Source organism: Natator depressus, chromosome 1 (genome assembly GCF_965152275.1).
Source record: "Natator depressus isolate rNatDep1 chromosome 1, rNatDep2.hap1, whole genome shotgun sequence".
Classification (NCBI taxonomy): domain Eukaryota; kingdom Metazoa; phylum Chordata; order Testudines; family Cheloniidae; genus Natator; species Natator depressus.
In genome coordinates this window covers 212,455,927-212,562,461 of record NC_134234.1, presented here as the reverse complement: position 1 = coordinate 212,562,461, position 106,535 = coordinate 212,455,927, and the positions used below count along the sequence as shown (strand labels likewise).

General features: G+C 48.4%; 1 protein-coding gene across 1 annotated transcript; it reads left to right on the top strand.

The window, feature by feature from the left end:
- Positions 1 to 26,024: 26,024 nt before the first annotated feature.
- LOC141975040 (antigen WC1.1-like) lies at positions 26,025 to 93,190 on the top strand. Its single transcript, XM_074935197.1, has 18 exons — positions 26,025 to 26,030; positions 26,205 to 26,340; positions 30,000 to 30,314; positions 43,559 to 43,873; positions 62,554 to 62,868; positions 63,315 to 63,626; positions 67,448 to 67,763; positions 72,621 to 72,751; positions 73,734 to 74,048; positions 76,227 to 76,289; positions 76,376 to 76,690; positions 77,083 to 77,118; positions 78,756 to 78,893; positions 88,108 to 88,203; positions 89,183 to 89,266; positions 90,343 to 90,432; positions 91,666 to 91,818; positions 92,771 to 93,190. Exons 1-18 carry the CDS (start codon positions 26,028 to 26,030, stop codon positions 92,893 to 92,895), a joined length of 3,258 nt encoding a protein of 1,085 aa, XP_074791298.1. The 5' UTR covers positions 26,025 to 26,027; the 3' UTR covers positions 92,896 to 93,190.
- The last annotated feature ends 13,345 nt before the right edge of the window (positions 93,191 to 106,535 follow it).

Genomic DNA, 106,535 nt, shown 5'->3' with positions numbered 1-106,535 from the left:
CCCTGAGCGGCTCAAGGCAGGGGGCTTGTCAGAAATATAAAGGGAAGGGTAAACACCTTTAAAATCCCCCCTGGCCAGAGGAAAAATCCTCTCACCTGTAAAGGGTTAAGAAGCTAGGATAATCTCACTGGCACCTGACCAAAATAGGAGGAGGGAGAAAAACAAAGGGTCTGTGTCTGTCTGTGTGATGCTTTTGCCAGGGACAGAACAGGAATGGAGTCTTAGAACTTAGTAAATAATCTAGCTAGATATGTATTAGATTATGATTTCTTTAAATGGCTAAGAAAATAAGCTGTGCTGAATAGAATGAATATTCCTGTCTGTGTGTCTTTTTGTAACTTAAGGTTTTGCCTCGAGGGATTCTCTATGTTTTGAATCTAATTACCCTGTAAGGTAATTAGATTTTACAGAGGTGATTCTTTTTACTGTTTCTTCGATTAAAATGTTTCTTTTCAAGAACTGAATGCTTTTTTCATTGTTCTAAGGTCCAAGGGTTTGGGTCTGTGGTCACCTATGCAAATTGGTGAGGATTTTTACCAAACCTTCCCCAGGAAGTGGGGTGCAAGGGTTGGGAGGATTTGGGGGGGAAAGACGTTTCCAAACAACGTTTTCCCAATAAACCCAGATAAACGTTTGATGGTGGCAGTGGAAGTCCAAGGGCAAAGGGTAAAATAGTTTGTACCTTGGGGAAGTTTTAACCTAAGCTGGTAAAAGTAAGCTTGGGGGGTTTTCATGCAGGTCCCCACATCTGTACCCTAGAGTTCAGAGTGGGGAAGGAACCTTGACAGGGCTGGAGGGGGTATGTCCCAATTCCACCCCCTTCTCCAAGGCCCCGCCCCTGCCTCTTCTCCGCTTCGCCCGCTCCCTGCCTTTGGCAAACAGCTGATCGGCGGTAGGGAGAGGGACAGAAGTAGCAAGCTGGGGGAAGAGGCGGAGGAGTGGGGAGCTTGGTTGCTGGCAGAGCCTGCCATGCAGCAGCAGGACAGAACCCCGGGAGCCGGCAACACCAAGCTTCCACCCCTTCAGGAGAGAGCGGGGGCGGAGAAGCGCAGCTGGCTGGGGCCCCTTCGGAGCATGGGCCCAGCGCCCTGGCACCCATGGCGCCGTGGTAAATCTGCTACTGTCTAGGAAGCAAGCCGGCTAGACAGTGAAACATCAGACGCTGCTCCCAATGCTGCACTCAGTTTTTCAGAAATTAGTCGACTTTATGGCCAGAAGAGACCATTAGAGCATCTAATCTGACCCCCTGCATATCACAGGACTCCTGGATGACACAATAGCTACTTTTTAGGCAAACACATTCCAGAAAGGCATCTAGTCTTCATTAAATGACATCAAGAGATGGAGAATCCACCACTTTCCTTGGTAGCTTGTTCCTGTGGTGAATCGGCCCCGCTGTTGAATATTTGTGCCTTATTTGTAATATGAATTTCTCTCTCTTCACTTTCCAGCCATTGGGCCTTGTTGCGCCTTTCTCTGCTAGATTAATGAGCCCTTTAATACCCAATAGTTTCTCTCCATGAAGGCACTTCAACACTTCAATGAAGTCACCTTTCAATCCTCTTTTGATCAGCTGAACAGGCTGAGCTCTTTCAGTAGCTGACTCGGAGGCATTTTTCTCCAGCCCTCAGAACATTTGGTGGCTCTTTGCTGCACCAGCTCCAATTTCACAACATCTTTTTCAAATGAGGACACCAAAATCAGATGCAGTTTTCCAATATCAGTCCCACTGATGCAGTGTCACCTCCTGTGATGTTACTGACAGAATCTGTAACTGTGTAGATCACTGTTGCGACCACTGTTATATATTTGCAGCCAATATTGTATAAAGGTTGTCGTGTAAGCGGTCTATGGAGAGGTTATGATTGGCTGATGAAAATTATGCTCTCTGTGTCTGTGTATCATTTTTGTAGTTGAAGTTATGAATATTGGTTCTATACTGTCTGTATTTCAAACTTGTGCTATGCTTCCGGGGAACACCCCAGACGAGTTGGTGTCAGCTCTGCCAAGCCTGCTTGATGGCCCATTAAGGACCATCGGCTATACAATCGATCCATTGAGAGAAGGCAGATACACCTTCTGACTCAGCAAGGTATGCAGGGACCTGCCTACGGACAGAACTCTAAGGTTTTTCTGTGCCACATGCTAGATAGAGTGTCCTTGGGACAAAGAAAGCAAAGACCACATGGCAAGAGACTAAAAGGCTGATGCCTCCCCTCCATCTTGTCTTCAATCCTGCTTCATACCTCTGGAAGGACTTTGCTACAAACTGAAGCTCTGACTGAATGACCCATCCCAGCTGTGGATGTACTCCACAGACTTGATTTGAACCTGCAGTTTATTCTATCACTGCTACAAGCCTGAACCAAGAACTTTGCCATTACTGTATGCAATTGATTCCATTTAACCAATTCTAGCTCTCATCTATATCTTTTTCCCTTCATGAATAAACCGTTAGATTTTGGATTCTAAAGTATGGCAACAGCGTGATTTGTGGGTAAGATCTGATTTGTCTATTGACCTGTGTCTGGGGCTTGGTCCTTTGAGAGAACCTTTTTTTCTTTTACTGGGTAATTGCTTTTCATAACCATTCATCCACATAAGGAGTGGCGCTGGCGGTGATACTGGGAAACTGCAGTGTCCGAGGGAATTGCTTGTGTGACTTGTGGTTAGGCAGTGGGGTAAAACTGAAGTATTCTCTGTTTGGCCGGTTTGGTTTGCCTCAGAGGTGGAAAAAACCCAGCTTTGGGCTCTAACTGGCTTGCTTGAAGCAATTTGTCCTGAATTGGAACTCTCAGTTGGGTCCCAGCAGAACCAGCATCGTTACACCTCCCTAGCCTACTCACGGCTCTGCCCCTACGTCAAATGATGGCTTTAGCCCTGTTCACCACAGCATCACACTGGGAGCTCATTTTGAGTGGCTTCTTCACTCTGGCCCCTAAATCCTTTTCAGAGTCACTGCTTTCCTGGATACACGTCCCCATTCTGTCGGTGCGGCCGGCATGCCTTGTTACTAGCTATAGGACCTTGCATTTGGCTCTGGCACTAACATGGGCATGGAAGTTTGAGGAACAGGGCAGAGGCCTGTGTGGGGCAAGGAGGGCAGGGATTGGGGAAAAAAGAGCAGAGGATCAAACACATTCTTAAGGTGGTCAGGATGATCCCCATTTCAAAGATAGAGAAAGTGAGGCACCAGGTGGGAGAGTGACCTGGCCAGGATCCTGGTACCACTCAGTGGCAGGGCTGCACTACAACCTGTTCCCTGCTCTCATCACTGGACCCTGCTGCCCCTTCTGTATGACTACTCCAGCCATCCTCTCCCATAGGCCATCCCCACCACTCTCCAATACTAGGCTGCTTCCATAATGGAAGCAGGCTTGTAACAGAGTTCACTCACCGATAGGTGCCCCTTCCTGGCAAGGCCTGGTGTCACAGCTTTCTTGCTGGGCTAGCACCCCCGCCGATAGTCGCTAGGGCACTCTGGCAGTTTGTTGCCTGGGAACTCAGCCCTTCAGCCAGGTGACCGTCTTTTCGTCCACTCCTTCCTGGGTCGCGCTCATCCCAAACTAAAAGTCCAAAAATGTCTTTAACAGAAGGCGGGGGAGGGATAGCTCAGTGGTTTGAGCTTTGGCCTGCTAAACCCAGGGCTGTGAGTTCAATCCTTGAGGGGGCCATTTAGGGATATGGGGCAAAAATTGGGGATTGGTCCTGCTTTGAGCAGGGGGTTGGACTAGGTGACCTCCTGAGGTCCCTTCCAACCCTGATATTCTATGATTCTAAACAAGGTCCTCTGTCCCTTTGGGGGCTCTTCCTCAGCCTGACTTTGGCTCGGCCTGCCCTTGCTGGCCTTGGAAGCCCTTTCTCTGGCCTTTTACGTACCCTTCCTCAGAGACCATAGGAGAAGCAGTCCTACCCTGGATTCTAGGTTCTGCCCCGAGGCCCTGTACCAAACAGCTAGGCTTGCTCCTGTACCTTTGCTGCGGTTTTCCCTGGCTTTCCCCTCAGGTGGAGCTCACTCTGTAATCCATTTGGCCAAGCTCCAGGCTTTATAGCCCACAGGCCAAGCCCCCCCATCAGACACCCTCCTCCTTAGAAACTGGCCCACAGGAGGGACGAGTTCTGTTCTTGTCCAAGCTTCATCTCGTTGCTGTCACCGGCTGCGCGCGTGTACAGCCTGCGGGCACAGTATCTCCAGCTCCACTGCCAGCTGGCTCACCAGAATGAAGAGACAATTCTTCTCGTCTGCAGTATCCCAACGCTCTTCCTGCAGCCACTCATTCTCATTAACAGCTGTTTGCAGAGCCTGTTCTGAAGCCTTTAGCGTCTTCTGAAGCCTTTTTGCTCCTGCCGCTACATACGCCAAAACTTTTCCGTCAGGGTCTGAGAGCCCACTATGTACTGCTCCCCTCTTGGGTTTCTCCCTACTTCAGTCTGCTTCATCTCTGGGCCAACCATTTTGTCCTTCACTTCCCTGCAGCACCCCATGGGCTGTGTTGGTGGAGGGTCTGCAAGGTCCATGGCCATCCCTGCCACCTCCACGTTGCCTGCCTCATGTGGGTTTGTGTCAGAGGACACCTTCTCCTCTTTTTCTAACTTCTTGGGGCCCTAGTTCCTTGTTTTGCCACTCAGCAATTTCCTAAGCAGGCCATGTCTTTTGCTAGGGCCTGCTTCTCTGCTCCCAAAACAAAGGACTCTTGTCCACATCTTGGCATTTGGCCACGCTTGTCCACTTTCTCTTGCCCTGCTCTCCTGGGCTAACCTTCTCAGCACAGCCCAGGCACGCTCTCCGTGTCTGCTCTGTTAGTCCATGGGCATAGCAGTCCCTGGGTTGGATCTCACACAGGTATTGCTGCTGCTGCTGCTGCTCCATCTGTAGCTCCGCCTGCATTTCCTTCTGCTTCTGTTGGTTTTCTAGGAACTGCTGGAGAAACTTCTGGACCTGCTTTGGCTGCTTAACCAGTCCCTGGAACTGAAGTGGGAAATCCAGTGACTGGCTCAGTCCCTTGATACACCCGCTTGGGAGGACAGACCTTCCTTCAGCAACGAAGACTTCCATCATCCCTCAAGGATCACAGGGGGAATTCAATCCTCTTGACTCTGCCAATCATAAACCAATCTACTCATCGTTATGTCTCCCCCTCCCCCCCCGGCAGCCAAGTGTCGCACCACAGCCCTCTCGCTGGGCTGGCGTCCCCCATGCACGGTCGCTCCAGCACCATGGCAGTTTCTCTGCCTGGTAACTCAGCCCTCCGGCCAGGTCACCACCTTCAGTCCACCCTTCTGGGGCCCAGCTTGTCTCACACTAGAAGTCCAAAGAGGTCTTTCCGCAGAAAGAAGTCCTTCTGCCATCGCTGGGGCTCTTGCTCAGCCTGCAACCCCCTTGCTGAGCTTGGTAATCCTCTCCGGGTGTGTGTACACCCCCCTCTTTGGGGCCAGAAGGGGAACCTAGTCCCACCCTGACATTGGTAGCAGCCCAGGACCTTGTACCCAACAGCTAGGTCTGCTCCTTTCTCTTTTTCTGCAGGTTTCCCTGGGCACTTCCTACCTCTCTTTTCAAATTCCCCTCTAGACTTTCCTTGATGCTCTGAACTTCCTACCTCATTCTCATTCCTGTGGATACCCAAGCTGGGCTGTGTCACGACTGAAGTCTGGCTCTTTAGCAGGAGGTCCATGGTGCCTCTCAGTTGGGCTCATTCTGTAATCAGCTTGGCTCAGCCCCAGGCTGTGCAGCCCAGGGGAAAGCACCCTGTTACAGGCCTGCTCTGCCCACTCCTACTCTTACTGGCCTGGGGTCCTTGTTCCCCATTTCAGATCTGGTTTCCAGAGGGGCCGAGTACACACAGGCCCCACTGCCTGGAACTGGAGATTGCTTGTTCTGGTGACTCTGACATTCAGGCCCTTCATCATTCAGAGGGTGAGGGGAGGGGGGGTGGGCGCAAGGTGGAAGTTTCGCCTAGGGCTCGAAACATCCTTGCACTGGCCCTGCCTCCAGGAAGGAGCAGGGTCTTCCATCTAAGCCTCTTTGAGAGCCAGCGTTGATTGCTTTGATGGGACGAGGTGACCTGTCCCCACTGCTCCCTGACGTGGCTCAGCTCTAGGATGTGCCCATCTGGGAGGCTGTACCGGATCCCAGGGCCTGGAAGACAGTTGGGAAGGAGGCTCCGATTCATTTCACACCCAGAGACCCCACAGAAGGGCCAAGGGAAGAATAAAGGGCAGGAGGTGAAGCTAGCCCTGAGCCTCTGTCCCACTCCGACCTCCTCAAAAGTGGAGCTTTCCGAGCTTCAGTGGGGCTGGGCCTGTGGCCTTTCTGCACCATATGGGAGAGTTCTGCCTGGGAGCAGGGGGAATGGGATGGGGGTAGACCAAGGAAAGGGGGGAGGGGAATGGGTGTGAGGGAAAGAGCTCCTGTCCCAGATGAAGGAATTTGAGAGGGGAGAGAGTGCCAGGGGGCTCCTCCATTTCCCCTTCCACTAGCTCCCCACTTACAGTGAGCCAGAGCAGTACCTGCAGCAGGGAGCAGGAGTTGTTGGTGGCCTCAGAGGCACAGCCCCTGCAGTGCCTGAGGCACCTGGTGCAAGTGCCAGATGATGTGGAGCTGGCGCATAATATGGGTCGTGACATCCTCCTGCTGCAAGGGAACGAGAACCTGTCACAGACTTAGACGCCCCCGAGGAATTAGAGGGGATTAAGGGCATCTGGAACCAGCAGCATTTCCACCCAGCACCTGCCCACCTCTGAGGGATGGATTCACCCTCCTGACCCCCAGAATGGAGTCTTGTTGTCCTTTCCAGTGACCTCCAGTGGCAACCCCCTCCTTGTAGGGTGAGCTCCTGCCACCTCCCCCTCAGTGCCCCTGACAGCTGTTCCACCTCCAATCCACAGCCCAAGTTCTCAGAACCGTCTCCTCCACCCCCACCCAGGCAGGGCAGGGAGGGGGCTCTAGCAGGGGGGCAGAACGGAATCTGGCAGCAGTGAAGTGGGGTGTGGGGAGGTTGAGACCTTTCCCCAAGTCATCCCGGCCATTCATGCTAAAGCCACATCGTGGCAGTCCTGGTGAATGGGGCAGATCAGCAGCCCCTGCTGACTGAATCCTCCCGTTCTCTCTGGAGCGGGTCCAACCCTGCCAGCAGCAGGACAAGCTTCCCCCGTACATGTGCCTCAGAACTGCCTGGGCAGTCGCCATGACCCATCAGTCCTTGGCCTCCCAGGCTGCCAGTGATGGGAGCAACTCTGGGTGGTGGCTCGGGTGACAGGAGAGGTTGGGCGAGGGCACTTAGGGGACTTTGCTGTTCTTCCCAAAAGCAATAACACTGTGTCCTAAGAACATAAGTCTGTGATGAGGCAATGCTTGTCATTAATTAGCCTTGCTAAAGAGATGGCTTGCAGCTGCTCCAGGGACAAGCTGGCTCCCTCCTGCTCATGGAGGTGAATTCATCTCCCTTCCCAGTAGCACCTGCTCTCACCCTCATTCCCCATCAGGCTCCTTGCTGCCAGGCCAGCGAATAGCTGTAGGATGGGAATGAGGCCTGGGCCCTGCCCCAATCTCCTGAGTCTAATGCAGCTGCTTACCTTGTCCCCCATCAGCTGATGGCCTTTCCCTAAGAGGGAGTAGGTGAGGAGCAGCTCTGCCTGGCTGACATGCAGCAGGGGGTCGTGGATGGCCAGCACTGCCATCCGGAGGAAGAATCTTCTCTGCTCCTCCGAGAAGAACTTCCCAAAGACCTAAAACCAACCATATGTGAGGCTTCAGCAGATTGTCCAGAGCCAGGCTCCAAATCTTGGACTAGAACGGCGTCTCCACTTAGTGGCTCCAGGAGGCAGCCACCCCCACTCCCATGCCCTGGCAGAGTGTCCTTATCTCCCCCACCCTGGCTGTGTTCTTGTAGCCCAGGAGCATGCTGTCCTGGTGCCAGTCCCAGACCCACAGGTCTTCGGCCTCATGGATGGTCAGGCCTGGGAAAGAGAGAGAGACACACACATTTGTCATTCTGGTTGCAGTGCTTGTGTCCTTCCAATCCCATTGGTGGCTGCACAGTGGGCAGAGTCCTCGCTGTGTGCCTGGCCCAACACAATTGCAGGGGGTGGTGTAGAACACCGAAAGAGGTTGAGAGAGACTCATCCTCCAGCCGGGGTCAGTCTGAGAGAAATTGGCTGGGGTCCCAGTCTCACTCTTCTATCGGGTGCCATTTCCCAGCTGAGTTCCTTACCCCTCTGGTGTAGCAGCAGCTGGTAGAGCCGGTAAACCCATTCTCTGGACTGCTGGCTGATGTCCTTGGATGGGTCACCGATGAACAGAGCCCAGCTGAGCCCCATGGTGACCCATCCTGGGGAATTCGGCTGAGTTCTAATGGAAGGGAGAGGGAGAGGGGATTCCATCAGCATTTTCCTGTCAGCTCCGAGTCCCCCTGGGCCAGGACTCTCCTTCCCTTTAGCCCCTCTGCAGGAGATGCTAGAGCATAGGAGCTAGAGCTAGACCCTTATTTTTCTCTCCCCACAAGGGAGCCTGGAGCACAGGGATATGGGCAGGGCCCTCCGTGAGGATTTGCTTCCCCGGCTGCTCCAGGATGACAGGAAGGCATGAATCTGGAGCAGGGTCTCCTTAAAAGCCCAGAGTCATCACTTAACCAGGACAAGAACTTGACTCAAGCCAAGCTCATTTCCTGCTCCAGCCAACCTACACATGGACTCAGGAACCTGGGGTCAGAGGCCACTTACGTTGAACTCAGGGAGAGTGATGGTGGATCTGAGCAGGGCCGTGCTGCTCCTAATGGCCCTGGCTCTCTCTCGCGACACCCTGGACATGATCCAGTAGTTAATGTGCTGTGGGGAAAGGAGGCAGCTCAGGATCAATGGGCAGGTGCATGTGTTGTGCTAATGAGCCCCTCCCCATCCCCAGGGGCCGAAGACATTGTGTGTGGGGTGGAATATCTAATTCAGTGATCACAGAGCTTAAAAGGGGATTGTTGCCCCCAGGACGATGCTTCTATCCTGCAGGTCACAACTTGTCACTGTCTCTCTACATTGGGACAATGCTCGGTGTTGAGGCTGGTCCCATCCTCCCTGAACTCCTGATTCCTGAACAGCTCACCAGGAAAGAGACAGACCCCTCACCCCTCCCTGGCTCTCAAGTCCTTGGTTGGGTAAAGGGACTGAGTGTGAGCACAATCCCCCCAGGAATCTCGGGCCCATCGGACACAAGAGCTGATTCTCTGGGGTCCCCCAGTTTCTCTAGGAATGAGCCTGTGACTCTTCTCTGAGGACCGTCTTCTGGATCTCACAGGAAGGGTTCAGACTCTCACTCCCCAAGCCAGCCAGAGGCCCTGTGATTAGTGTTCAACAGAACCAGGCAAAGCTCTGGCTTGAAGTCCCAGCTTCTCCCTCTGTCCTTCCAGGAGAAAGGGCCTGACACTGCATTGCACTGACTGCCCTGACCAAGGACGTCCCACTGTGGGCCCAGCTAGGAGGACAGACTGGAAAATGGATCTCAGCGTTTAGGTAAAATTGCCCCCACCCCTCTCATTGGACTCACCTCCAAGATGTAGTGGCGCCTGTTGGTGCCTGGGGACTCTGCCAGCAGATTCCCCAGCATGGCATTCACGATGTCTAGAAGACCCTATGCAGATCCTGCAAAGCAAGGGAGAGTCAGGGGTCAGAGTTAGGGAAACTGGGGCTACACCTGCCACAGGATAGGAAGAGGGGTCTCTGGGAAGCAGTGGTGAGACCCCCAAACACATATCCTGGCCTCTTTCATTCACATCCCACTGTAAGCAATTAGCAAGGATTCGTGGCAGGATGACAACTAGATCTTCAATCCATGACTTTAGCATGATCTACCTGGACTTGGGTGGCGTCCTCCTCCATGCCCAGGGTGAACAGGGCATGAAGGGTATCTTGAAGGAGGTAGGTCTTCAGCTCCAGCTCCAGGGCAGGTGTCATGGTGCTGGCAAGAGAGAGAGGAGCCGGTATTAGACTGTGCAGTGCAGGGGTGGGACTGGCACGAACACGGACATGAAACTGCAGGGAAAAAGGCAGAGGCTGGTGAGAATGGAAACTGAGGCACCGAGGCAGGGAATGATAAGGCCAAGGTTTCCCAGACAGACAGTGGCAGGGCAGGAATAGCGCCTGGACCCTGGACCCTGCTGCCCCTCCTGTATCTGATCCTGGGAGTCAGCCTCTTCCCAAAGCCATTGCACTGTTAGTGGAGTGAAAGGAACAGCACAGCAAGGAGAGAGTGAACCTTCCCGCCACTTCTGCCAGAGGAGTCACCCTTGGGAGGTGACCTGGGAATGGGAGTGGCAGTGACTCCCAGCCCTGGGCTTGAGCAGCGCTGGGGTTAGGGGAACCGGGCAAGAGGGTCTCGGTACCTGAGGTTGCCCACAGCAATCAGGGAGTTGGCCAGGATGGCGCTGGGTGGAGAGTCATCAGGAAGCTACTTAGTGAGCTTCTGTGAAACCCAAAGGAGACAAAGGAGTGTGTGAGATTTGGGCCTCATTGACAATTCCCAATGAGGAGATTACACAGCCAGCACCCCACACAGCCAGCAGGATCCTCCCACCTGCCTCCTGCTCCTCCAATTCCTGCCCACTATTTCTCCCATCTCTTCTCCCCAATCTTCAGCCCCAGCAATCCCTGCCCTCAGCTGCCCCTCCAGCACCAGGCATCCCCCAACCATCAACCCAGAGAGACCCCTGCCGCTCCCATGTCTCTGTCCACCCTCCAGCTGCCGGGCACAGTGTCTCACTCACCACAATCCTCTCCACCACAGCTGCCTTGCAGCAGTGTGGCTCCAGTGTGTCCTGCCCTCTCTGCTGTGCAGCAAGACAAGCGGGGTGGAACGTGAGCTGCTGGGCCTCATCCTGCACCCACCAGGAGTGGGGTTAGGGGAGAGAGAGCTAGTTAGTCAGGGACCTCCCTGCCCCAGCCACAGCAGCTGCAGGACTTAGGCCTGCATGGGGGATAGTGGGGACCTGCCCATTGTCCAAATCGCCCATGAATCTTACATAAGCAGGGTCAGGAACTGGGACAGTGTCTGTGGTGGGAGGAGACCCCGGCTGTGTGTGACAAACACCCCCATCTTGGGGGTCCCAGATCATGGAGGAGAAAGGTCCCTACTGGGGTGGTGGCTCATGAGGGTCAAGACCCTCTGCAGGGGGTTGGGATGCTGGGAAGGAGCAGGACAATCTTGGTTCCAGCACAGCTGGGGAACATTTGTACCTTTTCTCGGCCCCGGAGCTGCTCTCGAATGCTTTTGAGAGCAGCCTCCTCTATGACCACATCCACCCATTCCTCCTCCTCCTCCTCGTCCTCTGAGTCCTCTGAGACCCTGGCGGTCCCTGCACCAGGGAGAGAAGGGGACAGGGTCACTCCTGCTGCCACTCAGGGGAAGGACAGGGGCATGCTGGGGCAATGTGCCCCCTTCCCACCTCAGGGACCTAAGGCAGATCGGGCCCCACACTCCCCCCTCTCAGCCCCCAACTCAGTCAGGAGTGCCTTCAGCCCCCAACTCAGTCAGGAGTCCGTAGCAAAAATACTCCCCCACACACTGTCCTGGACTCCCTGGGAGGTGCCTCCCACTACCCCCGTCCGCCCAATGGAGCACAAAGGACCAGAGTGGCAGCATCTTTGTGTCAGTGGGATTCATGTGGCTCAGGCCAGACACCTGGGCTGGGGACCTGCCCCCCATAGCACTGGTCGAGGGCCTGGGCCCAGAGTGTTCACAGCCCCCTCTTCACCCCTCCCTGAGCCCAGCCTGGCTCCTCACCTGGAACAAAGCAGAAGAGTCCATCGGCCTGGCTGCTGCTTGAGTCCCAGGTGCTGCTGCTGTCCTATGGGGAGTGGGCCGAGCTGCTGGTGCTGGGACAGGGATCTTCCACCTCCTGTCCTGGGAAGGCTGGAAGGTCCTCAGTGACCGGGCAGGGCAATGCCTCATGCTGGAACTCAGGGCTTGGCTCCTGGGGCCGCTGCTGCCCACACAACAAGCCCCAGAGCCACCCTGCCTGGTTCCACTCCTGGGCTGGGTCCTGCCTGCCCAGCCGCATCCTGGCCCAGCTCCATCTTGGCCTGGCCACAGCCTCTCCCACCTCAGTGCCTGCACCGGAAGCAGGTTTCCTCTGCCAGAAGCCCGGGCACTTCCACCTCCTGGCCCGGCCGGGAGCTCCTTCCCTGCCAGCGGGGACGGAGGGGCCGCTCTGCTCCTGGGGAAGATGGCAGCTGGTTCCCTCTGGCTCTGGGGACACCTGCAGAGCCTTCTTCCTGAACATCCTCAGGAGCTTGGCCATCCTGGAACTGAGCGGGAAGTAGGCTTGAGTCTGGGGTCAAGGCAGCCTCTCACTAACCAGCCTTTTTGGTCCTTCCCCATCCTTGCCCCAGCCAGAGCAGCTCCCCCCCCACCCCCACAGGAGAGCAGGGAGTACAAGCTACACACACTGGCAGGAGTTCATTGCATGATCTGCTCCCAACTCTCCCCCTTGTGATCCCTGGTGCTGCAATAACCAGGGAATCTCCTCCTCTCAAGCACTGGGATCAGTCACAAAGACCTTCGGTCACTTTGGACAAGCAGTTCCCTCCTGCCATCACAGGCCACACTCCCCTCTCCCCCCTCCCCCCCCCGCCAGCCCCCACCCAGGCTGGAGAAGGAACTGAACCCAGGAGTCCAGACTTCTCCTGGGAAACCATTCCCCACTTCAAAGTCCCTAGGTATAGCAAGGTCAGGGCCCCCTCATTTCCCATTGATTTCCATGCTCAGCAGCTCACAGGGTCTGGCCCAGCTCAGAGACTCTCAGCCTGGGGAACAGTCTCCCACAAGAGAAGGGCTGGGAGCCCCATTGCTGGGACCTTTCCAAACACACTGGAGACGGCTCTGGAGAAGCCCCTCCCTGGTCTGAGAGCCAGGGCTCCTGGGGGCTGTTTGCAAATCCAATTTCCTTTGGATGAGGTTCTCTCCCCCTCTTTCTGCCTCTCCCCAGACAGACAGAGAATGCCACAGAGGAACCCTAATGCCACTCATTTGCTCTAGATGATGAAGAGATGGATGGAGGATGTTCAGTGTTGTCCCTCGCCCTTCTCCTCACTCACCAAGCCCAAGGCAGGCTGGAGAGGGTGCTGGTGACCTGAGGAGTTACCCTGCCCAGGCAGCAGGCAGGGGGATGACACTGGGCTATCGACTGGCTGTAAAAACAAGTGTGTCTTATTGCCAAGGATCAGAAAAACTCGGTCTGCAGAAGGGGATGCAGAACACCGCGCTAGTGCGGGGCTGACAGAGCCTCCAGGATCCTGACATCCCAGCACTTTACACACCTTCCTGGAGCCTCCCAGCCCCCCTGGGCTGTAGGGACTGCGTCCCCAACCCGACTGTTGAGAAACAGGCCTGGGGAGGGGAAGCTACTGGCTCAGGGTCACCCCAAGTGTCAGAGCCATGGATGGGACCCAGCAGTCCTTATTTCCAGGCCCCTTCACTAACCACTTCTGCACACTGCCTCCCACAGCTGGCAATTACAACCAGACCCTCATGTCTGCTCCCCCTGCCTTTGAGGGAGTGTGCTCTGCTGTAGTGACTGGACCAGGGGATTGGGAGTTAGGACTCCTGAGTTCCATTGCTGGGTGTTTTCCTTTTCCTGTGGGACTTTGGGCAAGTTGCTCCCCCCTCTATGGCTCTGTCCCCAGCAGTCAAATGGGGATTTAATACTTTCCACTCTTGGAAAGTGCTGGGAGAATCCCCCAGCAAAAGCTGCTCTGACAGTGCTTAGCAGCATCTGACCATTAAAGGTCGGAGCACACTGCCCGGGGGAGGAGTGTTTGGCTCTGGGGTTTCACTTCAGCCCAGTCTATAGAGAGGGGCCCAGCCATGGAGTTTGGCCCAAGAAGACCAATTCTCCAATTTGCTAAGGGCTTTTTGAATTCCAGTCCTGTCTTCCAAATTGCTTGGTGTCATTTGCAAATTTTAGAAGCATACTCTCCACTCCATTTTCCAAATCATTAATGAAAATATTGAATAGTACCGGACCCTGGACTGATCCCTGCCAGACCCACTAGGTACACCCTCTCCGTTGGACAGCCAAACATGGAGAAGGGCTCTTGGAGTATATGCTTTCAACCAGCTCTGCACCCACATTACACTAATTGCATCTAGATCAGTGGTTCTCAAAGCCGGTTCGCCGCTTGTTCAGGGAAAGCCCCTGGTAGGCCGGACTGGTTGATTTACCTGCCATGTCCACAGGTTCGGCCGATTGCGGCTCCCACTAGCCGCAGTTTGCCGCTCCAGGCCAATGGGGGCTGAAGGAAGGGCAGCCAGCATGTCCCTTGGCCCGCGCCAATTCCCGCAGCCCCCATTGGCCTGGAGCGGTGAACCGCGGCCAGTGGGAGCCGCGATCGGCTGAACCTGTGGACACAAAAGGTAAACAAACAGGTCTGGCCTGCCGGGGGCTTTCCCTGAACAAGGGGCAGACCGGCTTTGAGAACCACTGTTCTAGACCACATTTCCCTAGTTTGCTTGTGAGAATTTTCTATGGGACTGTGTCAAAAGCCTTAGTAAAACCAAGATAGATCACATCTACTGTTTACCCACCTCCACTAGGCCCGTCACCCTGCTAAAGAAGGAAATAGGATTGGTCTGGAATGATTTGTTCTTGACAAATACATGCTCACTAGTCCTAAGAACCAAATTATCCAGTAGGTGCTGACAAACTGATTGTTTAATAATGTATTCAGGATCTTTCCAGCTATGGAAGTGAGGCTAGCTAGTCTGTAAGTCCCAGGGTTCTCTTTGTTCCCCGTTTAAAGATAGGTCCTGTCTTGTTCATGGATCGGAAGATGTTCTTTTTCAGGGATCTTAGATGAGAACTGGGGCACAGCACCTGGTTTGTTAAGGCCACAAAACTGGAGGCAGGAACCTCTTCTTTCCTGCTGGCAAAGAATCCCAGGTACCTAAAAGACAGGGACTCACATCCCTGAATGGGCTTTAAAAAAGGCAATGGTTAAAAAAATTGGCCCCAACCATTTCTTGTTTCCGCAGACTAGACATTTTAGCAAACTTTAGAATTCCTTGGTGCTAAACATCGTGAAAATCCCCTTTCTCCTTCACAGAGGGCTTTAACGCCCCTTATCTCCCTCTGGCTCACGACTGCCCAGAGTTCGAGAATTGTCCCTGTTATCATTGGACAGATGGGGAGGAGCTTGAGGTACAGGAAAGGGAATTGACCTACCCAAGAGCCTACACAGCAAGGTGGTTTCAGAGCCAGAAAGAGAAGCCACCAGTCCTGACTCCTGTTCTAATGGACAACAAACCCCCCAGAGTCAGGGATAGAGCCCAGGAATCGAGATGGTGGGGAAATTTCATTGAAACCATTTCTGTCAAAAAATCCCATTCAGACTAAACCAGTTTGTTTCTTCAAATCATAACAAGTGGGATGAGAGTTCTTCGCAAAAATATTTTGTTGAAAACAAAAGCATCTCCTCTTTGTCACCGTGTGTTAAATTGTCTCGTCACACACAAAGAGGAGAAACTTAGATCTCAAAAATTAGAGAAGAAAATACAAATAAAATAGACTATTTCAGCTATTCTATTAGGTCATAATCTGATCTGAGTAAACGTGATAAGACACCTCATATTCTGCACTACTCCTAGTGACACTCTCCAATGGAGGCCCATCCTCCACCCACCGTGAGGTAGGTAGGAGTGGACTGTTATTATCCCTACTTGAAAGAGGGAGAAGCTAAGACTGAGAAAGGAGAATTGACTTGTCTTAGGTCACACAGCCAGTTAGTGGCAGAGTTGGGAATAGGACCCAAGAGCCCTGATTTTCAAACTAACCATTGGATCTTGAATTTCATACATTGAATGACACAAATAAAGTGCTTTCAAATGAGCTCCAGACCAACAATAGTGCACAGTAATTATTCAGCAAGTATTTGAGGAGAACTGGAATGTTAGAGAGAATCATGAACTGCTCAGAGACAATGAATGCAGAGAAGCAGCAAAATTCATCAAACATATGACTGGTTATGACTGACTTACTTGGTCTTAAAAGAGAACAACAAGGACCTGAGTCTCCTCCCTGTCAATAACCCCCTGCTCAGCCAATCAGGGTAGAAGCTGAGGATGGGAGGCTGAGGGTTTTTACCAGAGAGCCCAAAGGAGGGCCCAGGTCACTGGTGGAGATCACTGCCAGAGCACTATTTCAGCCCCACATTTTTGGGTGGACCTCCCAGGATGGGAACTGCAGAGCACTCCCCCACCACACACACACAGACACACACACACACACGAAAAGACAAAAGAAGCAAGAGAAGAAGAGAAAGGAGGAAGGGATGGAGGAAAAGGTGAAAGAAAAAGGACAAACTCTAATGTCCCCAGTGATTCTAAGGGACAAAATTCTAGGTGCGGAATAAAATTCTGCCTCCTTAAGCTTGTGTTTTCCATGCTTAGAATTCAACTGTCACCAGATGGATCAGACTGAAGCGGTTTCAGCCCTGAGGAGGCTCTTACCTTCTAAATAGAGACGTCTGTTTTCTAGTAAAATCAATAAAAGGAAAGGAGAAAACTCAAAAGAGGTTCCTCCTTGCATTCACGTATGTGAACACTAATACTCTCTCAGTCCTCAAACAGAGACCTCGAGAAGGAGACTTGCTGAAGCAAAGCCACAGGGGTCTCCAAGGTTTCCCTGGCCCCTCGCCCCTGTCCTGCCTGGCTGATGTCAGCATCTCTCTGTGAGGTCATCACTGCCCCACCACATTTGACCAATAGGCTGGGGTCCTGCAAAAGGCCTGTGTGATCTCATTGTCACACCCCTCCCTTGCCGTGCTAATGTCCTGCCCCTGACCAGACGCTTTGGAAGTTTGAGCTACACCCTGTGGATCACCCCACTCGGTTGTTCATTCTAAGAACAGGGCCAGATTATCTTTTTGTGGGCCTGGCGCCAAACATATTTGTGGGCCCCCCTGGGGAATGAACAGGCCAGGGGCAAGAGCACAGTGGGCAGGGTGGATTTGATTTAAATCACGAGTCAGGAAGACTCAATTTAATCATGGTTTTCCACATAAAAGTGTATTCTTGTTGTTTGTTATAACCTTAATACATATTCTTCACAACTCAGAGATAGATGTAGGTTTCATTTTTTGAAGGTAAACTCTATACATTTTTAAACCGTGATTTATTTTGAAAACTTTTCAGATTAATTTTACACCTATATCAGAAAATGAATGAGTGTTTGGTTATTTCATTTCCCAAAGGTAACTGAAGCAGATATTTGTGAAGTTATTGGGAGGTGAACTATCTCCAATTCAACAGGTGAATCATTAATATTTGGAGGATTTTCTTGCTAGGCTGTATTAGGAGGAGAACATCACAAGACAAATATTTAAATTGTTTTATTTAACTAAAACAACAACATTAAGTAAGTATTCTGGATATTTTTCTTCAACAAGAAACAGAATAGTTTAACAAAAAAGCATATGTCCCTCACTTCTCACCTTTATTTCCAGACTTCTTTTCCTTGTCCAGGTGTATTCCATCCTCAACAATCTTCTATTCATTGAACTTTTGGAAACTTTGCACTTTTAGAGAGAGGTTAGGGATTGACTCTGTGTACACAAATTTGCAGAGGGACAATAGGGTTGAGGTCTGTTATTTCTCATCTCTATATATTATTTATTTATTTAAAACATTTTTGCTGTTAACAAGCATGTTACCTCTGGAGACACAAATCCACAGTTTGAGAAGTGCAAAACTCAGCGTCTCTGATGGTATCTTCTAGACTGAGCACTGAGTCCCATTGCATAGACAGAAAAATTAACCTAAATAATCTATGCAGAAACCTGTGGAACCCCATAAAATTGGGTCCCTAATCCATGAACTGTTAGAACTCATTTACAAAACTTTTCTTAAACATTACATGAATATATTGTCTCATACAATAGAATTAAAATTTATAATCCCAATTCCATGATGAGATATAATGTACCGTAATTAAAACTATCTTTAGATATCTTTTCCTCAAAAATCCAATTAAAATTAAAAAAATATGATTATTTGATTTTTTTTAAAAGAAGTCATTGATTTTTATCCACCCTGACAGTTGGGCAGTGTGGGGGGAGGATTGGTCTCCAGCTGGAGGGAGGCAGGGGCCGGGGCAAAATGAGCACAGCAGGGCATGGCGGGAGGATTAGTCCCTGTTGACTGGACCAAGGCAGGGTCTGAGGACAAAAGCACTGCGGGGCGGGAGCTAGGATTGGTCCTTGGAGCAAGAGAGGGGCTGGGGTAAACTGCAAGGGCATCAGGGCAAACAGGATCCCCCCAACCCCTGCCCACATAGAGTGGGTACCTACCTTTGGCCCTGGTTCTAGCCCATTCTCTTTGTCTCGCTCTGCACCAAGCTGAGGGTGGGGGTGCACTGAGCACAGGGCTGGGTGTGAAGGAGCAGGCTGGGGGTTGGGGTGCAGGGTCTGAACAGGAGCTAGAATGAGGGAGGGGGCTCAGGGTTGGGTCAGGAGGTTGGGGTGTGGAGCACTTACCTGGGGCAGCTCCCATTTGGTGGGAGGGGTGCAGATGGGTATGTGGGGGGAGGATGCAGGAGCTCCCGTTTCGTGCTCAGGGTGGGGGTGGAGATGTGTGGGGGGTGCAGAAGTCAGGACAGGGGACTGGGTGTGTGTGAGGGGAGTGCAGGAGTCAGGACATGGGGTGTGTGAGGCGGGTGCAGGAGTCAGGGCAGGGGGTTGGGTGTGTGTGAGGGGGTACAGGAGTCAGGGCAGGGAGCTGGGGGGGGTGGGCTGGGTCATGGGGGTGCTCCTAGCCCCCTGCCCTGAGCAGCTCATGGCTCCGATTCCACCCCCTTCCCCAAGGCCCCGCCTGTGCCTCTTCTCTGCTTCCTCCCTGGCTCTGGCAAAGAGCTGATCAGCGGCAGGGAGAGGGACGGAAGTAGCAAGCTGGGGGAAGAGGCTGGGGAGCGGGGAGCTTGGTTGCTGGCAGAGCCTGCCATGCAGGAGAGAGCAGGGGGCGGAGAAGAGTGGCTGGCCGGGGCCCCTTCGGAGCATGGGCCCGGCGCCCTGGCACCAGTGGTGCCATTGCTAAATTCGCTACTGAACTGAGCGATCTAGGTACTCGTATGGCCCCGTCATTGTAATATTTCAGCCTCTCCCAGACATTCATCAATTTACCTCACATCATCCCTGTGAGTTACATAAGTGTCATTGTCCCCAGTGTACAGGTGGCGAGCTGAGGCACAGAGAGGTTAATAATTTAGCCACAGATGATGCTTTGGGATAACCCAGGCCAGTAAGGGGTTCAGACAACATCTGCCTTGCAACGCTGGCTGCCTTAAATGCGATGTTGCTGTGGCTTACTACTGGCTGAGACCATTAATGCCTTGCTATGGAAGAGCACAGAGCTGTCCTCACTCAAATAATCCGTTGTTAGGCCCATGCCCAAGAAGCCATGACGTGAAGCTCTCATTGCCCTGCTTTCACTGTCCATGTTCTGGGTAATTTCATTGAGCAAATTGTGGAGAAGCTACTCTGATGTCACCTGAGGTCTCCTGCTGTACCTGAGTTATTTTAGTCAGGAGAAATCCTGGGCATGGGATGAAAACTGCTCTGATTTCATGAGTTGATGGTCTCCTAACCGCGCTGGCTCTCTTAGCTCTGCCATCAACTTCTGACAATCTTGACTCTGGTTTTGTGGCTTTGCCTGCATGTCATGGCTGGGGTGCAGGGTACTGCCCTAAAATGACTCCATTCCTTCCTTCCTCAGAGATCCCTGAGGGTCAAGGAAGACAGCGCGAGGAGAAACGTTAAAGTTTTCAATTTTGTTATTTTTGTCAAAAATTTGAATTTCAACATAACAAAAAGGGGGGGAAATGTCCAACAAAGGTTCATCACACTCTGCCCCTGTTCTTCTCCCGGCTCTGGTGCTGGGTAACTGCCCATCGACCCTGCAGGAGATCTTTTGTGCCCTTCTGCTAGGCTCTGTTCTGTAACTGCTCATGTCCAGAGTCTGTTCGGCCTCTGGGGAATAGCATGATGCAGGAGATGTCTTGGACCGTGGCACTATCAGGATGTTTCTTTTCCATCTCACATGAATGCCGCAGTCCCATACTCTAGCATTTGTTGTGGTCTTAGCTGAGAGCCAGCTGGCTGAAAATGGTGATACTGGTAGCTCAGGGAAATGCCTGAAAAATGTGAGGTGATGCTGTTATCTTCCATCATTGAAGTGGTTTCCCAATCTGTCAGTGAGGTTTTCAATGTGTGTGACTTCTAAGTCCCCAACTGCTCCTCAACCCCAGCTAGCGTCAGTGCCCAGTGCCCGATGCCCGGTTCCTTTTGTGTTTTGATACACGAGTTGAATGATTTGTCAGTGAAATGGACTCATTACAGGTATCCGTGGCTGTGTGATCTTCTCACTGCATGACTTTCATGTGCTTTACATTGGCATACTGCAGCCCTTCTTTTCACTCACTTAATTCTCTTGGTCAGAGGCAGTAGAGCCCACCAGGTCTCTGTTGTTTGTTTTGGCTTCTTCTTTACAGCAGTGTGCAATTCCAGGCCTTACCCTATGATCCCCTCTGTTGTCTGGGTCCTGGATAAATACAGGACTCTCCCTCTCTCCCTTTGTGACTGCTGAGATGCTCCTGCCACACATCTCCCAATAACCGGATCATAAATACTACAAGCTACACAAGATCCTGAGAGGAGGTACGCTAAGGGCTGCATTAGGGAGGCTGTGTTGGTGAGTATCTGAGTGTCTGTTGTGGGGACAGTTTGACAGTTTGACCGTGTGCTTGATTGGTGGTTTGAAAAGTGTGAATTGGGAGTGCTTTGTTCCAGGTGAGCTTTGAGTGGGCCTGACTGTTATAAAAAGCCAGTCAGCTGCGAACCAGCTGAGCAGCGAACAGCAGAGAGGCTAACAGAGGGAGTTTGCCAGGGATCTGCCTGAGAGGAGGGCCCACTGAGGCTTACATCTTGCCGGCTTCTCTGAATAGTCACTACAACTCCTGAGGAAGCTCGTAGAAGGAAGGTAATATGGATGGGGAGTGTTCAGCTGTTGTGACCTGCACTGGATCTGCCATGTTTGTCTTTCTTCCACAGGACAGAAGTGACTTTTGTCTGTACAAAGTGCAAGCTGGTCTCCATACTGGAAGAGAAGGTTCAAGGTCTGGAGAAACAAGTATCGACCCTGCGTTGCATAAGAGAAACTGAAGATTTCCTGGACAGATGTCAGGATATGCTTCTACGGACACAATGTTCTGAAGATTCAGAACAGGCTGCGCAGCGGGGACAGGAGGACGGTGAAGAAATTTGGCAGCAGGCGACTTCCAGAAGAAGAAAGGGGAGCTTCCATGTACCAGCAACGCAGATACAGGTAAGCAACCTTTTTCATGTTCTCTCCACACTTACTAATGCGGAGAATGGACTAGATGATACATCTGAGGGAAGGGAAGAGAAGGAGACTATGACGTTTGAAAGGAATGAGATGCACTGTGCTAGGGATGGGGGTTCCACGACCACTGCTCCCAAGAGAAGGAGGCGGGTGGTGGTGGTCGGGGACTCTCTCCTCAGGGAGACTGAGTCATCTATCTGCTGCCCTGACCGGGAAAACCGAGAAGTCTGCTGCTTGCCAGGAGCTAGGATTCAAGATGTGACTGAGGGATTGCCGAGACTCATCAAGCCCTCAGATCGCTACCCCTTCCTGCTTCTCCATGTGGGCATCAATGATACTGCCAAGAATGACCTTGACTGGAACACTGCAGACTACGTGGCTCTGGGAAGAAGGATAAAGGAGTTTGAGGCGCAAGTGGTGTTCTTGTCCATCCTCCCCGTGGAAGGAAAAGGCCTGGGTAGACACCGTCTAACTTACTAGATCCCAGGCCCTGGTTCTCATGGGAGACTTCAATCACCCTAATATCTGTTGGGAGAGCAATACAGCGGTGCACAGACAATCCAGGAAGTTTTTGGAAAGTGTAGGGGACAATTTCCTGGTGCAAGTGCTGGAGGAACCAACTAGGGGCAGAACTCTTCTTGAGCTGCTGTTCACAAACCGGGAAGAATTAGTAGGGGAAGCAAAAGTGGATGGGAACCTGGGAGGCAGTGACCATGAGACGGTCGAGTTCAGGATCCTGACACAGGGAAGAAAGGAGAGCAGCAGAATACGGACCCTGGACTTCAGAAAAGCAGACTTTGACTCCCTCCGGGAACTGATGGGCAGGATGCCCTGGGAGAATAACATGAGGGGGAAAGGAGTCCAGGAGAGCTGGCTGTATTTTAAAGAAACATTATTGAGATTACAGGGACAAACCATCCTGATGTGTAGAAAGAATAGTAAATATGGCAGGCAACCAGCTTGGCTTAAGAGTGAAATCCTTGCTGATCTTAAACACAAAAAAGAAGCTTACAAGAAGTGGAAGATTGGACAAATGACCAGGGAAAAGTATAAAAATATTGCTTGGGCATGCAGGAGTGAAATCAGGAAGACCAAATCACACTTGCAGTTGCAGCTAGCAAGGGATGTTAAGAGTAACAAGAAGGGTTTCTTCAGGTACGTTAGCAACAAGACGAAAGTCAAGGAAAGTGTGGGCCTCTTACTGACTGAGGGAGGCAACCTAGTGACAGAGGATGTGGAAGAAGCTAATGTACTCAATGCTTTTTTTGCCTCTGTCTTCACGAACAAGGTCAGCTCCCAGACTACTGCACTGGGCATCACAGCATGGGGAGGAGGAGACCAGCCCTCTGTGGAGAAAGAAGTGGTTCAGGACTATTTAGAAAAGCTGGATGAGCACAAGTCCATGGGGCCAGATGCGCTGCATCTGAGAGTGTGAAACGAGTTGGCAGATGTGATTGCAGACCTATTTGCCATTATCTTTGAAAACTCATGGCGATCGGGGGAGGTCCCGGATGACTGGAAGAAGACTAATGTAGTGCCCATCTTTAAAAAAGGGAAGAAGGAGGATCCTGAGAACTACAGGCCAGTCAGCCTCACCTCAGTCCCTGGAAAAATCATGGAGCAGGTCCTCAAAGAATCAATTCTGAAGCACTTAGAGGAGAGGAAAGTGATCAGGAACAGTCAGCATGGATTCACCAAGGGCAAGTCATGCCTAACTGATGTAATTGCCTTCTATAATGAGATAACTAGCTCTGTGGATGAGGGGAAAGCGGTGGACGTGTTGTTCCTTGACTTTAGCAAAGCTTTTGACACGGTCTCCCACAGTATTCTTGCCAGCAAATTAAAGAAGTATGGGCTGGATGAATGGACTATAAGGTGGATAGAAAGTTGGCTAGACTGTCGGGCTCAACAGGTAGTGAACAATGGCTCCATGTCTAGTTTGAAGCCGGTATCAAGTGGAGTGCCCCAAGGGTCGGTCCTTGGGCCGGTTTTGTTCAATATCTTCATTAATGATCTGGAGGATGGTGTGGATTGCACCCTCAGCAATGACAGATGACACTAAACTGGGAGGAGAGGTAGATACGCTGGAGGGTAGGGATAGGATACAGAGGGACCTAGACAAATTAGAGGATTGGGCCAAAAGAAATCTGATGAGGTTCAACAAGGACAAGGGCAGAGTCCTGCACTTAGGAAGGAAGAATCCCATGCACCGCTACAGACTAGGGACCAAATGGCTCGGCAGCAGTTCTGCAGAAAAGGACCTAGGGGTTACAGTGGACGAGAAGCTGGATATGAGTCAACAGTGTGCCCTTGTTGCCAAGAAGGCCAATGGCATTTTGGGATGGATAAATAGGGGCATTGTCAGCAGATCGAGGGACGTGATCATTCCCCTCTATTTGACATCTGTGAGGTCTCATCTGGAGAGGGGAGGGATAGCTTAGTGGTTTGAGCATTAGCCTGCTAAACCCAGGGTTGTGAGTTCAGTCCTTGAGAAGGCCATTCAGGGATCTGGGGCAAAAATTGGGGATTGGTGCTGCTTTGAGCAGCGGGTTGGACTAGATGACCGCCTGAGGTCCCTTCCAACCCTGATATTCTGTGAACTGTGTCCAGTTTTGGGCCCCACACTACAAGAAGGATGTGGAAAAATTGGAAAATGTCCAGCGGAGGGCAACAAAAATGATTAGGGGACTGGAACACATGACTTATGAGGAGAGGCTGAGGGAACTGGGGATGTTTAGTCTATGGAAGAGAAGAATGAGGGGGGATTTGATAGCTGCTTTCAACTACCAGAAAGGGGGTTCCAAAGAGGTTGGATCTCGACTGTTCTCAGTGGTAGCAGATGACAGAACAAGGAGTAATGGTCTCAAGTTGCAGTGGGGGAGGTTTAGGTTGGATATTAGGAAAAACTTTTTCACTAGGAGGGTGGTGAAACACTGGAATGCGTTACCTAGGGAGGTGGTGGCATCTCCTTCCATAGTTTTTAAGGTCAGGCTTGAGAAAGCCCTGGCTGGGATGATTTTAGTTGGGGATTGGTCCTGCTCTGAGCAGGGGATTGGACTAGATGACCTCCTGAGGTCCCTTCCAACCCTGATATTCTATGATTCTATGACACCTGTTCTGAAGGGGACGGCCTTGGAGCACCTGTCACAGCGCTGCCAGCCCTGGCAAACTGCCCCTGGTGATGGGATTTTGATGAGGTGGGGCCCAGTCTCCAGATAACATGAAAAGCTCCAAACACCTAGTGAATTTGAGCCTTTGATTGACAGTCTGCTCCACTTGTCCACCTCGTGGGGCAGAAAAAACAATCAGAGCTGTTGCAAGGAGAGCTCACCCCCTCTCCCAGTAACGTTGCCAGCACCTTCTTCCGTTATCAGTCAGTTCTTCAACTCTCTGACCCGTGTTCTGTTTTTTCAGGGTCAGTGGCTGCACTGTGCTGTACTGGCCCTTGCACGGTGAGCCGCTGACAAGGATTGAAGTTAAGGCAGAGCTGGTGTAGCTACCGCATGGTTCCTGGTCTTTGCCTCTCTCTGGACAGATGAGAGAGAACTTCCTGTGCTGAGTCAGAGTTCTCGCCGCTCACCAAGATGGCTTCTGGCTGGGGAAACACCTTGTTGTTCATTGCCAAGGAGCTCACACTGTGGCAGTTTGGTCTTCATGAGGTAGGGGCCGCAAAGTGCCAGAGATGTCTGCATTTGAGCTGTCTACAAGGCCACCTTTCTGTTTGGTACCACAATTGCTGCAATGGGCTGATTTCAAATTCTATTATAAATGGCTCTGTTAGGCCTGTTCTAACACACACCTGCACATGGCTCCTTCAGGCTGGATTTTACCTTTGATTGCTCCCCCGCCCCCAGCTGCTTTTCCACTCAATGTCGGCTATGTTGTTTTCCTGGTTAACTTGCTGCTGTCTCCTGGAAAGCTTGTGTTCTACGGCCAATGTGCTGCTCTTCGCTGTAGAGAAGAGACGGGTTTCAGCTGCATGGACTATAAAGGAGATTCTGTATTCAGACAGATGGAAATGGCCAGGACCCTGCGATTCTCTCTTGCTCCCAGACTGACTACCGCAGCCTGTGCTGCCTGGAGTTACCACACAGGGCAGTCCTAGCACTGGCCTGGGGAGAGAGTCCTGGAATGGGTTGCTATCTACACTACGGTATGCTAGATGGTCACTCAGAACCTAGTCAGTCAGTGTTAAGAACAAGCTCTAACACAGTGAACAGGAAGCCCTCTGAGACACTGCTGCCACTGATGGTCACCTCTGAAGAAGGAAGCTCCATGACACACTCCTCCCACTAATATACCACTGCCATTCAGGAAGCCCTGAGCAGTCTGGATTCCACAAAGGGAGCAGGGGTTGGTCCCTTCTCCTTTGGATACAGCTGACCCCAGTGGTAACATCCCAGCTCTGTGGTTTTAGTGGCCTGGCTACAATTGGACACACACAGATCTGTGGGGTTCAATTTTAGAGGTTTCTTTTTTTCCACATTTGTTTTCATAATTATTTTGTCAAATGAGCAGCATTCTAGGCTCTAGAGTTATTTAACTAATCAGACAGAATCATTTTTCACACAGTTCTGCCCTGCACCAAGGAGGGACGTTACATGATGATCCGAGACTGAAGGAAAGATGACATCAGAAGCGGACTCGTCACTCATATATGGTAACAGCTGGAGTTTTAGAATTGTATTGGATGTTTTAGCTGCATAAAAATTTAGATAAACTCTCTGATAATGTCTAAAAAGGTGAATATTGTTTCTATTGGTTCCTTCTGGCAGCTGATGCCAGCATCTGAATCTACATATTTCCCTGACACTGCTTTGTTGTCACTTGTCAGACACAGAGGAGCCCTGGCAGAGTGTTTCCGTGCTGGCTGTGCAGTGTCAGGAGGGGACGGCAGGTCCGTCTGGTAATGAAGGGACATCTCTCCACTCCGCTGCTTTGGCTTCTCCTCTTTCTTCAGGACACCACGGGTAAGTGCCTGCTTTATTTCACTGGATGAGCTGGGCAGATGAGAAGTAGGAAGAAAGTTGTAATCCACTAGAAACAGTGTTTTATTCCAGAAGTCAGTGAAGCAAATGGAAAGCAGGCAGTTGGGGTTAAAGTAAATTTGTGTTTCTGATTATCTCCCATTGGTTATTCTGAGAGAGGAGGTTTATATATTTGCAATAATCATAGATTTGACCCTGTCACAATCTGTGTGCTTTATAAAATACCCCAGTCTTGTATCACTGTGAGCCCAGAGTTGCTTTTAGTGAACTAATGACTTCAGTGCTTAGAAATTCCTGTCAATTAATCAGAAGAAAAGCAGAGTGGACTTCTATATTATGACCTCCAGCCTCATCGCCCGTCCAGCTCTGTGCCTGTGTATGGAACCTGTGAATAATTCCTGATATACACTCCATGCCATTTAAAATAACACTGCTGTCCTGTGTGCGTCAAACGTGCTGGGCCAACTTCAGCAGGTTTGAATGATGCACTTGTCAGGACACTGAACTGTTCAGTAGCAGCCTGTTTCTGTGAGTTGCTGCAGTCTGAGACGCTGCTGTTCTGTAGCTGCAGTGTGAACAGGTGAAGCTGAAGATGAAAGTCAGATTTTAGAAACCTCAAATATTTAGCTAGAGACAAACTGCGGTACCACAGCTGCTATGTAGAGATCACAGATAGCTCTGCAATGTCTCTGTGCCTTGGAGGGTAGGTGCTGAGGATTCCAGAGCAAGGACATTTTCTGAAGTGCGGGTTTGTAGCTGAACTTCCCAAGAAAGTTACACAGAAGTAGCTGGAGTTTGATCTCATGATAAAACTGATCTTTACCAGAGTGAAAACGCAGAGAATTCCATTGGGATTCAAAAAACAAAAAAAAACAAAAAAAATTGCAGCCGAAGAGAAATGGTTTTGTGAAATTGTTGCCCCATGACTAACAGCCTTTGCTGGTTTGGGGCCACAAAGAGCAAGAGGCAGGTGTAACATGATGGTTCCTGCTGAAACCAGAGAGCAAATGTGCTGCAGTGGATATGCCCTACTGGGAACGGCAATTAGAGGAAATCATAACAATAAACCCTCAGTCACGTCTGTGGCGAGGACACCATGGAATACATGAGTGCACAGCCTGTGCCCCCTGTGTAACTTACGGATGGTTCTATGGTGAAAACCCTGCACTGGGAATCCGGCGATTAGGGTCTGTTCTTGTCTCTGCCACAGATTGAGTGTGTGACCTTGGGGCATCTCATTTCATTTCTCACTGCCTCAGGTTCCCTTTCTGTAAAATGGGAACAATACCTACCTGTGTGATTGAGGGTGGAGAGAGAACGTGGAGATAAATTCACCAGACAGAAAAAACCTTTAAATAAATTAAAATGACCAAAGTCAACTCTTTTGTTCCAAGCCGAACACATGGGTTCCTACAGAGCGGGGAAGGGTCAGAAGAGACACCAAGTTTCTTAATCTGACTGAGTGTTGCAGAATGAATCCCTTCAACAAGGGGTCACCAGTACCCAAATTTGAGAACCACTGAACAAGAGGGATGTGGAGGTGGGTCCAGAGCTCCTGGACTTCCCATAATAGTCACTGTGCTCTGGGGAAGGGGTTTGTTTTCACCATGAGATTGTATGGAACAGTGCCCCCCTCCCCACAGCTCCCCATCAATATACAGCTGTAATTGCAGCTAGCAGGAGCTCTCTGCTCTGAGGGTTCTGATGTCCCCTGCCCCCCAGGATGGAGTTACAGCCCCTGTTACTGGAGAGGGAATGTGCTTTATAAAAACTGGGTATAAAATAGCCATCACAGATGAATCTGCACTTATACTTTGTAACCAGCAGGTAAATGCAGATGGGGAAAAACATTTTCTCTAATACCTTCTGAGAAAACATTTAAAAATTTGAAGCAGGTAGAATGGGAGGGGTCTGGGAGGAACAGTGACTCAGACAGAGGAGGAAGGCAAGTAGCATTGAGTGGCAGGTGGGCTGTATGTGTGTGTGTGGGGGGTGGCACTGAATGGGCAGAGCAGCAGCAAGTGTGAGGGGAGGGAGAGCAGGATAGTGGGATATGTCTGGCTCTCCATGTTATGTTCACAGCAGAAACACAGAGAAGTTAAATAAATATATGAAATACTCTTTCTGGAAGGTTGCAATGTAACACGACTTTATAACTTAGAATGTAGAACATGCGGATGACACTGAACTGAGAGGAGAGGTAGATACGCTGGAGGGTAGGGATAGGATACAGAGGGACCTAGACAAATTAGAGGATTGGGCCAAAAGAATTCTGATGAGGTTCAACAAGGACAAAGGCAGAGTCCTGCACTTAGGAAGGAAGAATCCCATGCACCGCTACAGACTAGGGACCGAATGGCTCGGCAGCAGTTCTGCAGAAAAGGACCTAGGGGTTACAGTGGACGAGAAGCTGGATATGAGTCAACAATGTGTCCTTGTTGCCAAGAAGGCCAATGGCATTTTGGGATGGATAAATAGGGGCATTGTCAGCAGATTGAGGGACGTGATCATTCCCCTCTATTCGACATCGGTGAGGTCTCATCTGGAGTACTGTGTCCAGTTTTGGGCCCCACACTACAAGAAGGATGTGGAAAAATTGGAAAGAGTCCAGTGGGGGGCAACCAAAATGATTAGGGGACTGGAACACATGATTTATGAGGAGAGGCTGAGGGAACTGGGATTGTTTAGTCTGCGGAAGTGAAGAATGAGGGGAGATTTGATAGCTGCTTTCAACTCCCTGAAAGGGGGTTCCAAAGAGGATGGCTCTAGACTGTTCCCAGTGGTAGCAGATGACAGAACAAGGAGTAATAGTCTCAAGTTGCAGTGGGGGAGGTTTAGGTTGGATATTAGGAAAAACTTTTTCACTAGGAGGGTGATGAAACACTGGAATGCGTTACCTAGGGAGGTGGTGGAATCTCCTTCCTTAGATATTTTTAAGGTCAGGCTTGAGAAAGCCCTGGCTGGGATGATTTAGTTGGGGATTGGTCCTGCTTTGAGCAGGGGATTGGACTAGATGACCTCCTGAGGTCCCTTCCAACCCTGATATTCTATGATTCTATGAACCCTCACACACAAGAACCCCAAAACAGAGAGAGACAAAGCAGGGTGCTCCACAAGGCAGAGAGGCACAATTTACCCCACCTAGGTTTAGGTGGGCTCTCTGGAGTCTGTTTGCTGAAGGCCCAGAGTGCCACTTCCTTACAAAGCGCTCCATCCCTAGCCTGCAAACATGACCAGGAAGTCCCTTCCTCTTAAAGTGGCAGCAGGTTGTCATTTTAACAGTTTTCAATACACCACACTCCTTTCCAGGCAGGAGAGGTTGTTGGAGATGGGTGGAGGAGCTGGTGCTAGGGAGAGGTTGGGTGGGGGGACATGTTTTCAAGTGAGTGGTGGGGGAGAAGGGTCGAAGGAATGAGGAGATTGGGTGGTGAGGGAGGGTGGTGAATCACACAGCAGTGACGGAGCTCAGCATTCACCAGTCCAGAGGGCTCAGAGGGGAGAAGATACCTCATGCTGCCTCCCCAGTGACAAGCCTGACTGGGATATCAGGGAGTAAAGCCCAGGACCCTTGTGTGATAATCTCCAAGCCAGAGGGGATGGGCTCTGCTCTGTCTGCAACTCTGCTCTGTGTCTCTTTGAAGGTGCTGATGAGCTGAGGCTGGTGAATGGAAGCAGCCCCTGTGCCGGGAGAGTGGAGGTTAAACACCAGGATCAGTGGGGGACGGTGTGTGATGTTCCCTGGGACATGAAAGATGCTGAGGTGGTTTGTAAGCAGTTGGGATGTGGACCTGCTCTCAGTGCCCTTGGTAATGCTCATTTTGGAGAAGGATCTGGACCAACTTGGCTGATTCTAGCTGATTGTGTTGGTGACGAGTCAGCTCTCTGGGACTGCAGACATATAGGATGGGGTGCACTCCAGTGCCCTCATTCTTTTGATACCGGAGTGATCTGCTCAGGTAAGAACTCTGCCCAACCTGCCCCTGTAGGAAACTCCCTATGAGGGAGAAGGGACTGAACCCAAAGTGTGTGACATTCCTGGAGACTCAGAGCTGGAGGGTGGCCCTGCACTGAGGTCTGTGTGGAGCTGACCAGTCTCTCCCTGAGCTCCCCTTGGTAGACTGGGGATGAGCAGGCTGTGCCATCCTCTGGGCAGGTCAGACAGCTGTCATGGAGTAAGGGTGGGGTGGGGCGAAGCCCCATTAGCAGGTCTGTGCCGGTAGGTGCCTGTGTATAGAAGCCCAGTGTCTCCCCAGGGGAGCAGCAGTTGTGACCCTGCCTGTGGCTGCGGGAGCTGGGACTGGAGCCAGGGGGTCGAGTGCTGTGGACCTTTCCCCAGAGTTCCCTGAGGCAGCAGGAGAGGAGCCCTGAGCCTGACCATGGCAAGTGGGAGGGGCCAAAACAGCTGGGGGTAGGTGCAGGGGGCAAAAACTGACTCCACTGCTCCACACAGCATCCTCCTTCCCCGAATCCCCCCAGGGTCAGGCAGGAAACTCCCACATGACGTGTAGCTCTTTGTTCTGCAGCCCACCTGGCTGCCTTCCCATGCAGGGTGAGCTAGAATTACCCCCAGGATAATGTCGTGGAGACGGCATCTGGATCCCTCTGCACTTGGGAAATAAATGTGTATGTATAACCTGGCTTCATCAAAGCTTGTGCTGTTAAAATGGCTGTGTTTGCACACAGGTCTAAAGAGAGTGACTGTTAAAAACAGCCCTGACACACGTAATACTAAGCCCTGGTCTACACTACAGAGTTAGGTTGATGTAAGACAGTTTACATTGACCTAATTCCATAAGCGTCTACACTAAAATGTAGCTCCTGCCAATGTAACTTGCCCACTACCCCGACATAACTCCAGCTCCATGAGAGGTGTAGCACTTAGGTCGATGTAGCTAGGTCTACGCACTGTCAGTGTGGACACTACATTGCTTATATTGACTGTTGCTGCCTTTCTGAATCCATCCCACAATGCTCCACACTGATAGTTAAACTGATGCAAGCATGGGCTGGGGGTATGACAGGCCAGGGGAGGCTGAACCTCCCCAAACAGCCAAGCATGGCCCCACCCACGCTCCACCCTGAATCCCCTCCTGCTTCCTGCCACTTCCCAATGTCCTCAGCCCAGGGAGGTTGCTCCTCTTCCCAGAGGGGGCTGGGGCTAGCGCGTGCCAGCCTGGGGCTCAGGACTCCGGCCAGTTGGGGCCCCTGGTGCTCTGGGGCTGGGGGCTCTTGGGAAGGTTGGTCAGGGCGGCCCGGGGCTGGGGCGGGGGGGCCAGCAACCACGGTCAGGGGCTCGAGGTTCCCTCAGAGGAGGAGGGGCAGAAGGGATGGAGGAGGGGTGGGGCTTCAGGCAGAAGGGGCAGGGCCAGGGGCTAGGATCCCTGAATAGGCGGCTCAAACGCCGCCCATGGGTGCAAGCACTCCTGGTGAGGATGCGCACCACCAACACAAGGAGCGTAGTGTGGACACACAAAAGCGATTTAGTTACTGTGGCGGCTATATATTCACATAATTTAGGTCAACTACATTTTGTACTGTAGACTTGCCCTCAGTGTAGGACATTGGTCGCTGCAGCTGGCTGAACAGCGACAACACCTCTTTTTTCCGATTAGCTCAGTTTGCATCTCTCTGCAAATCCCTGATCACTGCTAATGGTGAGGTCACGTCTGATCACTGGGGTCAGTGCTTTGTGTGTCTCCCCCTCACACCCTGCCACTCACTTACCACCCTGAATTCCACTGAAGGTGTCCGATGAAGTGAGCTGTAGCTCACGAAAGCTTATGCTCAAATAAATTTGTTAGTCTCTAAGGTGCCACAAGTCCTCCTTTTCTTTTTACCATCCTCAGTGACAGTTTCCCCAGAAACTGTGGGGGAGGTCACCCCTCCCCTGTGCCCTCTTGGCCCTGTGTCAGAACACAGGGGCCACAGTCACCATAAGCCTCCCCCACCCACCTTCCCTCAGAAATACGCCGGGCACAGTGGGGGCCTCCTCAACAGGCCCTAAAGTGGAGTAACCCTCAGCACATGGAGATGCACTGGCTCCCCTCTCAGTCTCTGTGCCAGGCTCAGCGCAGGTGCATGGATCTACCGGGGCCGAGGTGAAGGGTCTCTCTCTGGGCTTCATTCTGGGTTTCCTGTGTGCAGTGAGCTCTACAGCTGCAGTGTCTCAGCTGAGGTGTAACTGCCTGAGCTGCAGCATCCTAATTTCCGCTGTTTCTATACCAGAAATGCACAAGTGCAGAGAGGAGCGCCTTTGCATAATGGGAGGAGCCAAAAGTGGGAGCCTGGCAGCCACACCCCCATTCCCTGCTGGGCCTGTTCTTGTCTCTGCAGCCGCAGCTCTGGGCTTGTAAACCCTGAACTTCTGGGCCTATTGGTGCTGCTTGGAGGATTTGGGGAGGATCCAGAGGGTACAAAGGAACTCGACCAGCTATCTGGGAATTAGGCACCAGCATTTACAAGGTAAATGCTGAATAAACGTGAAATGGAAACTGACTTGTCTGAGAAACCCTCATTCTATCCCTCCTGCTCCAGTGTACCTCCTGTAACTCATCTTGGTACCGAAGCGACCAATGAGACACATGAACTGAGTGTCCCCTCACAGTTATTATTGACAATTATTTACCTCAGGAATTATTATTGACAATTATTTACCTGAGGTTACAGAAAGAGACATTTACACGAAAGGAAAAGATTCATTGGCATTTTAAGTTCTCTGCATGAATGCTCAGTGTGTGTCCTTCATTTTGGGTCTGTATCACACATTGGCACCACATTTGGCCCTTGGTAGATTGAGAGCTCTGCTCCCCAGACACAGCTGCTGTAAAGTTGCCCTGAGTCTGTGCTAGGGCAATGCTCACATGTACTAGTCTGCACAATGACCCTCCCCACCGCTGACAAACACTGGCTGGATGTTGGGAGACCCCACTTTACCAGTCAGTAATCAGCTCAGGTGCTCTGCTACTTTCCCTCTCTCCCACCTCTCCTGTCTGCACAGCCCCTGCGTGGCTTTCACACCCTGCACCCACACAAAACCTATCTGGCCAATTTTCTGTATTGCACCAAGGGAAATGCATCACAATTCCCTTCATCTACACACCAGGCAGCAACCCTGTACACACCAGGAGTACAGGAGGAGAGCAGAGAGGCCAACACACAGCATGGCATTGTTAGATATTGCTATTGAATAGGATCCCTGTCCATCAGCTTTGCACTTCTCTTTAGAGCAGCCTCGTGGCTTCTCCAGTTTACACCATCCACTTACATCCAGGCTCTCATCTGGAAATAAGCACAGTATGGATTTTGCTAACAGCTCCTTTTTGGAGCATGCCTCTCGTCTCACAGAGCCAGCTGGTCTAGCTTCAACTACACCTATGTTTCACAGGCAACAATCAGCTTAGAGGTGGTGAGTGGGTGCAGTTGACTAGTGGTGATGTGTAAGGCCCACTTTACACCACTGTTATACCAGTGCAGCTGCCTACACAAAGCACTATGGAGGACAGAGACCTCTGTGTGCACATAGCCCTGCAGTCACTGCTAGAGTTGAACATTTCTCACACTATTTATTGTCATTGGTGCTCTCAGAGATCGGAGGCCATTGTTCATTCATTGCAATGAAGGCCAGACTCTCCTTACTGCCTGTGGACAGACAGTTTCGCATGTCAGTGACTGTGGAATTAAATTAAAATTCACTAACAAAAATCCTCATTAATGCATCTGGTGGGAGATGAAGGCAGTCTGTGTTTTTAATGATGGGTTTAGCTAGGTTCATGGGACTCTGTATGCTACTACCTCAGGGAGAGGCCTTGTACCTGGGAATCAGGGGGCAGACTCAGTGTGTGAGGCAACCAAGAGGGAGAGCGGAGAGACACTATTTAGAGTGATAGGGGATGCGTCAGGTCGGGGAGGATAGCAGTTGTGTCTGGGTGGCCACCAGCCCCCTGCTAAGAGGAGGGGCCATGTCTGAGAGAAAGGAGGGAGGCAGAGTCAAGTGACTGACAAGAGAAAGCCTGGGAACACGAGCAAGTCTGACCAATAGGATATGAGATGCCCAGCACTGGAGAGACAAGAAGCCAATTTCGAGCAGTCTGGAGCCAGCTATGGAAAGGTCAGGACTGGCTGTGTGGTGAGTCCCAGGTCTTCATGCAGGGTCCCCCTGAGAACTGGCCCCTGGGCAGCAGCATCCCTCAGCTTGGGCCTTTCCCTCTTCAAGGTCACTCCCCGGATAAAGATTTCTGTTGGGAATATTCCCCACGAAGCCAGGCTGAATTAGTGCTTCAGCTACCTAGGGAAAATCCACCACCACATGGCAAACTTTGCTCTGACTGTGAGTCCACGCTGCCTGCCTGCTGCGAGTTTGTCTGAGCACTAGGGTAGGAGACTAAAGTTAGGATTTTTAGTAGTCTTATTGAAATGTGCACCTTGAGCCCTGCACCCCTTTGTGATGAGGGGAAATCCCAGGAGCAGAAGCAGCCTGACTCCTGCATGAAGAGGATGCCTTAGAGCAGCGATCATCAGCCCCCGTGCAGTGACTGAGGAGTTTAGATTCATGGGAAACTAATGGGTACTATCAGCATGGGCACCAGTGACCCTGAGAGCAGTGTTTTACCATGTTATGTTATATTTACTTCCTGTTTAGTATAACTACTGTGTTGAAAATACTATATGTGTCTGCTTTATTTCTTGAGAGTCTCTAACTATCTGGCAAGTAAGTGGGGGTTACCCTCTGGTTAGAATTTTCCTTCCAACTGCCCTGGGACCCTGCTAGGAAGGAACGAAGAGAGTGGATGCACTGCCAAATAAATTCATATGGGAAGAAAATAAGGAAGTTGCATCCTGCTGAGCTGGAGATGAGATTCAAAAGAACCCAGGCCTGTCCATCAAATCCTGTAAGGAGATTGATGCTAAAGAAGGTAATTGGATGGTTAAGGGGTGCTACATAAGGGTGAATGGGTTGTAAAAGGATTTTCACAGGGTAGCTGGTCCCTGTGGATAGGCTAAGTCAGCAACCCTGGACCAGAGTAGGTGAGTCCAATCCAGCAAATTAAAGAGGGCCGGGCTACACCTGGGGCTGTAAAGGGCTGCTCGTGGGCAGTTTGGGAAGATGGACAGGGACAGGCTGCATCCTGGGGAGGGGAAGGTACACCAGAGTGGAGTTAGCTCCTGTGGTGTATCCTTGCAACAAGGGGCCAGGGGCTTAGGGAAGCAGCTATGGGTGAAGAAGGGAGCAGAACTGACTGAAACTGGGAAGCTGCCAGGAGCAGCAGTGCCAGAGACCCCTGGATGGGGGTGTCCCTGAGACCAAGGAATAAGAAAAAAGTTTGTTTTTTTTCTATTGGTTTGCTAACTTCTCTTAAGAAAATAAATCTTCTTGCAAAAGACTGGGTGTGGCAGTGCATTCTTTGAAGCTGGGGGAGAAGCATGACTGGGTGACAAGGGTGTAAAGGGATTGTCAAATTTAGCAGGTGTGTGGTTCTTTCTGGGGAATACACTGAGTATTTGAGTGTCGGACAGATGTAGGGTTGTGAGTATAGGCTGTTCAGTACAGTTCACCTAAAAACAAGTTCTATCTTAACAGAGAGAAGGCATTTGACTCAGTGCTACTTTTGTCATGTGCCCTATTCCCTGAGTGATATTTTCAAAGGCAAAGTGTGCATGTTTGTGCTCTGACTGTGTTGGATCACAGCTCAAAGAGGGCAGAGTTAATGTTGCATGGGTGAGCACCTTGACTTTGTGTTTTCAGAGGTTTGAGTTTCCTGAACTCAGCATTCTGGAAGAGCACAAGATACCTCTGGGCAACCTTACCCCTGCACAAATGAAGGTTTCTAGCAGTGAATTTCCTAGTTTTTTGGAACAAAAAGAGAAGTGTTTGTTGTCAGAGTTAGTGGTCATTTAAACGGTTGTAGTTCTCACCTATGTTTGCAGTTGATAGAAACTGTAACAAGGTAATTGGAAAAAGACCTAACTTTTATATAGCCCTTTTCATCAGTAGATCACAAAAAGCTTTACCTCAGTATCCCCATTATACAGCTGGGGAAACTGAAACATAGAGAAGTGAAGTAATTTGCTCAAGGACACTTAGAAGTCCAGAGGCAGAGCTAGGAATAGTCGCAGTCCAGGGGTCTCTATACTAGGCCATATGGTTATTTGGTGATTCCTCAGAGCTCCTACCTGTTTTTGTACCTTTTGTCACAATGGAATGGGAATAATAGTTGTGCTTTGAAATGTTTGTAATGGGTATTTGCTAAGAAGGTCAGTCAGAAAAATTCCATCCATCTGTCCCAAAATCTTGACAGTCTTGTATTACATGGTTGTTACAGTAACTTTAAGTTTGTGAGAGGAGACTGATATTTTTCTCTCCTTCTCCACCCCCTGTCCGACCAGTTTCTGTAAAATTAACCCTCCTCAACATTTCTAGCTCCCCCTCCCCTTCCTATCCCAGTAAGCCATTAGTTGGCACTCAAGAAGCCATTAACATGGAAGAAGTTGTTCCTTGCTGTCTCCAGCTCTGAGCTTCTGCATAAACATATCACAGCAGCAGATCACTGGAGGGCTGCACCCTACCTTGGTTATGGCACCTGAGCTGCACACTGAGCTGGGCCCCCCATTCCCCTGACCCACCCCACCTGGGACTCCTTCCCCAGCCAGGCTCCAGCCCAATCTAGTCCACCCCCATCCAAACTGCCTCCCCCTGCACCCACCTAATGGTGACCTGTACCTTCACTAATCATTTCCTAAATTTTAGAGGAGGAAAATTTAAAGTGGAACAGTTTCAACAGGAGACATTGAGAGCGTTCCAGCCTGGAATAGTTCACGGCCTGGTGAGTAGCACACTCACCTGTGGATCAGGGATAGAATTCCTGAATTCAAGCCCCTGCTCCTGAGTAGGGTTTCAAACCAGTGTCTCCCATATCCCAGACAGGTGCCCTAATCACTGGACTAAAGGTTATAATGGAGAGCACACACAATTTCTGTATGACCCACAATGGGCTCTTCTGATTTTCTGACAAGTTCCAAACAGTTTCAAGGCTGAATCAAATATTTTTTTCTGATTTTTTTGGTTTGCTGTCTGAACCAAGACAACAATTACTGGCCTGGCTGTAGCTAGGAGTGGTGACACCAGAGGGATGGAGGCTGTGGTGAGGATCGGTGTGGAGGTGGAGAGGCTGGGTGGGTGTGACACGCGTAGCTTCCCAATGCCAGGAGGCAAGGGCCTCACTGGTATCAGGTAATGAGTTTCAGATGGCCTGGCTAGTTCAGTGTCCCCCAATTCACTGAGGTCATAATCTGTGTCTGAGAGGTGGCATGTACAGTATTGGAAAACTAATAAGTCACTGATCATTGATATTCTTACACATTGTATGTACAAAGTGTGTACAAGGGTTATGAGTACAGGCTGGAATAATGACTAAAGTATGTTTAAACCAGGCATGTCAGGGGGAGTTGGCAAACAGGTCTGCCAAAGGAATGTGTTTGCTTCTCTGACCAGCCTGGTCATCAGGTAGAGATGAAAAAGATCTATTTGCATATTAGGAAAACAAAACTATCAAGCTCCAAGTTGGGGAGGAGACATCATGTCATCTACATGCAGGAGGCGAGAGAAGCTTGGTCTGCGTTTTACTTAAAGAGTACACTGCAACTGTTTACTGGGCTATAAAAACAGGGGAGCTGAACCTCAAGCAATAAGCAATTGAATCATCTGATTGTATACAATATTATGTACCATATTACTATATTATGAAAGTGTATTGAGTGAGATGTTCAATGAAAGCCTATGCCACACATAATATCATCATGGAATCTATGTATAACTATATTAAGAATTATGGCTTCTCATTGATATTGTGGTTTAAAGTGTGTGTCCAAATAAAGGGTTTCTCCCAGGCAGGAGGGAAGGCAACTATCTACCTGTCCCCAGCGAAATTAAGCAAAGAGTCACCCCAAACAAAGGAAGCTCTATTTGCATAGAAATCAGGAGGGGGATGGGAAGTCCAGAGAAAAGGAAGAACAGCGTAAGGTCATCCTGCCTCTTGAAACAAGATAATTGAACTTTGGAAGATATATGCAAGAACAGAAATCATCTTTGCCATCCGTCACTAGGCAAACACAAGACAACAGTTGCAATTTGACCCAGGTGAAAACTTGAGAATTGTTAGTCTGCTGAGAGCACAGTCGGTCATGCTGACCATGTATTCCCCTGTCAGTATACCTCTGTTGTTTTTTGTCTTCTATCTAGATTGTAAGTTCTTTGGGGCAGAGACTGGCTTTCTCTTCTGTGTTTGTACAACACCTAGCACAATGGAGTTCTGGACCATGAGTAGGGCTCCCAGGTGCTATGATACTACTACTAATGTGCCTGGTGTGATAAGTGCGTGTTGGATTTTACACAACATCTGTGAGACCCAGGTTGAAATCCTGGAGGATGGAAGGGGTAGGAACTAGATAAATCTTCTCAAAATTATGGGCAGCCAGAGAGGGGACCCCTGCAAAATGGTCCAAGTGGTTAAGGGAAGAGAGTGGGGGTGCCTTGTGCTTCTGGTAGGATGCCACAGGAAGTTGTGGCTAATGAACACTCTGTGAGAAAGCAAGGGAGTTTTGCTTTGATTACATTCTGAATTAATAGCTTGGGGTGGGAGGTATTACGGCATTTATGGGCTGAGCTCGACCTGATTAAGTTTTTCAGACAAAATGGTAGCCAACAGAGGAGAGCAGCACAAATGATTAAAGGTCTAGAAAACATCAACTATGAGGAAAGATGGGAAAAAAATGGGTTGGTTTAGTCTGGAGAAGCGAAGGCTGATGGAGGGACATAGAATCATAGAATCACAGAATATCAGGGTTGGAAGGGACCTCAGGAGGTCATCTAGTCCAACCCCCTGCTCAAAGCAGGACCAATCCCCAATCAAATCATCCCAGCCAGGACTTTGTCAAGCCTGACCTTAAAAACTTCTAAGGAAGGAGATTCTACCACCTCCCTAGGTAACGCATTCCAGTGTTTCACCACCCTCCTAGTGAAAAAGTTTTTCCTAATATCCAACCTAAACCTCCCCCACTGCAACTTGAGACCATTACTCCTTGTTCTGTCATCTTCTACCACTGAGAATAGTCTGGAACCATCCTCTTTGGAACCACCTCTCAGGTAGTTGAAAGCAGCTATCAAATCCCCCCTCATTCTTCTCTTCTGCAGACTAAACAATCCCAGTTCCCTCAGCCTCTCCTCATAAGTCATGTGTTCCAGACCCCTAATCATTTTTGTTGCCCTTCGCTGGACTCTCTCCAATTTATCCACATCCTTCTTGTAGTGTGGGGCCCAAAACTGGACACAGTACTCCAGATGAGGCCTCACCAATGTCGAATAGAGGGGAACGATCACGTCCCTCGATCTGCTCGCTATGCCCCTACTTATACATCCCAAAATGCCATTGGCCTTCTTGGCAACAAGGGCACACTGCTGACTCATATCCAGCTTCTCGTCCACTGTAACGCCTAGGTCCTTTTCCGCAGAACTGCTGCCTAGCCATTCGGTCCCTAGTCTGTAGCTGTGCATTGGGTTCTTCCGTCCTAAGTGCAGGACCCTGCACTTATCCTTATTGAACCTCATCAGGTTTCTTTTGGCCCAATCCTCCAATTTGTCTAGGTCCCTCTGTATCCTATCTCTGCCCTCCAACGTATCTACCACTCCTCCCAGTTTAGTATCATCCGCAAATTTGCTAAGAGTGCAATCCACACCATCCTCCAGATCATTTATGAAGATATTGAACAAAACCGGCCCCAGGACCGACCCCTGGGGTACTCCACTTGACACCGGCTGCCAACTAGACATGGAGCCATTGATCACTACCCGTTGAGCCCGACAATCTAGCCAACTTTCTACCCACCTTATAGTACATTCATCCAGCCCATACTTCTTTAACTTGCTTCTTCTTTTAAATTCTTCAAGTAAATAAAAGGCTGCTATAAATAGGAGGGCACTAAACTGTTCTCTTTAACCACTGAGGACAGGACTAGAAGTAAAAGGATTAAATTGCAGCAAGAAAGATTTAGATTAGACATTGGGGAAAGCTTCCTAACCATCAGACTTGTTAAGCAGCGGAACCAATTGCCTACGGAGGTTGTGGAATCTCTGTCATTGGACGTTTTTAAGAAAGGGTCAGACAAACATCTGTCAGGGGTGGTCTAGATAATACTTATGCAAGGTCTACACTGCAGACCTTACAGCGGCACAGCCGCAAGGTATCCTGTATAGCTTCTCTATGCGGATGGGAGAGGTCTCTCCTGCTGGCATAATTAAAGAGCCCTAATGAGCAGCAGTAGCTGTATCAGTGGGAGAGCATCTCTCGCCAACACAGCTCTGTCCATACTGGCGCTTTTGTCAGTGAAACTTTTGTCGGTCAGGGAGGTGGGGTTTTTTTCTACACCCCTGTCCGACAGAAGTTTCACTGACAAAAATGCCAATGAAGACATAGGTTTAGTCCTGCCTTGGTGCAGGGGACTGGATCAGATGACCTATCAAGGTCCATTCCAGTTCTACACTTCTATCATTCTATGGAAATGAATTTATTGAGTTTATCAAAAAAAGTTACTGTCTCTCTTAGGGGTGTGAATTTTTCACAGCCATGACCCATGTAGCTAGAGTGACCTAAGTTTTAGGAGTAGACCAGGCCAAAGGAATGTGATGCAAACTGCAAACCTTGAGTATTGAGGGAGAGCCCCACCAAGGAGTATTCACCCCTGACTGTGATGCATCAGAAAGCGTTTTCCATCTCCTGTGGGGTTGAATGCAGTGGGAAGGAACTGTGCTAAGGTTATTTGGAATTGTGCTCCCAGTATGGTGCATTCTCCATAGTTTGCAGGACATTGGAGTGTTGGGGCTCAGTGCTTGGCTTTTGCAGCAAAGGGTGCTTTATCATGGTTGTTTGCCTCTGCGTTGTCTGCATCATGTCCCTCCCAAGGGCTGTATGCTCCATTCTGATCTTTTGTGCACGCTCCAGGAAACCTTTCCAGCTGCTTTCAAGGCCCTCTATTGGGATTAACTGTATGCTCCATGGAATAGATCATCTACAGCTTTTTCTTATGTTTCCTGAGATTTGAGAGCTTCTCTGCACGCTACAACTCCCTTCTTCACACAGTTACACGTGCACAGGGAAATAAGAAAAAGCACAGTCATTTATGGTCCCATTCTTCATAGTCTCCATGCCAACAATGATAAAATATGCTTGTTCCCATAACGTTGGAATGCTGTTCCCCATCTTCTCTTCCAACACCATGGTTTCCTTTGAGATAGTAAGATAATCCCCCATTTATTTCCCATTCTACAGACCTTCTATACTTTATCTGAGTGGTGCACACACGTGTGTGAGGAGGAAGGGACAGGCTTTGTGTAGGGGAGTTTTTCTTAAAATTTGTATGGTTTGGAGCTGTTGGGGGCTGGATGGATGACTCTTTTCTTTTCTAGGGTGCGTAGAGGAGTGTCAGGAGCAGGTTAGTGACTGCTTGTGCCCTTCTACAGGCTTTACTGACTAGAGCTGAGTAAATCATTGATTTTTCAGTTTAGTGGCCAAACCAAAAAATCTGAAAAAAGTACTGACTCATTTATAGCCCAAACTGAATGGTTGGTTTTTTTTCTTGCAGAAACAAAACATAAAAAATATTCTTTCTGATCTAATGAAAGATTTGAAATATGATTTTGAAAAGACATTATAAAAGGAACAAATGTTGGGTGGGAAGGGGAGAAATTTCAGTTATTCATTCAGCTGTACTCAGGACAGCTTGCAGAGATGCAGGTGCATTTACTAACCTGCTGCAGCTCGTTCGCTGACTCGGTACCACATTCAGAGCCACCTCACTTTCATTTTCTCTGACAGTGCCCTGTAGACGTCTGCATTCTGGTGACTCTTATCCAGAGGGAACTGGACATGCTTGTCTCCAGACAGGCCAATCAAGTCCTGGGCCTCTACATGGGTCCATGTGGAAGCAGGGGGGCCCTGGTTGCTATGAAAATGTGAACTCAGCTGGTAACGAAAAGAGGCGCTCCTGGCTGCCTGCCAGCATTTAACCAGAGAGGGTACATCTGGTCAAGATGACCCCAGAGCTGTGGAGCGCAAACAGGCACAAAGCAGGTTGATGCAGGTATGGAGCAATGCAGTATGGGACACTAGCTGGAGGACTGTCAGCAGCATTAGCATTAGGAATTATTTCACAGGAATCTTACAATGAACAAACTGATTGTGAAGTGGAGCTATTCCTTCTCCAATGAAGATTAGTTACGGCAACCTAAGATGCCAAATAAATTGCTCTGAGAACAGGGTTCATGTGGACACAAGGTATTTAAGTAAAGCTAATTACAGTTAATGTGAGGTAACATCCCCTGTAGACAAGCCATAAGAGCAACTGATAAGCACTTCACACTGGAACCGGTGTTCCAGGTGTCAGGCTCTGCTGGCATGAGGCCGACACACAAGATCCTAATTCCCAGCAGTTGGAACATCTCCACTTTCTGGCATCATGCAGAACATTCTCCTGCTTCCTTCCCACTAGTATTGTATCTAGTCTGTTCTAGACCATCACTTCTCCTTTGTGTCTATCCCACTCTCTGCTCCTTCTGCTGCTGGGGAATTATTTCTCCTCTCTGCCCTTTGCTTTTCCCTTCTGAACTCTCAGCCACTATTTTTGTATTTTCAGATCATATGAATTATGAAGCTCCTCCTTTCCTTGTTCTCACCCCTGTGAAGACACTTGCTATTCCTTGCCCCTTATTCTCCTTTACTCCCCAGTCTCACAGATTGAGCCTCTTTGAAGCCTCCAGGCTTTCTTTCTTTGAACTTTTGCCAGTTTTTCAATATCCTTCCTGTAATGAAGGAACAGAAAGTACATCCTCAGCTGGAATATTGTATAAGACCATGTAAACACTCATCAGTCCCATCCAGTCCCACCTGGAGGGACAGTCACACACTCTGCTTTGTGTCATTCTGTTCACACCTGAGAATTATATTGTTGGCTACCTCTTGGCTTTGACCTCTTATTCAAACTCTCTCTCCTCACTGGAGCACAGGAACTGGCATATGGAGTAAAGGGCTTATTTAACAATGTCTTTGCTGTTGAGAGAAGAAGGTTCCCTTCATTTCACCCCCAGGAAGGCCTGGGGAAGGTTTTGGGATGTCAGTATAACCAACACTCACTGATGGATGCATTGACTCTCTAGGTCGCATTGAGGTCCGGCTGGTTGGAGGGGACACTGCCTGCTCTGGACGTGTTGAAGTCACACATGGAAACACATGGGAGACAGTCTGTGATTCACACTTGGATTTCAGCGCCGCTTCTGTTATCTGCAGTGAATTAGGGTGTGGACAGGCTGTAGCTACTATAGGAGCAACGCATTTTGGAGACGGACACGACCTGATCTGGAAGGAAGAGTTTCATTGTGTGGGGAATGAGGCTGTCCTTTCAAACTGTCCCAGGATGTCCCGTCCTAACGACACATGCTCCCACACTGATGCTGTCAGCATATTGTGTTCAGGTAAGAATTCAGACTGTTGACTTTAACATACAACTAACATGGGCCCTACAGCTGGGCTACTAGAGCTCTTTTCTCTCACATCCATATATTCCTCCTGTGAAGCCACATCCCAGAAAACTTTACACGTTTCCAAGTTGCTCCAAAGGATTCTTGTCTGCTACAAAGGGTGGCTTCACTGTCCCACCACCCAGGGGGAGCCAAGAAGAGATGGTGGGAAATCCCATCCTCTCTCATAGTCCTCACTCTATTTCAGGTGTCTCCAGTAAATGGGGACAGTTCTATTTACCTTTCTCCTGCTATAAGGATAGGGTCCCAGCAGAGCTCTGATTTCCCTTATCCTCCACTAGGGATGCATGTTCTCCACTGCTGAGCACTCTCCTCCCTACTCAGATACATCTGTAAGGGGAAGGGGCAGGGTCTAGTGATCAGAGCACAGAACCAGAACCCAGGAGACATGGGTTTTCTTTCCAGTTCTGGTTCTGTATTCAGTAATGCCTTGTACCTCAGTTTCCCCATTTGTGAAACAGTTAATTTCCTACCTCAGATTGTGTCTGTGAGGCTTAACTTCATTTGTGTTTGTAAAGGCTTTCAGGCACTTGAATACACAGTGCTATGTAGGGGGTAGGTGATATTTTAAAACTTTCTTGATGGAATTGGACCAGTTGTGGCCACTTTTAGGTTATTGCCCTGCAATGGGGATTGGCTTTGTGCCACCCATTCATACAGATATGAGACTAGCTGAAAGCCCATGCTATTGCTTGGGTGTAACTTGTAAAGTGTTGTGAAGCAATAGTGACTGCTGCAAGAAAATATTAAGCAAAAAAAACCAACAGAAATATTGTCGCAAGGCAGGGCACTCACCAGTGCAGCACTTCCTGCTGGTCTGTCCAGGAATTAGCTCCTTCAGCTCAGGAGTGCCCTCTGTGGGCCGGTGTCTTGCCCTCTGTTACCTGCCCTGTTGTCTCCACCACCTCTGACCCCATGTCCCTCAGAGACCCTGGTACCCCTACCTTGGGGTGCTGCCACACTCTGGGTCTCCCCTCCCAGAGGAACCCCAACCCCCTATACCCACCTGTCAAGGTTCCCTCCCCACTCTGAACTCTAGGGTACAGTTGTGGGGACCCACATGAAAGACCCCCCCTAAGCTTATCTCTACCAGCTTAGGTTAAAAACTTCCCCAAGGCACAAATTCTTCCTTGTCTTTAGAACTGTATCTCTGCCACCACCAAGTGAGTTAGACAAAGATTTAGGTTTCAGAGTAACAGCCGTGTTAGTCTGTATACGCAAAAAGAAAAGGAGTACTTGTGGCACCTTAGCGACTAACCACTTTATTTGAGCATAAGCTTTCGTGAGCTACAGCTCACTTCATCGGATGCATACTGTGGAAAGTACAGAAGATCTTTTTATACACACGAAGCATGAAAAAATGGGTGTTTACCACTACAAAAGGTTTTCTCTCCCCCCACCCCACTCTCCTGCTGGTAATAGCTTATCTAAAGTGATCACTCTCCCTACAATGTGTACGATAATCAAGGTGGACCATTTCCAGTACAAATCCAGGGTTTAACAAGAACGTCTGGGGGAGGGGGGTAGGAAAAAACAAGGGGAAATAGGTTACCTTGCATAATGACTTGGCACTCCCAGTCTCTATTCAAGCCTAAATTAATTGTATCCAATCTGCAAATGAATTCCAATTCAACAGTCTCTCGCTGGAGTCTGGTTTTGAAGTTTTTTTGTTGTAATATGGCAACTTTCATGTCTGTAATCGCATGACCAGAGAGATTGAAGTGTTCTCCGACTGGTTTATGAATGTTATAATTCTTGACATCTGATTTGTGTCCATTTATTCTTTTACGTAGAGACTGTCCAGTTTGACCAATGTACCATTGCTGGCACATGATGGCATATATCACATTGGTGGATGTGCAGGTGAACGAGCCTCTGATAGTGTGGCTGATGTCATTAGGCTCTGTGATGGTGTCCCCTGAATAGATATGTGGGCACAGTTGGCAAAGATTTAGGAAAAAGGACCACTTGGAGTTCCTGTTTCCCCAAAGTATCCCCCCAAGCCCCTTCACCGCCTTTTCTGGGGAGGCTTGAGAGTAAACAAGGTGAGCTGAAACCACTGGTTTTTAGGACACTAAAAACCAATCAGGTTCTTAAAAGCAGAACTTTATAATAAAGAAAAAGTAAAAGAAGCACCTCTGTAAAATCAGGATGGAAGGTAATTTTACAGAGTAATCAGATTCAAAACACAGGATTCCCCTCTAAGCAGAACTTTAAAGTTACAAAAAAACCCAAACAAACCAGGAATAAACCTCCCTCTTAGCTGAGGGAAAATTCACAAGCTAAAACAAAAGATAATCTAATGCATTTCCTTCCTATTACTTACAATTTGTAATCTTAGATACTTAGTTCAGGTACGGCTTTAGGAGACGTATTTTCCCTACCCTGGTTCCTCTCTGTCCCGGAGAGAAAAAAACAAAACCAAAAACTTCCCCCCACAGATTTGAAAGTATCTTCTCCCCTTATTGGTCCTTTCGGTCAGGTGCCAACCAGGTAATCTGAGCTTCTTAAATCTTTACAGGCAAAGGAGGGATTTTATGCTACCATTAGCTGTATGTTTATGACACTACCTTCTCTCAGTGGCTACTGCCAGTCATCATCTAGCCCCTTCTCTCAGGGGCAAACTGCAGTCTGTTATGGCCACTCATCACTGGCAAGGGTTGGACCTGCTGCCTTTCTAGCCCCACCTGCCTCCTTGCAGCCCTAGTACCTCCCCTGGCCTTTAGCAAGGCCTCAGCCTGGGGACTCCCCAGGCCAGAGCTCCTCAGCTCTGCCTGCCTTTCCCCAACCCTGCTCTGCCTCAGGTACCCTGCTTACTCTCCCAGGCAGCCTGGTCCTTTGCTCCCAAGCTGGCACAAGAGTCTCTCTCCCACTCACTCAGCCTGCCCTTTTATCAGGGCCAGCTGTGCCCTAATTGGGTGCAACCACACCTGTGGCTGACTACCCAACCAGCCTCTATTGGCTGCTTTTAACCCTTTTCTGACCAGAGCCTGGTGACGGCCCCGCTTCAAATATGAATTCAAAACATGTACATTGTCAAATGTAATGTATGCACATGTGACAGCTTTGGCTCATATCATCTATCTCAGATATACCCACCTCCCTCCCTCTTCTTTTTTAAATAACTTAGGACAGTTAATGTTTTCACGGAATTTTGAACCACACATTTCATTAATGTTGAAAGCATGCAGCCATTTTCATTCTGAGGCACATATTAATTGAAAGACAAATTCTCAACAACTTTGAGTGCCTGACAGCTCTCTCTGATTTGAAAATGAAACTAACTTACGACCAAGGTGCCTTTAACCAAGCTGAGTCTATCACTGTACCAATACTGTATTTATTGCTAAAGTAAGTTTTCACCCTGGTCTGTCTTTGGGCTTTTTAACTGCCCTTGATTCCCCTGCCAATGTTTGTGTGATAATTTCAGGTTGAAAAGTCAACCTTGTAATGCACACACAAAACACCCCTCTCCCTGGCTGCTCAGCTGGAGACTGCACTTGCCCTCCTCTCACCCCTGAGTCGGGGAACTGCCCTTCATTCCCTCTTCACCCATCTCAAGACTTCCCTGCCTCCTGCTGCCCTGGGGCTCGGGGGACCTCCACGATTTACGAAATTGGCATCCCGTCTCGCTCCTCAGCACGGACTACAAGGTCGTAGCGAAAGCCATCTCGCTGCGGCTAGGATCCGTGCTGGAGGACGTGATCCATCCAGACCAGACCTACACCATCCCAGGCCGCACCATCTTCGACAACCTGTATCTGGTCCGGGACCTCTTGGAACTCAGGTGTAGGGACGGTCTGTCATTCGCCCTCCTGTCCCTGAATCAGGAGAAGGCGTTTGACAGGGTGGATCACGGGTATCTCTTGAGCACTCTGTGAGCGTTTGGCTTCGGACCCCAGTTTGTGGGTTTTCTCCAGGTGCTGTATGCCTCCGCAGAGTGTCTGGTCAAGCTCAACTGGACCCTGACCGAACCAGTCAGCTTCGGGTGAGGAGTATGGCAGGGGTGCCCCCTCTTGGGCCAGCTGTATGCTCTGGCGATCGAGCCCTTCCTCTGTCTCCTCCGCAGGAGGTTGACAGGGTCGGCGCTTTGGGAGCCGGAGCTGCGGCTGGTCCTGTCGGCGTTCGCTGACGATGTGCTCCTCGTGGTCCAGGACCCGGGCGACTTGGCGCGGGTGGAGGCTTGCCAGGCCATCTATTCGGCAGGCTCCTCCACCCGGGTCAACCGGGTCAAGAGCTCTGGCTTGGCGGTAGGAGACTGGCGGCAGGCGAGCACTCTCCCACCCGCACTTCAGACCATCCGGTGGAGCGCGGGTCTGCTGCTCTACCTCAGCGTTTACCTTTCTGCCACGCATCCCTCTCCGCTGGAGAACTGGGAAAATTTAGAGGGCGGGGTGATAGAGCGGCTCCAGAAATGGACGGGACTACTCCGATGTCTCTCCCTTCGAGGGAGGGCACTGGTGCTTAATCAACTAGTCCTCTCCATGCTCTGGCACCGGCTCAACACCCTGGTCCCGGCCCTGGATTTCCTGGCCAACCTCCGGATGTTGATTCTGGAGTTCTTCTGGTCAGGACTGCACTGGGTCCCTGCAGGGGCTTTCCATCTACCCCGGAGGAGGGAGGGCAGGGCCTGAAGTGTCTGCGCACTCAGGTCCATGTCTTCTGCCTCCAGGCCCTGCAGAGGCTCCTTTATGGTGCAGGTAGTCCGGCGTGGAGCATACTGGCGCACGCCTTCCTGTGCCGCTTCCGAGGGCTCCGATATGACCGGCAGCTCCTTTATCTCCATCTGAGAGGTCTTCCACGAGACCTCTCCGGGCTGCTGGTCTTCTACCAGGACCTCCTCCGGACCTGGAAACTGTTTACAGCGACCAGGTCCGTGGTGGCCTCCGTGGAGGAAGATCTCCTAGCGGAGCCCCTGCTACACAACCCCCAGCTCCGTATGCAGGTGGCGGAGTCCCCCTCGGTGCGCCAGAGGTTGGTCCTGGCAGAAGTCACCAGAGTCAGAGACCTCCTGGACTACGACCGGGGAGACTGGCTGGATCCCCTGATGCTCACTCAGCGCATGGGGCTCTCCAGACCTCGTACTCCCCTGTGCGTATTTCAGGAGGTGAGGGCCGCTTTGCCGCCCGCTGCTGTGGTCTACCTCGACCGGGTCCTAAGGGAGGGTGTGCCCCGCCCACCCTCCACCCCAGGCCCTCTGGACCTTTTCATCAGGCCCCTGCCCCGTGGACCCAACTGACCTCCCCGCCCCTTCACCGTGCGCCAGCTACACGAGCTGCAGCCGGTCCGTTTCCAGACCGCGCCAAGGAAACATCCATACACGCTCGTGCTCCATACCCTTCACGTCCTCACCCTCGCGTCCCGCCCTGACACAAAGTGGCAGGACCTCCTGCCACCTCGAGAGGGTGAGGAGCCCCGGTGGGCCGGCCTATATTCCACCTTGGTCCTGAGGCCCACCGGGGATACTAGTTGGCAGCTCCTTCATGGGGCCGTGAGCACGGGCGTGTACTTGGCGCGGTTCACTCCAATCCCGGACACCTGCCCCTTTTGCGGCATGAGAGAAACCCTGGCGCACGTCTACCTGGAGTGCGCCAGGCTGCAGCCCCTATTCCGGCTCCTCATGAATATTTTGTTAAGATTTTGGTTGCACTTTTCCCCTCACCTCCTTATCTATGCACTCCCTGTCCATGGCCCCACTAAGTCGCGGGACCTCCTGGTCAACCTCCTCCTGGCCCTGGCTAAAGTGGCCATCTATAAAACCAGGGTGAGGAGGTTGACCGATGGAGTCTCCTGTGACTATTTCCGATCCTCCATCCGTTCACACCTCCGGGCAGAGTTTCTCTGGGCGGCGTTCACTGACTCCCTTGATGCCTTTGAGGAGCAGTGGGCGCTGTCCAGGGTTCTCTGCTTGGTGTCCCCGTCCGGTTCCCTTCGTTTGACCCTTTGACCGCACTCCTGTCCCTGTTGTTCATTAGTTGTCCCCCATAATTATTTGGTTCTCCAGGTCCTGTGGACCCCCCCCTTAGGCTGGTGGGGGATCCTTTAGCAGTGGGCGGGCGAAATATGGATGCCCTGGGGCTTCACCTCCTGGGACCCAGCTACATCACTTCACTGACTCCCCACTCCCCTGCCTACTGGGGCAAGTGGGCTTGTCTTCTTCCTGGTTCCCAGCAGGAACAGTTTCCCAACTTCGCCCTCCCCTGCCTCTTGCTGCCCCTGGACCCCCTTTCTGCTCTAGGGACATACATGAAGGCAGGATTCAGTGGAAGGGCAGGTCTGTGTCCTCAGCCCTGAAGCTCTCGCACAGAGCTTGGTCCAGCCCTGAAAACTGGAGTATTAGAGGAGCTTCTTGTGTCATCACAGCAGCTCCTCTGATGTTTTTGTAGGCAGCAAAATCCCATGACTCCCAATCAGCTTGCGAGATCTGGAAACACGGCAAGACTGCCTTCCCCGACTGCTTGGAGGGGACTCCCCACCTCCACGACCAACCCAAGGCTGGGGATCTGCCACCTAATCCCCTTCATCTCTCACCTCCATTGCTGTATTCTGCAGCCCCCTCAGCTTCCCTGCACTTCACATCCCCCTATGTCCCTTTCAACCTCCCTTCCACCACCAGCTGCCCTGTGCCCCCCACATCCCTCTCCCCACAGCCTTCCTCCTGCCCCACATTCTTCTCCACGCCATTCCGTTGAAACCCCTAAATCTGCCTCCTGCCCCCACCCCCAGGTGTCCTGCTCCCCGCACTCTCCCCACCCTCCTTTCACAGAGTCTCTGTTGTCCCTTGGCCCTGTCCATTCCTCTCAGTATACAAGGCAGCCATGTTTCCTGTGGGCTTCAGTCTAATTGAAAACAGTGGAAGACGGCAGCCAACTTTACTCAGGGCGCCCTCACTCCCACGTGCCAACATACTGTAGGCAGATGGCAGCATCTCACTGGCTTCAGCCCCACTGTCAGCGACAGGAGATGGCGCCATATGGAATAAGGGAAACTCCGAGACTTGGAAGTGGCTTAAAACTTAAAAGTTGGATGGTAAGTGACTGTGAATCTCAGTGATGACTGAACCTGGTGATATTCTGAACCAGTGGAGCTCTCGGCCATGCCAGTAGCTGGCCCCAGCATTTCATGCTGACTCAGCACACATCATGGGCTTCAGAGGGACTCACAGACAGAGTGACATTCCTGGGATCTTCTTATATGGGTAACAAAGGTCGCTGTCTTGTCAGGGCCAGGGTCTTGTCAGGACACAAACCTAAATGGACGAGTTAAAAGAAGGGCGGGGCCACCAGCGAGGTGCCTTTCCCAACATCACCGCGAATGGCAGAGCCTGGAAAGGATCTGCACTGCCCACTAGCCTGCCTGTGGAACACACCACTGGCCGAAAGCCCAGTCCACGGCAGCCAGCTGGATAGCCTGTCACTGTGTCAGTGAGGACCCCTGGCTAGCTGGCCTTAATCATGTTGCCAGGTTGGGTATTGGGATGGGCGGGGGGAAGTGGAAAACAGAGAGGTCTTTTTTCTGAAAGTTGAAGTCCTGGAGAGAGGAAGCCAGGATTGGAGAGGGGCTGCCTTTCTGTATAGGATGGGGTTGCTTCCGCCAAGGCACAGAAAAACTGGCCCATCTGTGGGCAGGCCCAGATCCCAGGGGAGGTGCCACTGGTCTGTGAACAGGGTGAGGTCCCAGAAGAGGAGAGGCTGGTCTGTGAGCAGAGCCAAGTCCCAGGGCTGGGGGCAAACATGGGAAGGGGCTCAGTGCTCAGAGAGTTATGGGAGGTTTCGTGGGATTTGTGGTTGAGAGTGCGGCACTGCTCTCCCATTGACTGGCTTCTGCTTTAGCATACTGCACACATGCAGATCAGGATGAGTGTGCCAGCCAGGAGGCCATTGTGTGTTTCCAGCTCTGACACGCTTAGCTGGAGTTCTGAGATCACTGCATGCCCAAGTGCATTTGTGCACAGCTTAGAAATTCTGGCAACACCAACCCCTCCCCCTCCCCCAGCCAATAACACCTTTGGACCAGCAACTGGGAAGGCCATGGGAAAAACTAGCCAGGCGACTCAAAAACCAGCCAGATAGTATAAGGATGGTGCCGGGGAGAGAGGGAGACCTCAGCCCTACGGTGCTCATTCCTACACATTTCTTTGTGCGAGTTTCTAGTGATAATAAAGCTTTCATCTCCCCATGCCCCTTCCCTCCTTTATCCCTTCCATAGTGTGTTTGACTCACTTTGGGTCTTATCCAGCAGTGGCAGCTAAGGGTGCTCAGCCTCTCACAGACTTCACTCATCGCCTTGTGGGATTGTGCCCTGTATTTGGGGGACCCTCCCTTGCTGAACTCAACATTCTGGAGGTGCCCAGGGTATCATTGGGCAACCTTAACTCTGCATTAATGATGTTATTTTACCATTTAATTCTACTCAAAGTCTGCTCTGAATTCCCAGTTCTACCCACAATCTCAGAATAGCGCTACAACTTGGGGCAGGGAGATAGCCACCAGTGTTTGCTTTTTAACTGTCACCAGAAAGCCCCAGATTGAGCACTGTTGAGTTGACTGAGGCAGTTCCCAACTCTTAAAGTTCCTGTTTCAGTGCCACCAATGGAAGCCCCAAGCAGCTCTTCACCAAGGGATCCCCCTGGAGCTGGCAATAACCATGGGCCTTATCTGCTCTCCAGCTGCAGTCACTGCATTAGGTGTGGCTGTACTGAATGGTGGAGGAATACACTGGAGTAGCTTGGGAGAGCTGTGGTTGTAATATGAGGAGACCTGGGAATTAGTTTGAGAAGCATCAGAGAGCTGTGAATGTGATACGAAGAGAACTGGGCTTAAGCAACCCCTATGTGTTACCAAAGGAAAAATGTGCATATGGCCCTTGAGGTTGCAGTCGGCATCATTTGTGTAGGCTGTGTCAGGAGCAGGGCATGGGGTTCATCTTGCCATGGGTATTGTCAGTAGTGAGTTGGGACATGAGAGCTGTGTGTGGATTTAATGATGGGTGGGGGAAAGTATATGGTTAGGTGATATCTTGTGTTGATGTGTAAATGGGCGGTAAAAGGGTGGTTGTTATATTTTGCAAGTGTGGTATGCTCTCGGGGGGCAGGCTCAGTGTTTGAGCATAGGGAAAGTGCAGATAGTGCCTGACTATGACAGTGAACAGGCAGAGTGCGAATGTGTGTGTGTTATGGGTGTTGTGAGGCATTGCTTGAAGAGGGCAGAGTTAACATTGCATGGGGGTTTATTTGAACTCCGTGTTTCCTGGTGTTCAGAAGTTTTAGTTTTGCTGAACCCAAAGTTCTTGAAGCACATGTGCTATCAACAGGCAACCTTAACTCTGCATTAACAGGTTTCAGAGTAGCAGCCATGTCCGTCTGTATTCGCAAAAAGAAAAGGAGGACTTGTGGCACCTTAGAGACTAACAAATTTATTTGAGCATAAGCTTTCATGAGCTACAGCTCACTTCATTGGATACATTCAGTGGAAAATACAGTGGGGAGATTTATATACATACAGAACATGAAACAATGGGTGTTACCATACACACTGTAAGGAGAGTGATCACTTAAGATGAGCTAATACCAGCAGGAGAGCGGGGGGCGGGGGGGGGGCGAAGAAAACCTTTTGTAGTGATAATCAAAGTGGGCCATTTCCAGCAGTTGACAAGAACGTCTGAGGAACAGTCGGGGGGGGGGGGGTAGGGGGGAGGAATAAACATGGGGAAATAGTTTTACTTTGTGTAATGACCCACCCACTCCCAGTCTCTATTCAAGCCTAAGTTAATTGTATCCAATTTGCAAATTAATTCCAATTCAGCAGTCTCTCATTGGAGTCTGTTTTTGAAGTCTTTTTGTTGTAATATTGCGACTTTTAGGTCTGTAATCAAGTGGCCAGAGAGATTGAAGTGTTCTCCGACTGGTTTATGAATGTTATAATTCTTGACATCTGATTTGTGTCTATTTATTCTTTTATGTAGAGACTGTCCACTTTGATCAATGTACATGGCAGAGGGGCATTGTTGGCACATGATGGCATATATCACATTGGTGGATGTGCAGGTGAACGAGCCTCTGATAGTGTGGCTGATGTGATTAGGCCCTATGATGGTGTCCCCTGAATAGATATGTGGACACAGTTGGCAACGGGCTTTGTTGCAAGGATAGGTTCCTGGGTTAGTGGTTCTGTTGTGTGGTGTGTGGTTGCTGGTGAGTATTTGCTTCAGGTTGGGGGGCTGTCTGTAAGCAAGAACTGGCCTGTCTCCCAAGATCTGTGAGAGTGATGGGTCATCCTTCAGGATAGGTTGTAGATCCTTGATGATGCGTTGGAGAGGTTTTAGTTGGGGGCTGAAGGTGATGGCTAGTGGCGTTCTGTTATTTTCTTTGTTGGGCCTGTCCTGTAGTAGGTGACTTCTGGGTACTCTTCTGGCTCTGTCAATCTGTTTCTTCACTTCAGCAGGTGGGTATTGTAGTTGTAAGAATGCTTGCTAGAGATCTTGTAGGTGTTTGTCTCTGTCTGAGGGGTTGGAGCAAATGTGGTTGTATCATAGAGCTTGGCTGTAGACAATGGATGTGTGATCTGGTGTGATCTGGGTGAAAGCTGGTTTATGTGACCATCGCTTATTAGCACCGTAGTGTCCAGGAAGTGGATCTCTTGTGTGGACTGGTCCAGGCTGAGGTTGATGGTGGGATGGAAGTTGTTGAAATCATGGTGGAATTCCTCAAGGGCTTCTTTTCCATGGGTCCAGATGATGAGGATGGCATCAATATAGCGCAAGTAGAGTAGGGGCATTAGGGGATGAGAGCTGAGGAAGCGTTCTTCTAAGTCAGCCATAAAAATGTTGGCATACTGTGGGGCCACGCGGGTACCCATAGCTGTGCCGCTGGTTAATTTGCAAACTGTATACAATTAACTTAGGCTTCAATAGAGACTGGGCGTGGATAGGTCATTACACAAAGTAAAACTATTTCCCCATGTTTATTCCTCCCCCACCACTTTTCCTCAGACGTTCTTGTCAACTGCTGGAAATGGCCGACCTTGATTATCACTACAAAAGGTCTACCTTCTTTCTTTGTTTTCTTCTTATTTATATGGCTATAGAACCTTTTACTATTGGTTTTAATTCCCTTTGCAAGGTCCAACTCTACTTGACTTTTAGCCTCTCTCACTTTATCCCTACATGTTCTGACCTCAATAAGGTAGCTTTCCTTGCTGATCCCTCCCATCTTCCACTCCCTGTAGGCTTTCTGCTTTTTCTTAATCACCTCTCTGAGATGCTTGCTCATCCAGCTTGGTCTACAATTCCTGCTATGAATTTTTTTCCCTTTCTTGGGATGCAGGCTTCCGATAGCTTCTGCAGCTTTGATTTAGAGTAATCCCAGGTCTCCTCTGCCTTTAGATCCATAAATTCTTCAGTCCAATCTACTTCCCTAACTAATTTCCTTAATTTTTGAAAGTCAGCTCTTTTGAAATCAAAAACCCTAGTTTCAGATTTATTTTTGTTAATCCTTCCGTTCAGTTTGAACTGAATTAGCTCATGATCACTTGAACCAAGATTGTCCCCTACAACCATTTCTTCTATGAGGTCCTCACTATTCACCAAAACCAAATCTAAAATGGCATCCCCTCTAGTCGGTGCAGCAACTACATGATGAAGGAATCCATCAGCTACCGCATCTAGGAAAATCTGAGCCCTATTATTATTACTAGCACTTGTCCTCCAGTCTATATCTGGGAAGTTAAAGTCTCACATGATCACGAAGTTTCCATTAGTATTTACTTGATTAAAAACATTGAAGAGGGCTCTATCCATATCCAGATTAGATCCCGGCGGTCTATAGCACACCCCAAGCACTATCCCAGGGGAGGCTGGAGTAGTTTTCTTCCCCAATGTAATTTTTGCCCAGACGGACTCTGTCTTATCCATTCCATCGCTTCTTATTTCTTTACATTCTACCTCATCATTGATATACAGTGCTACTCCACCACCTTTACCTTTATTTCTGTCTTTCCTAAACAGCACATACCCTTCAATACCCGTAGTCCAGACATGACTACTATTCCACCATGTTTCTGTTACCCCTATAATATCTGCTTTCACTTCCTGCACCAGTAGCTCTAGTTCCTCCATTTTGTTACCTAGGCTCCTCGCATTGGTGTACAAACATCTTAATTTTTGCTGTTTGGCCTCGCTCACATTCTGTACCTGATTAGGCACGGTCATTCTACAGCCAGTATAACCTATTAGACTGGTATTCACACTGCCCTTCCTCCTTATATACATTCTCCTACCCATGGCTGTATCCTTTCTTACTTCGTTTTCTTCCCTCTCAATGCTAAAATCCAGCGTGGCGATTACCTGGACATCTCCCAACCATCTCCCCCAGATTCCTAGTTTAAAGCTCTCTTAATCAGTTGTGCCAGCCTCCATCCTAGAAGTCTATTTCCTTCCTTACTCAGATGAAGTCCATCCCGAGAGAACTGTCCTCTGTCCATGAATGCCTCCCAGTGGCCATACATCCCAAAGCCCTCCTTATAGCACCACTGCCTAAGCCATCTGTTGATAGTCATAATCTTGTCACCCCTTTGTTGCCTTCTGTAGGAACAGGCAGAATCCCACTAAAGATCACCTGAGCCTCGATATCCTGAAGCGTCTTCCCCAGCCTAGCATAGTCTCCTTTAATACTTTCCAGCGAGAATCTAGCCGTAACATTTGTTCCCACATGTAGGATAATTAGGGGATTCTTTCCCGCTCCCTTTAGGTTCCTTTTCAACCTTAGGTCTACATCCCGTATCTTAGCACGTGGAAGACAGCACACCCTTCTATTCTCTGGATCAGCTCTGGTTACAGGCCTGTCTATTCTTCTCAGTAAAGAGTCCCCGATCACATAGAGCTGCCTTTTCCTGGTGACGATGCTATTCTCCAGTCTATCCCCTGTTCCCTTTGGCTGCAAGTTCTCTCCATTCCTATTCTCCCTTGCAATCCTCTGCAATCTATCCCGTATCCTCCTGGGGCTCATAGTTGTGTAGTCTCCATTGACTCTTCCCCGTTTTCTATAGGACTAGCCGCTCTTCTCTTCTTCCTTGCCCTTCTACCTTCAGTGACTACCTGCTGAGCCCCTTCTTCATTTTCCAACTCCACAAACCTATTCTTGAGCTCTATTTCTCCTTCACTAGCCCGTCTTTTCCTCTGCCTGGTTCTTTTAGTCACATGCTTCCACTGACCACTTTCCTCAGCAGTCTCCCCTCAGAATTCCTCAGTCCTGCTTCCATCTGCAAGTCTGAGCTTTTCCCTTCAGATATCTCATGTCTTTGCTCCATAATCTGCTCGAACCCCTTTCTAAACTCAACCAGACTTTCCACCTGCATCTCCAAACCTTGGATCTTTTCCTCCATCAGCTCTATCAGAGGGTGTTTCATGCTGACAAAACTCTTACCAGGTACCCCCTCCAGGATCATGTACATGCCGCAGCTTCCACATCCAGTCATCTTCATTGTGTCTTCTACGACATGGGTCACTCCCACTGCTGCCTCTGTATCAGTCATAGCCTTCCCACCTAAGTCCTGTTAATCTGGGAAACACAAACCACACCAAAACACCAACCCCCACAGCAAAAACAAACCCCGAACAAGCACCACAAGACAAACTCCCCTTTCACACTCCCCTGTTTACCCCTCTGTTTGCTGGCTCCTGTGCCGCGGCAGCTGTCTGTGTATCATGGCTGACGGTTCCACCAGTGCTTCAGCTAGATCCTTAAGTATCTTTGTGTGACAATCAGGGTCCAGACACCCCAAGGGGAGAACAAGGGGCCTGAAACCCAAAGAATAAGCAGTTGAAACAACTGTTTGTATACAGTATTATTGTACTATAACAGTGTACTGGGTAAAAAGAAAAGGAGGACTTGTGGCACCTTAGACTAACAAATTTATTTGAGCATAAGCTTTCATGAGCTACAGCTCACTTGGGTAAGATATCATATAAAAACTGGAGACATGCTGGTTATGGATATCATTGTGTGAGGCATATATAGATGGCGAGTAGAGTTATGTATGTGTGATGGAAAGATGTTCCTAAAATATGATGTATTTTGTTTTGTTTGTAAGCATTTTCTGCTTCTGTTATCTCTGCTTAGTATCATTTAAATCTATGTTCTTTATTAATAAACTTATTCGTGGTTTTACCATAAATCAGCTCCATGCTGTGTGTTAAGGTAAAGAGTGTGTCCTCAGCTGGGCTTGTTACCCAGGGGTTTTAGAACCCAAATCAGTGGTAATTTAACTGGTTTTCTTCAAGAAAAAATTAATATGGCCATAACTCCTCTGTCTGATAAATGATTGATACAAACCAGAATGCTTTACCTAAAACTACTTTATTAGATTTCAAGCGCGTCCACACTATGTATGCTATAGCAGTAGGATGCAGAGCATTCCAAATATTTACAGTTACCTAAAAAGTCTGAAACGGTCTCAAGAAATTAACAGCCAAGCTACCGGGGGCCCCCTCCTTCCATCTGACTATTGGGGAACTTAGGTGTAAAATCCTTGCCAAAAGGAAAGCTTCCTCAGACTGCTCCAAAGCACACTTTCTAAATAATATTTTTGTAAATTTTTTTTGGATAAAGCACACAGCTCATAATAGCCTCTAATGGGCTAATAATTTCCCCAGCAACAGCCAATAACAATTCATTATTTTTATTTGCAAAATATTCCTGGTTATAACAATGATAAAGCTTACATGTTAGAGGAACCTAAAACCAAGGTCGGTTGCCCAAACATTTGTTTCTATTTTTACAGTACGTTTATTTTTTATTTTATTCTCCCATTTTGATTAGAAAAACTGTAAGCATGTAGCTATTCGGCCTTGCCTCTCAGGGTCATTAAACTATTGTTAGCTCTGTGATGTTTGGGTTTCAGCTGGCAGTGGTTGAACATACAAAATGACTGACTCCAGTGCTGTCCAATTGTGGGGTTCTCAAGGTTCCTTCCCCACTCTGAACTCTAGGGTACAGATGTGGGGACCTGCATGAAAACCTCCGAAGCTTATTTTTACCAGCTTAGGTTAAAACTTCCCCAAGGTACAAACTATTTTCCTTTTTCCCTTGGACTTTATTGCTGTCACCACGAAGCGTCTAATAGATATATAACCGGGAAAGAGCCCGCTTGGAAACATCTTTCCCCCCAAAATTCTCCCCAAACCCTACACCCCCTTTCCTGGGGAAGGCTTGATAAAAATCCTCACCAATTTACATTGGTGACCACAGACCCAAACCCTTGGATCTTAAGAACAATGAAAAAAGCAATCAGGTTCTTAAAAGAAGAATTTTAATAGAAGAAAAAGTAAAAGAATCACCTCTGTAAAATCAGGATGGTAAATATCTTACAGGGTAATTAGATTCAAAACACAGAGAATCCCTCTAGGCAAACCCTTAAGTTACAAAAAGACACAAAAACAGGAATGTCCATTCCATTCAGCACAGCTTATTTTCTCAGCCATTTAAACAAACAGAATTTAACGCATATCTAGCTAGATTACTTACTAAGTTCTAAGATCCCATTCCTTTCTATTCCCGGCAAATGCATCACACACACAGGCAGAGAGAGGCTTTTTTTCTCCCTCCCTCCAGCTTTTGAAAGTATCTTGTCTCCTCAGTGGTCATTTTGGTCAGGTGCCAGCGAGGTTATCCTAGCTTCTTAACCCTTTACAGGTGAAAGGGTTTTTCCTCTGGCCAGGAGGGATTTTAAAGGTGTTTACCCTTCCCTTTATATTTATGACAGGGATGCATGCAGGAATGTCAAACACAGGGCTACAGGCTAACAGGCTAGTGTGTGTGTACTGTATCTTTGGGGACAGTAGACTTAACTTCTGTGAGGTTTGCATTCCTTCCCCCTCATTGTTAATATTAAATGTGTTGAGTATCTGCTCACCATTAACCTATTTAATAAAGATTAAAGCAAAATAGAAATTAAAAATCTCAGCCTTCTTGATATCACCCCTTATTAGCTCTTCTTTTAACTAAGTAGAGGACCTGACTTTACTTCATCTTTCTCTTACCCCCTAATGTATTTAGAGAACTTATTATTATTATCTTTTTATTTCCCTTGTTGGGTTTAACTCATATTGTGCTTTAGCCTCTCTGATTTAGTCCCGACATGCTGGTGCTGTGGTTTTGTGCTCATCCTTAGCAACTGCTTCACATTTCCACTTTCTGTACGATTCCTTTTTGATTTTCAGTCCTTAAAGAGCTCTTGTGGAGCCATAATGTTCTCTTACGATTTTTTTCTGTTTTTCCTTCACATCAGGATAGTTTGCAGTTGTGTCTTTAATACTGAGAAACTGTCAGGTCTCCTGACCTCCTTTTTTCCCTAAGATTTTCTTCCCATGGGAACTTAGCTATCAGTTCACTATGTTTGTTAAAGTCTAGAGTTTTTGAAGTCCTTTTTTCTTATTCTGCTTCTTTCACGCCTTCCTTTCCTTAGAATCATGACAACTATCGTTTCATGGTCACTTTCACCCAAGTTGCCTTCCACCTTCAGATTCACTAACAATTCCTCCTTCTTGGTCAGAATCTAGTCTCCAATGTCGGTCCTCCTGGTTACTTCCTCTACTTTTATGGAACAAAAAGTTTTCCCCAACACATTCCAAGAACTGATTGAACATTTAGTGTTTTGCCTTATTACTTTTCCAACAGATGTCTGGGTAGATAAACTCCCCTGTTACTGTCAGGTCTTGTGTTTTGAATATTTATGTTTGTTGTAGAAATGCCTCATCCATTCCTTCTCCTGATTGGGTGGTCTATAGTAGACCCCTACCATTACATCACCACTATTTTTCCCGGCTTTTATCTTTGCCCAGAGACTTTCAGCTGGTCTGCCTCTCACCACCTTCTGGGGCTCAGAACCTCAGACTTGCCCAAGGTCAGCCAGCAAGCCAGTGGCAAAGCTGGGGATAGTCCCAGTCCAGTGGTTTTTCCACTCGGCCACAAGGTTGCTGTGTGATTCCTCAGTGCTCCTCCCTGTCCTGTACATTTTGTTAGAATGGAATGGGGATAATGGTGGTTGTATAGTTGCTCCCGGGGCCTGCAAAGGGGTAGGGCTCCCGTAGATTGCAGCACACACACGGAAGGGGAGAATTCATGGCTGATGTGCCTTACTTCAACCCCCCAACTTTTTCTGCTACCCTTCCTAGTTTGCAACCCCTCCTGTGTTTTCCCTTCCTCCTCTCACAATCCTCACACTCTCCCCCTTCCCTGAGCCCACCCCGCAATTTCTTCTCTCCCCTACCACCGATTCCCATTCGTCTCCCTCCCCATAATAAACACATCCCTGGCTGAAAACCCAAACATTTCCCCCTGTTACCACCTACTCTTGCACCCCTGATCACCCCTCCCCTTCCCAGTCAGCATTCACATTTGGAAGTTGTTTTCTTTTCAAAAGCAATTTCAGCACATTCTGAATATGTTGCTGCACTCAGATTATATTTACACCAAACAAAATCCCCCATGAGAGAGACCAATTGGAGCAATAAACCTGCTTTTTTAACATCATGTTTCTTTTCTGGGCTGGAGTTGAGCTCACAGTGCCAGGGGTGGGGGTGTCTAGCTGTAAAGGCCACAATTTACCCTCAAAGCCACCCACATCTCATGCTGGATTGTCAGGTTTCCAGATAGCTATCCTCTCTCACTGCATATGCTCAGTGTAGTCCATTAGATGTGTGTGTAGGCGCACAAGCCTTCGCAAGCACCTAACTGGAGAAGCAGGCTCGTTTTGAAATAACATCTTAATTTGATTTTCCCCAAAGGCCGGTGGATGCCATATCCTCTGTTGAGGGTAACCCTCAAGTGTCTGATACCCTGGTGCAATGATCTGAGCCTTGGTTTGATCTCTACCAGTGTGCAAAAATAAAATGCCAGAATCTGTCAACTTTAATATAAGCTTTTTTTTTCCCTCCTGGGAGCAGTATCTCGGAAACCCCTTGGTGAAATGGCCCCACATTTGGATTACTAATACAACCCTGTGCTCCTATGTGAAATACTGTATTTCAATCCAATCCAATCAATCAGGCAGATATTGGAGCACTTAGAAAAAATTAGCTTTGAAGGAAAGCTTGTCTCAACCTTAACTGTTGCAGAGCTGTCACTGAGCTAGACTATCACCACTGTGTATTTTATTCCCAGTCAGACCCCTGAGTGCAACTGTTCTGATTCAGTAAGCTTCCAATAACCTAGGACTCTGTACCCTTGAGAACCCCAGTTTCTTCACATGGCATTTGTGTGATAACTTAGGGGCAGCCGCTCCAGACTCCTGACCAGCATTCTGGAACCACCAAAGCAGAGACTGGCCTCAGCCAAAGACAATCTGTCCCAGGCATGACCCTGACCCCAGAGCAGTAAATGCCAAGGCAGAGTTTGGTGGGTGCTGTGTGACTTCCCACAAAGGGCAGATATGAGCAATAACGCCTGCACTGAAAGAACCTGATAATCACATCTGAACATCCTCGTTTACAAAGTGCCCAGTAAACTGGGAAATAATTATTAGTTAATTATCCCAGGTCACTGGGGCTCCTTTGTCACATCTTTGGATACAATTGTGCAAGAGAAATGTCCTTCTGATCTCCCTTCTCCTTCTTCTCAGGGTACGGCGGGTACAGGCTGGCAAATGGCAGCACAGAGTGTTCGGGGAGAGTGGAGCTTCGCCACGGAGGCGCCTGGGGAACCCTCTGTGACTCCCAGTGGGATTTACAGGCTGCCCACGCCCTCTGCCAGCAGTTTGACTGTGGATTCGCCCTGTCGATTCCAGCAGGGCAGCTCTTTGGCACAGGAGACGGGCCTGTCTGGAATGGCAAGTTTGGCTGTGAGAAGAATGAATCCCACCTGAGGGACTGTCCTGTTACTGCGCTGGGCACAACTGAGTGTCCCCCTGGGAGTGAAGCCAGCGTGGTGTGTTCTGGTGAGCAGCTGCCAGGGGAAAGAAAAGGATTGGGGAGCATCCTCAGCCAGATCTTCACAGTGTGTCAATCAGCCAAGCTCCATTGGGCTCAGTGGGGCTATGCTGATTTACACCAGGTGGGGACTGTCCCATAAATTGGAGCCCTGTCCCTGCACCAGCCAAGTCTGCTGGAACTGATCCCTCAGTGAAATGCTTATGGTGCCTTGAGTATGGAATGTACCAAGGAAGCCAAATTCTGGTCCCTGGTCCTCCCTTCTCACTAACTGATGTGGATCGAGTATCAGTTTGTGAATGTGCAGGTGTAGAATAGTCCCACAGCCCCCACAGGGTAACTGCTAGCATTGATCACGAGCAACAATCCCTTCCTGTTCCCTACTCCCCTCTCTGCCATGGCCATTAACACTGATCACTGAGCCACCTCGACACTCACTTTCCCTTGTGCTCAGGGTGCCTGGGCGGCAGGTTGGTGAACGGCACCGAGTGCTCCAGGAAAGTGGAGATCCGACATGGAGACACATGGGGAAGCCTCTGTGCCTCCCACTGGGATTTGCAAGATGCCAACGTCCTCTGCCATCAGCTGAACTGTGGATACGCCGAGTCGATCCTGGGAGGAGCCCATTTTGGGGAAGGGAGGGGAACCGTATGGAGCGACACTTTTCATTGTGAAGGGACTGAACCCTGTCTGTGGGATTGTTTTCGCATGGCCCTGGGCAACCCAGCCTGCTCCCCCAGAGACACGGCCAGTGTTATTTGCTCAGGTAAGTTTAATATATATGTGTGTGTATTAGTTATAGTGCAGTTTATAGGCCAGCTTAGGATCATCATGAGTAGTCCCATTGACTACAGTACTCAAAGTAAGTAGAGGTATCGGAGTGTTGCTCTCTTTGTTTAGGTTCCCCAGATCAGAGACACCTCCAGGTGCAGTGAGGGGTGGCGAGGTGGATCCTAGCACTACGCTAGAGTGAACCAAAGAGAATGGCTCTGTGCTATAAACCTGGGGTTTGTGATTCACAGATTCCCTCAGTCCCAGCAGGGCTGACTCAGCCCTTCATCAGGTTGAGGTTGGTGTTGCAGAAGCAACCTATACGCAGAGATCTCATCCATGCTGTGGGGCCATTACAATCCCATTTCACTCTCTGGAAAAGTAGGTGTTTGCCCTGGTTTTCCTGGCCAAAATGCTTCCCCCGTTGCCCATCCTGGGTTGTGTGCTGGTGGGCTGCAGCCCTCACCTACAGAGCTTGCTCAGTGGGTGTGTATGTTTGTAGATCATTAATTCCCCACAGCACTTCATAGAAATAGTCATTTCTTTGCCAAAGATCCCAGTTTTCAGGAAAGCGTTCAAATGGCTCCAGAGCTTGGCTTCTGAGCCAGCTGGGAACTTTCACAAAGATCCTGCTCTTAGTGAGAGCAGCTGGCGCTTTGATGAAGATCCTCCTCTACAATGCAACACAAATACTGCAGGGATCCTTTTTCCAGCAGGCTTCTCCAAAGATCTTCATCTAGATGACCTCCTGAGGTCCCTTCCAACTCTGATATTCTATGATTCTATGATAATATACGCCATCATGTGCCAGCAATGCCCCTCTGCTATGTACATCGGCCAAACTGGACAGTCCCTACGTAAAAGTATAAATGGACACAAATCAGATATTAGGAATGGCAATATACAAAAACCTGTAGGAGAACAGGTTCAACCTCGCTGGACACACAATAGCAAATTTAAAGGTAGCCATCCTTCGGCAAAAAACTTCAGGCCCAGACTTCAAAGAGAAACTGCTGAGCTTCAGTTCATTTGCAAATTTGACACCATCAGCTCGGGATTAAACAAAGACTGTGAATGGCTAGCCAACGACAAAAGCAGTTTCTCCTCCCTTGGTGTTAACACCTCAGCTGCTAGAAGAGGGCCTCATCCTCCCTGATTGAACTAACCTCGTTATCCCTAGCCTGATTCTTGCTTGCATATTTATTCCTCCCCCTGGAAATTTCCACTCCACGCATCCGACAAAGTGGGTATTCACCCACGAAAGCTTATGCTCCAAAACATCTGTTAGTCTATAAGGTGCCAGAGGACTCTTTGCCACTTCAACAAAAGCTATAAGAAAGTAAATCTATGGGTTCTCCTTACACAGACCTTCCTCCATTTGTTTCTCTTACAACTTAACGTGTTCTATACTTCAGCACACACATTCAAACGCATTCCCCACTGATCTTCTCTTAGAGATGATTTCGCAGGCTTTGCAGTGTGGTTGTAACATGTAGTGGGTCTTCAGAGCTTGAGAAATGGCAGCACCTCAGCCGTTTCAAACACTTCAGAAGTCGGTGAACAACGAAACAGTCTGGGGATCTTAGCAGCTAGCAGCGCTCCAGCCCTAGGCTTGGGTTAAGAGTTGACTGGATCTCTCAGTTGCTGGTGAAACAGAAATCTGTAGCCTGTTTTCAATGTGGTACCAGGATTGGAAGCAGCCTCTACAATATCTGTCTCTGGATCTCTGTGAGGCTCTCACTCCATAGAGCACTGTCTTCTCCCCATAAACCCAGCTAAATCAGGCAAGAATTCACAAATCCTCACCTCACCAAGTGCTGCCCCGTTCTCTCTCTTTAACTGAGACAGAATCCCAGTTTAGAGCAGTCAGCTGATAGCTAAATGTAAATTCCATAGTCTCTGTGGTCTCCACAGCAACAAATACTGCCCCAGCTCTCCCTCTAAGTCCGTAGACCACACCATGGTGCACCAAACATTATCCCAATGGAGGGCTTCCTTAGAAAATAAAGCTGGCATAGCACTGCCCTGTATCCACGGTGGTACAGGGGTTGGGATCAGCCCTCACAGCAGATACATCTCTTAGCCACTGAGTCCACAGGGCTGTCTTCGACACGGTATACATTAAAAAGCTGGGTTGACCCAGCTAAATCACTCAGGGATATGACAAATCCTCACCCCTGAGTGACACATTAAGCCAACCTACCCCCCCACCCCCCGCAGTGTAGACAGCACTAGGTAAACAGAAGAATTCTTCTGTCAAGCTCCCTACCACCTCTCAGGGAGGTGGATGAACTATAGCAATGGGAGAACCCCTCTGGTCGGCATAGGTAGGGTCTACACTAAAGGGCTACAGAGGTGCAGCTGCAGCGCTGCAGCTGTGCCCTTGTAGCCTTTCAAGTGTATAAAAGCCCTTCAACTCCTGTATTTATAACCTTCCCCCGCACTCCCTGCCCCGACCCTGCACTCTAGCTCTGTCCTCAGAGGGTGACTAGGGTGTGGGGTTGCCCATAACGTAACAGAGGCCCAGAGTATCCAGATAAAATCTATGTCCCCTCCCCATGGCATCTTTCGCTTCCTGTCAGAGAAATAAAGTCAAATGCTGCAGAACAAGGAATGTGGGTCACACTGACACAGAGATTCTGTGCGGGAAGTAAGGGGAGATGACACTGGGCCCAATTCTTACTAACCCTAAGGGCTCATTTACACCTGCTCAGAGTATAGGAGTCTTAATGTGAGATTCAGACCATACACAACTTTAATAAAAAACAGAGTAGTTAAATACCTGTCTTAAGTGTAATACTAATCTCATCTTTAAATATGGAGGCACTACTGTCCTCTGTATGTATATTCTTATAACTGTTTATATATTAAGAAAGATTTGACAGGTTTACAGATCACATTTTGGGAGCACTTTGGCTCCTTTGAAATGTAAGGTGCTGCATACACTGTATAAATCTCCAATGACCTAATCACCAGAAAGGGTCTTCGCTTCTCCCACAAGGAACTTCAACATCCTTATGTGCTCACAGTGAACAAAGTTTTAAAATGAAAAATATATATGTTTAGAAAAAAATGGGATCTTCTTCCCCATTGCCCAGAGGTCACTCTCTTCTCCAGCATCATCTCCAGCCAAGCCAATAGCTAGACTTCGTGAGAAAGGTAACTCAAGCGTCCACAGTTACAGACCTGGCCTGGAAAATCCTTGCTGAGTGCAGAAAAGCCTTTATTGTGTTAGCTCCTTATGGGTTTGGAGCTGACGCCGTGATCGCAGGCCACCAATGTACATTGAACGGGGACAAACAGGGCAGGGTTTTCTTTAAAGGAGCCATGTGTCCTGGCAGTCTGGATCTGGGAATTGCAGCAGGGAAGTGGGGCGCTTGGCGAGCTCATTGCAGGCCAATCCCTAGACTCCTGTTGTAAATCACAGCTACCTCACAGCACTGATGCTATCAATGTGTGGGGTGAGCACTGAGCACTTTTGCACAGACCATTTTGGAAACCAGGGGCCTGATCTGCCAGGTGTTCCTGAGCACTCTCCACTCACATTGACTCCTTAGGGAGGTGAGAGCGCTCCACATCGTGCAAGATCTGATCTCAGAGCTGGGGAATTCTTTCCTTCCATCACCTCCTGCATTTCTGAGTAGACAGACAAATGAAACCCTTGAAAGAGGCTGTTCCCTGTATCACTGCACAGCGGCGAGAGTTACCTTCCACTCAGCACAGAAACCTGTGTTTCACATCACACCTGTGTATTATTTCTAATGCAGTACCAGCAGGGAGTGTTATTCAGCATATTTTTTGTCTCTGTGAGCCCAGGTCGTTCTGAGGCGCTCAGACTGTTGAATGGAGAGAGCCGATGCAGTGGGAGAGTTGAGATTTCCCTCCGTGGTGTGTGGGGCAGAGTCCTGGATGACCAGTGGGACATGGATGATGCCTGCGTGGTGTGCAGGCAGCTCCAGTGCGGAGTCGCTGAGAAAGCTTATAACCCCCCTATGTCTGAGCGAGGAAGGGGCCCCGTGGGGCTGAAAAGTGTCCGATGTGGAGGAAATGAGACTCGTCTGACTCTCTGTGACATCTCCCCGCCTGAGACAACCCAGGCAGGAATTGCGGAGGACGTTGGTGTCGTTTGCTCAGATGACTTAGTGTGAAAATCTTATCAATATCCTGTCCTTGTTCAGTGGGAACATGACCCACCCCAGGGCCTGCCTCCACCCCACCTTGTGCTGTGATCACAGCAGTCCTTGAAATGATGTGGATCTGATGTTCAAACTGGGACCGATTTATAGTAAAAATATATTATATACAGAACAAAGCATAGCCGTGTTATAGGGTTAATGCACTATAGCAACCTCTCTCTCTTTCTCTCTCTCATATTTTTATGGATTAGAGCTGTTCAAAAAAATTCATCAAAACTTTTTTCCTGTAAAAAATCTTCACAATAAGATTTCAAATTTTCTCAAATAGTTTGTTTTCATTGAAAATGTTCAGATTTCTGTTGAAAAACTTGGGCTGTCAATTAACCACAGTTAACTCATGCGTTTAACGAAAAAAATTAATAGAGATTAAAAAAAATCATGATTAATCGCAGTTTTAATTGCACTGTTAAACAACAGAATACCAATTGAAATGATTGTTTTATTTCTGAATGCAGTTATTTTTTGTACATAAATCTACATTTGTAAGTTCAGCTTCCATGGTAAAGAAATTGCACTACAGTACTTGTATTAGCTGAATTAAAAAATACTATTTCTTTCATTTTTTACACTTCAAACATTTGGAATAAAAAATATAAAGTCAGCACTGTACACTTTCTATTGTGTTTAGTAATTGAAATCAGTATATTTGAAACTGTAGAAAACATCCAAAATATTTAAATAAATGGTATTCTATTATTAACAGCACAATTAATCATGATTAATTTTTTTCAATCACTTGACAGATCTATGAAAATCCCAAATTTATTTGTGGAACATGAAAAATATTCACGGTTATTCATATTTTGTGGGGAAAAGAATGAATTTCCAAGCGGCTCTTGTAGCACCTTAGAGACTAACCAATTTATTTGAGCATGAGCTTTCGTGAGCTACAGCTCACTTCATCGGATGCTCATGAAAGCTTATCCTCAAATAAATTGGTTAGTCTCTAAGGTGCCACAAGTACTCCCTTTCTTTTTGCGAATACAGACTACCACGGCTGCTACTCTGAAACCAAGCAGCTCTAGTGTATCTAGTGGCTTCTTTATGTTAAAGTCTATAAAAAACATGCTGTCTTGAATCAGAAAACAACAGTAAGAAAAGGAAGTCACATGCAACCTGTTTTGACCAAGGCTGCCATGGATAGTAGCTCTGGGCTAGATCCCCCAAGGGCCTTGGGCATTGCAAGGCCTGACTCCTAGGTGCCTTGCCATCGAATGGGATCCTCAGCCATAAGTCACGCGCCCAGCTCCCCGTACAATGCATGGGGAGAGTTAGGCATCAGAAGCCAGAAAGCTGTGAAACCTACATTTGCCAGCAGTGAAATGCCAAGGAAGGGAGTAGGGCCTAGATACACAAAGTTATTTCGTTGCCAACCTGCCATTGATCGAAGCCTCAGCCCCCTGACACATAGGTAGAGGTAGGCACCTATCTCTGCTCAGGGACCTCAGTCATGAACCCACTCCTGGAGCTAGGCACGTAAGCCAGGTCAGCTCTCTCATCTCCCCATTTTACACGTGACTCAGTGGTTAAAGCACTCAACTGGGAAGTGGGAAATCCACATTCAATCCCTGCTCTGCCTGATTTGGAGCAGGGACGTGAACGCAGGTGAGTGCCCTAGTCACTCTAGACCGTGCTGGGGTGGGTCTCTCCTGCTGGAAATGTTCCACTTTGTACAAATAATCAGTCACTGAATCCGAAAAAAAGCTAGAGATTGATTTCAACTGGTGGCCAGGGCACTCACCTGGGATATGGGAGAGTCAAGTCCCTGCTTCAATAAATATGTAATGATTTATATATTATGTATTTATAAAGAGGTAGTTAGGTAGCTACGTACCTTTGTGGATCTAACCCTCTGTCACTTAGGAAACACATCAAAGTTGCGTTTATAATGTGACCTTGTGAAGTCCTAATCCTATAACTGTGCAATTTTCCATCATTTAAAGGTTAAAAAAAAAAAAGAAAAAAAAAATCTGTGTTGGGATTTTTTCATTGTTCTTGGTTGTACATGACTATTGTACAAGATAATTCTATTGTTCTTTTTGCTGGTATATATTTACATTCAGGTCCAACAGTAAAAGTAAACAAGTAACAGATATTTTAACTATGTCCCTATAGCATGCACTGTATGTTACTGCACTGATATTTTTCATGCCCATTCCAACTGCAGGGTAACTACAGCACATGAAGGGCCCATTTCTGTTCCCATTGTGTCAGTGGGAGCTTCACAGTTGATTTCAGCAGGGTAGAATTAGGCCCTAAGTGTCTGGGACTTGATTGTACACACACAGATCCAATTTGCCTGTCTTTCCCTTTATTGGTAAAATAAAGTGGTACCAAGTCTACTTTTCTCTAATGTTCTGGTACCTGCTGTCATGCTGTCTGGAGTGGCTCACCACTGTAAGTGACTAACTCAGGGCAGGCTCAAAAAACATGGGCAGACACCCCAAACTGGTGGCGTGTTCTATCATTAGATTTCACCAAGCCAGTCACAAACGTGAACTCCTGGATCACTATACAAGTCTCACTGTGGAGTCACAGACCGCCTAACCTGCCACCCAGACAAACTGAAAGTTGTGATAAAATGTCACTTAATCCTAATATCACACCACACCAAGTTTCTCCCAGTCCCAAGGGACCAGTCAGTCACCCAGAACTTCCTCCAAAGAGAACGCTGGCAGCCAGTTCTATAGTAAATAACTAAAGGTTTATTAGCTAAGAAGAAAGAATGAGGGTTATTGAGAGGCTATAGCAGGTAAAATATAACAACAGGTAAATCAGTTTGTAACTCCAAATGGTGGCAGTGATGTAATAAACTGTCAGTTTCCCCAAAGTCTTTTACAGGGTGTCATGAGGTACTCCACTCACTGCCGGTCTGGCATCTCCTCCTGGTCACTCTGGGGATTAGCTCTCGAGGCCAACGCCCCATCCACAGTTTGCACACCATCACTCTCACTCTGGTCTGCAGCGCCTCTTGCTCCAGGACCCACAGCATCCTCTTTGTGACTTAGCCCTCCAGCTAGGTCACTCAGTGTTCCCCCTGACGGGATTCAGTCCATCAACAGTCCTAGGCTGTCTTCCCATTCACTGCCCTGGTGTCACTCTCTCAGTGGCTAGTAGGGGAACCCAGGCCTGCCCTCTTTTCTGGGATCCAGTCCAGGGACAGCTCAGCAGTTCTGGGCTTCCTCCCTCTGCCCACACTGCTCCTTCCCTGGACTGATTTAGTTGGGGTTGGTCCTGCTTTGAGCAGGGTGTTGGACTAGATGGCCTCCAACCCTAATCTTCTATGATTGTATGACTGCTTCCTATACTCTGGTTCCCCTCCTCACTCTGGGTGTGCCAGCCCCAAGAATCCTCCTCCCAGAGAATAACTACAGATTATCTCCCTGCAGCCCCCCAAACACTCCTCCCTCTTCCCAGGGCATGACTGCTGTCTGCCTTATTGCAGTCTTTCCCAACAGCCCCAACCGGAGCCACCTTCCTGGCTTTATAGGTCCCACCTCTTCCTGAACAGGTGAGACTCACTCTAACCAGCTGATTCCGGCCTAAACCTCCACCGTTTGCAACATAATTAGCTGATTGGGCCCACCTGGCCCAACCTAGCTCTTACAGGGCTAGTGTGGGGAGCTCACCCCATCACACAGGGCTACCCAGAATAACTCTGGGGATCTCTGTCTTCTCATTCAGTTATTCTTCTCTGTTAGAATCCAAACAGTCCACAGATACAGGATCTTTCTTTGAATCCATATTTATATCTTCTTCTCACATAAGAACATAAGAAAACAAGCTCACAGAAAACAAGCTGACAATCTACCCAGGTGGGCTTTTCCTTTGATGACAGGGAGTGAGAAATGCACTTAGATTTTTGACCTCAGACCTTATTCATAATGGCTATTTCCTTTGAAATTAGCATTTTCTGTTAAAGTCCTTAAATCCTCCGCATTTCACAAAATTTATTTGATGTGTTATTTAGCTACACGTGTATTTCCCATGTAAATGTTTGGCATTACATTATGACAGGAATAGACACGCAAAAACAATACCCAGAACGTTCCACTAGTTTTCATAAAGTTTAAACATCTGAATACACACGCATACATCTAACCATTACTTTAATGAACACAAGTGAACTGATCTAAATACACTCTAGCATGACCTGGTCAGCCAGTGTCACCCCCTCCCCATTCTGTAACAATTGAAAAGAATATTTGGTTTTGGGTAAATTAATTGCCTAATAATTCCTTGAACATCTTGATGCTTATCATTTAAGAGTTGTTTGAGAATATTCAAGATTTTGAGTAGGGGCTGTTTCCGCTAACCCTTAGTCTCACAAATAGCTCTGACCCATATGACGAGTCCCTTAAGGACTACTCAGATGAGTATGGAATTCAGAATTAGGCCCTTACACTCACATGCTGTTTTTCAATAGTGCTCTGTAAAAAGTATTCCTCATTTCCTTACTCAGCTTTTCTCCTTTTCTGTGTTTCTTGTTAAAGACAGATTTTAAAAAGCATTTCAATCTCTCAGCCATTGTAGCATCATCATTGATTTGCATGGAAGCTATTTAATAATCATCATATTGCATATTAACAGCTGGGATCTATCCCTGCAGGAAGCAGGCGGATCAGACTGGTGAATGGGGCAGGTCGCTGTGCTGGGAGAGTGGAGATTTATTACAATGGCATCTGGGGGACAGTCTGTGATGATTCCTGGGATCTGTCAGACTCCAATGTGGTTTGCAAACAACTGGGATGTGGACGCACCATAAATGCAACTGTCTCTGCTCATTACGGGGAAGGATCCGGGCAGATCTGGCTGGATGATGTGAACTGCTCTGGGAATGAATCCGATCTTTGGGACTGTATTTCCAGGGGCTGGGGCCAGCACAACTGCAGACACAAAGAGGACGCAGGAGTTCTCTGCTCAGGTCTGGTCCGGGAATGCTCACGTGAGCCTGGTTACCAGGGATTTAATGGAGGGGGCAGACATTTGAGGAGAGAGTTGAGAAGGATAAAGCCTCTCCCTCACTGTCTTTTCTATAGGGTGCCCATACAGAGCATTTTGGCCAGGACACTCTCTTTTTTAAGCCTGCCCTGGCCATCCCGACTGTTTTGGCAAAACTGGGCATTTCTCTCATTTCCTCTTGCCAACGGATCACGAGTTGGGAAGAGCAAATTGGAAACATGCACAGTTTTGCCAAAAAAGTGGGATGCGCCCCCTAGTGGAGTGCTGAGGAACATGTGGGGGGAGGAGGGGCAGTGGCAACGCTAGCCCAACGCGGGAGGACAGCAGGGGTCTTTGGCCGCTGTGCGCGTGGGATGGAAGAACGGGGCCTCGCGCTGACCCCGCACGGGTGGGTGGCAGGGGGCTCAGGCTGGCCCACGTGCTGAGGGGATAGGGGAACCTCAGGCTGTCCCTGTGTAGGTGGGAGGTAGGGTGCGTTCAGGCTGGCCCCACGTGTCAGGGGGGAGAGGAAGGGAGGTTTTGGGGTTGGGCCCCCCGTGGGGTGTTCTATTTTCCGTTTGAGAAAATATGGTCACTCTACTCTTCTACCTACCAACTGGGGTCATGATTAGAAAGTCACCATTTCCCATCGGTTCCCACCCAGGAGTATTGGAGATATCGCAGCATTTCTCTAGTGTTGGCAGGGCAGTCACTGCTGTATTGGAGGTGTCTGTGTGTGTAACTGCTGTGAACTGGTGACTTTTCAGAGGTGACCATTGTACTTCTAATAGGCCCATGGTGTCCAGGAGAGTCTCTCAGTCTTAGAGTGATTCTCTCTGACACTTGCTCCTCCAGAATGATGTGGCTATACTTTTGGGATGAGCAATCGCTGGGATTTCACTCTTAACACCAGTTCATTTCAGAATCAGATGACTTAAATTCCCTTTTTGTGCACTTCCTTCTAGAATTCACGGATTTGAGGCCGGTGAGCAACCATGGTTGTGCTGGGCGGCTGGAGGTTTTCTACAATGGGACGTGGGGCAGTGTTTGCTCCAATCAGATGTCTGGAGTCACCCCAGCAATTGTCTGCAAACAGCTGAACTGTGGGGATAGAGGGCAGGTTGCAAGAGACTTGGCATATGGAGCAGGTTCTGGTCCCACATGGCTGGACCATGTTGCATGCAGTGAGCAGCACAGGTCCCTTTGGCAGTGCCCATCAGGCATATGGAAACAGCAGTCCTGTGATAACCGAGCAGAAGAGACCCATATTTCTTGCAGTGGTAATTCTGAAACTCTGTGCACAGACATGCACACACCCACTCTATCGTTTACTCATTGAAAGGGTGTGATAGAAATTTTGAAAGTATTTACTTTTCAGTAGAGACTGTTTTCCAGTCACAGTAGTGACAGACATATTTTCATTGTCAATTCTCAATATAGCGCCTGGAAAACAAACATGGGAGTTATTCATACAAGCTGTGTGTTACACGGTGCAATCACTTAGTGAGAACCTACAAATGCCCATAGGCACGGGAACTTGGGGTGCAAGGGGTTAATCAGTTTGCGTGGGGTCCCGGCTGCCGGCCCCGCGCTCCACCGCTGGTCCCAGACACGGGGTCCCGCTACTAGCCCCGCAAGGTGTGGTCCCAGCCTGAGTCACCTTACCCCGATCCACAGCCCAGTCCTGGCCTCAACTCGGGGGAGAGGGAGCACAGACAGGGTAAGAAGGGGCAAGGTAAAAAGTTTGGGAACCACTGACTTTCAGCACCCCAACTGTAAAAATTGTTCCAGCACCACTGCAAATGCCTCCCATTAGCGAGCATCATTTGGGAATCTCTGTGGCTGTACTTTTGGGATGAACAATCAGAGATGGGCCCAATGTCAGTGACCAGGACGTGAGTGGTCATGCTGAGTGGTTGGAGCAGGAGTCATATCCAGTGGTTAGAGCAGGAGCTGGTAGCCAGAAATTGGAGCCAAGGGTCAGAGCCAGAGGCCAGAGCCAAAGGCAGAAATCGGAGCTCAGGGTCAGGACCAGGTTACCTGGAGCAAGGCAAGGAGTAAGTCTGGGGTCAAGGCAACAGCAAGACTGTGAACAAGACAGGAAAATGAGGTATCTTAGCTGTGGGAAATGCTCTGAGCAGTTGCTGAATGCTGGTGTGGCTGCTGGACTCAAGAGCTGGACTGCTGACCAATCAGGCAGTATGACCAGTCAGGCAGCCTGATACAGTCCAGCTGCGCTCGTTAAGTTGCCTGGAGACTAGCTCTGCTGCAGCCCCCTGCTTCCTGACACCCAGGCTGTGAAATCTGGGTCAGGATCAGAATTCCCAAAAAGTGGGTCTGTGCGTGTAGGTGAGAGTTTGTTTCAGATCTAAAGTCTCATTTAGTCCTTGTAACCGGGGCGCAAACTCACCAGCGGCGCCTGCTGCTGGTTGTCCTTGGGATTCAGTGTTCCAGCCGCCAGAGAGCCCTCTTCAGGCCAGTGTCTCGCCTTGCTGCTGGCTCCCGTGTCCCTTCCAGGACCCTACTGCCCCTTTCACTGGGTGCTACCCCCTGGCAGTACCCCACAGTTCTGGGTCTCCCCAGCCCAGGGGAGCCCCCTCACCCACTATCCCTACCTCACCTCAGTCGTAGGATCCTGCTACTCACCAGCTAGCCCCTGCACCCTGGGGCAGACTGCAGTATGAGCCACTCATCACCGGCAAGGTTGGGTTTGGACCTGCTGCCTACCCGTGGCTGCCCCTGCAACCCCCATACCTAACAGACCTTACCAGGCCTGCTGCCTGGGGCTTTCCTTGGCTGGAGCTCCCCAGCTCCCTTGGCCTTTCCCCAATCCTGCTCTAAACTAGGTCCTCTATTCAGGTTTTTGCAGCCAGGTCCCTCCATCACAGAGCTAGAGGAACCTAGAGAGTGGTCTCTCTCCGCTTCTGGCTCACAGCCTTTATAGAGCCAGCTGGGCCCTGATTGGGGCGTGGCCCCCAGCTGCCACCACTTCCCCCAGTCAGCTGGGGTTTTACTTCCTTCCCCAGCCCCAGCCCTCTGCAGGGCTTTTCCAACCCCTTCAAGGCTGGAGCAGGTGCCCACTTCCCACTACCCAATAGATACAGTCCTCAATTATAATACCACCATTTCTTGTCTCTGGATCCTCACAACAATGTGGGTGTGTTTCAGCTGACAGATCTGTTTACCTTCAAGCAGGGTCAAGAGCAGCTGTACACAGGGTGGATGGAACAGACTCAGATACCCTCAAACGCGCACACATCAGCAGCGAGCTGAATAAAGATTTCAACATCCAGAGAATCCACTGAGGAACGAATCCATTAGCTATGAAACAAAATAGATTTTAGATTTAAGTTTATAAAATTGCTGAAATTTACGGGTTTAATATACAGATAAGCCCTACTCTCTCCTACATCATACATTCTTCTCGGTCCGTTCACTTAATCATTTTCTCTGCATAGGAGAAAAAGAGAAACCACCTCAGACCCTGTTTGCCGAATGCCCGAACTCGACAAGCTGCACAGGTATTTCTGCTTCTCACTGTCTCACTCTTGGTCCCGAAGGTCTTTCCCAGCTGTCCCAGTAACATGTGAGGTTTCTGCATTTCCAGATCAGGAGAAGTTACGTGTCGTGGGAGGAGAGGACAGATGCTCGGGGAGAGTGGAGGTTTGGTACCGTGGCTTCTGGGGAACAGTTTGTGATGACTCCTGGGATATGGCGGATGCTAACGTTGTGTGTAAACAACTGGGCTGTGGATCTGCTGTACCAGTCCCAGGCGAGGCTGCATTTGGTGAGGGGACTGGTCCCATCTGGGTAGAAACGTTGAATTGCAGAGGGACAGAGTCATCTCTCTGGGACTGTCCTGCTAAGCCCTGGGGTGAGAGCAACTGTGGTCATAAGGAAGATGTTGCAGTGAATTGCTCAGGTGAGTGACAGGAGATGTTTCTGCTACATGCTGTAATTTTCTGGAAGGAGGATGGGTCCAATTGCCTGCCCGCCCTTGGTCACAGGCCAGGCCCTCCCATCTCCTGTGTGCAGAAGCATCATGGATGCTGTGGGGTGGAAGCTTTGTGGGGCCATACTGGCTCAGACATTAGCCGACATAACCCCTGCGTCCATCACAGACCCCAGTGTGCTGGTTTGTTACTAGTCAGCATAGGGGGACGTGGGCCCTAAATCACTAACATACAGACCCTGTGTTGCTCTGAGGGAGTTTGTAGAAGTGATGTCTGGAGATCTGAGGGGGATGCTACCCAGTGACAAGCACATCACCTCCCCCTCCTCCAGACTCCAACTCTCCTCCCTTTCCCTTTGCAGGTGTGACAGAGACGACAGCATCACTGAGTAAAACAGGTAAAACATCCCCCGCTCCCATCAAGAGTTAAAATTTAACTGGTGCTGGGTCACAGAGGATGAGCTGCAAGCTGTAGCCTAAGGACAGGAGCTCCTTTCCATGAGTAAGCAGGGGAATGGTCCCGCTATTGTGGGGAACTTTCCTGGCTTATACACTACCCCAGTGAAATGGGCTAGCGAAGGATCTCAGTCCTCGCTCCCCCTTCCTTTACCCAGAGGCCTGCCTGACCTCAAGGGCTCCCCTTCCACGCTCCTGTCTGGCAGAGTCCTCGTAACCCCGACAAGGCTGGGCCCAGGATTCCTGGGGGGTCGACCCCCAACCCTGCTGTGGTCACTTAGGGCAGGGGCTAAGGTGTCCCCACTCCCAGGTGCTCTCTCTGCACTGGATGCTTCCCTGATCCACTGATCGTTACATGCAGTTCAAAGGAAATACAGTGTATTCAACAGCAATCGATTTAAAAAAATAAGGAAAAAGTGGGAAAGGTTAAAGGAAAACACGTCACCCTGCTCTGTGGCACGGGGACGTCACAACCAGCGTCTCTGGACTGTAAGGGAAGTTCAGTCTGTTCCTCACACGTCCCAGGCCTCCTGCCCAGGCCCTGGCTGTGCTGCAGGGATACTGCGCGTCGGACGCTTGCTCTGGGGGTGGTCCCAGGCCTTCAGGTTGAAGGTGGCAGGACCCTTCTTCCCAGCATCGCCCCCGCCCAGTCGGGGTTACGATCCCCCTCCAAGTCTGGCCTGCCAGGCCTCTTGGCTGGGGGCGTCTCCCTGCTCTGGGCCCGCTGCCCAGGGTCCCCCTCGCTCTCCTCAGCTCCTCACCGCGCCTGGCTTCAGACTGCTCCAGCCCCAGCCCCAGCCCCAGCTCCTGCTCCTGCTCCTGCTCCTGCTCCACCCTGCCTCAGCGCTGCTGCTGCTCTGCCTCCAGCTCCCTGGGCTGCTTTTTCCGGCCCCTCCGGATCTGGTTGCTGCAGCTCTGCTCCCAGCACAGGTCTCCTGTGACTCTGCTCCCAGCACTGACCTGCTCCCCCGGGCTGCTGCTCTTGTTCTCTCTGGATCCGGTGCGGCTCTGCTCCGCAGCTCAGCTCAGGCCCCTGCTCTCTCCGTAGCTCGGCCCCACTCTGTCTGACCCAGGCAAATCCAGCTCACAGGCAGGACAGGACCCACCTTGTCCTCATGACTCCCTGATTAGCCTGCCCGCCCTGTCAATCAGGCTGACTTGGGGCATTGGCCTCTCCCCATTGTTCCTGGGGACTGTCAGTCTCAGGGTCCTGCTTTCCTATCAACCCTTCCCCTTCCTTCTGGTCCTGGGAGCTAGCCAACCAAAACACCCACACCGAGTTTTAGTAAGGGGCCAACAGTCCCCTTACACATGGCCTGTGAAATCTAGGGGTGAATGACACCTGGGTGGGAGCTGCAGGCCATGCTAAGCCAGAGAATTCCTGCCTGCTGGCTCCAGCTGACAGGGCAGGGCCCATGATTTAAACAGCAGCCTGTGAGCTGTCCCCATGGCACACAGACTGTGTCCCAGCCCGTTACCCTGCTGTCCTGGGCCCTGCAATGAGTGACTGGGGAGATCCCTGGGCCCCCCGGACTCTCACAGGATAATCCCTCCCTCTTCCATGTTCATTTCCATCCAGCTCCCCCGCACCGCCCTCCGACCGACAGTGGAAGAGTCACGGTGCCCGTGGTCATCTGCATTATCCTGGGAGCCCTGCTCTGCCTGGTCTTAATCATCCTGGGGGCGCAGGTGCGAAGTGCCAGGGCACAGCGCAGAGGTGGGTCCTGCTTGGTGTCACTGTGTGAAATGCATCTGAAATAGCAGGTGGAGCTGTGCCTAAGGGGGGTGGGGCGTTGGCAGTGTAGTGGAAGGTTAAATTGTATTATACTGTTCAGCCAGGAAGTGGTGTTGCATGTAACAACTTACATTCGCGAACCTCAGCCATGCCTGGCAGAGCATTAAGGGATTTTATTGTGAACACATCTGTTGAGTATCTCTCTGGAAAGAAAGCTCTGTAGCCAGTCCATGTCTGGTACAGAAGCCTGACCTGCTTATAGCAGCCTTGCCACCTACCATGTTCAAGGTGTATGTGACCTGGTGTCCGAAGTTAAGCAGTGCCAGAGGAGAAGAAAAACAGAAGGAAGAGAGCAACAGAAGTTGCAGACAGAAGGAGGAGCACTGAAGGATGCAGACAGGAAAAAAAAAGCAACACAGGTTGCAGGATTTCATCAACATCTCCCTCTTCGTTGACCAGAGAACTTCAGCTTTGACAAACCTTCACAACTGACAGACTAGAAGCAGCATTTTGCAAGATTTCAGATTGCTACAAAACTCTATAAGAAAACTGAAGCTATACAGGTATGGTGATTACTTTGTGCTATTTGGAAGCAAGCAGAGCATTTCTTTCAATCCTTTGAGTTTCCTGAAGACTGGCACAAAGATGACTATGAAAGGGTTCTGGCTTTGTTTGATGCGTACTTTATACACTGGAACCTCAAAGTTACAGAACTGACCAGTGAACCACACACCTCATTTGGAACTGGAAGTACACAACCAGGCAGCACCAGACACCAAAAAAAGAAAGAAAGAATAAAAAAGGAAATACAGTACAGTAGTGTCTTAAATGTAAACGACTAAAAACATTAAAGGGAAAGGTTAAAAAAAGATTTGACAAGGTAAAGAAACTGTTTCTGTGTTTGTTTCATTTAAACTAAGATGGTTAAAAGCAACATTTTTCTTCTGCATAGTAAAGTGTCAAAGCTGTATTAAGTCAATGTGCAGTTGTAAACTTTTGAAAGAACAACCGTAACATTTTGTTCCGAGTTATGAATGTTTCAGAGTTGTGAACAACCTCTATTCCAAGGTGTTTGTAATTCTGAGGTTCTACTGTACCCTCAGAGAAATGTGGTTTATGAAAGGGCATGTTTTCACCAGAGAATTTAAGGACTAGGGGAAAATGTTGAATAGTTTATAAGAGCTCTGCATGCCTTGGCTGAAAACTGTGATTCAGGAACAGCACACATGAAAACATCAGAGAGAGGCTGGTTATTGGGTTAACAGATAAAAATCCTTCACGGGAGCTACAATTCAAAACAGACTTCACCCTACACACTGCTGTTCAAATGGCAAAGCAATCTGAGCTCATGAGACAGCAAAACCCAGAGCAACTTGCCAAACTTGAAAACCAAGAAACTAGCTTAGAAGCTGTTAACAAACGCAGCCTGAATGAAACAAGTTAATACCATGAAATTGGTGAGGTAAAGAGGGAGAACTCCCTGGCTAAGAGGAGCAAATTCCACTCAAACATTCAGGATATATTAAATGCATGAAACATGGACTTTTTGCAGTTGTTTGCCACATGAACGCAGTCAGGGAATTGATTCACATTCCAGACAGACAATCAAGAGCTATTGTTTCTTGGATCTATCCTGTGTGAAGATACAGAGCCTGCCTGGAGAGTGAAACTGATCATTCAGAGAAACACTATGGACTTTAAAATGGACTTAGGAGCAGATGTAACAGTCATCTCAGAAGGGCCTAACAATCACCTTCAACCCCTCCCAGAGATGAAGTTACCTGCCACAGCTCTGACTAACACTGGAGGCATTCTGAATTGCATGGGACAGTTCACCACAGAAATCTCTTTCAAAGAGAAAAACTTCTCATTCAGAGTGCATGTGATCAAAGGATCAAAGACCAACAGCGTTCTCCACCTCAGTGTGGCAGCCATGATGGGCCTAATGAGAAAAGCGGAAGAACTAGAAAGATGGATATTTGAAAGGAGACCCAGTACAAATAAACTCAAGATAAAATGCTGGAGCATACAGTGTACCTCAGAAAGAACAATCAACAGAGCAAATTCTACAGATGACAGATGCAGAACAAGAGGAAGAAAACTCAGAGATTCCAAACAGGCCTCAGGCAGTCATTGCTACTGATGGAAAGCCAGATGACCAAGTTGTTACGTGTTTGGGTTGGGTAATTAGAAAACTAGTACCACTGAGAGATGTTAGGGCTTCTTCCCTCACCCCTCTCTTGGTTCTTATCACATAAACAGAAATCAGAAGACCATAGTCCAAGTGCAGGCAATGCAATGTTTAGTGGGGTTAATCAGGCAAGCATATCCATAGCTCTGTATGCCACAGAGTTTTCCCTGTCCTTTTTCCCACCTTCTTTTTCTTAGCAGGTTTAATTATATCCCTTGGTCCCACCCCTTACAATTTATGGTCATGTTCCGTTTTGGAGGATCGTAATATGGGGAGTTTGGTACCACCTCTTTTGTACCCTACGGGTGGGGTAAGGAGTAAGGTTATGTTTCAGCCAGGGTCACCTTTTCTCTGGCTTTTTAGTGTTTCTTATGTTTGCCCACCACCCCCCTTGCCCCTCCCATCTGGTTGCTTGACCTTGCCTTGAGATAAGGGTCGAGGCAGTCTTCAAATGTACACTTCTATATTAAACTCCCACCATACCCAGCAACACTTTAACTCTTTTCCTTATTTCTTTTCATTGTGCTATAAACCCCATCTGGAAGCAACACACAGTGTTTTCATTCTTTGTTCATACATATTCGTAAGGAGGATATAAATGTATCAAAAGTCAAACCCAAAATTTTATCCTAGGCTAAGAGACAGACCTGTATACTAACAAGAGACACTTAATAGACTGATCTGTGCTCAACTATAAAGATACCATGATAACGTAAATGTTGTAAATGGTAGGAATGTAGAACTCAAAGGGGGAGACGTGATGGAAGGTTAAACTGTATTATACTATTCAGCCACTAGGTGACACTGTGTGTAACATACCTTGTTTAAGAGTAACAGCCGTGTTAGTCTGTATTCGCAAAAAGAAAAGGAGTACTTGTGGCACCTTAGAGACTAACCAATTTATTTGAGCATGAGCTTTCGTGAGCTACAGCTCACTTTATCCGATGAAGTGAGCTGTAGCTCACGAAAGCTCATGCTCAAATAAATTGGTTAGTCTCTAAGGTGCCACAAGTACTCCTTTTCTTTCTGCGGATACCTTGTTTAAACTAACTTCAGCCATACCTGTCGGAGTATTAAGGTATCTTACGGTGAACACATCTGGTGTGTACCTCTCTTGCACGGAAGCTCTGTAGCAAGTGCATGTCTGGTACAGAAGTCTGGCCTGCTAGTAGCAGCCCTGTAACCTGCACAAGGTGTAGATGTCAGGGAGAGCTTTGTGCGGGATCCAGGGACCATCTTAAGTCCTGTCATATCTAATATCTTCAGCTATGATCTGGCCATGGAAATGAACAGCACAGCAGTGACACTTGCAGATGACACTACATTGGGAGGAGCTGAAACTAGTGGGGATGACAGAGAAGTAATACAAAGGGGAAATGCAGTGGTCCCTTGCTCTCAAGTGGAGAGGGAGGCCGCATCCTCTCACTGTGTCAGGCAGCAGGACTCAGGTTCAGGTCCCACTTGCTGGGCCGATCTGTAAGAAGTCTAGAGTTCGCAGCCTCCTGTCAGAGCTGCTGCCAATGAAGAGTCTAGAACCCTGGCGTTCTAGGCGGGGTGGAGTATAAACAGTCTTTAGTCCACAGCATCCTGGCTGGGACAGCCAGCAGTTCATGGTTGATAAGGGAAGCTCTGGCCCTCTGGGCAGGGCAGAGTGGGAAGCAGGCTTTGCCTAAGCCTCTTGGCTAAGGCCGCCAGCAAAGACACAGTCTGGGGCTCTGGCTCTTTGGGTGGGGAAGAGCAGGGAGCACCAAACAGGCTAGGGATTCAGGCCCTTAGGCAGGGCAGAGCACCAAACAGACAGTTTTGATGACCTGGCTCTGGCAGACAGCAGACCTCTTGGCCTAACGTGGGGAGGCTGCCACCCCAGGGATGGGGTTGGCAGCAGGGGATGGGGGGACCTTGGCGCACCCTACTCCACTGCATCCCAGCCCGGGGCCCTAACAGTGGCGGACTGTTCCGCCACTGGGTCAGCAGGGATCCAGCTAAAACATGTTGACTCGGGTTTTGACAGTGTAACGGGATCAAAGTCCAGTTTCCTTGGGCTACTTCCTACCAGCGTCTGGGTGAGGGGTTCCATAGTGCCCGGGTCCTTGGTCTCGTCGGGGTACTTGGCCGATGGCAGTGCCAGCAATTTCTCTCCAGGGTCGGTCTCCTTTGGGGACAGGATGCTGTCCAGTGCAGGTCTAGCTCCAGAATTCTGCAGCAGGCTGGAGACTTCTGTCTCCTTCCCTAGCTCCCACTCCAATGAGATGCAAGACCCTCCCTTTATACTTCCTGTCCTGCCCTGGTAATTCCAGCGACGGGGGCAGGGCAGGTTTGGCTCTGCCCACCACAGGGAGTGTAGTCGTCCCTCACTCTAAAGTGAGGAGGGAGGCCACTCCGCCTCACTGGAGAAAATAATACAAAGAGACTTCAAGTATTCTTATGTAACCCTTCTGCCAGGCCAAGTTGATAGCAGCAAGGGCCGGGTTCAGTACACAGGGGTTCCCTCTCATCAAAGCAAATACAAAACTGGCTCGAGCCCCCACCCAGTGACCTGGGAAAATCTTACACACCCCCTGGGCGCCTCGAAGAGGCAATACTTCCCCTCTCGCAAGCACGGAGTCTCGGTGTAGTAGAGAATCTTTAATAACATGAGGTAAACGACATCAGCATTAAATTGGGAAAACACCACAACTAGTGTTCATTAACCAAACCATGAGCAAAGACCCACCCCAGAAAATTGGGCCACATCCTTTCCCTCGGGTTCTTGAGTCCCAGAACCCAAATGTCTCTTGAGTCCAGCAATCCTCAAATCACCCAAAATCCAAAAAGTCCAGCCCCAGAATTCAAAAGTTCATCTGCAGAGTGTTACTCCCCAGTCTGGCTAAAATGTGCCTGTGTGTGGGGGAAAGAGGTAAGGGGTACCTTACGTGTCCTGAAGCTGACTGCCCCACAGGGCTCTGCTCTGCTACGTTGTCTCACTAACAGCTCCGCTCCACCACGACCGGCTCCACTCTGCACAGCTCGCCGTCTCACGAACAGCTCTGCTCAGCTTGCCGTCTCACGAACGGCTCCGCTCCACCACGACCGGCTCCGCTCGGCACAGCTCGCAGTCTCACGAACAGCTCGGCTCAGCTCGCCGTCTCACGAACACACCGCTGTCTCACGAACGGCTCCGCTCCACCACGACCGGCTCCGCTCGGCACAGCTCGCCATCTCACGAACAGCTCGGCTCAGCTCGCCGTCTCACGATCACACCGCTGTCTCACGAACGGCTCCACTCTGCACAGCTCGCTGTCCCACGAACAGCTCTGCTCAGCTCGCCATCTCGCGAACACACCGCTGTCCCACGAACAGCTCTGCTCAGCTAGCCGTCTCGCAAACGGCTCCGCTCTGCACAGCTCGCCATCTCACGAACAGCACCACTGCACTCTAGATCTTCCGGCTCCCCACTACTTGACACAGTGCTCAGTGATTTCAGCTCTTAGTGATTTCAGCTCATAGTAGTGGGGACCTTAGTGCTGGTGCACCATAAGGCCAAAGTGAATGCAGCACAGTACCTGTAGCAAGACTCTTAATAGACCCAAAATTAGCTCTGACATTCCACAGTGGAGAGAGACAGAGGTGCAATTGGTGCTTCAGGCCCTCACAAAGGGGCCCACACCACCAGGTACTAATACCTGTCTCAAGTCTCTCTCCCTTCACAGAGTTTTGGAACCCATGTCCCTTGCCTAGCGAGTGCTACTCAGTTGATGGTGAGTCCCTCCATCATAACAAAAGGCCAAGTACAGTTCCAAGCACAGTTCCCATAATCAGGGTAATAACAATTTACTCTTCCCGCCCCAATAACAAAGACACTGGGGATCGCACAACAGCCAAAGTGACCATTTGGGCAGTTATGGCCTCAGTCTAGGCGGGGTGGGTGTGCCTATGCAAATTGAGATCAGCCCCTGAAGTTCTTTCCCACTACTTGCCACACCTCACCACCAGATGTCAGGGTGGAGCCCATCCTGACTCTGCTTACACTTAGAAAAATAACACGTTGAGATTCCATTTAGAAAAGTACAAGAAAATCCATGTGAGGGAAAGATCCGGAATAGAGAGATACAGCAGGAGGGAGGGTACAAGGAAGGAGAAATGCTGCAAAAGAGCTTGGGTGATAATGGCCAAAGAGATCAGACAGTTCTACTAGGCATTTAGGGCATATCTACACTGCAATGAGAGGTGTGATTGCAGCACATGTAGAAATACCCAAGCCAGCTTTTACCTAGCTCGGTGAAAGCTCGCTGGCATAACAACAGCAGTGTAGTTGTGTCAGCGTGGCTGTGACGTGGGCTAGCCACTGGAGCGTGCACCCAGGCTCCCAGGCGAGGCTGTACACGGCAGGTTAGCCTGTGCTGCTGTGTGTGCTGACACAGCCACGTGGCTAGCTCGATCAAAGCCAGCTCAGATGTGTTTATGCGTGCTGCAATCACTCCTCCAGATTGCCGTGTAGATTTACCCTTATATAAGAACATAAGAAAAGCCATCGTGGGTCAGACCAAAAGTCCATCTAGCCCAGTATCCTGTCTTCCAACAGGTTTCAGAGTAACAGCCGTGTTAGTCTGTATTCGTAAAAAGAAAAAAGAAAAGGAGTACTTGTGGCACCTTAGAGACTAACCAGTTTATTTGAGCATGAGCTTTCGTGAGCTACAGCTCACTTCATCGGATGCATAGCATATCGTGGAAACTGCAGAAGACATTATATACACACAGAGACCATGAAACAAAACTTCCTCCCACCCCACTGTCCTACTGGTAACAGCTTATCTAAAGTGATCATCAAGTGATCATCAAGGAAGGCCATTTCCAGCACAAATCAAGGTTTTCTCACTCTTCCCCCCCCCCCCCCCGGAGGAGTGAGAAAACCTTGATTTGTGCTGGAAATGGCCTTCGTTGATGATCACTTGATGATCACTTTAGATAAGCTGTTAGCAGCAGGACAGTGGGGTGGGAGGAAGTTTTGTTTCATGGTCTCTGTGTGTATATAATGTCTTCTGCAGTTTCCACGATATGCTATGCATCCGATGAAGTGAGCTGTAGCTCACGAAAGCTCATGCTCAAATAAACTGGTTAGTCTCTAAGGTGCCACAAGTACTCCTTTTCTTTTTTCTTTTTGTCTTCCAACAGTGGCCAATGCCAGGCGCTTCAGAAGGAATGAACAGAACAGGTAATCATCAAGTGATCCATCCACTGTTGCCCATTCCCAGCTTCTGGCAAACAGAGGCTAAGGACACCATCCCTGCCCGTCCTGGCTAATAGCCATTGATGGACCTATCCTCCATGAATTTATCTAGTTCCTTTTTGAACCCTGTTATACTCTTGTCCTTCACAACATCCTCTGGAAAAGAGTTCCACAGGCATTGACTGTGTGTTGTGTGAAGAAATACTTCTTTTTGTTTGTTTTAACCCTGCTGCCCATTAATTGCATTTGGTGACCCCAAGTTCTTGTGTTATGAGAAGGAGTAAATAACACTTCCTTATTCACTTTCTCCACACCAGTCACGATTTTATAGTTTAATATCCCCCCTTAATCATCTCTTTTCCAAGCTGAAAAGTCCCAGTTTTATTAATCTCTCCTCATATGGCAGCTGTTCCATACCCCTAACCATTTTTGTTGCCCTTTTCTGAACTTTTTCCAATTTCAGTATATCTTTTTTTGAGATGGGGTGACCACATGTACATGCAGTATTCAAGATGTTGCATTTATCAACATTGAATTTCATCTCCCATTGTGTTGCCCAGTCACGCAGTTTTGTGAGACCCCAGTGTATTTTTCGCAATCTGCTTTGGACTTAACTATCTTGACTAGTTTTGTATCATCGGCAAATTTTGCCACCTCCCTGTTTACCCCTTTTTCCAGAGCATTTATGAATATGTTGATCAGCACTGGTCCCAGTACAGACCTCTGGGAGTCACGACTATTTACCTCTCTCTGTTCTGAAAACTGACCCTTTATTTCTTCCCCTTTTTTCCCTATCTTTTACTCAGTCACTGATCCATGAGAGGACCTTCCCCCTTATCCCATGACAGATTACTTTTCTTAAGAGCCTTTGGTGAGGGACCTCGTCAAAGGCTTTCTGAAAATCTAAGTACACTATATCCACTGGATCCCCCTCGTCCACATGTTTGTTGACCCCCTCAGAGAATCCAAAAGGATTGGTGAGGCACGATTTCCCTTGACAACAACCATGTTGACTCTTCCCCAACAAATCATGTTCATCTATGTGTCTGATCATTCTGTTTTTTACTGTAGTTTAAACGAATTTGCCTGGTTCTGTAGTTTGGGTTACTGGCCTGTAATTGATGGGATTGCTTCTTGAACCTTTTTAAAAAATTGGCATCACATTAGCTATCCTCCAGTCTTCTGGTACAGAAACTGATTTTAATGATAGGTTACAGACTACAGTTAGTAGTTCTGCAATTTCACATTTGAGTTCCTTCAGAGCTCTTGGGTGAAAACCATCTGGTCCTGGTGACTTATTACTGTTTAGTTCATCAATTTGTTCCAGAACTTCCTCTCATGACACCTCAGTCTGGGACAGTTCCTCAAATTCGTCACCTAAAAAGATATGTAGATAGTACTTTCCATTTTTAAAGCACTGCACAAATATTAGCTAATTATTCCCCACACAGTCTCTAGGCAGTACATATACAAGTACTATTTTGCCCTTAGGTGTGAGCACCAGGATAGGAGAGGAATGATTTTGGGTGGTAGTAGGAGTAATAGGATACATTTATGAAGGGACCATTAAGGTTGAATATCAAGATAAACTTAATGACAGGGAAATAGCCAATAGAACAAACATGACAGGGACATGGTCCCTGTCACCTGGGATGCTGAAATCTAAACTGGAGAGAGCAGTGGGAATGTGCTGTAGGAACCGTCCTGCACTGGAGTCGGGGGCAGGGGCTGGATGATCTCATAGGGTTTCCCATCCCTAGCTTCTCTGACCCTGTGCAAACCCTGCCCTTTGTTTTCAGGCTCCAGAAGACCCTTGGACCCTTTCTCTGAGGCCGTGTACGAGGAGATCGATTATAACCTGATGAGAAAGAAGCAGGAAATGTTTGATTGCTCAGGTCTGTGTGTGTCATTCCTAACAGGGAGAAAATCTCTAATGCACTCTGCCTTCTAAAGCTCTCACTTAGAGCTAAATCTCTGCAGCCTTCAAGCCTGTGAGTCCTGGATGGCTGCAGATGCTGGGTCTGTGAAGAGACCAGCCAGTTACTGGACTGAGATGAATGAGTTAGCAGACTCTGCTAGCCCCATTCTGAGGACAGTCAGGCCCATCTGTACATCCTGCAGCCGTAGGGGGTAATTAGTTATGGGTCAGGAAAGTGACTGTTCACGTCATTTTGACTGAATGTCAATCAGGGGGGAAGATGCTGCTCTCAGTTTAGCACATTGTGGGGCACTCTGAGCATGGTCAGTGCTTCTCCCTGAGGCTACTTCTGAGATGCACATTCTCCTCTCTGCTAATGGTGGGGGTTGGTCACAGACTCTGATCATGGGAGGGGTCTGGCAAAAAGGCTGGGGAGGGGGAGTATCTTGCACAACAAAATGGGAGTCATGTCCGTGGCTGAGGAGATTTGGACCAGCAGCCTCAGTCATAATTTTCTGCTGGATCAGGCATTGAAGCAGCAACATTCAGGAGGAGAAGATAAACATTCCTCTTTAAAGAGATTCTTACACCTTGAGTGTGACTCAAAACAGGCTCCCCAGTTCATGAGAAGGATTTGAATGAAACCCACAGGAGGGGATGCCATGGTAAAAGGCTCACTCAGTTCCTGCCTCACCTCATGAGGTCAATATGGCTGTTCCCAGCATCTTCCCAGTCTGAATTATCCACCCCAAAGCCACATTTACTACAAAAAAACTGATATTTAGCTTAGAAAGTCTGTGTCAGCCTCTCACCACTCAGTCGCTGTGTATTCAGCATCTTCTCTTGAAGAAGCAATATAGTGAGACCATAAATCTTGCTCCAGGACCCAGATGCATTGCCCATCAGCCAGTTTCTTTGCTCTCACTGTGATAACTTCCCATTTACCCTTTCTCCAGTTTCCTATTCAGATGACTCAATGACAAAGCTGCAGTATTACACCGGGGACAGCGAGGGGGAAAATGGTCCTGGATCAGAACAAGGTAACAAGGATGGGGGTGGATACAGGGGCACACAAAAGATTTCTGTCCAACTCTTGATGGAAATGTGAACAAATCCTGACCCTTTCTGTGTGTGGTTGACTGTGCTCTCTCCCAGGGGAGGAGCTGCAGGGAACCTGGCAGAGAAATATTCACACTGTATGAAAGAATCTGACTTCCACAGCTGACACGTGTCACTGTACAACCCCTGATCTATGCCCCATGACCTTAGCCCCCTGCCTCCTCGACAGGAGCATATAGCCGAATTCACGATCCAGCCCATATAATGTAAGGACTTTAAACCATGTCTTTATAGAGTTCAGTTGAATTCACAATGGTCAGCTCTGGTGTGGCAGCTACTATCTCCCAGCAGCCTGTGATGGGATGTTAGATGGGGTGGGATCTGAGTTACTACAGAGAATTCTTTCCTGGGTATCTGACTGGTGAATCTTGCCCATATGCTCAGGGTTCAGCTGATTGCCATATTTGGAGTCGGAAAGGAATTTTCCTCCAGGGCAGATTGGAAGAGGCCCTGGAGGTTTTTCGCCTTCCTCTGTAGCATGGGGCACTGGTCACTTGCTGGAGGATTCTGTGCTCCTTGAAGTCTTTAAACCACGATTTGAGGACTTCAGTAGCTCAGACATAGGTGAGAGGTTTATAGCAGGAGTGGGTGGGTGAGATTCTGTGGCCTGCGTTGTGCAGGAGGTCAGACTAGATGATCATAATGGTCCCTTCTGACCTTAATATCCATGAATCTATGAATCTATGAAGCAGGTCCAGGGTTAGCTCAATACCAGCATAGATCCTGATCTCATTGAAGGGCATGACAAAGTTGGTATTGGATGCTGTGGGGCAGGGCTGGGCCTTAGTTATTTTTGAGGAAATAAAGGTGGCACAATTATTGTTTGACAGAATGTCCATGACTCTCCCTTTTCCCCTGGGTCACCGTGTGACTTCCCCTGCAGACTCTATGATGAAAAGCCCAAACTCGAAAACAACAGGCCTTTAATGGGGAACTAAAACCTGCTGGGGAAATGGGTGTGTTCAGGGGAAGCTGACCATGATGTTTGCTGTTCCAGAGGGAGCTTCCCCAGGGGGGTCTCAGTTGGATTACGATAATGTGGAGGAGCCTGCCTTGAGGAACGTCCTCCAGACTCCAGACAGCCGAGGTGAGCAATGATGAATCTGCCTCCTGGAAGCCACATTACCCCTTGGCTACTGCTGCTCCACCCCCTTCATTCCCTAGTCTGCCCTTTGATCCTGAGCTCAGGGCTGGGAAGAATTAACCCAAACTAGCCTGGCTGGACCCAGGGAAGGGCTGTCAGGGTTCCCTCCCCACTCTGAACTCACGAGTACAGATATGGGGACCCGCATGAAAGACCCCCGAAGCTTATTTTTACCAGCTTAGGTTAAAAGCTTTCCCAAGGCATCAATTTCATCTTGTCCTTGAACAGTATGCTGCCACCACCAAGTGATTTAGACAAAGACCAGGGAAAGGACCACTTGGAGTTCCTATTTCCCAAAATATCCCCCCAAGCCCTTACACCCCTTTTCCTGGGGAGGCTTGAGAATAAACAAGATGAGCACAAACCAGCCTTGGATTTTTAAGACCCCAAACCCCAATCAGATTCTTAAAAAAAAACCCAGAACTTTATTAGAAGAACAAAAAAAGATAAGAGAACAACTCTGTAAGATCAGAGTGGAAGATAATCTTACAGGCAGTCAGATTCAAAACATAGAGAATCCCTCTTGGCAAAACCTTAAGTTACAAAAAGACACAAAAACAGGAATACACATTTCCTCCAGCACAGCAAATTTCACAAGCCAAAACAAAGAAAACCCAACACATTTTCTAGCTAGATTACTTGCTAACTTTACAGGAGTTGGAGAGCTTGCATCCTTGATCTGTTCCCGGCAAAGGTATCACACGGACAGACAAAAGCCTTTCCCCCACTCCAGATTTGAAAGTATCTTGTCCCCTCATTGGTCATTTTCGGTCAGGTGCCAGCCAGGTTACCTGAGCTTTTTAACCCTTTACAGGTAAAAGGACTTTGCCTCTGTCCAGGAGGCATTTTATAGCACTGAATACGGAAAGGTGATTACTCTTCCCTTTAAGTTTATGACAAGGGCATTCCACAATTAACAGCTCCCCTCATTGTTGCCTTAAGGAGCCACGTCTTTGTTATTTTTATGTTTCCTGTTTGCTTCCCCTCCAATGGCCTCCTTTGTTTTTCCCTGTGCAGTCTGGCAGGATAATATCAAACAGCTAAACTGAGGTGTATGTGGCATTCATAAGAAATAATACACATAAGTCCCTGCTTTGCCACACCTGGCATGTAGCTTATTTCTCTATTCAGTGGAAAGCCTCTTCTCATTACCATTATTTCCCATCATTATTTCAGAGGTCCCTGCCCTGCCTGGAGATGACCCAGGGGACGGTTATGATGATGCCAGAGAAATTTCTGATCCTGAAGATGACCCTGGTTCTGGACCGAGTGCACAGGAAGTCACGGGAGCCCATGGGGAAAGTGTCAAGAACAGGGATTCACGGACAGGTGAGTGGAGTGTGGAGAACTCACCTGGAAGAGCCTTTACTGGCCACTAGAGGTCACTGTCACTGCACTGAAATACAGTTATTGCTGAACTCTCAGCTGTGTCCCCTCCCTGACTTCTGCTAAACAGAGTTAAATGGATTGAAATCAAGAAAGAGAAAAGATTTCCTAGATAAGGTCCCTGATCCTACAAATACTAGATCCCATCTGTCAGTCTACTCACATGAATACTCTCTCTGACTTCAGTGGGACTGTCCAAATCATCAAAGTTACATGGGCCCATTGGCAGGATCAGGGCCAAAGTGCCCTTCCCCAATCCAGGTGTCAGTGCCCTGGATGCTAATGGGAAGAGCAGGTCCCTGGGGTGGGGTTAGTTAGCGGCCTGGCTTTGAAATCACTCTCTTCAATATGTAAATGTCCCCATTAGCACAGGATCAGAGCTGGGACCCAGGACTGAGCTCCCACTTTGCATCTCAGGGGAGACTGGGTTGGGATGAAATGTGCATTTCTTTGGTCTTGATGGGAATAATGTGTAAATGAGCATTGTGTGGGTGGGTGAGATCTGTGATGTCCAGGCAAGTCCCATGGGCTAGGGTCCCCACCCTGCTCCAGCCAACAGATGTCTGCTGGCGTGTGGTCCCTTAGGGACTATATCAGCTGTCAGGAGTTACAGCAGCTCCCAGTGGCCTATCAGGGAGTCGTCACCAGCTCACTGTCATCCCCACATTTCTCCTGCACCAGGGAGGTCTCAGAAGAGAGAGAATCCTCCCCCACATGTTTTCTTTGAAGAACAGACAGAGAGATAATGGTTTAAACATGTCAGAGCCCCACTAAGAGGAACTGTGGGTGGGGGCTGATTCGTGGCCCATGCTGTATGTTGCCCATCCATTATGTGAGTGCACATGCATGGAGAATGAATACGTTGACTGTAATGTGACTTGCTTGCTATTTTCAGGCTGGAGTCTGCACTCGCTAAGAAGTGAAGGGGCCTCTGGGGCTGAGAGGGAAGCCCTGTCCCCACCTCCTCATGACCCAGGTTATGATGACGTTGATGATGGCATCTCTGGGACATCAATATAAGAATGGCTGGGTTCAGATCAAATATCCTGTGAGGATGTAAATGCTATATGGTTAGACTCTTTCTGTCCCAAATGCTCATTGACCCAACACGGTATTGGAGACAATCCCTGCCTGGGAACTGCTTCAATTAGCTTTTTGATTTCAGTTTTGTTTAAATGCAAGAAATAAGTCTGACTGAGACAGGGGCTGTGATTTCCCCTCTAATTTCCCATTGATCAGACAGTCTGGAACTTCCCTGCTTTTTTGTCCCTAACTCTTCTTCATTGTGAATTTTTGCTTTTTCTTATTAAACCCTTTTTGAAGATCTGTTCCTGGGCTAATGTTTCTCTCATGAGGTGTGTTGGGTGGCTCCATGGGGACCAGCAGGGAGAGAGATGGAGACTGATGTGATGGGTTCGGTCACAGAGACCCCCTTGGGACTGTCACCTGATGTGCTGAGACTACCTCTGAGCCCGTTTTCCCTGCCAGTTTGGGACTCCAGAACCCTGCCTTGTTGAGCCAGATATGCTAGCCTGCTACAATACAGACTCAGGTCTGGTCCACGCCCCCAAAGCTGCAGACTTTAACCAAAAACTGCTCAGCAGGTCTCCTATCTCCAGCACCCAGACACCCAGCTTCCAATGGGATCCAAACCCCAAATAAATCCATTTTACTCTACATAAAGCTTATTCAGGGTAAACTCATAAATTGTTCTCCCTCTATATCACTGATAGAGAGATATGCACAGTTGTTTGTTCCTCCAGGTATTAATCACTTAGTCTGGGTTCAATAATAAAGAAAAGTGATTTTATTAAGAACAAAAAGTAGGATTTCAGTGGTTTCAAGTAATGACAGACAGAACAAAGTAAGTTACCAAGCACAATAAAGCAAAAACACACAAGTCCAAGCCTAATACATTAAGAAACTGATTACAGGTAAAATCTCACCCTCACAGATATGCTAATAAGCTTCTTTCACAAACTAGGCTCCTTCCTAGTCTGGGCCCAATCCTTTCCCCTGGTGCAGACTTGTTAGTTCCAGCAGACATCTTAGGTGGAAAGCAGGGGTGTTCTCATGACTGGCAGCCTCCTTTGTTTTGTTCCACCCTCTTTTATAGCTTTGGCACAAGGCTGGAATCTTTTATCTCTCTGGGTCCCCACCCCTCCTTCTAAATGGAAAAGCCCCAGGTTTAAGATGTATTCCAGTGTCAGGTGACATGCTCACATGTCCTGTGAAACCCCAGCCTCCATTCTTCCTTGGCTGGCTCCCAGGAACACAGGAAGGCTTGCAGGTAAATAAACCATTTACAACCAATTGTCCTAGTCAATGGGAGCCATCAAGATTCTAAGCCATCATTAATGGCCCACACTCTGGGGTCCAGAGTCTCGGATCAACCACCAAGAAAACTGTCTCCTGAACAAATGAGCTTCCCCTGGCAGGAGACAGCTCCACTGCACCTGAGGGACAGTGCTGATCAATGCAGGCCATGGAATGGGAAGGAATCTTTCATTTGTCAAAGGCCCAAATGCTGAAGACTCAGATCTTCAGAGGCATTTAAACCCCCCTAATGTCCATTGATTTCAATGGAGCTTAAATACCTCTGCAGATCTCGACTTTAGTGGCTTGAAGATAAAGACTGAGACGTTCCATGAAACATGATATTCTAAGCGAAGGTTGAAATGCTTTGTTTAGATAAGGTTAGATTTGCTCACCTTTTTTTAAAGAAGGCATCTTTGTACCATTTTGACTCTTATGTTGCATGGTGCATTGTGGGTGTGGCACATCGTGGCAGTGTGTGATGGTATCCACGTGGTGGTGGTGTGTTATGTGATTTCTACAGAGTGTGTGGTCGTTAGGTGTTGCATGTGATGGTGTGTATATTATGTGGGGGAGTGATGCGTTGGAGTTGTATGTTGTTTATGTGCTGGGTGGGGTGTGAATGATGTGTGTTAAAGGATTGTTTTGGGCATGTGGATGTGACTGTGGATGTGATGTGTGGGTGCTATGGTACAATTTAAAAGTCAAAAAGATAAAGTCAAAATGAAACATTTTAATAATTTCCTCTCAGAAATATTCAGGAAATCTATACTTCCTACAGAATGTTTTGATTTTGTGGAATCAGCATTTTCTGATGGAAAAATATTCCAATAGGAAAAATGCAACTATCTGTCCTGGTTCTCTTTCTAAAAGATATGCTTTAGGTCAACCAAAACTGTGGGCTTGATGTAGGAATTCCTGTGTGAAATGTGTGTTATTCAGGAGGTCAGATGAGCTGATCATAATGGTCCCTCCTAAGCTGTGAAAGTCAAATATGAATCCCTGATGTGAGATAACATAGCCAGATCCACCCACTTCCAACAATCCAGGGAACCCTACAACACCCCTCCACCAAAATAGTCAGACAACTGTAGCAGTGTCACTCATGAAAGAGCAAGCAAATGGCAGAAGTCTGCAGGAGATTAAAACAGCCCTACTGAGTTTTGGTTACAGTATGATCATGTCCACTCCCTGAAGGTAATAAAGAGGGGATGTACTGGAAGCAAAAACATACAGGGGTAATTAAGCATCCTGGCTGAGTTCTACAATATCTAGCAACTGACCCAGGACCGGATTAACTTTTTGTGGGCCCGGCACCAAACGTATTTGTGGGCCCCCCTGGGGAATGAAGAGGCCAGGGGCAAGAGCACAGCTGGCAGGGTGGATTTGATTTAAATCACAAGTCAGGAAGACTCAATTTAATCATGGTTTTCCACATAAAAGTGTATTCTTGTTGTTTGTTATAACCTTAATACATATTCTTCACAACTCAGAGATAGATGTAGGTTTCATTTTTAGAAGGTACACACGATACATTTTTAAACTGTGATTTATTTTGAAAACTTTTCAGATTAGTTTTACAGCTATATCACAAAATGAATGAGTGTTTGGTTGTTTCATTTCCCAAAGGTAACTGAAGCAGATATTTATGAAGTTATTGGGAGGTGAACTATCTCCAATTCAACAGGTTAATCATTAATATCTGGAGGATTTTCTTGCCAGGCTGTATTAGGAGGAGAACATTACCAGACAGATATTTAAATTGTTTTATTTAACTAAAACAACAACGTTAACGAAGTATTCTGGATATTTTTCTTCAACAAGAAACAGAATTGTTTAACAAAAAAGCATATGTCCCTCACTTCTCACCTTTTTCTCCAGACTTCTTTTCCTAGTCCAGATCTATTCCGCCCCCAACAATCTTCTATTCATTGAACTTTTTGAAACTTTTCACTTTTAGAGAGAGGTAAGGGGTTGACCCTGTGTACACAAATTTGCAGAGGGACAATAGAGTTGAGGTCTGTTATTTGTCACCTCTATATATTATTTATTTATTTAAAACATTTTTGCTGTTAACAAGCATGTTACCTCTGGAGACACAAATCCACAGTTTGAGAACTGCAAAACTCAGCAGCTCTGATGGTATCTTCTAGACTGAGCACTGAGTCCGACTGGGTAGATAGAAAAATTAACCTAAATAATCTATACAGAAGCCTGTGGAACCCCATAAGATTGGGTCCCTAATCCATGAACTATTAGAACTCATTTACAAAACTTTTCTTAAACATTACATGAATATATTGTGTCATGCAATAGAATTAAAATTTATAATCCCAATTCCATGATGAGATATAATGTACCTTAATTAAATCTATCTTTAGCTACCTTTTCCTCAAAAATCCAATTAAAATAAAAAAAATCTGATTATTTGATTTTTTTTAAAAAGTCATTGATTTTTATCCACCCTGACAGTTGGGCAGGGCGGGGGGAGGACTGGTCCCCAGCTGGAGCGAGGCAGGGACCAGGGGCAAGATGAGCACAGCGGGGCATGTGGGGAAGATTAGTCCCTGTTGATTGGAGCAAGGCAGGGGCTGAGGGCAAAAGCACAGCGGGGCGGGAGCTAGGATTGGTCCTTGGAGCAAGAAAGGGGCCGGGGGTAAACTGTAAGGGCAGCAGGGCAAACAGGATCCCCCCCACCCCTGCTCACAGAGAGTGATCTTTGGCCCTGGTTCTAGCCCATTCTCTTTGTCTCGCTCTGCACCAAGCTGAGGGTGGGGGTGCACTGAGCACAGGGCTGGGTGTGAAGGAGCAGGCTGGGGGTTGGGGTGCAGGGTCTGAACAGGAGCTAGAATGAGGGAGGGGGCTGAGGGTTGGGGCAGGAGGCTGGGGTGTGGAGCACTTACCTGGGGCAGCTCCCATTTGGTAGGAGGGGTGCAGGTGGGTATGTTTGGGGAGGGTGCAGGAGCTCCCGTTTGGTGCTCAGGATGTGGGTGGGGATGTGTGGGGGGTGCAGGAGTCAGGACTGGGGACTGGGTGTGTGTGAGGGGGGTGCAGGGGTCAGGGCAGGGGGCTGAGGGTGTGTGAGGGGGGTGAAGGAGTCAGGGCAGGAGTCTGGGGTGTATGAGGGGGTGCATGAGTCAGGGCAGGGTATGTGCGTGGGGGGGCAGCAGTCAGGGCAGGGGGCTGGGGTGTGGGCTGGGGTCGTGCGGGTGCTCCCAGCCCCCTGCGCTGAGCAGCTCATGGCAGGGGACTGGAGGGGGTATGCCCCAATTTCACCCCCTTCCCCAAGGCCCCACCCCTGCCTCTTCTCCGCTTCCTCCCCCTCCCTGGCTCTGGCAAAGAGCTGATCGGTGGCAGGGAGAGGGACGGAAGTAGCAAGCTGGGGGAAGAGGCTGGGGAGGGGGGAGCTTGGTTGCTGGCAGAGCCTGCCATGCAGGAGAGAGCAGGGGGCGGAGAAGAGCGGCTGGCCAGGGCCCCTTTGGAGCATGGACCCGGCGCCCTGGCACCAGTGGCGACATTGCTAAATTTGCTACTGAACTGAACGATCTAGGTACTCATATGGCCCCGTCATCGTAATATTTCAGCCTCTCCCAGACATTCATCAATTTACCTCACATCATCCCTGTGAGTTACATAAGTGTCATTGTCCCCAGTGTACAGGTGGCGAGCTGAGGCACAGAGTGGTTAATAATGTAGCCACAGATGATGCTTTGGGATAACCCAGGCCAGTAAGGGGTTCAGACAACATCTGCCTTGCAACGCTGGCTGCCTTAAATGCGATGTTGCTGTGGCTTACTACTGGCTGAGACCATTAATGCCTTGCTATGGAAGAGCACAGAGCCGTCCTCACTCAAATGATCCGTTGTTAGGCCCATGCCCAAGAAGCCATGACGTGAAGCTCTCATTGCCCTGCTTTTACTCTCCATGTTCTGGGTAATTTCATTGAGCAAATTGTGGAGAAGATACTTTGATGTCACCTGAGGTCTCCTGCTGTACCTGAGTTATTTTAGTCAGGAGAAATCCTGGGCATGGGATGGAAACTGCTCTGATTTCATGAGTTGATGGTCTCCTAACCGCGCTGGCTCTCTTAGCTCTGCCATCAACTTCTGACATTCTTGACTCTGGTTTTGTGGCTTTGCCTGCATGTCATGGCTGGGGTGCAGGGTACTGCCCTAAAATGACTCCATTCCTTCCTTCCACAGAGATCCCTGAGGGCCAAGGAAGACAGGGCGAGGAGAAACGTTAAAGTTTTCAATTTTGTTGTTTTTGTCAAAAATTTGAATTTCAACATAACAAAAAGGGGAAAAAATGTCCAACAAAGGTTCATCACACTCTGCCCCTGTTCTTCTCCCAGCTCTGGTGCTGGGTAACTGCCCATCGACCCTGCAGGAGATCTTTTGTGCCCTTCTGCTAGGCTCTGTTCTGTAACCACTCATGTCCAGAATCTCTTTGGCCTCTGGGGAATAGCGTGATGCAGGAGATGTCTTGGACCGTGGCACTATCAGGATGTTTCTTTTCCATCTCACATGAATGCCGCAGTCCCATACGCTAGCATTTTTTGTGGTCTTAGCTGAGAGCCAGCTGGCTGAAAATGGTGATACTGGTAGCTCAGGGAAATGCCTGAAAAATGTGAGGTGATGCTGTTATCTGCCATCATTGAAGTGGTTTCCCAATCTGTCAGCGAGGTTTTCAATGTGCGTGACTTCTAAGTCCCCAACTGCTCCTCAACCCCAGCTAGCATCAGTTCCCAGTGCCTGATGCCCGGTTCCTTTTGTGTTTTGATACATGAGTTGAATGATTTGTCAGTGAAGTGGACTCATTACAGGTATCCGTGGCTCTGTGATCTTCTCACTACTTGACCTTCATGTGCTTTACATTGGCATATAGCAGACCTTCTTTTCACTGACTTAATTCTCTTGGTCAGAGGCAGTATAGCCCACAGGTCTCTGTTGTTTGTATTGGCTTCTTCTTTACAGCAGTGTGCAATTCCAGGCCTTACCCTATGATCCCCTCTGTTGTCTGGGTCCTGGATAAATACAGGACTCTCCCTCTTTCCCTTTGTGACTGCTGAGATACTCCTGCCACACATCTCCCAATAACCGGGTCATAAATACTACGAGCTACCCAAGAAGAAAACTAAATTCTCAAGACGTAAACAATCTGGCCAGCAATCTTCCTCATCCCAGCCATCCACCTAAAAACACCAATTTTATTGTGATGGTTGAGGTGCTGGCAAATCACTCCCAACAATTGAGCATCACTATTCGCCCACTTGGCCACCATCTGGCAGTGTTCTGCGGCACCTGGGAATGCCTAACATCCTACCGATGGGTCCTAGAGTTTGTTTGTTTGTTTCCCAGGGGTACTCAATCCATTTGACCTCCCCCCCAGCCCAACATCCTTCCCCATCGCTGTTCGCGGACCCTTCTTACAAGAGTGTACTATGACAAGAGGTAGACTGTCTCCTCCAGCGAGGAGCCATAGAACTGGTACCTCAACATCTGCGAGGCAGGACGATTGCCTCCTCAGCGTTTGGTCTCTCCGAGCAGCTCACTGAGTCACCAAAGCCGCTATGTGACTGTTTAGAGAGCGGGGCGTGCAGATCAATGCCCAGAAATCATCCCTTATTCCTGTGTAATGACTGGTGGAAAGACCCAGCCACCATTTGCAAAGAGATCCCCTTTGTGCAAAAACCTCCGTCATTGCTCCTCATTTCGGACACATCACTCATAGGATGGGAAGCACATCTGAACCACCTCACAACACAAAGAAAAGGGTAACCCATGGGGATATCCCTCCACATCAATCTCCTTGAGCTAATGGCAGTCAGGAATGCCTGCGCCTACTTCCTCCATCTGATCAAAGGATCACACAGAAAAGTCCTACAGACAATGTTTTCTGCATGTTCTACATCAATTGACAAAGGGGAGCCTGGTCTCCCTCCCTCTGCCCGGAAGTGATGAGACCATGAAATCGGTGTATCTCCCACAACATTACACTGTCAGCAGCCTACCTCCCGTCTACATAGAACTTGATGGTGGACAGTCTCAGTTGCAAATTCCCACATGACCACGAGTGAGAACTAGACCAGTAGTACTTCATGATCTACTCAGGCAGTGGGGGACACCAACCACACACTGGGGGGAGGGATAGCTCCGTGGTTTGAGCATTGGTCTGCTAAACCCAGGGTTGTGAGTTCAATCCTGGAGGGAGCCATTTAGGGATCTGGCGCAAAAAAAAAAAATTGGGCATTGTACCTGCTTTGAGCAGGGGGTTGGACTAGATGATCTCCTGAGGTCCCTCCTACTCTCATATTCTATGAAACCTGTTCACCACTTACCGGAACAAGAAATGTCCATGCTACAGTTCCAGAGTGGAGATAGGAACACTCCCTTGGCAATACTCTCCTCCTCCTTTGTGATGGTGCCCTGCATAAGGCTTTATGGAAATATGCTTATGCATATATATGACATAAATGGAATATGTTCCATGGTACACATGCTTTGTAACATATCTATGTAAAGGTTATGATCTATGTTAGGATATAGATATTCAGGTCTGTCTGTAAAGGCCTATACTCTAAGAATTTAGGTGTATTCTTATCACTTGGCTAGTTATAGAGATATAAAAGAAAGAATCAAAATCACTGTCTGCCAGTATAAGGGCCTTCTCTTAACTGTGACACTCTGAGGCCCTGTTCTTAGGCTAAGGCCTTTGGCTAAGCAACAGGCAGCCATAAACTGGGAAGCGACCGGTCACATCCTCACATTCCAAACTAGTCACATTGAAAGAAGGTGCTATTGGGCTGTTAGGAATACAATCCTGTCCTGATAGTGCCTATCACCTCAAGAGAAAGGGAAATGCCTAGAAAATGTAAAAGAAAATTTAGTCTGATAGCATCCTGTCTGGCAAGAACTCACTTATCAATAGCTGGGACGTGAAATCCTCATTTCTGTGTTGTTCTATCACTGTAGTCCCCATTTCCCTATTGTTTGTCTGTATAATCTCTGTCTGGTTCAGTGATTGTTTCTGTCTGCTGTATAATTAATTTTGCTGGGTGTAAACTAATTAAGGTGGTGGGATATAATTGTTACATAATTATGTTACAATATGTTAGGATTGGTTAGTTAAATTTCAGGGAAATGATTGGTTAAGGTATAGGTAAGCAGAATTCAAGTTTTACTGTATAATCTACAGTCAATCAGGAAGTGAGGTGGTGGGTGTGGGTGTGGGTGTGTGGATGGGGGAGATGGGAACAGGGAATGGGGGTAAGGAAATTGGAATCATGTTTTGCTAAAGGGGGAGATGGGAACAGGGGATGGGGGTAAAGAAATTGGAATCATGTTTGGCTAAGGACAGGAATGGGAACCAGGACACAGGTGTAAGGCTCTGTGATGTCAGAGCTGGGAAGGGGGACACTAAGGAAGGAAGCAGGAATCATGCTTGCTGGAAGTTCACCCCAATAAACATCAAATTGTTTGCACCTTTGGACTTCGGGTATTGTTGTTCCCTGACGGACCAGGGAAGTAAGTGGGTGAAGGAATAAGCCCCCTAACAATCTACTGAATCTATTCATCCTATTTGTATGCATGTATCATTTTTGTATTCGAAGTTATGAATATTGGCCGTGTATGGGCTTGATTTCTAAATAACCTTAGTAGAGCTTTTGGTCAGTTCCTGGAGAAACGAATTTGCAAAATTATGTGCCCAATCAAGAAGCACTTAAGGAACAATGCATCTTGGAATGCTCCAATCCACATAAGAAGTCTTCCTGGAGACACTCAAGATACCATTTGGGCAAGGGCTTCTGCCTGTAAAAACTGTGAGTCATGCATGGGCATGTGACTTGCCCAGGTGACTCCAGAACTCCATCTTGGAGCTGGACTTTGCATAGGAGAGAGGAGGGGGTCTCCACCCACAAGACAAAGTCTATTTAAGCCCGTGGGAGACCCCTCCCTTTGCCTTCGGCTGGCTAAAGAGAGAGCCTCTCCACCCCCAAGAAAGAAACTGGAACAAAGGACAATAACCACAGGGGGTATGAGTGATTGCTGGACCTGGACTAGAAAGAGATTAGTCTGTAAAAGGAACCTGACTGGAACTGATGAGATTTTATCAGTATTCAGTTTTTATTATTGTTTATATTATATATTGTTGATTACTAGACCCAGACTGGCGTGTTTTATTTTATTTTGCTTGGTAATTCACTTTGTTCTGTCTGTTACTACTTGGAACCACTTAAATCCTACCTTCTGTAGTTAATAAAATCACTTTTTACTTATTAATTAACCCAGAGTATGTATTAATACTTGGGGGGGGGGGCAAAAAGCTGTGCATATCTCTCTATCAGTGTTATAGAGTGCAAACAATTTATGAGTTTACCCTGTAATAGCTTTACACAGGGTAAAACGGATTTATTTAGGGTTTGGACCCCATTGGGAGTTGGGCATCTGAGTGTCAAGGACAGGAACACTTCTGTAAGCTGGTGTCAGTTAAGCCTACAGCTGTTAGGGGACATAGTTCAGACCTGGGTCTGGGTTTGCAGCAGGCTAGCGGGTCTGGCTCAAACCAGGCAGGGTGCTGGAGTCCTAAGCTGACAGGGCAGGAAAGCAGGGGCAGAAGTAGTCTTGGCACATCAGGTGGGAGCTCCCAGGGGAGTTCTGTGATCCAACCCGTCACAAGGAACACTCCCTAGGCAATGCTCTCCTCCTCCTTTGGGATGGGGACCTCCTTTACAGTATCCTTTCCTTTCCCCTGATATCAAAGGTCCCACTGAAAATAAAAAAAGACAGAGCACACATCATTCTGATTGCTCCTACGTGGTTCAGACAGACCTAGTATCCTTACCTCTCACAGAGGACAATGTGCCCACCATTCCCTCTCCCACTCACTCAACGTCTTGTCTACCTAGAAACTGTAACAGACTTTCACCATCTAGTAGAGGGGTACTCAAATGTAAAATTGCAGAACTACTAACTGTGGTTTCTAACCTCATTTAAATATGCTTCTGCACCAAATGACTGGAGGATAGCTAATATGATGCCCATTTTTTAAAATGGCAACAGAGGTGATCCTGGCAATTACAGTCCGGTAAGCCTGATTTCAGTACCACACAAACTGGTTGAAACCATAGTAAAGAACAGAATTGTAACACATATAGATGAACATAATTTGTTGGGGAAGAGCCAGCATGGTTTTTGTAAAGGGAAATTGTGCCTCACCAATCTACTAGAATTCTTTGAGGGGGTTAACAAGCAGGTAGACAAGGGGGAATTTTCCACTGAATGCATCCAATGAAGTGAGCTGTAGCTCACGAAAGCTTATGCTCAAATAAATTTGTTAGTCTCTAAGGTGCCACAAGTACTCCTTTTCTTTTTGAGAATACAGACTAACACGGCTGCTATTCTGAAACCAGTGGAAATAGTGTACTTATATTTTCAGAAAACCATTGACAAGGTCCCTCACCAAAGGCTCGTAAGCTAAGTAAGCTGTCTTGGGATAAGAGGGAAGGTCCTTTCATGGATTGATAACTGGTTAAAAGATAGGAAACAAAGGGTAGGAATAGATGGCCAGTTTTCAGAATGAAGGGAGGTAAATAGTGCTGTCCTCCATGGGTCAGTACTGAGACCAGTCCTATTCAAAATATTCAGAAATGATCTGGAAAAAGGGGTAAGCAGTGAGGTGGCAAAATTTGCAGATGATACAAAACTACTTAAGATTGTTAAGTCCAAAGCAGACTGCAAAGAGCTACAAAGGGATCTCACAAAACTGGGTGACTTAAAAACAAAATGCAGATGAAATTCAATGTTGATAAATGCAAAGTAATGCACATTGGAAAACATAATCCCAACTATACAAATAAAATGATGGGGTCTAAATTGGCTGTTACCACTCAAGAAAGAGATCTTGGAGTCACTGTGGATAGTTCTCTGAAAAATACCCACTCAACATTCAGCAATAGTCAAAAAAGTGAACAGAATGTTGGGATTCAATAAGAAAGGGATAGATAATAAGAAAGAAATATCATCTTGACTCTATATAAATCCATGATATGCCTGCATCTTGAATACTGCATGCAGATGTGTTCGCCCCATTTCAAAAAAGATATATTGGAATTGGAAAAAGTTCAGAAAAGGGCAGCAAAAATTATTAGGGTTATGGAACAACTTCCATATGAGGAGAAATTACTAAGATTGGGACTTTTCAGCTTGGAAAAGAGATGACTAAGGGAGGATATGATAGAGGGCTATAAAATCATGACTTGTGTGGAGAAAGTAAATACGAAAGTGTTATTTACTCCTACTGATAACACAAGAGCGAGGTATCACCAAATGAAATTAACTGGCAGCAGGTTTAAAGCAAACAAACGAAAATATTTCTTCACACAACACACAGTCAACCTGTGGAACTGTTTGCCAGAGGATGTTGTGAAGGCCAAGACTACAACAGAGTTCAAAAAAGAACTAGATAAATTCATGGAGGATAGGTCCATTAATGGCTATTATCCAGGATGGGCAGGGATGGTATCCCAATCCTTTGTTTGCCAGAAGCTGTGAATAGGGTCGGGGGATGGATCACTTGATGATTACGTGTTCTGTTCATTTGCTCTGGAGCCCCTGGCATTGGCCAGGTTTTGTAAGATAGGATACTGGGCTAGATGGACCTTTGGTCTGACCCAGTATGGCCATTCTTATGTTCTCAGTGCTCTCACACCCGATCACCAGATGGTTCCTCAAGGATATTTTAAATCTCTTTCCACAAACCTGGCTTCCCTCTCCCATATGGGACTTAAAGTGGCTACTAAAAGGACTGACCAGTCTTCCCTTTGAACCTGTGGCTCCCTGTTTGCTGACTTATTTCTCAGTGAAAATGGGCTTTCTGATAGGGATTACTTTGGCCAGGAGAATAAGAGAAACTGCAGTTCTGATGGCACATCTCCCCTGTATGGTATTCTTTCAGGATAAGGTTACACTCAGACAATATCCAAAATTCATTCCGAAGGTAACATCCCCATTTCACATGAACTGATTGATTCACCTTCCAACCTTCTACATCAACCCTCACAGAGATAACAGAGAGGCTATATTACATACCCTAGATGCCTTCTACCTGGACAGAATAAAGGCCTTCAGGAAATCCTCTCCATTTCAGAAAGATCCAAGGGCTCAGAAATACCGGCCAAAAGACTTTTCAAGTCGGTCTCAAACTGTATCTGGCAATCACAGATTCATAGGACTAGAAAGGACCTCAAGAGATCATCTAGTCCAGTCCCCTGCACTCTTGGCAGGACTAAGTATTATCTAGACCATCCCTACAGGTTTTTGTCTAGCCTGCCCTTAAAAATCTCCAAAGATGGAGACTCCACAACCTCCATAGGCAATTTATTCCAGTGCTTACCCACCCTGACAGTTAGGAAGTTTTCCCTAATGTCCAATGTAAACCTCCCTTGCTGCAATTTCAGCCCATTGCTTCTTGTCCTATCCTCAGAGGTTAAGAAGAACAATGTTTCTCCCTCCTCCTTGTAACAACCTTTTCTCGACTTGAAAACTATCATGTCCCTTCTCAGTCTTCTCTTTTCCAGACTAAACAAACCCAATTTTGTCAATCTTCCCTCAGATCATGTTTTCTAGACCTTTCATCATTTTTGTTGCTCTTCTCTGGACTTTCTCCAATTTGTCCACATCTTTCCTGAAATGTGGAGCCCAGAATTGGACACAGTATTCCAATTGAGGCTTAATCAGTGTGGAGTAGAGTGGAAGAATTACTTCTCATGTCCTGCTTACAACACTCCTGCTAATACATCCCAGAATGATGTTTGCTTTTTTTGCAACAGTGTTACACTGTTGACTCATATTTAGCTTGTGGTCCACTATGACGCCCAGATCCCTTTCCACAGTACTCCTTCCTAAGCAGTCATTTCCCATGTTGTATGTGTGCAACTGATTGTTCCCTCCTAAGTGGAGTACTTTGCTTTTGTCCTTATTGAATTTCATCCTATTTACTTCAGACCATTTCTCCAGTTTGTCGAGATCATTTTGAAGTATAATCCTCTCCTCCAAAGAACTTGCAACCCCTTCCAGGTTGGTATCATCCAAAAAATTAATAAGTGTACTCTCTATGCTATTATCTAAATAATTGATAAAGATATTGAGCAGAACCCGACCCAGAACTGATCCCTGCGGGACCCCACTCGTTATGCCCTTCCAGCATGACTGTGAACCAATGATAACTACTATCTGGGAATGGTTTTCCAACAAGTTATGCACCTACCGTATAGTAGCTGCATCTAGGTTGCATTTCACTAGTTTGTTTATGAGATGGTCATGCTAGACAGTAGCAAAAGCTTT

Coding starts and splice junctions, on each gene's coding strand:
- LOC141975040 (XM_074935197.1), top strand. Junction 26,341..29,999: donor CTTTCTTCAGGACACCACGG/GTAAGTGCCTGC, acceptor GTCTCTTTGAAG/GTGCTGATGAGCTGAGGCTG. Junction 78,894..88,107: donor TGCCAGGGCACAGCGCAGAG/GTGGGTCCTGCT, acceptor CTTTGTTTTCAG/GCTCCAGAAGACCCTTGGAC.